At 44.7% G+C, this 142,883-nt stretch overlaps 4 protein-coding genes and 1 long non-coding RNA gene across 7 annotated transcripts; 2 read left to right on the top strand and 3 right to left on the bottom strand.

The window, feature by feature from the left end:
- Nucleotides 1–13,314: 13,314 nt before the first annotated feature.
- LOC127036278 (ficolin-1-like) lies at nt 13,315–38,305 on the bottom strand. Its single transcript, XM_050927088.1, has 10 exons — nt 38,224–38,305; nt 37,071–37,184; nt 35,376–35,429; nt 30,275–30,310; nt 26,391–26,426; nt 21,039–21,093; nt 18,980–19,100; nt 18,051–18,180; nt 16,723–16,857; nt 13,315–13,568 (listed from the first exon to the last, which is right to left on the bottom strand). Exons 1-10 carry the CDS (start codon nt 38,303–38,305, stop codon nt 13,315–13,317), a joined length of 1,017 nt encoding a protein of 338 aa, XP_050783045.1.
- Nucleotides 38,306–62,297: 23,992 nt separating this feature from the next.
- Nucleotides 62,298–77,070, bottom strand: LOC127035999 (ficolin-2-like). Its single transcript, XM_050926414.1, has 10 exons — nt 76,913–77,070; nt 73,425–73,538; nt 73,080–73,133; nt 71,409–71,444; nt 70,865–70,900; nt 70,188–70,223; nt 69,548–69,675; nt 68,088–68,217; nt 64,161–64,295; nt 62,298–62,845 (listed from the first exon to the last, which is right to left on the bottom strand). The coding sequence occupies exons 1-10, from the start codon at nt 76,992–76,994 to the stop codon at nt 62,598–62,600; spliced, it is 999 nt and encodes a 332-aa protein (XP_050782371.1). The 5' UTR covers nt 76,995–77,070; the 3' UTR covers nt 62,298–62,597.
- A 2,960-nt stretch (nt 77,071–80,030) lies between these two features.
- LOC127035982 (ectonucleoside triphosphate diphosphohydrolase 2-like) lies at nt 80,031–107,421 on the bottom strand. Of its 2 annotated transcripts, XM_050926370.1 has the most exons (9): nt 107,290–107,421; nt 100,392–100,509; nt 93,906–94,056; nt 92,556–92,715; nt 89,377–89,604; nt 86,658–86,930; nt 85,262–85,357; nt 83,085–83,219; nt 80,031–82,113 (listed from the first exon to the last, which is right to left on the bottom strand). In XM_050926370.1, exons 1-9 carry the CDS (start codon nt 107,398–107,400, stop codon nt 81,895–81,897), a joined length of 1,491 nt encoding a protein of 496 aa, XP_050782327.1. In that variant the 5' UTR covers nt 107,401–107,421; the 3' UTR covers nt 80,031–81,894. The 2 variants fall into 2 exon arrangements, 1 of the variants encoding a protein (XP_050782327.1); XR_007769985.1 differs by lacking the exons at nt 80,031–82,113; nt 83,085–83,219 and adding an exon at nt 83,243–83,695 and having other exon boundaries at nt 83,746–85,357.
- An 11,024-nt stretch (nt 107,422–118,445) lies between these two features.
- On the top strand, nt 118,446–119,381 carry LOC127036035 (uncharacterized). Its single transcript, XR_007769994.1, has 3 exons — nt 118,446–118,466; nt 118,568–118,827; nt 119,283–119,381. It is a non-coding gene; the product is annotated as an uncharacterized LOC127036035 (long non-coding RNA).
- A 504-nt stretch (nt 119,382–119,885) lies between these two features.
- On the top strand, nt 119,886–137,708 carry NELFB (negative elongation factor complex member B). 2 transcript variants are annotated; one of them, XM_050926357.1, is made up of 13 exons: nt 119,886–120,031; nt 121,600–121,763; nt 121,961–122,060; nt 122,839–123,069; nt 124,288–124,473; nt 126,054–126,166; nt 126,622–126,724; nt 127,978–128,073; nt 130,004–130,146; nt 132,216–132,322; nt 132,974–133,115; nt 133,691–133,799; nt 134,055–137,708. In XM_050926357.1, exons 1-13 carry the CDS (start codon nt 119,930–119,932, stop codon nt 134,190–134,192), a joined length of 1,734 nt encoding a protein of 577 aa, XP_050782314.1. In that variant the 5' UTR covers nt 119,886–119,929; the 3' UTR covers nt 134,193–137,708. The 2 variants fall into 2 exon arrangements, with proteins under 2 accessions (XP_050782314.1, XP_050782315.1); XM_050926358.1 differs by lacking the exon at nt 119,886–120,031 and adding an exon at nt 120,128–120,199.
- Nucleotides 137,709–142,883: the final 5,175 nt, after the last annotated feature.

Raw genomic sequence — 142,883 nt, 5'->3', positions numbered from 1 at the left:
AATACTGTGTACAGATTTGGTCTCCTCACCTCAAAAAAGATATACTGATACTAGAAAAGGTTCAGAAAGGGGCAACTAAAATGCTTAGGGTTTTGGAGAGGGTCCCATATGAGGAAAGATTAAAGAGGCTAGGATTCTTCAGCTTAGAAAAGAGGAGACTAATGGGGGGGGATATGATAGAGGTATATAAAATCATGAGTGAAGTGGAGAAAGTGGATAAGGAAAAGTTATTTACTTATTCCCATAACACAAGAACTAGGAGTCACCAAATGAAATTAAGAGGCAGCAGGTTTAAAACAAATAAAAGGAAGTTCTTCTTCCCGCAGCGCACAGTCAACTTTTGGAACTCCTTGCCTGAGGAGGTTGTGAAGGCTAGGACTATAACAGTGTTTAAAAGAGAACTGGATAAATTCATGGAGGTTAAGTCCATTAATGGCTATTAGCCAGGATGGGTAAGGAATGGTGTCCCTAGCCTCTGTTTGTCAGAGGATGGAGACAGATGGCAGGAGAGAGATCACTTGATCATTGCCTGTTAGGTTCACTCCCTTTGGGGCACCTGGCATTGGCCACTGTCGGCAGACAGATACTGGGCTAAATGGACCTTTGGTCTGACCTGGTACGACCGTTCTTATCTTCTTATAGGGTTCAAAAAAGAACTAGATAAATTCATGGAAGACAGGTCCACTGGGGGCTATTAGCCAGGATGGGCAGGGATGGTGTCCCTGGCCTCTGTTTGCCAGAAGCTGGGAATGGGAGACAGGGGATGGATCACTTGGTAATTACCTGTTCTGTTCATTCCCTCTGGGGCATCTGGCATTGGCCACTGTTGGAAGACAGGTTACTGACCTAGATGGAGCTTTGGTCTGACCAGTATGGCCATTCTTATGTCCTTGTTCTCTTTTTTCTTTAGCTGGAAAGTGGTTTTAAAAAGAACCCCCCCTTGTTTGACAGTAGCAGAGATGTTAATAACTGTCCTTTTGGGGGAAAAGAAAGAAGGAAAAGGAAAGAGATGGGCTGGAGATCTCTAATCCCTTTTCTAGAAAACAAGTCAAGACAAACACCCTCAAAAGAGGAAAAAAACAGCAAAGACAGAAAATGCAGCTCCTGTCTCTGGCTTTGACTTTCATTTGCAACCTCCCTGCCAGAGAGAAAAAGGCCCGGAACATTTTCTTATTAGCCACAAACTCATACCAGCATAGAGCTGTTTAAGACATTGCTATTAGCGCCTCTGTCTGGTCACAGGCTTACAGCAGTGTTGCAAAAGCCAGACTCTTATTAGACAGAAGGAAAAAGGAGAGGGCTAGGAAAAGAAGAAATAAAGTAGGGAAGGAAAAGAACACGCAGGAGTTGGTGGATGTATATGTGTGTGAGAGAGAAAGAGTGTCACATCCCAGGTGCTCTACAGGATTTAGCCAAAGCTGGTGAAGGTGGTGATATCATCTGGCTCCCTCTCTCTGTCCCGGCCTGATCAGGACGGTTCTCAGGATTAGGATGAAGGAGATGCTGGAGGTGGCAGCCATGGTCGTGAAGCTCCCTCCTTCCCCTTCTTTTGTCTTTCTGTCAGCCAGCGTTCGCATCCATCCATCCAAAGCCTTTCCAAGGACCCCAAAAGGGAGTGATGGGTGGAATCACCAGTCTTATTATTTTGTCCCGCAACTAGGCCTAGTTTCTGACACACCAGTTTTGATTCATTGATTTCCAGTCCTGCAGGTCCCCTGTTTACCAGGTATAATTTTAACACAGTCCTTGAATTATATTAGTAGCCCTTTCAGTTTAGTCTAATTTAGATTTTTCTTGACTGCCTTTTGCACCATTTCCCATTAACATTTGTTATTATAGATTATTATGACATTTTATGAACTTGTACTTACTTTTTACACTTCAGTTCACAATTCAGGTAAATTTGAGGCCTGGTTATTACAAAATGCCCTTTAGTAACATGCTGTTAGCTAAGGGAACTTTCCCAAATACCAAACCGCTTAGAAAATATGAAGTTTGTCTCAAAGCAAAACCCCAGATCTAATCAGCACAAATTGTGTGTGTGTGGCGGGGGCTTGAAATGTAGAACAGAATTTTGTGCCTTGAGCCCATTTCTAAGTATTAATCAGATGCATTCGAGTATTTCAAAGAGATGAATCCAGCGACCGTATTATAAAATCTCGATCCAACCTGTGTTGAGGATTAGCCATAAAGAATGGTCCTTTATTCCTTTGGATGGGACCTCCAAGTCATTGACAGAATGACATTGGTTTGAAACCTGAGGAAGAGGTTTCCTATATCAGCGGTAAAGAAAAATTTCCCAGTATGGACACATCACAACACACCATTGATTCACCCACAAGAGAGGAGGAAATTCTACAATCTCATTATTGGCAATTTAGAAAAATGAAAGATTTTCCCCAAATTTTGCAGAAGTAAAAATGGTGACTTTTGGGGCAGGGTCCTTCCCAAAGAACGTAACTGTTAAAGGGCACCAGTCAAACTTGGGTGTCTAAACCTCAGAACCTGAAATCTCTATGTAGCCACTTAAATAAGGTTATAGGGGTCTAAATCCTACTAAGCTGGTTAAAACAGGGATTTAGATGACTGACATTAAACTGCCACTTTGCAAATTTGGTCTCAAATACTGCCCTGTGATGAGTGTACATATCTACAACTGGCTTAAAGGAAAGTGTGGCTCAGATTAAAGGGAGCTGGGAATTGTGTACAGAGAAGTGAAAGTTGTGTTTAGGGAAGTATGAATAACATGAAGGGAAGAAGGAAGCATCTGAAGAGAGAAAGGAGCTGACTCCTATTTCTAAAGTATTGGCATTAGCTAACCCTGCACTTTATTTGTTTATAATCCTAAAGTTACTTCTTCTGTCTTGCTGCAGAAAGGCAGGGATATTTATTGTGTGCAACTGCAAGTCCTCATTCCTGGGACTGAGCAGAAGCTAAATCATGTGGCCAAATGGTTTCCCTCATGACTGATTGCCCTGAAAGAGAGCAGAGACAAAGCTCCTTGGGACACAGGACTCATGGAAAGGCAGATGTGGATTTCTGAAGAAGGAAACTACTTCCTGTTTATTCCTATTGTGTTCAGGGAAATAGGACTTCGTATGTTCTTTGTAAATAAACAGGATTGCACCAAAGAATATACTGGGCTCTAGAATCAATTTCTTCTCCTAATGGAAACAACCTGGCAAGAACCCAAATATTGGCTAACTGCTTGGGTCAAGGGACAACATAAACACATTGATGGTAGCTTGAGAAGGATGAGTGTGGCAGAGGATAAAGCTTTTTAAATGGATGCTTTCGCAAAGAACTAAACCACAGTCTTAAACTGAATACAGAGCATTGATCTTCTAATTTGTTCAATATCAGGGAGTAGCCGTGTTAGTCTGTATCCACAAAAACAACAAGGAGTCTGGTGGCACCTTAAAGACTAACAGATTTATTTGGGCATAAGCTTTTCTGGGTAAAAACCCCACTTCTTCAGATGCATGGAGTGAAAATTACAGATGCAGGCATTATATAATGACACATGAAGAGAAGGGAGTTACCTCACAAAAACTAAAATTCATTTGCAAATTTAACACTATTAATCTGGGCTTGAATAGAGACTGGGAGTGGCTGGCTCATTACAGAAGCAGCTTTGCCTCTCCTGGAATTGACACCTCCGCATCTATTATTGGGAGAGGACCACATCCACCCTGAGTAAATTGGTCCTGTCAACACTGGTTCTCCACGTGCAAGGTAACTCCCTTCTCTTCATGTGTCATTATATAATACCTGCATCTGTAATTTTCACTCCATACATCTGAAGAAGTGAGGTTTTTTATCCATGGAAGCTTATGTCCTAATAAATTTGTTAGTCTTTAAGGTGCCACCAGACTCCTCGTTGTAATTTGTTCAGGAAAGACAGATAGCAACGTGAATTAAACAGTGTAGCTTTTTACAGATCCAGATTAATATGGCTACCCCTCTGATGAATTACACAGTGCTTCAGAAAGATCAGCTTGTGGGTTTGCGCTCACAGAGGGGTCTATTACTGGCTGATCATATAAAGGCAGCTGGCGACTCTGCTGTATGAAGATGACAAGTAGTAGAATGGGGCATCAGCCCCAAACTAGGACCTAGAGGAGGGTCTTGGTTCTCTTGCAGGATAAATGGGTGAACCAGGAAACAGAGGCCAGGATAGACCAGCAGGATGAGGAGGCTGTATGGAGGACAAATTCCCAGAGGGAGGCAAGAAGGATGAAAAGTAAGCAGAATTGAGACTAGGACCCATCCAGACCAGGTTCCTCCAATCAACAGGACCTGGAGTGGCAGAAGCTGCAACTGGAGTGGGAAAAGCTGCAGCTTGAGAGACAAAAGCTGTGACTGGAGGAGAAACAACTTGCTGCTGGAATTGCCTTATTTTCTACCAGGGAGCAAGAACTCAACAGAAAGAGGCTGTAGCAATGCTGTGGTCTGAGCTAGTGGTTCAGAAACAGTGACCGGGATCCTAGTGGAGACCCAGCTGTGGTCACTCATTTAGGGTGAACTGCAAAGAATGGGGCAGCCAAGCCCCAAAAAGCTGGTGGATATTCCAATACCTAGATTCACCAACCAGCTTCTTTGTTACCTCACTGGTTACTCAGAAGTCCAAACAACACAGTTCCCTTAAAGTGATCCAGCTCAGGCCTCCATCCAGGAACCCATGTCATATATGATGACAATTTATGTAAATCTTATTTCATCATAGAAAAGAAAAAGATTCTACCAATCCCAAAGGATTGGACACATCACCTCCCAGGGTAATGAATGTTTCAGATCTTACCCAAATACATGCTACAGCCAATTCTTATTAACTAAACTAAAATGTATTAAAAAACAAAAGAGAGATAGTATGGTTAAAAGATCAATATACATACAGATATGAGTTCAATTCATTGCGGTTCAGATTCACAGCAGAGATGGTGAGCTTTGTAGTTGCTAAGAGTTCCTTTAGAATTCAGTTCATAGGTCATTGTCCAATGTCCAAATCTTGTATTCAGGGCATACTAGCATAACTGGGACCTCAGTTTTGCAACTCAAACTTCCCCTGAGAAGTCTAAGATCTAAGATGACAGAATCAGGACCCAAGGATCTTTTATGCAATTTCATGTCCTCTTTGATAAGTTGGGATTTCCCTCAGATAACAAAAGGTAATTAGGATGACTCTGAAGGAGGTCCATCACCGGTACTTAGCTATGCGAATTAACACAAGGCCAGTTGCTTTTTCCTCCACCATTCACAGTATATTTCAAAGAGAGCTGAATACCGAGATATCCCATGTTTACAATTCATTTAAGTGATATCAGAATACAGAACAGACAGGGACTGTTGATTACATTATGGACCCTAATCATACATATGTAAATACACAAAAACACAAACATTGTCTATCTCCACACTCTTTTGAGGGTTATTTATTTTGCAGGATGTTTAACCCTTTCTAGCCATGTGTCACAGAAACTGTTTGAGTTTGATGACCTCTGAAGTAAGAGGCTGTTAGCCAAGGGCACCTAAACTGAATACCAAATACAAAATGTGGTTTTAATTAAGATCCTAGATAAACCCAAATTGAAACTACAAGTTGAGTTTCCAAAGGCACATTAGTAGAGTGTAAAAGCTAGGGCTGAATGAGTTTCACTTCGGAAGGTGGTCAAGTCTTTGACAGAAGAGCTCTATCATGGAATGGAACACTGTATTTGAGTCAATGGCAGATACATGTCCTGATTTCCTATCTCCATGGGAATTCGGTACAGCTCCGCTCTGTCACCAACAAAGTTCAGTATCGGCATTGATTGGTTGATGGATAAGCTTGAGGAGCAGCTGTTGGTGGCATTGAGCTGAACACAATTCTGCTTTGAAAGTGAGATGACACTGCCTTGTTGGCCCAGTTGGGGGAATCGCTGCAGCCGATGGCCCAATCTGGTTCGGGCAAGAAGTAGCATGTCCCCAGCTCCAGACTACAACCAGGTCAGTATTAAGGTCTCTGGGTGGGACATAGAGCAGGGGGCAACTGTTAAATATTTGGGAAGTGTCCTAGATAGGGCTGGAGGATGCTCAAAAAGTGTGGACACATACAGTGGCAACTGCTGTCATGTTGCGGGTCCTTCAGCAGTATCTGTGGGGATGTTGTGACATCAAAAGTGCCATGAAGCTGCACACCAACTCCACTGCATGGAAGTAAGATATGTGCACTGAGGAAGGCGGATGAAGATCGGATTGATGTTTTTGAGCCTCATCATCTCCATCATCTGCTCCATATCAAGTGACAGGACAAGATCCAAAATTCAGACTGAATCCAGCAACTGCCACCATCAGCACTAGTTCAGTTTTAGCAGTTTTTTTTTATATGGACATATTATTAGACTGGAAGACCAGCAAATCCCAAAGCATGTACCAAGGAATGCCATCAAATGGTCGGTGTCAAAAGTTTTGGTGGAGAGATAAGATTGCCAGTGATGGACATAATCTGAATATCGAGCCAGACAACCTTACGGACAGAGCCAGAAATCAATCCAGGTCAAGCTGCATGTGCAAGGAGGCCACGTCCCTTTGTGATTGGCCAAGATGATGATGATGGTTAAAAAAACAAAACAAAAACAGGTCAAAACAGTACCTACCTTTGTGAGTGTTTGATACCTTGATCAGAATTTTGAACCCTGAGCCCATTTCTAAGTATTAGTTTTTATCTAATGCATCACGATATTTCAAAGAGATGAGTCTAGCTACTGCATTATAAATACTCTATCCAACTTTGGTAGAAGGGTAGCCATGAAAAACCAGCCCTTTCTTCCTGTAGAAGGGAGCAAGTCATTGACAGAACGACATTGGCTCAAAGCCTGGGGAAAGGCTATTTTCGATATTTTTTCTGCATTATTGGTAGACTGAAATGTAAACTGAATTAACATTCCCCAGCAAGGACACAGACCAACCCATCACTGATTCACCCACTAGAGAGGGGGAAATTCTACAATCTCATTTTGTGAAATTTCAGAAAAAAATGAGATTTTCTCTCCAAACTTTGCTGAAATAAAAATGGTATAATTTTGTGCTTAGAACTTTCCAAGATAAATTACTAGTGGTCAAGAGTCAAAATTTCAAGTCTTGGTGCCTAAGGCTCAGCACCTGAAGTTCCTAGGTAGGGACTTAAATTAGGATCTAGGGGCCAGAATTTCGAAGTTATTTAGGCATCCTAAAATGCAGATTAGATGTGTAGTGCGATTTTCAGAAGTGCCAAGTATCTAATTCCCCCATAGATTTTGAAAATCTCACTGGGCATTTTGCTACATACTCTAAGCTGAAATCATTTGAAATCTGGCCATAGGTGCCCAAATCTCACTAAAGCGCATCAATCTCATATTTAAATGACTAACTTTGACGCCCTAATTTTTAAATCTGGTCTCAAATACTGTCCTCTGATATCCACACACACACACACACCTGCCATTGGCTTAAAGGGGAGTGTGAAGCAGGTCAAGGGAAGTGAAAGTCGTGTTTAGGGAAGTGTGAGTATCATGAAGAGAAGCATGAAGCAGCTGCAGAGAAAAATGAGCAAGCTCACATTTCTGGCATAGCAGCATTTGCTAACCCAACATATTTCTCTTTTCTCCAGCAGGAAGGGTAGGGATATTTTATTATCTAAATTTGTCAATCTATTAATATGGTATATAAGCAGAACAAAGGCAAGTCTCGTGAGGGAAATTATCATTGATTTTAGCTGATACAGGCTTAATCCTTCACCCATGGAAGTCACTGAGGCATCTGTAATTGACTTCAGTGCCCAAAAGACTGGGCCTCTGTATTCCCTTCTGATTGCCCCTTGGTTCAGCAGAGCGAGTGTCAACCTCAGCCTCTTCCAGAAGTTTACAAGCTGAGCCGAGGTGTTAGAAAGGGAAAAGTCTTTCCTGCATGGATGTATGGGAGCTTCACTGGAAGAGGCAGCCCTTCCACTCCATCTTCTATGTTGCTGTGCTTCACAGTCAGAGGCCGACACCTCCTCTTAGCTCAGATGTAATTTCATCCCCCGATAAGTGGAAGCCTGAAGGAGGATGCTGTGGTTCTGTGCCGCTAGGATTCTGTTGTTTGTACTGAACCTTTAGCTGTAAGAAGTGTGCTGCTGTCTGCTTGGAGCAAGGCTCAGAGGGATCTCAATGAGTGAGGGAGACTCCGCTTTCTCTCTTGGGGAGATTTTATGTTTGTTGTTTTCCTTAGTCTAAAATAGTCACCTCAAGCCAGGCTTCTCCATGTTTTTCATAGTAAGAACCACATTTTAGAATGGAGATTGGCACATTGGCCTTCCCGTGACAAACGTACTAACCATCTCACTGCTATCCGTGATCATGTAACAGCCCTGTGGCAACTACAGCACTTGCATAGGTGGCAAAGTGGTATTAGGAAAGTATTATATTTTCTCTTAATGCAATTTAACTGGTGGATATAGGAAGGAGACCTCCTACTATGCAACTAACCAGCTTTCTGGAGATTGACAGCAAGTTGTCTGCAGACCCTATTTGAGAATCTCTGCTCAGACCGAGTTCATGTTTTGTTATGTATTTTGTAAAACACAACTGTTATAGACAAGGATGGGATTGTAAAAAAGAACAAGGAGTGCAGATAAAGTAAAGCAGCAGTAAAGAGGTCTCCTGGTTTTAGATAAAAGAGGAAAAAGGTATCACGGAGAAAGCCAAATGGCCATTTGCAGACAGATTGAAGGCTTCCAGGTGCCATGAAAAAGAGGAATACTTTGAAATCCATGTTTAGAGGTTTGATCGGAGCTTTTGTTAAAGACAGTGAGAAAAAAAAGGTCCTTTTTTTCTGACCCTGGTGGCAATGATATTGGCAGTGCTTGCCAGCTGTTTTCCAGAGAAACCATGTGAGGTCGAGGGTAGGACTTTAAAGAGTTGGTCGAAAAAACATTATGAACTTAAACCAGAATTTTTTACCTGAATGCTATAGGCTTCACAGAAAGAAAACAGAAGAAGAAAATGTCTCTGAACTTCTAGCCAGTTGCAAAAAAGGGCCTTTCACCCCTTCCTCATTTTGTATTGTCCTGGTAGAAACCTTTAGAGATCATTGTGTGTTTGAGACAAGGGGCACAGAATAAAGAGACAGCCTGTTGAGCCTTGCCCATGCTAAAGAACTGACCTTAAAAGGACTCTGGCTCCAGGAGATTTCAAAATGGGACTTCTGCTTCTGACTTTCTCCACTGCTTTTGAAAATCACACCCTTAGAGTTCTTTTCAGAATTATTAATTATTATTATTAATTATTTGCATTACCCATTGTCCGGGAGACTTCATCCTGGGAGGAGGGATAGCTCTGTGGTTTGAGCATTGACCTCCTAAACCCATGGTTGTGAGTTCAATCCTTGAGGGGGCCATTTAGGGATCTGGGGCAAAAATCTGTCTGGGGATTGGCCCTGCTTTGAACAGTGGGTTGAACTAGATGACCTCCTGAGGTCCCTTCCAACCCTGATACTCTATGATCCTGGGCCAAGACCCCCATTGTCATACAAACAAAGACATCCCCTGCCCCAAGGAGTATCTAATCCAAGTATAAGACAAAGGGCAAGAAGTAGAGACAGCTAGACTAATGGGGGAGGACAATGAGACAATATTAGTCAGCAAGCTAGGAAGTCACACCAGCCTAACCATTGTCAAGTTCTCTCTAGCCATTAGAGAAAAGGAGCATTTTTAGGAGGTTTTTGAAGGACGGCATGAGTTTCGCCAGATGGATGGACAGGAAATCATATCACAGCAACATTATGCAGCAAGCATCTGGAAGATTTAGACATAGCCTAATTTGAGTCTGGATTTGAGGATCTCCAGAAAGGTTCAAGTTGAAGGTGATGCCCAGGTTATGGACCTGAGAGACAGGCCAGATGCTGATATTACCCACAGTGCTCAAGAAAGGAGGTTCTGGGAAGGTCATGAGGGGTCAGGATTAAGAGCTCTTTTTTAGCCGTGTTGAGTTTGGCTGATAGCTAGATCTCCAAATGGAGATGTCAGAGAGACAGGTAAAGATTTTAGCTTGGACAGGAGACTAGTCAGGAGCAGAGAAGTAGATTTGTGAGTTGTCATCAGAGAGATGGTAACTTTTCAGGGTCTGGTTTAAGGATTGACTAAATCCTATTGGCTTCCCTTGCTAGGTAAAGTAGGCCTTCTTGTTGAGGGTCAGGGGCTATAAGATAAGGGGTTGGCCATTCCCCAAAAGGGAGTTGCCACCTCTGGTTAAGCCAGGACTTGTGGTGGCAGTGAAGTGGGTGAGACTTCCTGTGTCATCCTCCTTATCACCTCCACTAAGCTTTTGTGCATGTGGCAGGGGAAATCTACTACTAGAGGCATCAGACACAAGGGCAGAGTCTGGAAATGTCCCTTAGCACCCCAGAGCGAGGGGGTCTGTCCAGACCCAGTCAGCTTGGAAGCACGTGGGGCCCAGCATTTGTGCCCACTTCCAACAGACTGGTGACCCTATAAAGGGTTATTGGGCCAGGCTGTAAAACCACCTTTCTCCATAGTAGTTGCATAACCACACTCCCACGTGTAGCCTATAGGACTAACCTGCTTGATATCTATATCTATATATTTTTTCTTATAGTTTAAGTATTTGATGTATTGTAATGGGTTTATAAATTTATATTAAAAATAAAGTTTGGCTGTAATGCAAAAGGGACCTACAGGCCATATCCTGCATGTTAAGCTAAAGCAAAGTTAGCACATCTATATTAAGATCTTTTTCCCAGAAAGTAAAGTTGACCTCTAGTTTGTTACCTAAATAGATAAATACCCATTCCTATGTCTATGACCTTTTATCTAGACCAATAGACAATGGAGAATGGCATGGGGGGGGGTTCAATGTAGTACCCACAGACTTAACAGGTACACCACAGGGAAACTTATGTGCGTGTATACCTGTCATCAAGACCCACAAACATACTAGCCTATGGGATGAGTGTACCCTAACATTTTGTGGGTGAGGAATGAAATTTGGGCATAGGAGGAAGGATTTCTGGCACTTTGTCCTATAAAAGAGGTGACTCACCTTGATAGAGTACTCCATTTCTATTCTTACATATTCTATTTCTGCTCCACCTCTCTCTATCTATTCTACTTATCTACGATGACTGCTATTATTAGTAGGCTCTACTTGTTCTTAAACTAAGTTTGAAGAGAACTAGGCTAAGCTTGAGTTTCCCTAAGTTTGTCAAGGAAACCCTAAGTAGTATTAGCTTTTTCTAAGCACTGCATCCCTCACTCAAGAATTAAGAAACCTGAACTGCAAGGCTGGTCCTGTGTCACACAGAGTATCAGGGTTGGAAGAGACCTCAGGAGATCATCTAGTCCAATCCCTTGCTTAAAGCAGAACCAATCCCCAGACAGATTTTTATCCCAATTCCCTAAAAATCCCCCTCAAGGATTGAACTCACTACCCTATATTTAAGCAGGCCAATGCTCAAATCACTAAGCTATCCCTCCTACCAAATGTCTCTTACTACCAGGTTAACAAGGAAGGGTCTGAGTATGTTAACCAAAGCTTTGTTGCATAAAATACTATATTATCTTATGTATCTTTTGAATAGCAGTAATGCAATTGTAACTTTGTAACTCTTGGTATTTTACCATTTACTTACTATTATTGATTTTAATAAAAAGTCTTTGAGGCTGTATCTGTCTCAGTGTGAGCTTCGTGTCATACCCTCGAGGGTCCTTTGTAAATTCTGTGGAGCCTGACTCGGGATAAGAACTTTTATTTTCTGATCAAACAGATTGGCAAGCCTAAAACCCATACTAATTAATATTAATAATTAGCTATTATTATTATTATTAAAACTAAATTAAATAATAAATTAAATTTATAAATTAAATGATTAGTACATCCTAAATCAGGCTACACACGCCATCTCTCCTGCTGTCACTCATTGTCTTTGTTTTTGTTTCTCCCACTCCTTTTCCAAAGTACCCCTTTTTTCCTCTTACAGCTTTCAATCCACAAAATGTTGTCACAATGCCAGTGCAAGCATTTGCAATGTAGAAGCTTGTGCAGACATATGTTATTAACCATGTTTGTTATGGCAGCGCCTAAGGACCAACCAAGAATGGAGCTTCAGTGTGTTACCTGGTGTTCTTTCAACCCAGAGCTCTTGGGAACTTTTACTCTGTGCAAGGTGGTGTCAGGAAATAAATCAGGGGAGATACGGCCGTCCGACCGATAGATGGCTGCACAAACAGAGCAACACAAGAGTGCTTTCACTTAAAGCTAAACTTTACTTCGTTTCAAGCACTTACACACGTCCGCAACAGGTTAGTAAAACACCCCAACCCATGCTAATTACCGAAACTGAGTGTGGCTCTCGAGTGGCACAGCGGCAGCTGGTGGGGATCACAAAATGCATGCAGAGGGAGAGTCCCACTACCTCAAACTTTTCTCCATTAGTAATATAATGACATGTCACTTAAAGAAAAGTTGTTAAGCAAGCAGTTTCAATGGTCAAGCAAGAGGTTTCCTTCTGATTATTGATTAACCAGATGTGTTTTTTCCCCAGAGTTTGCAGCCTTGAGGCCCTGTCAGACACATTCCTGAGAGCATATCCTGCTCTTCTAAAATGCATGCATCAGCAACTTCAACACAATTCTTATCAGGAAGGACGCAGGGTCAAGTTGCCCCTTCTGTGGTACCCAAACCCCTCCCGCCTCTTGCCTTGGTGAAGCTAAGGCTGCTGAATGGCCAATTTACGGCCTGCTGACTTTAGCAATACGCAATAGTGGTTTCAGACATTTTACTGGTTTGCCAAAATTTCCCCGTACAAGAGTGCTCAGCCCTGAAGAGCTCACAAGCTACACTGACAGGTCACACACGGGCTGGGGGAAGGGCTAGAACACACAAGCAGAGTGAATAATGCAATGGTAGCAAATGTCATTTTAGTGACATGATTTGTTTGTTATTGGGGGGCGCGGGGGTGTTCAGTTAGGAGAGGATCAGCTAAATGGAAGGAAAGGGGAAGGGAGAGGGGATGTTGCATGAAAGGATGGTGAGGGGCAGGGTTAGGGAAAAAGATAAGAGGAATAAGTGTGATGGTGAGGTTAAGAGACTGAGGAAAGGGTTGCGGCCAAAAGACAAATCAGCAGAGGGCAGAGAAACAGGAGGAAGTTCTGTGAATGGCTGAAGGTCCCTGCTTTGGCAGCTCCTGCACCTGCTCCTAGTGGCCGGTGGTTTTGGCTGGTTCTTCTCTGCAGTTTTTGCCACGTGTGCTCACTGCAAACGGATGCCTGGGAAAGAAGGAGGAACATGTGCTGCCATCTCATCATTGCTGAACAGGCCGAAATTTCATTTCTGAGAGTTTGAAGGAATATTTGTTGCCTCTGCTGGCGTGCCAGTTTATACCATCTCCGATGCTATTATGGGCTCCCAGCCAATACCTCCCATTGAGGTTTGAGTCATGGCAATTACTGTACCACCAGGCCCCCTTGTAAAGTGTAGCACAATTAATGGAAGCGCGATCATTATCACGGTCTTTTGTTGTAAAGAACTTGTTCCTGTGAACTGCTAATGAATCACCTGTGACAAAAACAAAAATTATCTTTTTACCCCAGTTGTTATTTAGTTACTGGTTCTAGAGTAAGATTGTTCATTTCCCATATCATGAGGGAAAACAAAGCCCCTGCAATACAAGCCGGGTGCTGCAGTAACATGACATTTTTCTGAGGAGAGAGAAGGGTGGGGCTGATTTTAAAGCAGGGCTCAGAGGCCCACGCTCTCAGCCCTACATATACAGGGAATTGGGTCAGTTTTGAACAGGAAACCACCAAATACTCTTTCCTGCCTCCAACTATGTCCAGTAACTTGCTCACAGAGGATGTTTCTTCCTAACCATGTTGGTTAGGAGACTGATTTCTGCCTTGAAAGGTGGGGTTTTACATGCCTTATAATGTTGTGCCTAATAAAGCTGGGAGCATTCAAATTATCCATATAAATGTCCCATCCTTTCCTGAACCCTACTGAAGAGCTGGCCTTGATATACTGTGGCAATCAGTTCCATGGGTTAATTAAGTTTGCATATAAAATATGTCCTTTATAAGTGTTAAATTTCCTGTGTTCGCTTTAATCGGAGGTTGCCCCATGTTTGTATTAAGAGAAGGGTAACTGGGAGGAGCAGATTCACCTTTCATTTGCCTCCTCTTCAGACTACACAGTTCCAATCTTTTCATTCTCTTTCAGTGGAAGTCGCCAGGCTGCTAGGCTGAGTGTTAAAGAAGGAGCCAGACACACAAATTCCACCCTTGCATTCCCAGGGCTGGTCTGCATGAGGCAAAAGTCCAGAGTAGCTATTGTAGAATAGCTCACAGTGGGAAAACTTATTTTGCATGAAAAGTGCCTTTCTGTGGTTTAGCTTAATTCAGTGGATTAAACTGAATACACAAAGGTGCTCGTAGTGAGTGAGAAGCATGTCCACATGGGGCGTTAGCATGGTATAGCTATTGCACTTAAATTCACACCCTGATTTATTTTGTAATAGCTTCTGCCTGTACACAAGCCCGTAGGATCCTTTGAAAATCCCAGTTTTAATCCTTTTTGTTGCTCACTTCTGAACCTTCTCAGTGTAGGTTGTATTTCTGGGTTATCTGGATCGGAACGGGACACAGTATTCCAAGTCAGGGCATACAACATTGCATTATAAATAATTCCTTCAGTATTTGCTCTCATTCCCTATGCATCCCAGCACTTCGCTTGCTTTTTAAGCTTTGCTGCAGAATAAGTTTCATTGAGATGTCCACAGTGATGCCCAGATCTTTTTCCTGAGTGGCTGCAGCTAATTTAGAACCCAGCAATGTGTACAAAAAGTGAAAATCATTCCTTCTGATGTTATTACTTTGCATAGGTCAGCAGTGAGTTTCATCTACCTTCAACCAACCTGGGCTAGATCATCTGAAGCTCCTCACACAACATTTTTTAAGATTATCAGATGCAGCTGTTGCCACCTTATTACTCATCCAGATTTCCCTATCACTAATAAACACGTTAGACATCACCAGATCCTTGCAGCAGCCGAGTGTTAATCTTTAACCACATTCAAAATGGACCAGATATTCCTTATTTTAGCCAATTTCTGATCCACACTAATACATTGCATCTCACTCTTATCACTATTTAGTTTCCTTAATAGTCTTTTTCTGAGAGTTCTTAAAATTTCAAAGACTTTTTCAAAGTCTTAATATATATTTTTATCCACTGTTTAGTTGACATGCTCAAACAATTCTGAGAATATAAAAACGGCCATACTGGGTCAGATCGAGAGTCCATCTAGCCCAATATCCTGTCTTCTGACAGTGGCCAGTGCCAGGTGCCCCAGAGGGAATGAACAGAACGGAGAATCATCCCCTGTCGCTCATTCCCTGCTTCTGGCAAACAGGCTAGGGACACCATTCCTGCTCATCCTGGCTAATAGCCATTCATGGACCTACCTGCTATGAACTAATCTAGTTGTTTTTTGAACCCTCTTAAGGTCTTGGCCTTCACAACATCCTCTGGCAATGAGTTCCACAGGTTGACTGTGCATTGTGTGAAGAAATACTTCCTTTTATTTGTTTTAAACCTGCTACCTATTAATTTCATTTGGTGACTCCTAGTTCTTGTGTTATGAGAAGTAGTAAACAACACTTCTGACAGGGAATTCTGATAGGGAAGACACAGTTTTCCTTTACAGGAGACGTGTCAATTTGTCACTATCATAACATGTTGGTTTACAGCTTTTATACATATCTTCACTTATTATTTCCATTAATGTATCTGGCCTTGTTTACATGGGGGTCAGACCTACATATCTCTAAACCCTGAAAACTAACCCCAAAAGACTTCAGTGGCTCAGGTTACTGCTCTGACTTCCCTTCACTTACATGACTTGCACATACACGGGAAAATATCTGTGTTCCTCGCCAGAATTAGCTCCTAAAGTTCAAGTCCAAATGCCTTGGTATGCAGAATATTTTTGTGCATCTGTGTGTGCGGCCAAACACCTCATTTCATTTCTCATCTCCTTCTTTACAGAAGGCTTCTACCAATGCTGGCTGCCAGCAACAACCCGACCTCACTAATGAGATAGCACTGAGTCCTGTGAGGTACCAATGACCTGCTATCTAGCTGTAGGTGTGAGGTGGCATGAGTAGTGTATGATTACTCTCAGCATATAGGAGAGTGGGAAGAGAGCTTCACTAAATTAGGCCAGCAGTTTATTCAACCCCTGTGCTGGCAGAATGGCTTATACTGCCTCTATTTTAACACTAGAATTAATGCAACCTCTTTTCTTAATCAAGAAACCTCTTTTATGGTTTCCATACCAATTTCCCTCTCACTTGCGGAATCATCATTTCAGACTGTTTTTGCTGCAAACTTGTTGGAGGAAACTTTTTTCATCAGTCCTATGACACTGAACCAACGTCAGAGTAATCTTAACAATGCCCAAACTGACTTCATATGCATGAAAGATTCACAGAAAGCCTGTTCTTTAGCTAACTGATGCTTGTGGTGACATCTTCCCAGATTATATCAGGAGTGGATGCTGTAATTAAACATGAGCCTGTGGTTTTTTAAGAGGCTAAACTCAGATTTTGCTGATGGTGGGATTTCATGTTTAGCCACAAGATTGTGTACATTTTAGCACTATTTGCATGTGCTCCCTCTGGTATGATCAATGCAGAATGGGGCAACCACCTACCTGCAGTGCTGTTACTAAAGTCTCCTAGAATCAGCTTGTATTTCTCACTCTCGTCTAAAATTTTGAATGACTTGTACTTGGCAAACACATGGTTATTTTCAAAATCTCGGAGGTCAATGCGCAGTTCGTTAGCTCCTGTTAAAGACATGAAGATTAGCAAATATTCAATACATTCTATTAGCATCATGTATAATTTTGGGTTTATTTTTGGGTGAGCTTCATCTTCACAGGCCAAGCCATCAACTTATGAACCATTGCTAACCCAGATACACCCCCTAATCTCATCTCCCCCTTAGCACAGTGCACCTACAGCTAACACTTCTGTTCCAGCTAATAGATCAGAATCAGGAGCATTCACCACTCCGTGGTCTGCCCAGAATCAGTTCACTAATGAACCATAACAAGGCAAACTCAGCACCTGTCTTGCCACCACTGGTTAGCTGAGAATCCCTGTCACTGTAATTAGTTCATAATTCTGGATCTCAGAGGTTTTTAAGGTCAGGCTTGACAACACCTTGGCTGGGATGATTTAGTTGGGCATTCGTCCTGCTTTGAGCAGGGCGTTGGACTAGATGACCTCCTGAGGTCCCTTCCAACCCTGATATTCTATGATTCTATGAGTCAAATGGGAGACAAGAAGGAACCATTAAGAACATGGAGAAAGACAGAGAGAATTTAGCTAGATTTGAAGCTCACATTCTGCAGATGCTGAGTAGATAGTTGCGTTTGCAGTCACAGAGATGGACTGGTTATTTTGCTGCTTGCTAACCTTCTGGGCAACGACAGCCTAACAGTTTCTTCCACCACTCATTCCCAGGACCACAGCTTCTGGCAAGAGCCAGGTCACTAACTTAGGAAATTATGGCACTGCTGAAACTTAATTGGCCAGGATTTGGATTTGTCATTTTGGATGTCTCACCTTCTGGAGAAATTGGGTAAAATCCTGGCCCCATTGAAGTCAATGACATTTTGCAACTGACTTCAATGGGACTTCATCCATTATCTCTGTAAACGACATGACATAATTTTGTGCAGGTCCATGTTACCCAAGGAGGGAGCAGGATTAGATTTAACATACGATCAGATGCTGGATATTCACTATTCAATCACCTCTACCATTTCTAAATCTAACCAAGCTTACTTATAGCCAGCACAACTAGAAAGTGTTACTAGTTTTGATAATTTTCCTGGCAGGACTGTTCTATAGGGAATAACCAGTTTGGATTCGGGCAGCAGTTTCAGTGCTACTGGTGTGCACCATCCTGTGCTAAACTTCCTTTTTTGGTTACAGAATTGTAGGGAGGGAGATGTATCCAAAATGTCTATACCGATAGATGTTAATAGGTGAATATTGTCATTCCCCAGCCAGAATTCTGTTAGTGAGCTTCCAAAACCCCTCTTGTATGTATCCCAGTCACGGAAAAAATCAACGGAACCATCTGCCCGTCTCTGAAAGACCTGAGAGGAAATAAAAAAAAACTCAGGTGGGAAACTGGTAAAGTTAACCTGAAGTTTTGTGTCTCATAGCACCTCTGGAGAGTTTCTGAGTGATGTGTGCTGTTAATAGAAATGGTGCGTCTAAATGCCTCATGTCCAGAACTGAGAATTTACCCATAAAATTTAGCATCTTACATCAGTTGTTCTATAAAAAGGAAACTTAACTGAAAGGCTTTCAGCAAAATTAAAATCAACACCAACCACATTGCTCATTTGCTTGCATTTAGTTTTGCCAGTGAACAGGTTCCATGAGCTGAACCCTGAGAGGGCAGTGCTGAGAGAAGGTGCTGCAAGAACAGAGCATCAGGTAGGCCTGCCAGATACCCACAAATATAGTGACTTGAAAGGGGACAGAGTGAACAATGGGACACAGGCATGTTGCTAACCTCTGCAATAGTGAATTCTGTCCTGCTTGCATTTAAAGAATTAGCCATCAGATTGGACTGCATTTTATTTTCACTCTGACACTATGTTCTATGGATACACTGGCTTTTATTTACCTATGTAAAACAGATTTCAGAGTAGCAGCCGTGTTCGTCTGTATCCACAAAAAGAACAGGAGTCCTTGTGGCCCTTTAGAGACTAACAAATTTATTTGAGCATAAGCTTTTGTGGGCTTATGCTCAAATAAATCCGTTAATCTTTAAGGTGCCACAAATACTCTTGTTCTCTATAAAACAAACACTCTTGGGAAGAGTTGACTCTCATTTTGAGACATGAAGCTGTCCGACGAGCATCATTATGCTCAATTCTTACTCACAATCCAGCCTCCACCATCTGTGTCCATGTCACACAGCACACGCATGGCAGTGCAGCCTTTGGGATAGATGGTGTACCAGCCGCTCAGAACATTCCCTTTGGCTAACAGCTCCTTGCAGTTCCTCAGTCCTGGTCAGAGCAGGAATTTCAAAATATAAATATACTCTAAGAGAATGGCTTTCACTGAGCCACGGGCATCTTATCCCCTGACATTATAACTGAGATTTGTACTGTAGAATAAAAAAGTTACTTTATCTCACCATTTATGTCCGCACCGTTGTCATCAGGCCTATTACATAAGCCCATTTAAAAAGACTAAAATGTAACTCATCTTCTTGGAAGTGAATTCCTCAGCATGGAACTGAAAACAGGATATAACGATTCATACTGTTATAGGTTGGCTTAAAGACCCTGCACCTGATGAGTGTAGCACCAGCCCTTCATTTAGGTTAAACATAAGAAACAACAGCAGTTTAAACAGGGTTTCTCAATGCATGGGGTGCAGCCCCTACTTGGGTCACCAAAATGTGTCAAAGGGTGATGTAGGAGGCCTGGGGAGCGGAGGCAAGGTGACTGGACTCTCCCTCGGGAGGGGAGGGTTGCAAAGCCTGCCCCACACTCAGCCTACAATGGCGGTTCCTATCTCATCCTAATGGAGGAACACAACACCACACAAGTTTGGTCCAGTTACCTCCATGTCATGATAATGGAGGGGCTGGTCAGGCCAAATGTGCTTGTATGGCACTTAAACCTCATGTACCAGATCACGACACCTGGAGCGGGGAGCCGTGCCCAGCCAGCCCTGTGGCACAGGAGTTGTGGAATGTCAACAATTTAGCTATTTACTGAGTCGCAAGAGGCCTCCAAGGTTTCCAAACAGGTTCAGAACCACTGTTCCAAACCATGGTGGCAGTCAAGAATTTGAGCTGTGTAGGCAGACAGCTCTGGTAGGTATTGTCTTTGGGTAAGGGAGAGAGAGAGAGAGAGAGAGAGAGAGAGAGAGAGAGAGAGAGTGTGTGTGTGAACAAACAGAAGGACCCCAGGGACATGGAGAAGCAGAAAGAAATTAGGCACACACAGCCTAAACAAGGTGGCTGAACATTTGGAACTGTGAGCAAGAACACTTTCTCATGTTTTTTTATTCCTCCTGTCTTTGAAGAAACAGGACTTTGTATGTTCTTTATCAATAAAGATGATTGCCTCAAAAGGTACAAGACTTCATTGTCAACTTCTCCTCTTAACTGGAAATACCTGCAGTGCCCTGAACTTTGACTAGCTGCAGCTGCTCCAATCAAAACGAGTAAAAATAAAATGGATTCCTACTATCTCTGGTAATTAACTCCCCTTCCAAAAGTAACAGACTCTCTCGTTTTTGGCCAAATTCTATTTGCCTTACTCTTGTGAGATTTTCAATAAGACTTTTCAGGTTAGTCGGGCAAACAGGAGTTGACCTATTGTCATTAGCAGTAGCTGTATGTCACTACACCCTTTGAATGGGAATGAGATAGGCCAGTAATTAAAGCAAAAACTCACCTTTTTTACAAGCTGCATCTTCCAGAGCCTTCAATTCTATGCAAGAAAAGGAACACAATGGAAAAGGATTAAAAACTGGAAGCAACTGGTTTTTTTTTCAAACAGATGTTCAGACCTAAAATATAAAAGTTTGAATCTAGGCATCTGATTTATCTTATTCCATAAATGCAACCAGTTGACTATTCAGCAGCCCACCTCTATCTGTTAAGACTCATGTTAAAAGTAATTGGCCATTTTAATGGTTAAACTAAACAAAACACATTTAGCGTTCAACTTGATTCCTCTCTCTGTCATACATAAAACCACAGATGGGAGCACTGAACTGGGGTGAAAGGACAAAGTCAGCCAAAACCAGCCAGAGGGGATGCTATTTTAGGGCGTTCACACTGCAAATGAAGGCAGAACTGCAGCATGGGTAAGCATGCCTGCCTGAGCTTTGATCTAGCTAGCGTGGCTTACAATAGCAATGAAAATGTGGGGTGGGCTTCAGTGAAGGATAGCAGAAACACACTGGGAACCCTGAGGACTGAGAAGATGCTGGGCCTGCACCAGCATCGCCACAGCTATTACTGCCCACACTGCCTATGTTAAATCTAGCATGGATATGCCTACCCGCACTGAAATTGCACTTTAATTTGCAGTATAGATGTACCCTTATACTTGGTTTGGTAAGTAGTGAGGTCATTACAGAAGAGCTGCTCATAGAAAACAATATCTAGTGGCCACAAGTTGATTCAGGTTAAATTGATGGCAAGGGTAATCAAAACCAGGTCAATCACCTGAGCTCAACAGGGCAGACTTTGAGAAATGAAGGGCACTAATTAGTGTAGTCAACTGGACTGAGGAGCTTGTGAACATGAATGTGAAGGAGACTTGGAATTTTTGAGTCAAAGGCACAAAAACTATCTGGAATTTGCATCCCAAGCCAAGGGAAGAGCTCCAGACCTAAATGGACGAATAGCCAACTCAAAAAGGATATTAGGCATAAGTAGAGAACCAACAAGAAATGAAAGAAGGGATTGATCAGCAAAGCAAGCTACATCCTGGCGGTCAGAAATAGAGATGGGCAATCTACCCATGCCCCCCAAAAAAATAGTAAATTGGACCCAAAAAATGCACTTTTTAGCAAACCAAAACTATTTATGAATTTGACACAAATTTGCAGAATGTTTGGGGGAAAAAAAGATGGGAACTGAGGCACCATTCACAAAATACTTCCCTTACAAGCTTTAAACCACTGGTACATGGTAGACACTGGTTCAGTCCCTCCTTCTGCCAGATGGGGAGAAGGATTTGAACTCCCACATGACAAGTATGTGCCTTAGCTACTCGATATTCTTATAAGGGATGCTCTCAAATTCTCCTACTGAAGCTGTTCTGACTTGGATACATGCACAGTGTCAGGCCAGAGAGAGAGAGAGAGTGTGTAAGAATGGCTATGTAGTCTAATGGTTAGGGCTCTCACCTGAGAGTTAGGAGACTCTCCTAGTCTTTAACTCTACTCCAATGACTAATCAATTATTCATACACAATGAAACAGCTTCAGCAGGATTCCCACATCAGAATATCCATAGCTCAGGGAGTAAGACATTCTCCTATCAAGTTTAGATCCCTTCTCCGCATCAGGTAGAGGAGAAAATCGAGTCTGGATGTCCTAAATTTCCAGTGAGCACCCTAACCACAGGGCTAAAGCTCAGATGGGACCTCCACCAGCCATATTGTGAATCCTTTAAAAAGGCCCAGAAACAAAATGTTTCCTTCCACCCCAAACGGACTTCTTCAATTCACTAACATTTTTCAGAATTTTCAAATTTTGTTTGACTTTAACCAATTTCCCTGCTCCCTGATTTTTTGGAACTGCCAGCAAATAAAAAAGAGTCAATTACTCATCCAGCCCTAATGAGAAAGGTGAGAATTGCCAACAGTCAAGTTGAGTTAGAGTGGAAATTAAAGCAAATGGTAGAAGGTTCTTTAGCCACATAAACAAGAGGAAAAGAAGTGGGGCTGCTATGCAGTGAGAATGGGTAGAAATTAAGGATAATGTAGGTATGGCCCCAAAACAACATGAATATTTTGTCTCAGTTTTCTACAAGGAGGAAGATAGAAAGGGGTCAGAACATAGGGGCAAAGATAGATTATGCCAGACTAACTGGATATCTTTCTTTGATAAGAGAACTGATTTCTCAGAGAAGTGAAATGCAGTAGATGAAGTCTATCTGAATGTCAGTAAAGCATTTAACATGGTATAACATGAAAACTTATTGGTTAAAATGGGGAAGATGGGGATTAATACAAGTGTAAGCAAAGTCAGAATGAGCTCTACCCTGACATCTGGTGGTGAGCTGTGGGAAAGAAATTCAGGGGCTGATATTGTTTGCATGGGCGCACCCATCCTGCCTAACATGATAGACTGCCTGCCTTCCAAATGGTCAGGTTGGCTGCTGTGGGACCCCCGGTCTCTTTGTTATTGTGGCAGGAGTAATAAAGGGTTGTTATCCTGGTTATGTGAATCAAGGACAGTAGAATTGTACTTGGTATTTTATGATGGAAGGATTCGCCCTCAATTAAGCAGCACTTGCTAGGAAAGGGACATGGGTTCCAAAACCCAGTCAATTGACAGAGGCTGGGAATAGGTATGTGTACCTGTCATGGAGTATGGGGGAGTCAGGCCCTGCACCCCTCTTCCTGGAACTCACAATGATTCTTAGCTAGCCAGTAAAACAGAAGGTTTATTGGACAACAGGAACACAGGCTACAGCAGAGCTTGTTGGTACAACTAGGACCCCTCAATCAAGTCTTTTGGGGGGTTCAGAAAGCTTAGACCCCAGCTTGGGATTCCGTGAATTCCACCACCCAGCCCAAAACTGAAAATGACCCAACCCTCTCCAGCAGGCTCCCTTCCTTTGTCCAGCTCCCCAGGCAAAGGTGGTGACCTCCCTCCCCTCTGCCTGGCTCAGGTTACAGGCTCAGCTCCTGTCCCTCACCTAAAGTCATCCTCGGCTCTCCCATCCCCCACACAGACAGTCCCTACTAGATCACAATATCTCGTAGGGGTGGGGTGGGGTCTCTCTAAAGGGCCTCAAATGCTACTTTGACCCCCTTCTCTCTCTACTATATAATAACACAGCTAATTTTGACTCTGTTGGGAATCTTATTACATGCTGCAGAGCTGAAATCTCTGATACTTAGGTTTAAGTATTAGACCTGCTTTGGGCTAATGGTGCACCAGCAGTGAGGTTCCCCTACAACCAGCTAAACTCACTGAGAGCTGTATTAAGTTGGGGGCGGGGGGCTGAAGACAAGTTGGTGAGCAGCTAGCAGGATGGCTAGGGGTGAAGATGGCAGCAGAACCTAGTGGAGAAGTGTGGCACTCATGTGTCAACCTGAGCAACGAAGCATGTAAGATACCCCCCTATGCCTCCCTCCACTTCCACCCAGGCTGGGAGGTAAACTCTGCAGATGAACTTCTGAATTCTGGGGGCTGCGCTGACCAAGGTCAGAAACTGTGGGTGGAGTGACTTTTGGGTTGCTGGACTTAAGACCCTGAGGGGAAAAGGATACTGCTAAACTTACTTGGGAATGGGTCTTTTGCTCATGGTTTGTGTTACGAATTATTTTTGTGGTGGTTCCCCAACATAATGCCACATTGTTTCCCTCTTTTATTAAAAGGTTTTTTCTACACTCAGACTCCATGCTTGTGAGAAGGGAATTATTCCCTCTTAGAGGTGCCCAGGGTGGTGGTATGTAATTGTCCCAGGTCACTGGGTGGGGGCTCAAGCCGGTTTTGCATTGAGTTATTGAAACGGAACCCCTGGATACTGAACCAGGCCCTTGTTGCTGCCAACTCTGACTGGCAGAAGGGTTACACAAGAATTTCTAAAGAAGAGCTAATGGATTGTTCTGTAAGGAAAGCTATCAATCTGGAGGGAGGATACTAGTGGAGTTCCTCAAGGATTGGTCTTGGGACTATAATAATTTTAATATTAATGCCACATAAACATTAATAAGAAAATACTGGCTTGCTTTCTAGAAATATAGCGGGGGTAAAACTCCAGCAGGGGAAGAGCTATTGAAGTCAAAGGACGAGATTGTCACATGTACATAGGGACATAAATTGGTCAAGAATAAGTTTAGGCTAGAAATTAGAAGGGGGGTTCTGACCATCAGAGGACAGAATTTCTGGAACAGCTTTCCAATAGGCAGAGTGGAGGACAAACAACCTCACTAGTTTTAAGATGGAGCTTGATATGTTTATAAACACGACTGTAGGATGGAGTTGCCTGCCGTAGCAGGGGCATGGACTCAATGACCCAGAAGGTCATATGTCCTTTAATTGTGTCTCGTTAAGTTCCCTGTTTCAAAGAATTAACCAAACCTCATCAAGTGAAGGCCTCCTCTTTTCTTAACATGTGTCTGAATCTGCCATAACTCCCAGTATTGGCAGAGCAGAATGTTTTAGAAATGGCACCAAACATCTTGAGTTAGAGAATATTATAAAAACCATGAATGTGGTCTGGTGACAGGTTCCAAAAGTCCTAAACTCCATTCCGCTGGCTGCTATTTATAAAACAGTCTTAGGACCTAACTCCATTGAGTGGTGACCTCAAGAGGAATTGCAAAGGAGCTTGGCATCTTACCAGAGGCACTTAGCACTCTGCTGAGTTGACTTTGTAGTGCCTTGTCTCCACTATATTCTTACCTTTGCAAAGCTCAGTGCCCAAGGTAAAAAACGCTGTTATAACTTCACTGCTAAGAAAGGTGTGTTAGTTACCCATGGGGTAACTAATACACATGAGCTCTCTCACTAACAACACAGAGAGATAAGGCACTGTGGTTTTGCTGTGAGATAGCTAGGTGAGGTGAACCATGGGTGAGAGCTAACCTCACCCAGTTACCTCATGGTAAACACTACAAGTGCCATATCTTCACTGGGGTTTTACAGCAAGATGGCTACTGCATGACACAGACCTTTTTGCCAGTGAAGAAAAGTCAGAGTCTTTGGACTAATTGATCCACAGTGTGGTACATGGCAGTGTACAGTAAGTTGCAGCAGTTCACTACTAGACCTACCATAAAAACTCAAGCAGGACCTTACATGATAGAATGTCGCATACAGATTTGTTACTTAAAAAGCACCAAGCAAATGATTTGCAAAAATCAGAGATAATAGAAGTGGGGTCTGTGGAAACCCTGGACGAATCATAACTAAACCAAAGCAACCCATACAGTAAGATAGAGAGATTGCCTCAGACCTTATTCTTGTTACATATCTATGCCTCGGTGTGGCACAACAGTAACATCTCAATATAAGGGGGGAGAATGTGCTTCCACATTGCACATCCAAATCTCAACTCACTCCTGCAGAGAGGCAAGGGGAAGGAAGATTCAACGACCCCTGTGAGCTACCACATCTCTCCTTTCCCATGGGTAACGTGAAGGTCCAGGGTCATGTCCAGTGGGTAAGAAATATTAAAAAGAGTGACATCTGATCAAAAACATTCAACCAGTTCACATGCATTCAACCAGTTAAAAGCATCAGTTAAGGAAGAGAACAGATCAGCTATATGAAGGGTTAAATGCCCATTAACATGGTCCAGGTTAAAAAAAGAGTAGGTTGAAATGGCCACAGAAAGAATCCCTCTCATTTCTCCAGAGTTTGTAACCCCACCCCACAGATGGAAATTCTGGTGGTGCAGGGACCAGGAATTTAGTTTGAGTCTTTATATAATTTTTGAAGATGAGGCAACATTTGGATGGCCACAGGCAGAGCATGGCATAGTATGCAAAGAAATTACACTCAGTACGTTTCCTGTGTCATTTAAAGCGCTAGCACTAGAATATCAAACCTGACATGTTTTGATAAGCGCAGAGGTGCTCACCTATTTTTGCTGATGCTCCAGGTTCTCCTTTGATTCCTAAAATAAAAACACAAGGTCAAATCCTTGCATTACTTGGAGCCCACACCTGAATGGGCTTGGTGCTGTCAATTACACTGTGGCATAAGAACATGGAGAGTTTTAACAGAGAAGCTTTAACCCCTTTGAGTGGTTCACAACTGAGGTTTTTGTGGATCACTCTGGAAAAACAACTTGACCTATCTGGTGGAAGCGGCTTTGTTTGTCAGATGAGTCATATTTGTTATATAGATGTTAGTGTCTATGTTAGTTTGTTCTATTTTGTAAGTGGCCAATAGAAAGAGGCCACCACACAGGGCAGGGGTCAGCAACCTTTCAGAAGTGCTGTGCCGAGTCTTAATTTATTCACTCTCATTTAAGGTTTTGTGTGTCAGTAATACATTTTAACGTTTTTTAGAAGGTCTCTTTCTATATGTTTATAATATATAACTAAACTATTTTTGTATGTAAAGTAAAAAAGGTTTTAAAAATGTTTAAGAAGCTTCATTTAAAATTAAATTGAAATGCAGGGGCCCCTGGACCAGTGGCAAGGACCCGGGCAGTGAGAATGCCACTGAAAATCAGCTCGCGTGCCGCCTTTGGCACCCGTGCCATAGGTTGTCTACCCCTGACATAGGGTATTTGTTAACGTATTGAGAGGCTTTGCTCCAAAGCAGCATGTTTGCTCAAAACACACAAATGGGCAGAATAAACTTCAAAGCATATAGTCAGATCTTCAGGGCTATTTCACTGGATTCATGCACAGGTTTTTAAACACAATGGTCCTTGTTCACAATAACAGCAAAATTTTTAACATCACATTTGTTGACATGATAAGACACGTTATCCTAGCGTAAAAATTGACATAGCCAAGTTTTAAAGGTATATTTTTAGTAGGGTTGCCAACTTTCTAGTCCCGCAGACTGAACACTCTAGCCCCGTCCCTTCCCTGAAGCCCTGCCCCCCGCTCACTACATTCTCCCTCCCTTGGTGGCTTGCACTGCCCTACCCTCACTCACTTTAACTGGGCTGGGACAGGGGGCTGGAGTGCGGGAGGGGATGAGGGCTCTAACTGGGGCCAGAAATGAGGGGTTCAGGGTATAGGAGGGGACTGCGGGATGAGGCAGGGGGTTGGAGTATGTGTGATGGGTGCAGGCTCCATCTGGGGGTGCAGACTCTGGGGTGGGGCCGGGGATGAGGGATTTGGGGTGTAGGAGGGGGGCTCCAGGTTTCAAGGGGGCTCAGGGCTGGGGTGGGGGGCTCAGGCGTGAGCTTCTGTCATGGAATTACCTCCAGCGGTTCCCGGTCAGCGGCACAGCAGAGGGGCTAAGGCAAGCTCCCTGCCTGTCCTGGCAACACAGACCATGCTGTGCTCTGGAAGCGGCCAGCAGGTCCGGCTCCTAGGTGGAGGCGTAGCAGGTGAGCAGTGCGCGATCTGCTTTTGCCCACAGGCACCATCCCCAGTGCTGACTGGATCCGCCAGGGTGCTTTCCAACTGGGTGTTCCGGTCAGAAACCGGACACCTGGTCACCCTACTCCTTAGGTAGGCCAAAAAACACAAAAAACAACCTATGAAAAGTATTGATGTGCACCCATGAAAATTAGATTTAAAAAAATGTAAAAGGTTGGGTAGCCAGAAAACTCAGATAATGAAACTATTCAAATATATCTTAGAAATACAGTAAGACGTGTAGTGGTGTTGGAGCCAAAGAATGAGGTAACATACTATGTGCTAGTGAAGTCCCAACTCCTAGAGTAACACATAGAGTCTGTAAGAGAAGGTGGGGTGAGGAAGGGGGGATGCAATGGAATTAACAAAGACAATGTGACTTCAAGGGATCTGCTGGGGCTCTGACTGGATCGATGGCCTTAACATTGAGAAGAAGGGGCCAAATATTCCAACTTAGGTGCCTAAAATTTGTCACCAAAGCCTCATTTGGGCACCTCAGTAAGTGAACTGATTTTCCCTGGGTGCCCAACACTGAGAGCTCAGACCAACTTGGTAGGTGCCTAACTTAAGCATCCCAGTTTGAAAGTCTTGATCTAAATCAGTATTTAGGAACCACAGTAAAAATTGCCCAGATCTGGAATTAGGCCCAAACCACAATTGGATTAACCACTGCACAGCTTATCTTTTAAGTACTGAGCCTCCCAGTGGAATCCCCAGACCCTGTGGTAGGTGTCTAGGCTCCTTTTACAATGTATGGGGAGAGATGGGCATCTGACAATGGGATCTACGATAGCCAGCATGCTGAGTGGGGAACAGCCTAAACTAGCCAATAGCAGACCCAGAGGGGATGGTGTGTCCCTTTAAGCTCCACTCCTCTCAGGGACTGAGGTGCCTAAATACAGGCTGGAAGGAGGTGCCTATCTCTGCTTGCGATCCACAGTTAGAACCATCTTCTGGAGTCAAGGGCCTGAGATGTCTCTTGCAAGAACAGTGGTGCACACCTAATTCCACTTAAAAGGACTGAAGAGGGGTCACCTTCTAACCTTTAGCCCAGTGGTTAGGGGATTCACCTAGGATGTGGGAGACCCAGGTTCAACTCCCCCCTCTATTTGACAAGATAAGATTTGAACAAGGCTTTACCTATCGCTCAAGTGAGTGCCTTAAACATTGGACTATAGAGTCGCTCTGGCCCTGTGAGGATTTAATCCTTTAATACAAATTTGAACAGCTTCAACATTGAGAGAACCCCGCATCAGGCAATCCTGCAGTCCAGTGGCCAGTGCAGTCTTCTGAAGGGCATGTACCCCAAGTTCATACTTCTTTGCCACAACCAGCAGATGGAGGAATTGAACTGAAGTTTCCCACATTCCAGGTGGGCATCTCATATGTTGGGCTAAAGGTTATGGGAGGGAGGGGCATCCTTCCTCTCCTCCATCACCCCTTATGCTAGACTAGAAGCACTATTCTGTACTTGGCAATTTAAGCTTTTTGCCAACTTGACCATATTGTTAGAAATATCAGTCTAAGGCAGGTTCAGATCTAACCTCTTCTTATGTTATGATTTCCTCTGTTTTTCTGAAGGGAGGACAGCCTTGTTTTCATTCACACAACCAGTGCAGCTCAGCTGACGCACGTTTGATAACGAGGGCTTCTCACTCCCTCCTTGCTCCCAGAGGAATTGTACTGGCCCCCAAGGCCATGTCTATACTAGAGCTTTTTATAGACTGGGATTTCCAGGTGTGATGTTAATGCATCTTGACATGTTTTAGAAGTCTAGTGTAGATAAGGCACACTGCCTTTAACCTGTGTTAAACTGGTCAAGTTAAAACCTGGAGGGAGCCTTGATGAGCTAACGGGTGTTGTCCATACTAGGATTTTTCTACATGTTAACATGTATTAAAAATACAGATTTTTTCCTAGTGAGGAAAAGACCCTGGTAGCTGCAGAGCCCCAGTCTGGCCCCAGGTATCACTGAAGGGTTCAGTACAGGGTCTCAGGAGATGCTGTTCTCTTCTGAAGAGCAGGGAATCCTTCACAATGGCCTTCTTTCTATTGAAAGTGGCTGGACATCAGCCCTTCATATATTTAGAATTTCAGCCGTTATTGGCTTACAGTCTCCTCTTGCTGTACATTATTTAAGTGATCAAAACTAACAACTCTTCATTTGCAACTTTATGTCCCTTGGTCCCATCATTCCAGGATTCTCCCAGGAGTTGCTTCTTATGAAATCACCCATGATTCTGAGTTACTGACACAATCTCTCTGAAACAGAGAACCTGGGCCTGACTATGCAGCCGTAAATCATGGGCAGTTGCTTTCAAGGAAGGATCTGGCCCTTGAGTGATGTTGAACACTTATTAGTGTCAGACCATAAAGCATGTGTATTGCCCTCCAGCAAGAACCATGGAAGATCTCTCACCTTTTGATCCAGGGAGGCCAACATCACCTTTCTCTCCTGGGGGAAGAAAAAAAGAAAGAAATGTTTGAAAGATTTAGCAGAGACACAGTATTTGCTGCTTAGGTACTATGAGCTCAGCTGTCCCTTGCAGGCCTTGCCCTGCACCGAGGGAACTACAGAGTTGCTGTGCCCAGTGGGAATTCCAGGATGCATAACACCTCAGAGGGCACATCATAACCCAGAGACCCTGGAGAGAGCGATGCTGTGCCACCCTTGAAGAAGATGCAGAAATGCTCCCATCAGTGGCTGCTCAATTCTGCTGGTTGTTGTGGGTAAGAAGACAGGTGAGTGCCCTGACCCACAAGCTTGTCAGAAGTTAGCACCCATAACGGTACCAGCCTGGCAGATTCCTTGCAGTTCCTGCAAGAGGGCGCCAGGGTAGAGAGATTATTTATGCCTTCCAGCTCTGTTGCCCATCTGCCTAGGGACTGAGCACAGTCATGACCTATGGTGATAGTGACTTTAGAGGTAAAAGACAAGATAAATTGAGAGGTGATACATGAAGTGGTGTAAACTACCCTGAGTCAGAAGTATAAGTAGGTTTAAGAGAGACAAGCTCTGGCCATGTCTACACCATACAGGTTTTTTTTTCTGGTTTCTAGCACTAGTGCATCCCCATATGAGCAACTTTTCATTAAAAACACCTGAGCCTTGTTTACACTGGAACTTACACCATTGCTAATACCAGTGGTACTGCTCTGGTAGAGCTTTACAGGTCAACATTTTCTAAGAGAAAGTTACTTTGGGGAAAATTCTCCACTACTGCAAGTATTCATAATTAATGAGCCATGCATATTTTTAATTTTTGCACAGAAAAAAGCTTCTCCTGCAATGTTATTGCAGTTTCACCTTTTTCCCACCAGAGGGAGCTGGGGCCAAAGAAAAGAAGCAGCTCCCTGCAGAAAATAATATCTGCATTTCTGCCTTTTTTCCCCACCAGAGGGCGATGTGGCAATAGAACACAGCAGCAGCTCCCAGCCTGCTAAGGAAGAGAAAGAGCCTGCCTTCTTCACAGTACTTGTCAGGCCAGGAGAAAGGGGTTATGGAGAGACAGGCAGAGTGGAGTGCTGCGGGGTCAGACAGGGGCTCATAAGGGCTAGTGGGGAAGGACAGACTGGGGCAGGGACTGAATGGGAGTGGAGGTACAGGGCCACAGGGGGAAGGAGGTGCAGGGCCACATGGTGATGGGGGAGGGGGTGCAGAGCTACATCCGGAAAGGGGAGTGCCTGGGTGAGGCACAGAGACATATGGGGACAGATGGTGGGGGTACAGAGACACATGGGGCAGGGGGTGGCTGAGTGGGGGCACAGAGACACAGAGTGGCTGAGTAGGGATACAGACACATAGGGGACAGGGAGACAGGGTACAAGGACACATAGGGACAGGGATGTGGGTGGGGGCACAGAGCCACATAGGGATGGGGGGAATGGGTGTGTTAGTGGGGATGGAGGTGTAGCCCTAAGGATTAATCTGCTTGCTTGCATGGATATCTTTTCTTATATGTTTAAGTATTTGATGTACTGTAATAGGTTTATAGATTTATATTAAAAATAAGTTTGGCTGTAATGCAAGAGACCTACAGGCCAAAAACGTGCATGTTAAACTAAAGCAAAGTTATCATATCTATGTTGGGACCTTTTTACCGAGAAAAGTAAAGTTGACCTATATTTGTTACCCAAATCAATAAAACACCCACGCCTATGTCTAAGACCTTTACCTTGACCAATAGACAATGAAGGATGGCAGAGGGGATTTTTCAAAGTTGTACCCACAGACTTAACAAGTACACCACAAGTGCGCAGATACTTGTCATCCATATGCAAATACAAACTAGCCTTTGGGGTAAGTGTACCCTAACATTTCTGTGGGGGAGGAATGAAATTTGGGTATAAGAAGAAGGATTTCCGGCATTTATGCCTATAAAAAGGTGATCCACTTCACTACTGGGGGTCAACTGATCTATCTATCTACTCTTCATCATCTCCATCTTCAGCTACGCCTCAATGCTACCCATCTACGATGGCTATTAACTATTAATAGGCTGTACTTCATTTCTTTTCAATCTTTTAAGTTTTAAGGGGACTAGGCTAAGTTTGGTTTCCCTAAAGCTTTATTTTTCAGTTTAGTTTAATTATTTAAGTTAGAGAGTAAACAGCTTTAACAGCACTTCACATGAGTTTCCTCTGCAAGAGGTGTGAAATCGGAACCGCCAGAGGTGAGGTCCTCTTTCTTTCAACACCAGGTTATCAAAACAGGGTGTAGGTATTAACTAAAGTTTGACAGCACATAATATTGTATTACCCTATGTATCTCTTGAATAACTGTGATACAACTATAATTTTGTAACTCTATTTTACCATTTGCTTACTATTTCATTGATTTTAATAAAAAGTCTATGACTATATCTGTCTCAGTGTGAGCTTCCTGTCATACCCCTGAGAGTCCCTTTATAAATTCTGTGAAGCCTGATTCGGGACAAGAACTTTACCTTCTGATCAAACAGACTGGGGAGCCACAAACCCATATTAAGTATTATTAATATTATTCATAACATTATTTAAAATTAATTAAATAAAATTAAATTAAGTTGATAAATCAACATTATTAGCACACCCCAAATCAAGCAACAGAGGGACATGTGTGAAAGGACACACGGAGGTGCAGTCACAAATGGGGATGGGGCCAGATGTGCCTGACTGAATGGGAGAGAATCATAGAATATCGGGGTTAGAAGGGGCTTCATGGACTAGATGATCTCCTGAAGCCCCTTCCAACCAAAGCAAGACCAATCCCCAGACAGATTTTTACCCCAGTTCCCTAAATGGCCCCCTCAGGGATTGAACTCATAGCCCTGGGTTTAACAGGCCAATGCTCAAACCACTGAGCTATCCCTCCCTCTCAAGGAAGCTAGGGGTCAGCCAGGGTCTACATGGAGGAAGCTCCCTAACAAACCATAACTGCCCCCCCCCCAAAAAACCCTGTTCCTTACTTTTCCCACCCACACTCCAAAACCCTCCAAATTCACACCCAAGTTCCTTCCCAGCAATTTACTTCCCTCTCCCTCAGCATCTCCGTTACCCATGACTCCCTCATTACTCCTCACTCCCCCAGCTTTTGAGGGGTGCAGGAAATATGGATCTGTATTGTAGTTTAAATGAATAATTATTACTCAGAGTTCTGTATTAATTTGCCTAATAAGGAATCTCTTTGTCAAAAAATGTTTCCTGAATCTTTTTTGTTATCTGTATTGTTACAGACGTACTTGCTGACAGATATTTTGAAATAAATGACCAAAAATCATTGAAACTGGTGGGACTATATTGTGTTATTTTGACATATAAAATATGCAGAATTTTAAAATATTGTGCACAGAATTTTTAATTTTTGTTGCAGAATTCCCACAGGAGTAGTAAGTTCACCTTCAGGCAGAGTGTGTGAATGAGAGTAATATAATGAAACAGACAGGCCAAGGAAGCTGGAAGAAGGTATACATTAGAATGATAAGATAAAGACAGACTACCTGAGATGCATTTAGACTCACCTCTGAATCAGGCCCATATTCTTTGCAGTGGTGGCGGATGCACGGAACTGAGGTTCCCTAGTGACCAATATTTTTGGCCACATATTCTTCTTTCCCCTTTCTACAGTTTAACCCTACTGAGCTTAATGAAGTTTTAAAACTGTAGCAGCGGGTACATCCACATTACAAATGAAAGTGTGATTGTAGCATAGGTAGGTGGACCTGGATTAGCTTTAATCTATCTAGTAGAGATAATAACAGCAGTGAAGACATGGCAGCAGGGACCTGGAACAGCCAGTAACCCAAGTATGTAACCAGAGTTCCCAGTGGATTTGTAGTGGGGCCACTAGTCCATAAGCGCTGACTCCGTGGATGCTCCAGCCCTGGAGCACCCACAGAGAAAAATTAGCAGGTGTTGCACATCAGCACCCACAGGCAGCCAAACTCCCCCTATTCCCCAGCCAGGACCATCCCTAGGGGGTGTGGTGCCCGGGACAAATCAGTCCCCCCATGGGGCAGGGGGAGTGCTGGGTCTCCCCCAGGGGCACTGGTTGGAGGGGGCAGAGGGGTACTGGTTGTGGTGATGGGGATCCAGCTGCTCTATGAGGCGTGGGTCAAGGAAAATTACCTGGAGTAAGGCCACCCACTGGTGGTCAGGGGTACCTGTCTGGTGAGCACTGGTGCTGCCTCCTGCACAGCCTGGGCTGGGACCCCCAGCCTCCGTATCCAAGAGCCCAGGGCAGAGGCGGGGGCCACGTGATCTATGCGCAGGTGCCATGGGGAAACCCAGCTCTATGCGCAGGTACCATGGGGGAGCCCAGCTGTCTGGGCAGCAGTGAGAAACCCCTGACCCGGGCCTACTGAGACCCCCTCTCCAGCTATGCCAAATGGTGTGAGCCGCTGGGGGGAGGCAGGGCCAGACACACCATGCTGCCTCCTGTTCTGCTCACTGCAGACAGCTGCTGTCCTCACCTCATCTGACACCGTGATGTCAAAGCGCAGGGCCCCTCAAAGCACAGGGTCACCCCGATTCACTCTACCCAAGGGATGGCTCTGCTGCCAGTGCCTCTCGCATGCCGGCGGCACCACTGACCAACTCCGCCCTCTTTCCCAACGCCTTGCGGTGTGTAGTAAGCTCTGGGAGGGAGAGGGAGGTGCGGGGATGGGAAAGAGGCAAGGTGAGGCGGAGTCTTGGAGGAAGAGGTGGGGTGACGGTGAGGCCTCAGGGTGGGGGGTTGAGCATCCCCTGGCTAGAGGGGAAGTCGGCGCCTATGCAGTAGCCTGTGCTAAAACCCACAGTGCCATGTCCTCACTGACACTGTTACAACCACTAGCTAGATTAAATATGGTGCGGGTACGTCCACCCATGCTGCATTCCCACCTTCATCTGCAGTGTAGACCTACCTGAAAGGAGGATTTTCTCCTTGGTCAATACCCTTTCTGGCACATATACCAAACAATGCAAATCATTTAAAGGTCTTTCTTTGTGATTTAAATCATGCAGTGAATGGACATAAATAACAACTCTGTTCCTTTCGTTACCTTTCTCCCCAGCTGGTCCTGCCTTTCCAGGGATCCCTTCAGCACCTCTATCCCCTACAAAACATGAAAGGCTCTGAATTAACATTTTAGAGATGCTAGTGGGGATGTATTTTAAGGGTAAACTTAGGAGTGAAGCGGGCTGGAAAGTCAATTCTTACTCTCCTCCTACAAGTCAAATGGCAAAATGAGGGTTAAACCAGAAAACACACAAGTTTGAAGAGTTCAGCCGATATGGCTGATCACTATCTTCAGACAGATCCTGGATTCCTTACTATGGCAAAATTCTCATTGAACTTCAACTGCTGTTTGTCTGCACAAGAAATACGGAATCAAGCCAGTTCTCTCGGTGGCTTGGTGAGGATGTCGTGCAACCGGCCAACCGGAAGGCCGCGAGCTCAGGTTTTGTCCTAGCTGTCAGCTGGCTTGCAAATCAATGACCTTCAGCAGTCCAAAAGTGTGTGTGCACACATGCATATGCATAAGGAAATGTACTGCAGATCCTGAACAATCAAACATGAGGGGAAACACAGAGAAGATGTAGCTGATGCTATGTATTACCCCAATCAAGTTGGGAGGTTTTGTCAGTCCAAACCCTGGTGATGACTGAAGCAGTGAGAGGCTCCCTAGCCAGACTACCTTCCCATGGTGCACCACAGGTGAACTCCCTTAATGCACCAAGGAGAGACCATGGCACATCATGGGAGATGTAGTCTAAAAAGGGAGCCTAGCCGTCAGAGAACGGAAGCATGAGGCAACTGTACTGCAGCTCCCACAAGGCAACATGGTGGTACTTTCAGATGAAAATATTTTAAGTTTCGATTTTTTGCAACTCAAAACTGTCCATGACAAAAGCCTATTTTCTGACCAGATCTCGTGCAGCTTCATTTACTTCAATGCCCATTTACACCAGCTAAGGATCAGAGCCCATGTTCTGATGTCTGATTCTGTGTTAGCCCTGCTGCAAACATACTAAACTCTTGTGTCCTTGGGCAACTCAACTTATTTTACAGAACACCACAAGAAACCCAAACGTTGGTGTGTGCTTAGAAAACAATACGATTTTTATCCCAATTCTCCGAATTCTTTTATGCAAACTAAACAAATAAATCCCGTAAATCAAATGGCTCATTTAGTGTACAATGGAAATAATGTAAACTGTCAACCATACCAGCTGTTAATGCATTCATATTATAACTCTGCTGTTTCTCATCTCAGTGGTGCTGTGGTTACATTCTATGAACATGGTATCTAGGGTTGCCAGTGCAACAGAAATGTCCTGGAGTTTCCAGAAATTAAAAATTATGTCATGTAATGAAAGGTCCAGGAATATGTCCAATGAAAATTGGCAGCCCTGTGAACATCCCAAACAATACATCAGCCATTGGTATTGAAAGGATTTGTTTGAATAATCAGCTACATTTCCTTTTTAAATCATCTCTGTATATAATCAAATAGTATATTAGTATCTGTAACCTGGTAAATATATGACTGATGTTTCCCTGCACACCTCCATGCAAGTGTCTTAAGAGTATCAAGTATCAGCACAGAGAAAAGGAAAAGGGCATTATTTCATTCAGAGCAGAGACATAATGAAGTTCAAGTCCCTCACCACAGGCTAAAAGATCTGCACTGAGACAGAGATGTTTTAGACATCACCATCCATATCAGATTCTCACTTAGACCCTGGGAACACACCTTTTATTCCTGTAGCTCCGGGTTCTCCTTTGGCACCTGCAGCTCCAACCATCCCAGGGCATCCTTGGAGAACAGCGAGTTTGTCAGAACCACTGAGACCCACAATCTTAACCTCTGAGGAAAGAGATGAAACAATAAGTAACACGTGAGAAAGTCTCAGGATGTGGAATATTCTGCAGATTTCAGTGCGGGGGGGAAAAACTTCAGCAAATGGGAACCTATAGATCTCATTTGTTGGCTGGGAGTACAAGGACAGTTAACCAATAGTTTAAGCAAATAAAATTGGAAGTTGTCATTTAGTTGAGAATAAAAGAACCTGCATTTTTTAAAGTCACACTTTTTGGTTTTAAGTTTGACATGAGGCTGCTATGAAGGTGCTGGATGTTTTAGGACAATATTGTAGTTATGTTGCTTTCTGCAAATATTTGATATTATTTATATTAGTGATGTCCAATTAGAGGCCTGCACATACCTGTGCCTTATAAACAAGCATTCATTAATGCTGGTTTCTTGTTTTTGAATAGGAAGCCATGAGAGATCCAAAATCTCATTGGTTCTCCAATGCCCGGGGTACCATCCGGTAAGTCAAAGATGAAGTTTCTTTCCATACTAATTAGGAAAATATAAACCTTTAACTACATTTTAAAAATGTAGATGTGAAAGTGTCAGTGTGAATTTTAATTAACATTGCAGAGTCTCACGCTCTCGACTCTACATTCATGCCAGTGCCCTGAACAGCAGCACAGCATTTAGGCACCTACTGAACGTCATTTGGTGATGGTCCCAGAGAATGGATATCTGGTAATACACACACAGCAGCAATATGCTCAATGTATTATAGTACTAATTAGACAAAAAATTCTTGTAAAAAAAGAGAAGTCCAAGCTCTAAAATATTATAGTGTCAGGATTGTCGCTTGGTAACTGGCAGTCCCATAGTCCATGGCTCTGTACCAGAGAAGAGTTCAACATCAGGTAGGAGAGGCTGGAAGCTATAAGTCCACAACTCACTGTTAGTAATAACAAAATAATTTTAAGGAAGACAGAGACCAATTCACTACAGGTCAATCTGATCAGTCCCACTAGTTCTGCAGAGTATGGCTTGGTAATGAGTCTATTAAGAAAAGCTGTTACTGGGTTTGTTTCCTACTCACCTGGACAGCTGTCCTCATCCATGCAAAGCGCTGCTGCTATGCAGAGTAAAGCAGTGAGGGTTTGCTGTGCAGCTCTTCCCATGGCTCGTGCTGGGCTCTGCAACAGCAAGCTCCACTTAGCCTCTTCCCTAATTAGCATCTCATCTGTTGATGTCTTTTATAGAATAAATGAAAACAAACTCCACCTCTTAAATTCTCAACTCCTCCCACCCATCCTCCACTTTACTGCTGTTTCTGCTGAGATTGTTCTATGGTTTCTCTACTTTAGTTCATCTCAGGGTCTAGTGTAATATTTTTACAGTCAATCCCTTGTTTATTAGCCTTGGGTTTCCTTCTGTAGCTAGTTTCAATGATTTTTCTTTAAAGCAGAGATTTTCATGGTGGAGGAGTGTTTGTGGGGTCAGTATCACTGAGAATGATGCAAAATGCCCAGATCTGAAAAAGTGGGATTTAAAAACCTCCCAGGAAGCTCAAGAAATCAAAATTTTATACAAATCTCATGAAGGTAAAACTATTCTGAAACTCTTGATACATTATCATCTTCCATCAGGGCATCAGAGTTCAGAGAGAAGTAGCTGATAGAACCTTTTGGACCACATTTCCTCTTTCATTAGACGCTGTTAACCAGATGACGTTAAACTAGAAACACAAAGCAAACAAACCCCAAGTAAAAATATAAAGTGATTTGATTTTAATTAAGTGAAGAGATGGGCTCCAAAATTCAGCCACAGACCTGACTGCCCTGAGTATTTAGCAAGTCTTTAAAAACGGATGCCAGATCTTCACAGGAAACTATATCTTTAATGTTCTCTAATCTGACATTAGATAATTAAATACAGCTATTAATATATACATTTTGAAACAAGATCCCTGACAAAACAGGTTTGTCAGTATAACTGTATCACAGAGAGAGGGCTGAAAGGTAGTCTTTTGGCTAAGGTAAAGAATTGACAATTAATGATATAATCAGAGCCCTCATCACGTGAATGCATGCAATTCCCACTGACTTCAGTGATAGTTCAATCCACACAACTGACAGGATAATCATCTCCAGTGAAAGTCAGCAGAATTACAGTAGGGGTGAATCTGGTCATAGGAGTTTTGGTTAAAATTGGTTGTCTGGAATCAGGTACCACCTCAGCTACACATCCATTTGTAAGGCAGAGGACAGTGGAGAACTTGATGGGAATGGGCTGTTAACAGAAAGTCTATTCATCATTTGCAGCCCTTGAGGTGCCATGGAACCATAAATTGCCAAGTATGTGTCCAGCAAAACTTTTGGGAGACATTTTATGAATAAGGAGAATTGCAGCAGGACCACCTGAGAGCACAATAAATGCAACATGGGTGTGAGGCTTGACAGTAATAGAATGACAGTCAATTCAAATTAGAACAATACTAATTCTAACCTTCTGATTTTGCAAATTGTGCCTACTTTTATAATGGACTGAACCGAAACCCTAGATTTAAACACCACCTAAAGTTTGAGAGTTGAAATCCAGATCATGACCTGTGTTGTACAGGAGATCGGATTAGATAACCACAATGGTCCCTTTCGGCCTTGGGATCTTAGAATCATAAATTATGTAGCTAGAGCCCAAAGTCGTATTTTAATTTCATGAAAAAGGGATAATTAAAATTGTTCTATACTTGGGTAGAGATGAGAGAACCCCTCCCACTACAGACTCTGTCCATCCTGGGAAGAAGTGCAACCATTAAAAAAAAGTCTCACCTTCCATTGAACAACATGTCAATGACAGATCCAACTTCCATTTAAAACCTAAAGTAAACTGCCCAATTTTCTCACAGCAACAAATCTCCAACTTATCCAAGGGTAAAAATGTAACCTGTGACAGAATGTGAAGGTTGCATTTCCTGCAGTTCCCTCTGCATCAGGGATGGAAGTGTGAATTGAGGACAAGGAAAAAGAGAGAAGTGGCACTGCTTATTTAGAGAACTAGCAGCAGGTCACTAACATAGTTTCATGTCAACATAAGTTATTGTCTTTTTCTGACTGCAGAAAATGTTCTGACCCAAATTAACCTGCTAAATGATCTGAATAAAGACAGAAAGAAGGTATGGTGGGGAAAAAAATCTCATTAGCAATTTATGGTCACAGCTGAAGTGGGTCCTGTCCTGCTCCCATTGACTTCACGAAAAGGAGGAGCAGGTCCACGTAAGTACTCTTATTGGAGTATTGTGTCCAGCTCTGGGCACCAGAGTTCAGGATAGATGGGGACCCACTGAAGAAAGCCCAGAGAAAAGCAACAAAAATTATTAAAGGTGTAGAAAACTTGGCCTATGAGGAAAGATTGAAAAAAATGAGTTTGTTTGGTCTGGAGAAGAGAAGACAGAGCAGCGACATGATAACAGACTTGAAGTACCTAACAGGTTGTTATAAAGAGGAGGGTGATAAATTCTTCTCTTTATCCAGTGAGGACAGGATAAGAAGGAATGGTCTTAAGTTGCTCCAAGGGATATTTAGTTTAGACATTAAGAAAAACTTCCTAACTATAAGAGTAATTAAGTATTGGCACAAATGTTCTAGGGAGGTTGAGAAATCCCCATCACTGGGGATTTTTAAGAGTGGGTTAGACAACCTCTCCGGTATGATCTAGATAATACTTAGTCCTGCCTCAGTGCAAGGGGTTGGACGAGATGACCTACCAAGGTCCTTTCTAATCGTGTGTTTCTACAATTCATTGTTTTCTTATTTATCAGAGCTTGCCACCTTCCAGCAATTTGCAAGTGAAGCCAGAGTGCAAGAAAAGACATTCAGGTATTACAGCAAGTAGTGCCATAAAGGTACTATAAACAAACAAAAATGAAGCTTTTTGTCGTGGGCCTATAAAAAAGAGTTTGTGATGTTTAGCATAGGTGAAATCTGAAAATATTAGGAAGGCATCAGTCATTACAATAGTTAAAGTTGAGTTCCATTTTGCCCTTGGAGAAGGGAATCAAACTTTTTGTCATGTATGATAAATACAGCATATCCTCTGCAAACATTCAGCAATTACTCTAAGTGCAGAATGAATTTTCTGAGCATTTACAAGTAAATCTCCTAATTTAGAAGTCAAAATTCCTTAAAACCTGCTCCTTTAAGAAATTTAGCATCTGTCTCAGTTTTTTATTTGTTTCAAATAATTTTAATAATGGAGTAACACAGGCTTTTCAAACTTTCCATTTAGTTAAAATTAATTACAATTTTGTGCATAGGTAAGCTTTGAAGAAATTAGGTTGCTATTAAGCTATTAATGATTGTTGTATATAATTGCTATAAATATGTGGGCAACAAATAGGCTCAGGTCAGTTGCTCAGATATTTCTTAAACTTGTGACATCAGAAGTAATTCAGCCAACCTCCTCTCAGTCTCGATAGCTAATTTGCATGCAACAATTCTATTGCTTGTAATGACTCCGTAATATGAAGGAGACGAGACACGTGTGCCAGGATGGTAATTTCTTGGTCCAGCTGTCACTGCTCTTTAACGGGTCCATTAGCAACATGCTAGCTTGGGCATCAGTGCTGGAAAGTCTCCCCATGGCACTACTGTCTTGGATCCACTCACACCAAGGCAGCACTGTCAGAGAAACTGAGGCAGGAGTGTAAGTTGAACGCTTAAAGTGCGCAGACACTGGAACTCAGGGACTGGACTTTCACAGGCCCCTTTCACATAGCACTGGCCTTGCTAATACAGCTCTCTAAACCTGTGTCAATTGCAAACTAAGGGGCAGACTCACCATATGCTTCAGTTGCTTTGCACTGCTTTGGCAAACCAGAAGTAAACGTAGCTTAAATAGCTGGTGCACTACAGGAGTTTCGCATTGATTTAAAGCACCAGTGAGTCTGTCCCTAAAAATGTTCAAATAAAAAATGGTTTAAGGTTGAGATATACAAAACTTTTAAAAACCAAGGAAATTCTCAGACAGAAAAGTACCTTAAGATGGAGTAAAGGTCCAGAGTATGTACAAGTGACTTAAGGGAAAAACATTAGTGGGCTGTTGCAATATCCACAAAACAATTATTATAAACCCAGAAAATTCAGAAGTAAAGTGACACCCAAATTAAAATCAACCATGTTTAAATATGGAAATGCATCATTAAGGTACCCAAAGAATCTGAACTCTGCCCTGTAGTTATACCACAATGTCTATAACTATATTGTATAACTATCAGAAGGAAGAAGAGAATGAGATCACCAATGTATGATCCAGAAAAGCAACAAGGTGCTAAATTAAATAAGTTATTAGATTTATTATTAGAAATATTTTTCCATCAAAAATGCCATTTTGTCAAAACTGAAATGTGTAGTGGAAACATATCAGTTATGGCAAAAATTTTCTCAAGTCTAGGATGGAATTTCAAGGTGGGAGGGGGGTTGGGGGTGGAGAAAGACACACACGGTTTTCAATTCTTTGACCATGGGATGGTGTTACAAGAAGAAGGCTTCCTAGGCAGGGCCGTCCTTAGCTATTCTGGGGCCCTATGCAGCCCTCCCGTGGAAGGGGAGTGTGGGGCCCCAGGCGTCTGTGGGGGTGGGGCTGGCTTGAGGGGCGGGGGGAACTTCGAGTGCAGGCCTGGCCATGCTGCACAGCTCAGGGGAGTGGGGGCGGGGCTGGGGCAGAGCAGAGGCAGGAAGAGGCGGGGCTGGGGCAGAGCAGGGATGGGAAGAGGCAGGGTCGGGACAGGGGGCCTGGGGAAGAGGCAGAGCAGGGGCTGGAGTCAGGGACGGCTCTAGCCATTTCGCTGCCCCAAGCATGGCGGCACGCTGCGGGGGGCGCTCTGCCACTTGCCGGTCCCGTGGCTCTGGTGGACCTCCCGCAGGCGTCCCTGCGGATGCTCCACTGGAGCCGCGGGACCAGCAGACCCTCCACAGGCATGCCTGCGGGAGGTCCACCAGAGCCGCCTGCTGCCCTCCCAACAACCGGCAGAGCGCCCCCTGCAGCATGCCGCCCCAAGCACGCTCTTGGCACTCTGGGGCCTGGAGCCGGCCCTGGCTGGAGTAGAATGCAGCTGTGAAGGGCAGTAGGAAATTAGCTTATAGGTAAGGACGGCCCTGTTGCTAGCCAGAGACGGGCAGAGACGAGCATCTTTGCAAGCAGGAAGGCTAACCTAGTGAGGAGGGCTTTAAACTAGGCTCACCGGGGGAAGGAGACCCAAGCCCTGTGATAAGTGGGGAAGTGGGATGCTGGGAGGAAGCATGAGCAGGAGAGCACAAGAGGGGAGGACTCCTGTCTCAGACAGAGAAAGCAGGACAATCAGCGAGTTATCTTAAGTGCCTGTACACAAATGCAAGAAGCCTGGGAAACAAGCAGGGAGAAGTGGAAGTCCTGGCACAGTTAAGGAACTATGATGTGATTGGAATAACAGAGACTTGATGGGATAACTCACATGACTGGAGCACTGTCATGGATAGATATAAACTGTTCAGGAAGGACAGGCGGGGCAGAAAAGGTTGGGGAGTTGCATTGTATGTAAGAGAGCAGTCTGACTGCTCAGAGCTCCAGTATGAAACTGCAGAAAAACCTGAGAGTCTCTGGATTAAGTTTAGAAGTGTGAGCAACACGGGTGATATCGTGGTGGGAGTCTGCTATAGACCACCAGACCAGGGGGATGAGGTGGATGATGCTTTCTTCCAGCAACTAACAGAAGTTACTAGATTGCAGGCCCTGATTCTTATGGGGGACTTCAGTCACCCTGGTATCTGCTGGGTGAGCAATACAGCGGTGCACAGACAATCCAGGAGGTTTTTGGAAAGTGTAGGGGACAATTTCCTGGTTCAAGTGCTGGAGGAACCAACTAGGGACAGAGCTCTTCTTGACCTGCTGCTCACAAACCAGGAAGAATTAGTAGGGGAAGGAAAAGCGGATGGGAACCTGGGAGGCAGTGACCATGAGACGGTCGACTTCAGGATCCTGACACAAGGAAGAAAGGAGAGCAGCAGAATACGGACCCTGGACTTCAGAAAAGCAGACTCTAACTCCCTTAAGGAACTGATGGGCAGGATCCCCTGGGAGAATAACATGAAGGGGAAAGGCGTCCAGAAGAACTGGCTGTATTTTAAAGAATCCTTATTGAGGTTGCAGGAACAAACCATCCCGATGGGTAGAAAGAATAGTAAATATGGCAGGCGGCCAGCTTGGCTTAACAATGAAATCCTTGCTGATCTTAAACAAAAAAAGAAGCTTACAAGAAGCTTAGACAAATGACCAGGGAGAAGTACAAAAATATTGCTCAGGCATGCAGGAGTGAAATCAGGAAGGCCAAATCACAACTGGAGTTGCAGCTATCAAGGGATGTTAAGAGTAAAGGGTTTCTACAGATATGTTAGTAACAGAAGGTGGTCAGGGAAAGTGTGTGCCCCGTACAGAATGGGGGAGGCAACCTAGTGACAGAGGATGTGGAAAAAGCTAATGTAGTCAATGCTTTTTCGGCCTCTGTCTTCATGAACAAGGTCAACTCCCAGACTACTGCACTGGGCAGCACAGTATGGAAAGGAGGTGACCAGCCCTTTGTGGAGAAAGAAGTAGTTCAGGACTATTTAGAAAAGTTGGACGAATCCGTGGGGCCAGATGCACTGCATTGGAGGGTGCTAAAGGAGTTAGCTGATGTGATTGCAGAGCCACTGGCCATTATCTTTGAAAACTCATGGCAATCGGGGAAGGGCCCGGATGACTGAAAAAAAGGCTAATGTAGTGCCCACCTTTAAAAAAGGGAAGGAGGAGGATCTGTGGAACTACAGGCCAGTCAGTCTTCCCTCAACCCTGGGAAGACTGACTCAAAGAATCAATTTTGAAGCACTTCAAGGACAGAAAAGTGATCAGGAACAGTCAGCATGGATTCACCAAGGGCAAGTCATGCCTGACTAACCTAATTGCCTTCTACGGTGAGATAACTGGCTCTATGGAAGAGGGGAAAGCAGTGGACATGTTATTTCTTGACTTTAGCAAAGCTTTTGATACGGTCTCCCACAGTATTCTTGCCAGCAAGTTAAAGAAGTATGGGGTGGATGAATGGACTATAAGGTGGATAGAAAGCTGGCTAGATAGTTGGGCTCAACGGGTAGTGATTGATGGCTTCATGTCTTGTTGGCAGCCGGTATCAAGCGGAGTGCCCCAAGGGTTCGTTATGGGGCCAGTTTTGTTCAAAATCTTCATTAATGATCTGGGGGATGGCACAAACTGCACTCTCAGCAAGTTTTCAGATGACACTAAATTGGGAGGAGTGGTAGATATGCTGGAGGCTAGGGATAGAATACAGAGGGACCTAGACAAATTAGAGGATTGGGCCAAAAGAAATCTGAAGATGTTCAACAAGGACAAGTGCAGAGTCCTGCACTTAGGAAGGAGGAATCCCATGCACAGCTACAGACTAGGGATCAAATGGCTAGGCAGCAGTTCTGCAGAAAAGGACCTAGGGTTTACAGTGGATGGGAAGCTGGATATGAGTCAACAGTATGCCCTAGTTGCCAAGAAGGCTAATGGCATTTTGGGCTGTATAAGTAGGAACATTGCCAGCAGATCGAGGAATGTGATCACTCCCCACTATTCAGCATTGGTGAGGCCTCATCTGAAGTACTGAGTCCACTTTTGGGCCCCACACTACAAGAAGGATGTGAAAAAATTGGAAAGAGTCCAGCAGAGGGCAACAAAAATGATTAGGGGGCTGGAGCACATGACTTATGAGGAGAGGCTGAGGGAACTGGGATTGTTTAGTCTGCAGAAGAGAAGAATGAGGGGGGATTTGATAGCTGCTTTCAATTACCTGAAAGTGGGTTCCAAAGAGGATGGATCTAGACTGTTCTCATTGATAGCAGATAACAGAACAAGGAGCAATGGTCTCAAGTTGCAGTGGGGGAGGTTTAGGTTGGATATTAGGAAAAGCTTTTTCACTAGGAGGGTGGTGAAGCACTGGAATAGGTTACTTAGGGAGGTGGTGGAATCTCCTTCCTTAGAGGTTTTTAAGTTCAGGCTTGACAGACCCCTGGCTGGGATGATTTAGTTGCGGTTTGGTCCTGCTTTGAGCAGTGGGCTGGACTAGATGACCTCCTGAGGTCCCTTCCAATCCTGATGTTCTGTGATTTGCCCAAGAGCAGACAAAAGCCAGGTGATTAGAGCACTCACCTGTCATGTTGCAGACCCAGGTTCAAGTTCTACAAATCAAGGTTGTGTAGTGAACACAGCTGTTGTCTTTAGGACCCTGTACTTTTCTTGCAGAAATTGGAAGGTGTTTACCTATTGCAGGTACTTGGCTGGGCAGGTTGGAAGGTGTGCAGTGAATTAGTCAGAGGACTGCAGGAAGAGGAAGCTTGGTCTCATGGTTAGGGCATGTTCCTCCTTTTGGCCCAAGGAGCTAGCCAATGTTCAGGCCTTGTGGATTGCTTCTGTTAGAAGGAAAAGTTGACAGGTATTCCTTAGGTGCCGTCCAATTTATTTACAAAGAATGTACACTAAGTCCTGTTTCCCTCAATACAGTAGAAACAAACAGGAGGCAGTTTCCTGGTTTACAATTCCAAGCCTTTTTCCAAACAGCACTCTGCCCCAAAAGCTCTTCCATCTTCTTCCCTGGGTCATGCTACCAGAGCTTCTTTGGCTGTCTCCCAGCTTTTCTGTTCTACATTTGTGAAGTATTTAGTACACTGAGTGCTAATGTAAATAAATATCATCAAATGTTTCTTTCCCAATGTGAAAAGCTGAAAGGCAAAAGAGGTGAACTAGAATGCCTAGCTATGTAAGAGAACTTTAACCTATAACAGCGGCCATTTCTGAAGCATGGCAGGAAATCTAAAAAATGAGATATTGTGATTTCTAGATGGAAAGATTAAAGAGTAGAATCTGTATGTCTATACAACCGAACTCAAAAAAATAAATGTGCTAGTAAAGTTTTACTACTCTACTCAGGATAGTGCAATAAGTTCAAAGTATAAAGGGAAATCAAAAAGACGAATCACCAAATCTAGTAAGACATTGGGTTCTGTAATACCCCTCGGGGAAAAAAGCAGTAATGTGGCACTTGACAGAATCACATAATCAACTGATGAAATGTCACACTGGGATATAATAAAAAAGGAGCAATTTCATGACCATATAATGAGTCTTTAGAATATCTAGCTTTAGGTAACAGCTTTAAGTAGCCTCTCATCTTAAGTAATATACCAGAGTTGGTTGAAGTAGTAACTATTGTTTAGTCTTTTACTAACAGGCAGCAAAATATAATTCCAGTTAAAGTCTTCATAGGACAGCTCACACCGAAACCAGCAGTGTGGCATTAGTCTTTAGAAAGTGGGATATAAAAATTAAAGAAGGAAACTAATTTAAAAGGATATGAAAGTCAAATGTGAAGAAACCAAAATCTTTACTCAACATGGGGGCTACTTAAGAATGTTTTACCATAGAAGTCAACAAGAAAAAAGAAAGAAAAATTCCAATCCTGATATCCTGGAGGAAAAATTAGAGGAAAAAACCTGCTCTGCTCCTGCAGCCTGGCTGACTGCATGAAAGAGTGCATGGGCCTGCATGTATGTCACCCTTTGTGTAATGTTTGGCAAGTTTGAACAAGGTGCATAAACTCTGGCAGGTGAAATGTAAGATGGAAATTAAGAAGGTAAAGGGAGAAATGCAAAAAGTAAATAACCAAAGGAATAAAAAAAAAAACCACCAAAAAAGTTTGTAACAATGTCAGAAGCCTGAAGCCTTAAATAGAACTGTTTGGTGCACTGCACTAGCAGGGAAAGATGGGAGCTGTTAAGAAAGGATATTAAAGAGTAGTCACTTAAGCTTGGATCCACAAAGGGATTTAGACGTAATGATGCTCAGCACTGCAATATCTAACTTTTAAGCACCAAGAAAATCACTGGACCAACACGATGATCCACAAAGCTTGAATTGAGCACATAGGCTCCCTATACAGTGAATGGAGAGAGTGATCTACAATAGTCAACACTCTAGGCAGGGATCACCTAAGCAAACCAAGGAGACATGTCAACCAGAGGCGATAAGCCCCACCTCTGTCAGGGAGATAGGCACCTAAGCTCACCAGTAGGAGATACCAGCCAGAGAGATGTGTGCTAATGGAAGATGCCAACCAGAAGAGTGTATACCAAGCCCTGCCCCTATCACGGAGATAAGTGTCTGAGCTAGCCAATGGGAGATTCTGACAACAGGGGAAAGAGGGGTTCTAAGTGGTTCCCTTACCACTTTTAGCCCAGTGGCTAGAGGACTCACCCAGGATGTGGGAGACGTGGGTTCAATTCCATACACACCCTACCTTGTGGGGAGAAAGCTTTTGAACAGGAGAATGCTCTGCTTGGTGACCAGATGACCTGATTTTATAGGGACAGTCCTCATATTCAGGGCTTTTCTTATCTGGGCACCTATTACCTCCCACACTCTGTCCCAATTTTTCATACTTGCTGTCTGGTCACCCTAATGCTCTGAACACTGACCAATGGGACATTCTGATGGGGGAGGGCTCCCTCCATCTCTCCTATGAAGCTGTTCCGCTGTGTTTAAATATTTAGTCATTGAGCTAGAAGGAGAGAGCACATGAGAAAGAGAATGATTTCATAGGCCAGTGCTTAGGGCACACCTGTGGGAGACCCAGGCTCAAGTCCCCGTGCTCCACTGACTAATTATTTATGCACAGAGGAACAGCTTCAACGGGGAGCTGAGGGAGCCTGACACCAGAAAATCCCATAGCTCAGTGGGTCGCAGTGGTACCTAGAACTGGGATTTAGGCATCTGGGACTTAGGCACCCAAGGACCATTGTGGATCTGGGCTTTAGCTCCTCAGCAACACTCTGCACCACAGAGCAGGATGGCGAGATACCAGCTCTGGACTTGCTATTTTTCAAGTAATTAAGAGGAGGTCCTGCCAGACACTGAGGTGGTAGAAGAGGACATGCTGAAATGATCTGATGAAATACAAGCCAGAACCAACTGGCACTTCATCCAACAGTTCTGAAAGAACTTAAGTGTGGAGTGGCTGGGCTGCTAACAAAGATATGCAGTCTCATTAAAAGAAGCTGTAATACTGGGAGGGAAGTAAATTTTGCACTGGTTTTTAATAAAGATGCTAGTAAGTGCTCCTGAGAATTACATGCTAGAGAGACATACTTTTGTACTTGGTAAATTAGCCAAAATGCAGTAAAGTAAATTTAGTAAAACAGTTATAAATTCACAATAATCATGATATGATGAGGAAAAAAAAACACTGAGTTTTCATAAAGGAAAGTAGTGTCTCTTCACTCTTAGAACTATTTGACAGCATCAGCAAAACGGTGAATAAATGAAAAGCAGCTGACAACTTGTACTTGCAAAGCGTTTTGACAAAGACCTTCACAAGAAGCTAGTAAAGAAAGTAAAGTAGTCACAAGACAAGAGGTAAACTTCAGACATAGATCAGAAACTGGCTCAGAGGCAGAAAACAGAGTAGGAATAAATGATCAGTTTTCAATATGCAGAGAAGATAACAGTGTCCCACCCTTTAGGGCTGGTGTTTAATACATCCAAGGCTAGGTCTACACTGTGGTGGTGGGGAGATTGATCTAAGATACGCAACTTCAACTATGAGTATAGCGGAGCTGAAGTCAACGTACCTTAGATCGACTTAGTTCACATCCTCGTGGTGCAGGGTCGACTGCCGCCGCTCCCTCGTCAACTCCCTTTCCACCTCTCACCGCAGTGGAGTTCCAGAGTCAACAGCAGAGTGATCGGGGATCGATTTATCTGCGTCTGCACTAGATGCGATAAATTGATCCCCGATAGATCAATCACTACCCGCCGGATCGGCAAATAGTGAAGACATACCCGAACAGAGCTGGTAGGGAGATCTTGGTCAATCATTTTTTGACACATGTGATAATGAAGTGGAGGTAGCTCACTTTTATGGACACCCAGCCAGCCAGTTAGCTGTAAATTCCCTCTTGGAGTCTGTTCTCTGCTTGCTTTACCTGTAAAGGGTTAACAATCCCACATGTAAAAGAAAAGGAGTGGGAACCTAACCAAAATAGCCAATGGGAAGGCTAGAACTTTTTTAAGTTGGGAAAGAAGCTTTCCCTTTGTGTCTGTTGTGTCTCTCCAGGAAAGAGGGGAACAGAGGGCAGCAGGAATGCTGGGTAAAGCTATAAGCCAGGTATGAAAAATCATAAGATCATACCTAGAATTACTTTGAAACCTCTCAAATATGTAGGTAAATTAGGAATGTTTAGCTAGACACAATCAGGTTTATTTCTTTATTTTGGCCTGTGGACTCCTCTGTGCTAACCCCAAGTGCTTTTGTTTGCTTGTAACTTTTAAGCTGAACCTCCAAGAAAGCTACTTTGGGTGCTTAATTTTTGTAATTGCTCTTGTAAAAGCTAGCAAGAACCTAAGTTCCAGATGTATTTTTTTCCTTTTTGTTTTTAATAAAATTTACTTTTTTAAAGAACAGGATTGGATTTTTGGTGTCCTAAGAGGTTTGTGTATGTTGTTTGATTAGCTGGTAGCAACAGCTAATTTCCTTTGTTTTCTTTCTCAGCTTGTGTGTGTGTGTGTGTGTGTGAGAGAGAGAGAGAGAGAGATTGCTTGAGGGTGCCTCACAGGGAGGAATTCCCAAGTGCTCCTTCCTGAGTCCAAAGGGGGGTTTTGCCTTTGGGTGGTGGCAACGTTTAGGAAGCCAAGGTCAGAGAAAAGCTGTAACCTTGGCAGTTTAATACAAGCCTGGAGTGGTAAGTATTAATTTTTAGACTCCTTGTGGGCTCCCACCTTCTGTACTTGAAGTGCCAGAGTGGGGATTCAGCCTTGACTTGATGGCAGTGGTGGGATCATTTTGAACAAGAAGCACAGAGCTCTCAGGATTTTCAAAGGACACATTTTTGCCAGGTTCAAGATCTACAAATTAAGGTTGTGTAGTGAACACAGCTGTTTTCTTTAGGACCCCTGCCTCATTTGTTGCAGAAATTACAAGATGTGTACCTATTGCAGGTACTGGCAGATTGGAAGGTGTGTAGTGAATTAGTTAGAGGACTGAAGGAAGAGAAAGCTTGGTCTTGTGGTTAAGACATGTTGCTCCTTCTGGCCCAAGGAGCTAGCCAGTGTTCAGGCCTTGTGGATTGTTTCTGTTAGAAGGAAAAGTTGACAGGTATTTCTTAGGTGCAGTCCAGTTTATTTACAAAGAATGTATACTAAGTCCTGTCTCTCTGAATACAGGAGAAACAAACAAGAGGCAGTTTCCTTGTTTACAATTCCAAACCTTTTTCCAAACAGCACGCTGCCCAAAAAGCTCTACTGTCTTCCTCCCAGGGCCATGCTACCAGAACTTCTACTGATTTTCTGTTCTACATTTGTGAAGTATTTAGCACACTGGGTGCTAATGTAAATAAATAATATCAAATGTTTCTTTCCCAGTGTGAAAAGCTGAAAGGCTAAAGAGGTGAACTGGAATGCCTAGCTATGTAAGAGGACTTTAACCTATAAAAACTGCCATTTCTGAAGCATGATAGGAAATTTTAAAAGTGAGATATTGTGATATCTGGATGGACAAATTAGGTCATACAGGTTGGGGAGTAGATCTATACCTTAAAGTATTCTACAGAATTTAGAGAATTTAGAGAGTTACTATGTCTGAGTGGGCAGGACTATAAGTTAGAATCTGTATGTCTATACAACCCAGCTCAGAAAAACAAAGCTCTAGGTAACACAGTTAAGTAGCTTCTCCTCATCTTAAGTAATATACCAGAGTTGGTTGAAGTAGTAACTATTGTTTAACCTTTTACTAACACTCAGCAGTATATAATTATGGTTAAAGTCTTCATGGGACAGCTTATGCAGAAACCAGCAGTGTGGCATTAGTCTTTAGAAAATGAGATATAAAAATTAAAGAAGGAAACTAATTTTTAAGGATACAAAAAAGTCAAACGTGAAGAAATTAAAATCTTTACTCAGCATGGAAGCTACTTACGGATATTTTACCAAAGAAGTCAGCAAGAAAAGAAAAAGAAAAATCCCAATCCTGATATCCAGGAGGAGAAATTACATGAAAAACCTGCTCTGTTCCTGCAGCCCCCTGGGTGCAAGAACAGAGCAGGGTGCATAGAGCCCATTTGGCAAGTTTGAAAAAGGTGCATAAACTCTGGCAGGAAGAATGTAAGATGGAAATTAAGAAGGCTAAGGAGGAAATGCAAAAAGTGAATAACCAAAGGAATTTAAAAAAAAACACCAAAAAAGTCTAACAATACCAGAAGCTGGAAATAGAGCTGTTTGATGCTCTGGACTTACTTTTTTTCAAGTAATAAAGAGGAGGTCCTGCCAGACACTGAGGTGGCAGCAGAGGAGGTGCTGAAACAATCGGATGAAATACAAGGACCAGCTGGCATTTCATTCAACAGTTCTGAAGGAACTTAAGTGTGGAGTGGAGTGACTAGGCTGATAACAAAGTTATACAATCTCATTAAAAGAAGCTGTTATACTATGGGGAAGCAAATTTTGTACCTGTCTTTAATAAAGATGCTCAGAGTGCTCCTAAGAATTACATAGCAAAGAGCCATACTTTTGTATTAGGTGGATTAGACAAGACTTTTAGTAAACCAGAATTGTAAATTCACAATAACCATAATATGCGGAGGAAAAAGCACCACTGAACTTTCGTAAAGGAAAGTGGTATCTCTTCACTCCTATAACTATTTGACAGCATCAGCGAAATGGTGGATATATGAAAAGCAACTGACAATTTGTATTTGCAAAGCATTTTAACAAAGATCTTCACAAGAAGTAATAAAGAAAGTAAAGTAGTCACAAGACAAGAGGTAAAGTTCAGACATTGACCAGAAACTGGCTAAGAGACAGAAAACAAAAAGAGTAGGAATAAATGGTCAGTTTTCAATATGCAGAGAAGTTAACGGTGTCCTACTATTTAGGGCTGCTGTTTACTGCATTTAACAGAGCTGGTACGGAGTTCTCAGTCAATCTTTTTTTGACAGAAAATACCTTTTCCACAGAACTGAACTTTTCCAGGGGATCATGGGATCTTTATTTGGGAAAAAAAAATGTTGAGATAGCAGAATTTACTGTGAGATGGAAATTCTGATTTTTGACCAACTCTAGAATTACATATGATATGGAGGAGAGAACACTCTAGGGCTAAAATCAGAGATATAATTATTTAGATTAGTCTGGACTAAAGTACACTGAGAAACTTCAAAAAGGACCTGAGAAAGGCAGACAAATGAGCAGCATGATGTGAATCAAATTAAGTGGAGGCAAGTGCACGAAATAAACACTGGAAGGAATTATTTGAACTACTTACCCTCATTGCTGGGATCTAGTTCAACAACAACAACAAATATTTTAAAGCAGAGAAAAGAGACCTGGGTATCTCTCTGGACAGAGCTCAGTGAAAAGCACTATCCTATATATTTTTTTAAAAGGGTGGAGTGGATAGGAAACAATGAATATATTTTAGGCTATCGATTAATGGCAGTTAACTAATGCAATTAGCTCAAAAATGTATCCTGATTAAAAAATTAATTGTGATTAATTGCAGTTTTAATCACACTGTTAAACAAAATACCAATTGAAATGTATTATTTTTGCATGTGTTTCTACATTTTCAAATACACTGATTTAAATTACACCACCAAACAAAGTGTACAGTGCTGACTTTATATTTTTATTACAAATATTTGCACTAGAATTTTTAATTCACCGCATACAAGTACCATAGTACAATCTCTTTATTACAAATGTAGATTTTTTGTTACATAACTGCACTCAAAAACAAAGCAATACAAAACTTTATAGCCTACAATTCAGTCCTACTTCTTGTTCAGCCAACTGCTCAGACAAACAAGTTTGTTTATATTTACGGGAGATAATGCTGCCTGCTTCTTATTTGCAATGTCACCTGAAAGTGCGAAGAGGCATTCACATGGCACTTTTGTAGCATTGCAAGGTGTTTACATGCCAGATATACTAAACATTCATATGCCCCTTCATGCTTTGGCTACCATTCTAGAGGACATGCTTCCATGCTGATGCTTGTGTAAAAAAAAAAAATTAAATTTGTGACTGAACTCCCTGGGGGAGAATTGTATGTCTCCTACTCTGTTTTACCAGCATTCTGACATATATTTCATGTTATAGCAGTCTCGATTGATGACACAGCCAGCCAGGGCCGCGGGGTGGCTTGACCCGCTCCGGCTGGGGCTCCAGCTGGGAGAGCCGGGCTGTGGGGCAGCTGCGCTCCTGCCGACACTTTGGTCAGGGGAGCGGGGCCATGGGAGACCCTGGAGCAGACCGCAGCTGGGGTAAGTAAAAAATATTTAAAGGAGCTTAAGGCGCGGGGCCCGATTCCGGGGAATCAGCTGAATCGGCCTAAAGCCGCCCCGCGGCCCCAGCTGGAGCCCTGGCGGAAGCCCTGGCCAGAGCATGGCAAGCCGCCCCACAACCCCGCTGTCCCGGCTGGAGCCCCGGCCGGAGCGCAAGCCCTACCCTGCAGCCCTACTCTCCTGGCTGGAACTCTGGGCCCTTTAAATAGCCCCCAAAGCCCTGGGATAGTGGGGGGCTCTGGGGGCTATTTAAAGGGCCAGGGCTCCAGCTGCCTCTGCCACCCCCTCCTTTAAATAGCCACCGGAGGCCCCCCCCCCGCCCCCATGTATTCTCCAGGGCTCCTGCGGCTATTTAAAAGGTCTGGGGAGGTAGAAGCAGGGGAGCCCCAGGCCCTTTAAATAAACCCCAGAGCCCTGGGATAGCGGGAGCCTTGGGGGTTATTTAAAGGTCAGGGGCTCCAGCTGCCTCTGCTGCACCCCCTGCCCTGCCCGCACCAGCCCTGCCCCCCCTGCCTGCAGCCAGCTCTGCACCCCGTGCCCACAGCCAGCCCCTGTCAAACCCCCTGCCCTGTCTCCAGCCAACCCCTGCCACACACCTCTGTGGCCCTGCTCAAAGCCAGCCAGCCCCACACACAGCCCTGCCCGCACCAGCCCTGCAAACTCTGCCTGTCCTGCCCACACCCCGCCCTGCACCCCCTGCCCTGTCTCCAGCCAATCCCTGCAGCACCCCCCTGCCTGAAGCCAGCCAGTTCTGCACTCCTCTGTCTCCAGCCCTCTCAACCCCTGCTGCATCCCCCTGCAGCCCTGCCTGAAGCAAGCCCACCCCACACCCCCGTCTCCAGCCAGCCCCGCAACCCTTGCCCTGCCTGCAGCTAGACCCTACCTCCAGTCAGCGCCTGCCCTGCCTCCAACCAGCCTCATGTCCACTGCTGTCCTGCAGTTCCCAAGGCAGTAACCCTGCACACCTGCTTCAATGAGGGGAGCAGGGAGCAGCTGGGACCCACACATGTGCACACTTGCAGGGAGTGGCAGGGACCCACACATGTGAAATGGCAGTCATTAATAAGCAATCAACAGCATATATGATGCAACATACATGATATATAATTGTATTATTTATATAGTTATGGAAAGTAAATAATACATGGAAGAAATAAAAGGCTTTTTTTTTACACTTTTTTTTTTTCAGTCATCCCTGCCTGGGCCCCACCGAAAATGTTCAAATTGGGCCCCGCACTTCCTAAAGCCAGCCCTGCCTGTATCTATAACTCCAGCCCCCACCCCATGCTGCCCAATAACCCTTCTTCCTCCAATTCAACTAACACTCCTTCACTATCCTATAATACTCTCTTCCCCCTAAAACTCACCACCTTCCTTAACTTTCCCTCACAGCCCAAGACTTTTTCCGCTCTGCATCAGTTTTGGCCCAAAACATTTTTTTTTTCTGTGAACAATTGAAAATTCACGTGGAATTTTTTTTTTTCATTTTCATAGAAAATTTCCACAGGAAAAATTTAAAATTTCAGACCAGCTCTACTTCTTAAACCTTGCAGGTTATTAATTGGGGCTCTCAGCGCATCGAAAATGTTCCCTGGGTCCTTCACCCCTGACACAGAATCTCTAGTATCTCCCATAGTTCCCTGAGCCTCAGAAGACATACCCCAAGGTACATGCTTCACAGAAACACCCACAGTGTCCTCTGTACTTCACAAAATATCACTTATGGCTCCCAGACTTGCAGAATATAGTCTGGGCTCCCTGTGCCTGAAAGAACATTGTCCAAGGCAAGCAACCTCTCACGGAAGGCCTCCTGCAGCTAACCATCCCTCACAGATTGTCCCACAAAGCTAACAACTCCTCACAGAATAACTCCCAGAGCTCCCATCCCCTCAGAAAACTGCCAGAGTAGAGCTGCCTGAATATCCCTTGGATTTTTAACTGCCTGAGAATGGCCCCCTCAGAGTCTAGATCCTCACAGAACCTTCTGGGTCCCCCACACAAGCACAGAGCATCACTTGGCACTCCTGGAAGTGTTCACAGAATTCCTTTTACCTTAAACATGAGGCTAATTCCGCATTTCCTGAGGTTAAGCACACTGACTCCTCAGCCTCTGACCTTGTCCCTTAAACCTACATGTAACTTCCAGCTAATAACCTGTCTCTGACCCTAGACCTAAAACATACTTCCTGGCCTCAACACCTAAATCATTATCCCCTAATCCAAAACCACCACAAATTTAGACTAAGACTAGTCCCTCACCCTGAGACCCACAACCTGTCCAGCTCTGACCCCATCCACTTAAGCCTAAATCCCTGTCATTTAAACTGGAATTGAAGTCTTTGCCCTGTAAACCTAATGCCCCGGCTGCCCCTTAAGCCTAACTTCAAGCCATGCCCACTTAGCCTGAGTACCAGTCACCCACTTCAAACCATGACCCCAAATGTTAATCCCCATCCCCTAAACCCAACTCCATCACCCCTAAATCTAAAACTGAATCCCCTCTCTCTAACCCTTACTCCTCTGTAACCCCCAAGGAGATGACCTAGATTCGTGGGGCTCTGTCTGCTGGCAGCTCAGGGAGAGGCTCTGTCCCTCGCTCAGAGGGGAAGCCAAGGCAGACTCAGAGTCTGCCCGCCAACTACTAGAGAGCGAGTTGCCCCTTCCAGGGAGTTCAGGAAAGGGGAGAAGCCATTTTTTGAGTCAGTCTGGAGCCAGCCAGGGCAAAGGCAGGACTGGCTGTGTGGGAAGCTGGGGAGTCCCAGGCTTGCAGGCAGGGTTCCCCCTGAGAACTGGCCTCTAGAGACCTGAAAGCAAGATCCTCAGCTGGGTTTTTCCCGCTCCACTGATGATTCCCAGTTTGTAGAGTTTTGCTGGGAAACTTCCCCAGCCAGGCTGTTTGCCCTCCAGCTCCCTAGGTAAGACCAGTCACCACCTGGTCAGCTCTGCTCTGGCTGCTAGTCCAGGGCTGCTGCTTGCTGAGTGTGTGTCTGGACGCTGGGCTAGGAGGCGACAGTTTGGATGTTAGTGTAGTTGTGTAACCTACACCGTGAGCCCTGCACCCCTTTTTGGTGACGGGAAATCCTGGGACTGAATCAGCCTGACTCCTGCCTGAACAGGATCCCGGCCAGCAGAGATCAGCCCCTCTGCAGTGACTGAGGAGTCCGGAATCATCTCTGAACCTGAGGATCATTCATGGAGTTTGTGAGGGCACCATCTTTTAGTCAGTCAGGAAACTTGTTTTGGGGACCCCCTACTCCCTGAACTGTGTCCTCAAGCCAGGGAGTGAGGGCTTGGGGATTTTATAACCTGCTGCATGTTAAATCTGTGAAGGGTCTTACCACCTTCTCCCACTTGTGAGTCCTTTGGGTTGTACTGAATCCGCGGGAGCGGCTCTAGGGATTTTGTCGCTCCAAGCACGGCAGGCAGGCTGCCTTCGGGGGCTTGCCTGCGGAGAGTCTGCTGGTCCCGCGGCTTCAGTGAACCTCCCACAGGCCTGGTCCTCTGAAGCCGCGGGGACCAGCGGACCCTCCGCAGGCACGCCTGCGGGAGGTCCTCTGAAGCCGCGGGACCAGCAGACCCTCCGCAGGCAGGCCTGCAGGAGGTCCACCAAAGCTGCGGGACCAGCGGACCCTCCTCAGGCAAGCTGCCGGAGGCAGCCTGCCTGCCGCCCTCGCAGCGCCGGCAGAGCACCCCCCACGGCTTGCCTCCCCAAGCACGCGCTTAGCATGCTGGGGCCTGGAGCCGCCCCTGTGAACCCGTCAGCCACTCTGCTAAACCATGGCAGAGAAGATATTGTGGTCACAGGTCATCAAGGACCCCAACAAAGTACATATATGAAATGTAAGATTAGTGTCCCGTTGATACAACAGGTCCCACGACTAGGGAAAGTCATGGGTATTATTAGTGTGGACACCAGTGACGTTAAGAATACTGTTTTACCCTGTTATTTTAAATTTGTCTCCTGTTTAATATAATTACTGTGTTGAATACATTGTATGTATTTGTGTTATTTTTTGGGAGTCTCCAACTATCTGGCAAGTAAATGAGGGTTACCCTGAGGTTAGAATGTTCCTCCCAAGCTGCTCTGGTGACCCTGATAGGAAGGAGTGAGGGGGTTGGAGGCACCGCCAAATAAATTCATAGGGATAAATAAAGAAGATGCACCCTGCTGAGTGGGTGGCAGGATCCAGAAGAACCCAGATCCATCTATCAAAACCTGTAATTAGCATTAAAGAAGGTAACTGGGTGGAGAGGGGGGTGCTACACCTCTTCACACTAACACTAAATTGATATCAGCTAATTCTGCCTCACCATCCCTTAAAGCTAAATCTATATCCCTCTGGTGACTGTCTTTCAGCAGTGAGAAATGTCACACATGGAACTGCAGAAATCTCCCTGCTTCTTCTACAAGAGACAAATCTCACACCAAGTAACTTCAGCAGGCTTCGGGTAGGGGAGTAGGAGACTTAGGGTACGTCTATACTACTCGCCGGATCGGCGGGTAGTAATCGATCTGTCATCTAGACGTGATAAATCGATCTGCAAATCGATGCCCGTACTCCACCTCGGTAGGAGGCGTGAGCAGCGTCGATGGGGGCGCCACGGCAGACGACTCGCCGCCGTGAGGACGGCCAGGTAAGTTGAGCTAAGGAACTTCGACTTCAGCTACATGAATAGCGTAGCTGAAGTTGCGTATCTTAGCTCAACCCCCCCTCCAGTGTAGACCAGCCTTTAGACCTTTCCATCCCCCTTATCCCAGCAGCCCAAGAGGTCACTCAGAACTGGAGCAATTGGTCCCAGGGAAGCAAGGCAGAGAGAGTCTCCCAGGTGCAGTGCAGTTGCTCTCCTTGCCCCTAGCATTTGCCTCCTCTTTCAGGATCATGCTCTTCTCAAAATGTGTCCATTAACATTTGCCTGTTAAACTAGTAACAATAGAAACCAAAGCAAAAGCACCATGAGGCCTGGCTGGGACTAGCACAGGTTGGCCATTAGAACAATTTTTTTATCACAGTTATACTTAAAAAACAGATATGCAGCCCCCCCCCCAAAAAAAAAGCAAATTGAAGGTTCCTACCTCAGCTTTCACTGTGCCCCCAGGCCTGCCCTTCGCCACACCCCACCTGTGGGTTTCAGACCAGCATGAGCTGCCCAGAAATCGTTCAGCTGCCCTGCTGTAACGTACAGTTATGAACAACATTACAGTGTGCAAGTGACTGAGGAGCCTAAGGTCCATTTTCAAAAATGAAGGTCAGTGGGATCTAGGCCCCTAAGTACCTAAATCATTTTAGAAAATGGGGCTTTGGCTTCTATATGACTTAGCCCCCTTTGCTCCCAAACTCCTCTCTTCTGTGGGGAATAATTGTTGGAAACCCCATGAGATGAACTGTGCTTAAGTTACCTGGCTCTGCTCCCTCAGGGCTGATTGCACCAGTGTTATTGGCATGGACTGAGTTTTCAGGAAGGTTTGTTTTATTGTTAATAGCCTTAAGAGTCTTATTAGGGCAGTAAGAGCACTGGCTAGTACCCAAGTTCCTTCCCTTCCACTTAACACTAGAAGCCAAAAATAGATTTAGTAGGACAGAGAGGGAGGCAGGCACCAAGGGACTCATAAATATTAATCTGCCTAGTTTAATAAAGGAAGCCTCTCTGTGTTCACAACTGCTGGAGAAAGGGGTATGGATGGAATGTGATTGCACTGTTTACCCCCAGGGCAATATAGAACAATGACACATTGTGCAACTCAGCTGGGGAAAGTGTGAGACAAAGTGTTTTAAAGTTCAAGGATTTTTGCAAATGTTCTGTGCAGTGTTGGTGTAGCTGTACTGGTCCCAGAATACGAGACACACAAGGTGGGTGAGGGAATATCTTTTATTGCCTTCGGTTAGCGAAAGGGACAAGTTTCTGAGCTACACAGAACTCTACTTCAGGCCTCTTTCACCAACAGAAGTTGGTTCAATAGAAGATATTACTTCACTGTAGCAAGTGATAATTCACCGCCGTAGCACCTCCCACTGGTCATCCTGGGAATTAGTTCTTCAGCACTCAGGGCGCCTCCTTCTAGCCAGTGTCTCCCTTGCCTTAGCCCCCCGTGTCCCTCCCAGACCTCAGTGCCCTTTACCTCAGTGTTCTAGCTCCTGCAGTACCCCCACACTCTAGGTCTCCCCTTTCAGGGGAACCTCCAACCCTCTATCTCCACCTTGCCTCAGTGGCTACTGCCAGTCACCATCTAGCTCCCACTCACTGGGGCAGACTGCAGTCTGTAATGGCCACTCATCATTGGCAAGGGGGTTGGACCTGCTGCCTTTGCCTATTGCCAGGCTGCACCTCTGCAACCACAGAACCTGCTTAGGCCTTAAACAAGGCCTCAGCCTGGGGATTTGCCAGGCTGGAGTTCCCCAGCTCCTCCTGCCGCTCCCCAGTCCTGCTCTGCATCAGGTACCCTGAGCTCCCAGGCACCCAGGTCCTTCTATCTCAACAGAGAGCCTGTAGCTCCTGGCCTCCAGCCCTCTTATCAGGGCCAGCTGAGCCCTGATTGAGCTGGCCACACCTGAGGTCAGCTACTCAGTCAGCTTCCCCCAGCTGTTCTCAGTCCTCATTTCAGGAGTGGGGTAACCACCCTGCTACACTCACCCACCTTGTCTCTCTTGATTTTAAAAAAATAGCAGCCTAATTTGGATGACATTGGACAGGGCTGGAACTTCTGCTGAGGAGAGACAGAAGCGTGACCAGGTAACAAAATGAAGCATTCTATATCCACAATAAAAACAAAAACAAAGCAAAAGCACCACGAAGCCTGGTTGAGACTAGCACAGACTGCCTCTTGCAACAACCTTTTATTAAAGTTATACTTAGACGTGCAGCTCAAAAAAAACAAAAAACAAAAAGAGGCAAACTGAAGGTTCCTACTTCAGCTTTCACTGTCCCCCCAGGCCTGTCCTCCCCCACGCTCCACCTGTGGGCTTGAGACCAGCACGAGTGGCCCCAGAAATGTCTGAGCTGCCTTGCTGTAACGTACAGTTATGAACAACATTATGGGTGGGAGTTTCAAAAGCATCTGAATGACTGAGGAGCCTAGGGCCCATTTTCAAAAGTGAATGTCAATGGGATCAAGGCTCCTAAATACTTAAATCCCTTTATAAAATGGGGCATAGGCTCCTATATCACTTAGCACTTTTAACAAATGTTACCCAAAAGGTACATCTACACTTTCATAAAAGACCTGCAGCATGGTTGGGGCTGGCCCGGGTCAGCAGACTTCAGCTCACGGGGCTCGGGCTGCAGGCTAAGACTTGCAGTGTAGGCATTTAGGCTTGGTTTGGAGCCTGGGCTCTGAAACCGTGCAAGGACGGAGAGTCTCAGAGCGGCTCAAGGCCAAGGGCAAACGGTGGATTTTTAGCCCTGCAGCCTGAACCCCGAACCCCAGCTGACTCGGGTTCTGAGACTTGGTGTCATGGGTTTTTTACTGCAGTGTAGAATGACTAAGAAGCACACATGTCATTGACTTTTAATGAAACTTCTGTTCCTAAGTCACTCAGGTCCAGATTGTTAAAGAGATTTAGGTACCTAACTCCCAGGCACCTAAATACCTGTAAGAATCTGGCCAACTAAACACCATTACCCTCCTGCAGAAGCCCTTCCGCATGACCTTTGTATAAGAATGCAGAATGGGGATGCTCATTATCTGGACAACAGACACCTGCTTGGAAGGATATTCCTATGTCAGCCCTAATTATCTGGAAACAAAGAAGTGCAGCCTCGGTTGCATTACAAAGACATGTTTTATTTAAAATAATCAGCAATGCAGAGCAGACAGAGTGTGTAGGATTTCCAGTTGTTCTCAAACCCTTTGATCCATATTTCTGTCTCTCCCCACCTTGCACTGCCACTAGTTGAACCATGAAAAACCTCAGCTGGCACCAGCCTGCAATAGCAAGTCAGGTACCAGCAGAAAGTAGCTATCTTAAGGAGAGGGGGAAGGAACCCAAAATTATTGATAGAAGTAGGTGCATACAAAACAAGTTTACTCCAGTGACACGTTCACTGCCGCGTGATCGCCTGCCTTCCTGCTGGGCTAAACAGGCCTGAATTTCATTTCGGACCGTTTGTAGGAGTAGTTGTACCCTTTGCCTGCCTGCCAGTTCACACCATCTGCAAAGCTGCTATGGGATCCCAGCCAATACATCCCATTCAGGTTGGAATTATGGCAGCTACTGTACCACCAGGCTCCTTTGTAGGTTGTTGCACATTTGTTCGAACCAGGATCTTGCTGTCGGTCTTTAGTTGAGAACAGCATGTTGTTGTGGCCGGATAACGAATCCCCTGTGTAAAATAAATGAAATCACTATTTATGGCAGGTTGCAGGCGGTTTAGTTCCTCATTGGCCAAGTCTAATGTTCCTGGAGTCGTGCTGTCCATTTCCCCCTTTCGTGAGGCACTCAGAATCCCTTGAACTATAGACAGGAGTCTGAAGCTCTATTTTACTGTTTCCATCTCGGTTCCTGATGCAGCAGGCACTGGGTTACATACCATCTCCAGCTCTTCTGAGGTGCAGGTATTCACCTGACTAGGATTCAGAATTTCTGGGTTTTCTACCTAGATTTTTCACAAACCTCCTGGGTGACCTGGGACAAGTCACTAGAAAGTCAACGGGAGTTGGGTACCTTAAGCCTCTCTGCAAAATGGCCATCATAATATCTCTGAACTTCAGTTCCTTAGCTGTAAATCATTCTTCCTTACTTGCAACCCTGTCTTGTCTATTTAGATTCCCATTTCTCTTACCATGTACAGCACCTGCTAACTGATAATACAACATGTGACCTCACTTAGGTTGTCTAGGTGCTATCGTGATATAAATAAACAATAACAGTACCATTTCAAAGATCAAGTTAAAAAAGTATGGATTGGATGAATGGACTATAAGGTGGATAGAAAGCTGGCTAGATTGTCAGGCTCAACGGGTAGTGATCAACGGCTTGATGTCCTGATGCCAGTTTTGTTCAACAATTTTATCAATGATCTGGATGATAGGATTAATTCTACCCTCAACAAGTTCACAAATGACACTACGCCGCTGGGAGAGGTAGATATGCTGGAGGGTAGGGACAGGGTCCAGAGTGACCTAGACAAATTGGAGGATTGGGCCAAAAGAAATCTGATTCAACAAGGACAAGTGCAGAGTCCTGCACTTAGAATGGAAGAATCTCATGCACCGCTACAGGCTGGGGACCGACTGGCTAAGCAGCAGTTCTGCAGAAAAGGACCTGGGTATTACAGTGGATGGGAAGCTGGATTTGAGTCAGCTGTGTGTGCTTGTTGCCAAGAAGGCCAATGACATATTGGGCTGTATTAGTAGGAGCATTCCCAGCAGATCGAGGGAAGTGATTATTCCCCTCTATTCAGCACTGGTGAGTCCACACCTGGAGTACTGCATCCAGTTTTGGTCCCCCCACTACAGAAGGGATGTGGACAAATTGGAGAGTCCAGCAGAGGGCAATGAAAATAATTAGGGGGCTGGGGCACATGACTTATGAGGAGAAGCTGAGGGAACTGGGATTGTTTAGTCTGCAGAACAGAAGAGTGAGCATTGTAGCATTTTTCTGTGCTATGAAATGTGGAGACCATGTATGGCACCTACCTGCATTACCCCCAAGGAAATCTCCAAGAATCAGCTTGTAATTTTCAGTCTCTCCTAAAATTTTGAATGACTTGTACTTGGCAACCGCATGGTTGTTATCGAAATCTGTGAGGTCAATGCGAAGTTCATTAGTTCCTAATGGAAACAAATTGGAAAGAAATAAAAGAACTCATCAGGTGCCAGTCACATTTTGCATCTTGAGGGGGTTTTGTATGGCAGAACCCAAGAATTTGAGCCTTGTCACCCAGCACAGCTTTTCAGTTCCTTCAACTTCACCTCACCTCTAAAAGAGGCAAACCAGCAGCACCCTTCCCTTCAGCTTTGACACCAAAACCTCTCCCTTTCCACTGGAGTCACTGCTCACCCATCCTGGACTGGTAGGTTGCATCTCTTATCTTAGTTACATTTATGTCTTAGAATCCTCAGTGCCAGAACTAGATGCAACCATAAAGAAACCCTCAAAACCGTCCCTGGTTATGCATACCTGAATGCTAGGTGCTGAGCAAGAAGATATTTGAAACCAGTTTCATTAGCCCCTACTTGCAGCGCAGTGATGACTTTTTAAGGTCATCAACACCCAAACAAGGGGGGCTAATGTGTTGAAAACTTGATTGATCAACTGGTTGGGGGAGGGACAGAGAAGGGCTCTGGGCAGCTGGAAAGAGAGTTCTCAGGAGGCCCAGATTTTGCAAAACAAAGCTTCTCTACATTTCCTGCATTATTTTTAGAGTTCTTGTTCGCCAGAATAAGAATAATCAGCAGTCTCTGGGTCATGCTCTTCCTTAACTTGAGACCAACAATCAACACCCAAACAAGAGGGGCATAAGCAGAATAGCTCTTATGCCTCTAGTTCTGTGGTTCTCAAACTTGTGTACTGGTGACCACTTCCACATAGCAAACCTCTGAGTGCAACCCCCTCCTTATAAATTGAACACACTTTTTTATATATTTAATACCGTTATAAATGCTGGAGGCAAAGCGGGCTTTGGGGTGGAGGCTGACAGCTCACAACCCCCCATTTAATAACCTCGTGACCCCCTGAGGGGTCCTGATCCCCAGTTTGAGAACCCCTGTTCTATGTTCTGGTCAACCGGTCCATCCGTGTCTCATAACTAGAAGATAGGAATTTCTGGTAAGGAATACTTACCATTTGATTCATCACTATTTGCCGGGACTTGACTAGAGCCACCAGAGCTATAGTGTTAGCTGGTCCAATGAGATTCCACAAAAGAACCTTTTTTGTAACATGCATGTCCTCTATTACCAGCATTTAACATTTTGTACTCTTGTGCAGAATTTATACTGCACCTTAACAATTATGGGATGGCAGCCGCTCTAGCACAATGCCCCATATTTGCCATAGTAATATTATAATATGATTATGGCGTACTTATGATGCATTTTGTACAAAATGGATCATGTAAGGTGTCATTGCAAAAAGTTATGATTTGCGGAATATGATTATCCTATTTGTATGAATGTATCATATTTGTATCTAAAGTTATTAATATTGACTACATATCTGTGTTTCAAATGTCGTTACACCCACGAGGAAAAATGCTTCCAGCATAGACAGCTGGTTGGGAAGGGCCTATTCAAGATAATTGGCCATTAGGAAAAGCAGTAGGCCTTAGGAGAAGCTCATCCGCCACCCAGTGAGCCTTCCTGAGAATGCTCCACACAGCCTGTAAGTAATGGCTGCTATGACTCTGCAAGGGCATGTGACCAGCCCACATGACTCTGGGCTCCATTTTGGGTACCTGTATTTTTCCACAAACTGGGCTGGTGTCATAAACAGATAGTAAAGGGTTAATGTCTCTTTTACCTATAAAGGGTTAACAAACAGGGAACCAAAAAAACACCTGACCAGAGGACCAATCAGGAAACAAGATACTTTCAAATCTTGGTGGAGGGAAGCCTTTGTTTGTAGTTTTGGGTTTTGCTTTGTTCTCTCTAGGTTCTGAGAGTGACCACACATACCTACAGGCTCTAGTCTTCTGTTCCAATTTTGTAAGTACAAAAGTAGAAAGACAGTTTAGTCTTTTTAATTGTTTTTCTGTATTTGCAACTGTGTATCTGGCTGGTAGAGTTTTAATGTGTATTTGGGTGAAAGTATTTTAAATTGTATTTCTGCTGGAGAAGGCTTTCTTTCTATTGTCTATAAGCTGAAAGACCCTGTAATATTTACCATCTAAATTACAAAGATAACTTGTACTTTTTTTTTCCTTCTTTTTATTAAAAGTTTTGCTTTTTAAGACCTGTTTGATTTTTTCCCCAGTTGAGGCTCAAGGGAATTGAGTCTGTACTCACCAGGGAATTGGTGGGGAGAAGGGAAGGATAAGTTTCCTCTTTGTGTTAGATTCACGGAGCTTGAATCTGTATTGCCCCTGGGTGAGGGGAAGGAGGAAGGGTGAAGGGGGAATCCCTTTGTTTAGATTCACGGAGCTTGAATCTGTCTATCTCTCCTAGTATACCCAGGGTGGGAAGAGCTGGGAGGAAGAAAGGAGGGGGAAGGGAAATGGTTTATTCCCCTTTGTTGTGAGATTCAGGGAATCTGGGTCCTGGGGTCCCCAGGGAAGGTTTTGGGGGAGACCAGAGTCTATCAGGCGCTCTACCTAAGTCCTAATTGGTGGCAGCATATCAGATCCTATTTGCATGGATGTATCATTTTTGTATCTAAAGTTATGAATATTGACTATGTATCTGTGTTTCAAATGTCGTTACACCCACGGGGAAAAATGCATAGACAGCTGATTGGGAAGGGCCTATTCAAGATAATTGGCCATTAGGAAAAGCAGTAGGCCTTAGGAGAAGCTCATCCGCCACCCAGTGAGCCTTCCTGAGAATGCTCCACACAGCCTGTAAGTAATGGCTGCTGTGACTCTGCAAGGGCATGTGACCAGCCCACATGACTCTGGGCTCCATTTTGGGTACCTGTATTTTTCCACAAACTGGGCTGGGAACTGTTTTTTGAACAAAGGGTTCCCACCATATGCTAAAGCTATATAAGGCCAGGAGTGACATCATCGGTTGTTCTTTACTCCCCACAACTGAACACCTGAGAGAAGCTCTGAAAGAAAAGGACTTGAAATGGGGGTAGGGATCCCAACCTGAAAAGTAAGTGCAGTTTGTGGTTGAGAATCTGTGAGCCTGCTTGTATTATCAGTCAAGGTGAGAGATTGTTATTTCAAAGCCTACTCTTCTACTTATGCATAGTTTGCATTTTTGTTTATTTACTAGGTAACCTGCTTTGATCAGTTTGCTATCACTTACAATTATTTAAAATCTATCTTTTTGTAGTTCATAAACTTGTTTTATATTTTAACCTAAACCAGTGTGCCTTTAAGTGAAGTCTCTGGGGAAAAATCTCAGCTGGGTTACCACAAGTTTGCATATTCCTCTCCACATTGAAGGAGAGGAGAACCGAGTAATAAATTCATACTGGTCAGGGTTTTGACCGGGGCAGGACAGTACAGATCTGGGGTCCTAGGCTGGAAAGCCGGGGGTAATTTTGGCTGCAGCCTCTCTATTGTTTGTTCATGTGGTGGCTGGCCAAAGCCTGCATGTAACTGCAGCTGGGTGTGTCCCTGCCTGTACGAATGCTGGTGAGAGTGTAGGACTGGGAGCGGTCTATGGCCTGGCACAGCAGCACAGAGCTGAGAGGGAGACCAGACTGGTGAGTCAGAGGGCTCAGTGGTACCCCAGTTCCAGGGGGCACCCCAGGGTGAACCTGTCACAGCTGCCACCTTAAATCCATCTCTCTCTAGGGAAACACACAACAAGGAAAGTCAGTAGCTGACATATGGCTGGACTGTTCTTTTCCTTTTCAGAGAGCCTAGTTAAAGTTACAAAGAGAACGCTCTACAATCAAGTTTATAGAGAGAACTTGGTGGGGGAAAGTGCACATGATGCACGTTATTTAATTACCAAAAGAGGTTAATAGGTGAATATTGTCATTTCCCAGCCAGAATTCTGACAGCCGGCTGCCAAAACCTCTCTTGTATGAATTCCAGTCACGGAAAAAGTCCACGGAACCATCTGCCCGCTTCTGGAAAACCTGCAGGGAAATGAAAGGGATGCTGGTCAGTTTCTGTCCTGAACAAAGCAAGGGCACACAGCAGAATTTTAAAGCATCAGCAATCACTATTAAATTAGTCAAATTCTACTCTGCCTCGCAGGATATAAATGAGAGCTCAGATTGGTATTTAATTACTGGTACTTATTTTCATCTGTTTTGAGAATTGACAAAGTGGATAGATGCTGTAATAGATTCATAGGTTTTAAGGTCAAGAAGGTGTCCTCATACACAGGCCATAGAATCTCACCCGGTACTTTCTGCATCGAGCCCACCAATAGAAGTCTAAAGCAATGAACAAATACAATTTCACATCTTACATGCTGGAAAGCTAAGGAATGACATGTACACAAGGAAAAAGTAAGCGTTAGAAGGTAGCAGCTGTGGACAAAAATTACCAATAAGGATCTTGTCTACATCCATGTTCCAGTTATGCAAGTGAAACTTTCTGAGCACCTGGTGCCTTAAACCAAAAAGGGGAATCCTCTCACTGCTGTGTTAATAGGTTTAACAGGGAAATTGGAAATTAAAAGAAAAAAATATTAAAAGCTAGTCAAAAAATGCAGTTCCATTGAATTGAAATGCTTCATAAAATTGTATTGAATTCCTCAACCTTTTGTAACTATTGATTATAATATAAACAAAAGTCAACATCAAAATGACACATTTGTACTGATATCTAAATCAAATATTTTTGATTTATCCAAAACAAAACAACAACAACAACAAAAGAATATTCCTCTGGAGAATTTTAAAATTTTCAGGTTTAATTCTGATTTGTAAATATGCCAAATTCTGAAATCTTACTGAAACAGAATTCCTCTGCATTGCACATATTTTCCTCCTCTTTCAACCCCATTTAACACAATGGGCTATGGAGTTTTCCTTTTATAGTACTATAGGTATTGGATACAAAGGTAACCAGAACCTGTAAGACCTCACTCCCTTAACCCCATCAGCTCTTCCCTTTTTTCCTCATCTTGTGCGCCTTCTCTTCCCCCAAATGCTAATGGAACAGATTTAAACCAGCTCCCAGCTCAGCCTCAGTTTTATCTTAAACACACTGACAAGTTGGGAAATTTCTGTTTGAAGTCCTGCTCCTAGCAAACATGTATCACTGGGACAGCGCAAAAAAATAGATTTCATTTTCAACAAGGGTTACGAATGCCTTCACGCGGTTGATGTTCTTTCTAGGAACTGATTTGTTTGAGCAAACCCTTGGCCCCATCCCACTCCCTGTGGGAGCCAGCAATGATTTGCATTGGCTTTGATGGCAGCAAGAATGGGCACTTCATAATTTGTTCTCACTTACTATCCATCCACCTCCATCTGTGTCCATGTCACACAGCACGGTCATGGCATTACAGTCATGCGGGTAAATGGTGTTCCAGCCGCTCATGATTTTCCCTTTGGCTAACAGCTCCTTGCAGTTCTTCGCTCCTGGAGAGGATGGTAATTTAATGTTATAAATAAATGTTGCTGGAACAGATAATTTCATGAGCAGCATTGATCCCTTTTCAAGGAACTAGGAATTTCAAATAGTTGTCTTTGGAGTTTCCAAACCCTGGAGTGCTGGATTTGTGTTTAACCAGCTTCCTAAGTCCTGACTCCTGGCTGAAAAGACAGCAGCAAAACAGTGCATTCCCGATGAAACTAACCCCTTCAGACTTCATATGGTAATATACACAAGGAACCACAGTGGGTTTTAGTCACTAGCCTATTTTACAGGATTACCTGCTTGTATTACAGTCAGTAAGGTTTCTGGTATAACTGAACCTCAAGTCAATAATGCTAACATAGCAGAAACAGGTGTCAATTCCACTAGTTGCTACAGAAGTCAGAATGAATTGCAAGCACCTTCGACTGTGTCTTTGCATTGTGAGCTGAGCTTCAGGTCCCTTGAATGGGATGCGTTGAACAGCTCATGTAATATGATTCTAGGAAACACTCACCTGTCTTACAGTGTATGTCCTCCAGCTCCTTCTCGGCTGTTCAGAAAGGAAAACACAAGGGAGGGGGATTGAAACCAGGAAAAGAATGTTATTTTCCTAAACTCCTGCTCAGGCCACAAGGCATGTATGTATCATGAGTTAAGAGACAGTAAAGCATCTTAACTCATCTCTGACTCCAGGTACCAGTATTTGGAGACAAGTCCTTCCCTAGACAAAGATCAGTGTCCTTACATTCTCTCCAACCACAGATTTTACTTCCACAACCCCATCCATAAAAATAACATCCACTTACACCTTACTTAACATTCTTCACAAGCTGGGAAACATTCAGGCAATTGCAGGGTGTGAAATAAATTTTATCCCTTTAGTTCCTTCTGCACCAAAGACGTACAATTTCACACATTGGCTGTGATGTGAGCCTCCCCAAACTTTTAGGGGAGATCAGTTCTGGATCCAAACACAGATGCACATGTGACAACCCATGCTCATCGCTAATTTAGAGGTCAAGGTTTTTTTCACACTCTTGGATAGCTCCTCAGCTCCAGGGATATTACTAAATTCAGTATTGTCTGCAAACAAATTGCACTCTGAAAGTTTCCTGTGAGGGTCAAGTGTACTGCTTTTAAAATGAAATCAAATTATACTCTTGCCATAAAAGAAATTGTAGATGTTCTTACTTATAGTTCCAGGTACTCCAATGTCTCCTTTAGCTCCTAAAAACACACGGCAACAAATCATTACACAGCCAAGAGACAGCATCCTGATCTGAGTACTCATCCCAGCATTTGTTTTTAATTCCATGTTGGCGTAAAACCCAAGTTCCCCCGACATCACCCCATGGAAAAAAGTATTAACTCTTCCAGAGTTTGATAAGCTTGACACAGAGGAGAGAGGGCCAAATTCTTTTTCACATCAGTGCCACCCCACTGACTTCTTCCGAGTTGAATGGGTACAGTTGAGAGGGTAATTTGAGAAAATAGTGTGTATGAGGGGGTGGTGTTTTTTAATTTCTGAGGTGAAGGCTGGAATTTCCAAAGGAGACCAAAAAAGTTAAGTGCCCAACTCTCATTGACTCTGGGACGCATTGGGTGCCAAGCTCTTTTGGAAAACTCTTGGCATGTCACAACTGCAGTCCCTACTGACTCAGTCTCTATCACTCCGGGTAACACCTAAAAGACAGGCATAGAGATCAACAAGCTAAAATTGTTGGAGGTGTCTTACCTTTCAGACCAGGAACACCAATGTCACCCTTCGCTCCTGGTGGGAAACGGAAAGAATGAACAGAGACGTAGGAATCTCAAGGAAAGCAATGGGCTTAAAACAAGAAGCAAGGGGCTTAAACTGCAGCAAGGGAGATTTAGGTTGTACATTAGGAAAAAGTTCCTAACTGTCATGGTAGTTAAACACTGGAATAGATTGCCTAGGGAAGTTGTGGAATCTCCATCTCTGGAGATATTTAAGAGTAGGTTAGATAGATGTCTATTAGGGATGGTCTAGACAGTATTTGGTCCTGCCATGAGGGCAGGGGACTGGACTCGTTGACCTCTCGAGGTCCCTTCCAGTCCTAGAGTCTATGAGTCTATAAAGCTTACAAGTGGGGTTCTATTGGGATAAGAGCTGGGTGAATACTGAAAATACAGATCTGTGAATTTGTTTGTGAAAAAATGGCCCAAAATGTAATTAGTGTCCATTCAATGGAGTCCAACTATTTGCTGTTTGTGAATATTTAGATCATTGCTAGTATTAATGAAACTACTTACTTGTCCTACAGACTGCATGAAATCATACCGGAAGTTCTTCAGTCGTCACTCTCATATTGAAAGGTTTCAGTCAACTATTCAGGGAGTGGAAACTATATCACGTGACTCCACACCATAAACTACCAATGCTTGTAGCAACCATTTCACAAAACAGCCAGGGGCTGAGAATAAGTTGGTGAACACCAGGGCAGGGCCATGCTTAAGCATACGCAGCTGCGTAAGGCACCATGAAATTTGGGACACCAAATTACCCTAAATTTCATGGTGCCGTAGGCAGCTGCGTGCTGCATATGCAGCAGCACCAGCCCCTGCGACCAGTTCTATACCTTGGCCAGCCCCCCCTGCAAGGGGCAGGGCCATCCCTAGGGGGGTGTGGGGTCCCAGACAATTCCCTCCGCCTGCCTCTTACCCTTCCCCTCTGCTCCACCCCCGGCCCACCCCCATTCCACCTCTTCCCCCAGTGACCCCGCACTCACTGGCAGTGGCAGGAAGTGGAGCAACCTGGCCCCAGCCCACTCTAACTCCACCAGCTCCCAGCCGCGGTGCTCCACTTCCCGCCGCTGGTGAGTGCGGGGAAAGGATCACCCCCCACACTCACGGGTGGTGGGAAGTGGAGAGATGCAGCCCCAGCCATGTCGCTCAGGTTGTGGAAAGGGCCACCCCCTACTCTCACTGGCCACTGCCGGTGAGTGGAGTGGGGGGAGATTCCTTCCCCCAAACCCCCACCCTTGAGTGACATGGCTGGGGCTGGGGTGAGGGAAGTGGAGTGGGCTGCTCACAGCCCCCTGCTAATCCCCCAGGTCACTCTGGGCCTCTGGGGCCCCCAAAAGTGTCTCCCCATGTCTCCTGCATCCCAGACCCTGGGGATGGGGGAGGCCTGGGGCCCCTCACAGCACCTGTGTGGGGGGCTGCATAGGGCACCAGGGATAACAGATACATTCTTAGCAACAGGAACAGTTCATGAGTGAGTCATAAAACAAAGCGAGGCCTAAATTTGATTCAGTTTATGCTCTAAACTGAGAGGGAGATGGGGGGAGGAGGATTGTTAAATGTTTCATAAAAGGAAAATTCAAATGTTAAAAATTATTTGATGGTAGTGAAACAAATTTACTTTGTCTTTTTATTACTTTACCTTTCTCTCCAGCTGGTCCCATCTTCCCAGAGCTCCCCTGAGTTCCCTTTTCTCCTACAAACACAGAGAATGAATTTAAACATTTTATATATATTCAAACACAAAAGAAATTAGAACAGACCTGAGCTCCCAATTCTACCCTTTCTGGCTTAATCCTCAGGTAATGTAAAAGGACACTGAAGCGAATGGAACCAAGCCAATTTTCATCAGTGGATGATATTGCTAAAAGACTATGTAAATTATATGCAAGATTTTTATCAGCAACACTACGGTTATTTATTGAGTAATTCATTTTTGTGCCTGCACCATCCAAAGCCGATTCTCCCTCAGGGCTGAGGAACGTACCTCTCATTCCTTCAGCTCCGGGTTCTCCTTTGGGACCTGTGGCACCAGGAACTCCAGGGCATCCTTGCAGAATAGCGAGCCTCTCGTTACCACTGAGACCCACCATTTTCACTTCTGGAGACATAAAATAATCTTTATCAGAGACACAGGATGTGGGATGTTCTGCAAATTGTGAATTCCAGGCGGAAGCATGATCCACATGTGAGATCTAACAGAGCCCTTTGCTTGACTAGAAAGGCAAATACAAACAAGCAGTGTAGGTACCAAGGCTTGCTCGCACAGGCACAAGTAGGAGGAAAAAGCCCCTTGACCTTCTGAGCCCAACCCCAGAGTGCCTCTGTGGCTCCCAATGGGGAGGGGCTGCAGAAGAATCTTCTTTGGACCTTAGGGGAAGCTAGGGTCAGAGTGGAAAGCCTCTGCCCCAAACTCCCTGTCCAGCTGTGGGTTTTCTGGCCTGTCCCTCTGTGGTTCAAACTCTTCTGTTCTCTCAGTCCATATTTCCTCTTGCTCACAGACTGAAATTTCAAGAGCTTCTATAGTCCAGACTACATTGAGATTTGCATTTAAAGCAGAGAATAAACCTCCTTCTTACATATGTGTCATGTAATTCATCATCCTCAAATTTATAGCACTAATTCTGAGCACAGAATGGAGCTTCTGAGAAGTCCATTAGTATGAGATATAATTATTTAAAAGTTGTCCGTTAGAAAAAGAAGTTTAAAAAACAAACCCTTTGGTCCCTCTAGTAAAGACGATGAAGGGGACATGGGGGTGTTATCTTCATGACACCTGCATGAAGTAACGATGATTTCATCCATGATTTCAGAGATTATATTACATTTAAACATGGCAAATCTTTAACACTGTACAGGCAGTCCTCGGACTTACGACACAGTTGGTTCCTGAAAATTGCATCATAAAGCGAAACATCATAACTCAGAACCGCAATCCACTCAACTGTGGGACCAAGCTTCATAAAGTCTAAACCAATTGTTCTAAGTCAAATCAGGATGTAAATTCAGAAATTTTTAAGTGCCGTTCATCATAAAGTCGAGGACTGCCTGAACAGTACTTGACCATGACAGTCCTTCATTGTGTGAACAGTAGGTTTCAAAACAAGATTGCTGGAAAGAAAGGGGCAAAGGATCAGATTGTCAGCTGTTGTAAACTGGCAAATTGACTTCAGGGGAGTTTTGCCAATTTACACCAATTCATCTAGCTGAAACTTTGATGTATTGACAGCTGTGTTAAAATTACAAGCTGTCACTTTAAGTTCTAAGGGGTTCTAACTCTCTCTGTGTATGCCATGAACACAGCAACTGTAGGTTGATATAACAGCAGGGTCAGGGTTAGAAAAAGAATCAGAAACATTTTATAAAACCACATTGTGAGAAAGTTACAGTTACTAACCCATACAAGACATTCCTGTGCAAATACGGAAAACAGGGAAATGAACAATAAAGACATCAGCAACTTCCTCCAAGCAGAAAGTGCCAACATTACAACACATAGGAAATGTGATGTGTGAGAAGCATGTTTTGAGCCTAGGATTCTGCTTGGAAATTGTTCACTGGTGGCTTTACTGTTCATTTCCCTGTTTTCAATGTCTGTGTAGGTGATGTAACTTATAGGTTAGTATCTCTACCCTTTAACTGTAGCTTTTAGTTGTTACATACTGAAAGCCATTTGTGAAGGTGATCTAGGAATGAGGTTTATACAAGAATGTGTATTAAGAGTGGTGATTTAACTATATGTAACATGTTAGAAAATTCCAAGTCTTGAACACTTTAAAGTACTTTCTGAACTGAAAGTCTGTGGAAGAATAGAATGGAATGAAGATTAACAACCGCGCCTCTGTTGACTTATAGCAACCTGAACCTGCAATAAAAACTATCCACCACCAACTAGTTCAATAAATGCAAGTCTGTATGGAAGAAGAAAATTTAAAAAAAAAACAGTTTTCCGAGCTACTTCTATCCAAGTGCACAGAGTAACAGAGCCTGTAACCAAACAGTATCTTTTGGTGCATCCTTTGTACTAAGGTGCCATTTATAAATGTTGAAGAGATGTTATAAGCACATTAAAAACACAAGTAGCATGTGTTATAGATGGTTCTAAACACATCAGTAGAAGATGTTATAGATAGTTTTATTCAAAGGTTTGTTATAGCAAATAATCATTCATATTATTGATTATTATAAGCCAGTGGTCCCCAAACTTTTTCGTCTGGCGGGCACCAGACGAAGGACCATGGCGGCAGTCGAGCATCCGCCTAAATGCCGACAAGATTCGGCGGCATTTCGGCAGTGGTGCCTCAGGATGATGGCATTTTGGCGGCATTTTGGCAGATGCTCGTCCGCCAGCCAGTACGCGGGTGCCACGTTGGGGATTCCTGTTATAAACCATGGTAAGCACCCCATTGACTTAATGGACTCTAGAACAATCTGTAACCATAGACAAACCATGTATTAAAACATGTTAATCATTTATTAATTGTTTAATAATGGAACCTTAATCTAAAAGGGGACTGTTTTGTATGTGCATTAGTACAGCTGCATTTTCCCCCTTATTCTACATTCCACATCAGTTGCAAGACTCTGAATAATACCTCCCAGGGGCAAGGGTACAAGGAAACAGTGTTGCGTAGCCCATACATTGGCTTTGTGGGGGCTGGCACATAAGCAAGTATTTGATTTCATGAGGATTGTTAATCAGCCAGAATTGGAGCAACTGGGGATGATATTTGAGATGGTCTTGTTTTGAGAAAGGGAGTCTTTCAAGGTTCCCTCTTAGTAACCGGGGATTTTACAGCTTTGGCTCCCTCATCCCCACGTCCTCAGGTCTGCCACAGCCCGGAGAAGAGTCTAATACTAATGGGGAGAAGCTGGAAGCTATGAACTGAGTTTGATATGTCCAGTTCCTCCCCATTCAGAGCTCTGCTGTATCATGTGTGTTCCCCGTTCCTCCTCAGAAATCAGCGGAAAGTCCTCTCTATGTGATAGGGCCCCTGGATCTGGGCTAATGAGGGAATGGAACTAAGGGGGCAGATGGTCCCTGCAACATGCTCTGTTTGGGACCCAAGGAATTTCCCATCAACTTGAATTCCAACTCTACAGCATCCCCTTCCCAGAGAGGAATAGTAAGGGGTAGGCATGATGTGGTTGCCATTCAGAGAGCCATGCTGCCGAGGAGCATGGAGGAGCTTCCTTTCTCCACAGTTCTCTGGGGTTTGGAGGCTGGGATCCTGCCCCCCCCCCCCCGCCCCCGCCGCCCACACACACACAAATTCCTCTCTCCTATGGGGAGTATTTCTTGGAAACCCCATGAGATGAACTGTGCCAGACTCCTTGGCCTGGTGTCCTCTTCATCTGACCTCACTGCAGGCGAGTCTACAGTGGCGCTTCACTATCAGGAGTGGACAGTATCTACTGCAAAGTAGCTAGTCAGACCCATGCTGTTAAAAGGTAACAGCTTTGTTCCTCACTCACCTGGGCAGGTGTCCTGAGCCTGACAAACCGCTGCTGCTAGACAGAGTAAGGCGAGGAGGGTTTGCTGGGCAGCTCTCCCCATGGCTGGTTCTGGTCTCTGCAACGGCAGCTCCACTTGTCTCCTCACTGCCCTCTCCTCTGCTTTAGCATTTCAGAGCTGAGAGACTTTTCCAGGCAATACAAATAATAATATTAAGCTCCACCCCTGACTTCTCAGTCTCCTCAGCCAGTCTCCAAAGTCTAGTTTTTTTACCTGCTGGGATCATTGTACAGGAAATGTTGCCATCTGGATGCAGGGAAATCCTCAAAAGAGTTAACACTTTTTTTTTTTTGTAAATATAAAACCTCCTGTGGCCTTCTGACTCCATTCTTCTGGTTTTCCTTTTGAGAGCCAAGGGATTTACACTGAAAGTAGAGCTGTCGGGGGTGGGGGGGAGGGTTATTAGGAGCTTAATTCCAAAATACTGAGGAACTAACCCACAACTAAGGAATTAAATACACCTCAGGCAAGTCACTTTCATGCAGCAGATCCTGTATAAGTGGTTACCACATTCAAATCTCTTGCCCTTTATAAAGCAGCAGCAATATCCATCCATGCTCTGGGTATTTGCATAATTTCAGTCATACACATACACATTTGTATTCTGCTCTGTTCAGGCTCTGCTATCAGGCCCGTCACCTTGGTGTGTGAGCACCTTCCAGAGAGTCATTAAGTCTCATGATGTAAAGATTCTTCCTAACGGACTGTCCCACCTGCTTTAGGATCCCAGGAACACTGACATTAGTGGAAACCCTCCCATTGATTTCAGTAGGCTTGGATCAGGCCCTGAATAAATACCCAACAACAGAACAACCACCACCTTCCTGTGGCAGGTGTCTAAAAAAAAACATTTGGACTATTAGCACCCCCTGGTTCTGAAGGACCACAACTTGCGGGGATCCAGATACGTAGTGCACCAAGGCAGACACTAACCAGACAAGGTATTTTTCATCCAGTTTTTGTCACTGTTTTGCTCATCAAGGAATCCTGCTTGGGGGTGGCATAGTTGTAATATCCTGGTCAGGTTAGAGAAGCATTTAGAAACCTGTCCTGTGAAGTCTAGTTCATCTGAGTAGTTAAATTGAAATTAAAGGGATGAGTCACATGAGTGAGGGTTTGCAGGACTGGGCAGCGAGAGATTCCCTAGTATGCCTGTACCAAGCACCTGAGCAGAGTACAGACAGAATAGGAGGTAGGTCAGCACTCTGAGCCAGCCCTCAACCTTGACAAGAGCCACGCTTCATATGGACACCAATAAAGTTGCCTGCTGTGATGTATCCATTTTGGTCCTTCCATTTCTCCCCATGGTTCCCTATAGATTGGAGCCCTCTTCCTTGAGACCAATGCACAGCCTGCCATCCATCTCTCTGCTTTCAGAACTGCCTTCTTCCACTAACTCCACTGTCTCTACCTCCTACCATTTCCATTCCTCCATCTTCACAGACTTGCTTCATGGCAGAAGAGAATTCCATAAAGAGGGAAGTTTACACTGTTTCCTCCACATCAGTCTCCCCTGACTCCTGGAACCCCAGTTTGTTGCCTCTGCCATATGCTCAGTCTTCACTGGTCCAAGAACAGGTGTCCTGAGGTTTCTTTGGAACCTGGGTCTCTCCTGTAGCAGGATGACATGACACTCATCCCTTCAATGTTCTTACCTTACCTGGCTCTGCTCCCTCAGGGCTGATTGCACCAGTGTTATTGGTGTGGATTGAGTTTTCAAAGAGGTTTGCTTTATTGTTAATAGCCTTAAGAGTCTTATTAGGGCAGTAAAAGCACTGGCTACTACCCAAGTTCCTTCCCTTCCACTTAACGCTAGAAGCCAAAAACAGATTTAGTAGGACAGAGAGGGAGGGAGGCACTGAGGGACTCAAATATTAATCAGCCTAGTTTAATAAAGGAAGCCTTTCTGTGTTCACAACAGCTGGAGGAAGGGTATGGGTGGACAGAATACCTGCTGTAATATGATTGCACTGTTTACCCCCAGGGAAATATAGAACAATGAAACATTGTGCAACTCAGCTGGGGGAAGTGTCAGACCAAAGAGTGTCTTAAAGTTCAAGGATTTTTACAAATGTTCTGTGCAGTGTTGGTGTAGCTGTATTGGTCCCAGAATAGGAGAGACACAACGTGGGTGAGGGAATATCTTTTAGTGCCTTCAATTAGTGAAAGGAACAAGCTTCTGAGCTACATGGAGCTCTTCTTGTTCACGAGGCCTGGTTGAGACTAGCACAGATTGCCCATTAGAACCACTTATTAAAGTTATACTTAGACATGCAGCTCAAACAAACAAAAAAAGGCAAACTGAAGGTTCCTACTTCAACTTTCACTGTCCCCCCAGGCCTGTCCTTCCCTACGCTCCACCTGTGGGCTTCAGACCAGCATGAGCAGCCCCAGAAATGTTTGAGCTGCCTTGCTGTAACGTACAGTTCTGAACAAAATTATGGGTGGGATTTTCAAAAGTGTCTGAGGAGCCTAAGGCCCATTTTCAAAAGTCAGTGGCAATGGGCTCTAGCCTCCTAAGTACCTAAATCCGTTTAGAAGATGAGGCTTAGGCCCCTATGTCACTTAGTGCCTTTAAAAAAAATGTTACAGAAAGGGTACGTTTACCCTGCAAAAAAAGACCTGCAGCACGGTCGGGCCTGGCCTAGATCAGTTGACTTGGGCTCATGGGGCTCGGGCTGTGGGGCTAAAGTCTGCAGTGCAGATGTTCAGGGTGGTGCTGGAGCCTGGGCTCTGAAACCCTGTGAGGAGGGAGAGTCTTAGAGCTCAGGCTCCAGGCCAAGTGCAGCATCTACCCTGTGATTTTTAGCCCTGCACGCTGAGCCCCATGAGCTTGTGACAGCTGACCCTGGCTCTGAGACATGGTGTCAGGGCTTTTTATTGCAGTGTAGACGTACCCTGAGTGACTTAGAAGCACACATCCTTTTAACTTTTGGGGCTTGCTTTCCCTACATCACTCAGGACCTGACTGTTAAATCTATTCAGACACCTAACTCCCAGGCACCTACATACCTGTAAGAATCTGGCCAAGTCATTTTTGAAAAATCACACCCTAAATTCTTTAATTGAAGGGTTATATTTCATTTTATTTAATCCTTTCCATTTCTTTGCAAGCAACTTCCTCAATAGCACTGGGCTTTTTTACAAGAGTTTGAAAGTACCCATGGCTTTACCGAGGGCAGTGGCACTCAACCTTTCCAGGCTGCTGATTTGTCTTGCGGACCCGCAAGTTTCACCACACTTAAAAACTCCTTGCTTACAAACTCAGACATAAAAATACAAAAGTGTCAATTCCTGAAAATTGCTGACTCATTTTTACCATATAATTATAAAATAAATCAACTGGAATATAAATATTGTATTACATTTTTGTGTACAGCATATAGAGCAGTATAAACAAGTCACTGTATGAAATTTTAGTTTGAACTGACTTTGCAAATGCTTTTCATGTAGCCTATTGTAAAACTAGGCAAATCTCTAGATGAGTTGATGTATCCCTGGAAGACCTCTATGAACCCCTGGTTGAGAACCACTGACCTAGGGAACCACTGTCTCTTCCTAGCATTGCTGTCACTGTAGGAAAAGTTAGTACCAAGAATGATGGTAAAATAGCAGACAATGATTGGCTAGTGACGTGATATCATTCCCAGAAGCCCCATGTTCCAGGAATGCTGGAGTAGCACACCATACTAGAAGTACTCAGGTATCACTGCAGCCCTCCAAAAGAAATGTGGATGTTGGAATATAAACTAACTCCTTAACTTTAATCCTGGTCTAACAGATAGGTCATTGGACTGGAAATTGGAAGATCTGGCTTCTATTCTTGGCTCTGCCACTGACTGGATGCATGATTTGGGGCAAGTCACTTCACCTTCTGTGCTTCAATTTCCCTTCCCACCCTTTGTCTCTCTTGTGTACTTAGACTGCGAGAACTTTGGGATGGGCAGACTCTGTGTTTTCACAGTGCTAGCACAGTGAGGCCCTGATATTGGCTGGAACCTCCAGGTGCTACCCCAATACAAGTCATACCACCACCAAAGCCAGAAAAAGAGATCATTAACAAGGAAGAGTGAGGCTGGCAAGAAAACAAGCATGGATATTTTCTTTGTTAAAACTAAGATGCTGAAACAATCATATAATTACTACCAGGGTTAGAAAGCTACCTTCATAAGTGGAACATGACAGTGAGCTGGCAGTTACATTACAGCTGAATTTTAAAGACATTCAATTCCCAATCAGTGGATATAGGGTCTGCTCTTCTGGGCAGGAACAGCACCTTTTACAACAAATTCTTCACAGTCTGATCATATTTTCACTCTGTCCTCCTAGCATTGACAGGACTGTCCTGGCTCCATTGTGATGACAGTTGTATTAGTGTGCCGTGTTGCTTTGAGGCTTGTTTGGAAACCCATTTTTCCTGTAAAAGCTACTGATTGTGGTCTCTGTGGGCCAGAGTTTCAAAAGAGCGCAAGGCCAGATTTCCAATTGATTCTGCTATCAGCCACCAAAGTGCAAATCCAGAGTAACTTACAGCCAGGGAGATACCCCAGAGTACCTCTAGGAGTGATTGAAACCCAAATCTCTTCCACTGGGATCTACCTTCTCAGCGCCACAGAAAACAACTACCAGTATGTACCCAGCATTCAGGGCTCGTTGCCAGGCGTTTTCTATGGCATCAGTGTAAGCGACATGTTTACAGCCTGTCTGGCATGGTGGGGAGGCCCAACTGGCTGAATGCCGTACCGAACTCTGGAAGCCCCATCTGGCTGTTTGCCTCTTGGAGAAGTGGTTGGATGCAAAGAATTAAACACTAAAGAGCTTTTTCTGACACCTATGCAACACCTCTGCAGCATCTCCTAGGCCAAACACTCCACTGTGTGCTCTCATTCTCTCTGTCCTGTAATTGCCCTCTTCTGAGAGCTGGCAAGCCCTGGGACAACAGTCAGAGTCCTTCCAAGATGCGGTCCTGTCCGTTGTCCTTAGCCATCACTCGGTATGCAATGCGTGTGAAAGAGCCAGTGAGCATTAGGACAAAGAGGATAAAGAGCAAGGGCCAGATCCCATATTCAATCGCTTTCAGGGAGCTCGGCTTATCCTCTGGGATGGTGTTGGTCAGATTCAGCATGTACCCAAGAGCCCAGCCAGCTGATATGTTACCAGCCTAATGAAACAAAACAACACAGTAAGATTGGGTTCATGGCAGGTGACTAGTGACAGGTGAAGCCTAGGGCTGGAGGCTCAAACAGATCTCTCAGTGCCCAGACCCAAAGCTTAGTTAATTTTGTCCAAGTTTCTTTGGTCTCAAAATTGGGTTAGAAGACTCAATAGACCAGGCTTTCTCAGGAGATTACTAGTTTCTGAAGGGCATTTCTGCTTCCAGTCCTGGCCAAAGGCAGGAAGGGCAGACGTGTGACTTTTTTTTTTTAAAGACATGTCCAACCAATCACCCCTGCCCCCCAGATGATTCAGAATCTAAACCCAAATTTCACAGCTGTTCCCCCACTCTGTAACAGACCACACTAGCTCTCCAGATGTGAACACTCCCAAACTTTGTAAGGCATTCAAAATACAGACGGCTCGGGATTTTTTTGGCTCAGGCTCATCTCTCAACTCAGAAAATCATGAAGATGTCCTATTGCCCTTCGTTTTAAATTCTCTCCAGGCCACCTTCCCTGATCTACCACCTGGAACGGTGTCCTGCCCCCCATGACACACTGCATTCTAATAGAGGACTAGTTGCTGAACGTTAGGGTTGGAATTTTGACCCATTCATTCGTGAGGTCTGTCAAGTTTCACAGCAGTGACTGACACAGATGATAATCTTTCTGTGGCTTAGTTGACGGTCCTGCTTGTCAGACTAGTGACTTTATTTTATAAAAATACAGCACTGGGGTATAGCTACATAGCTCAGGTTCTGCATGTTTGGACTCATTTCTTATTTTATCCAAACTATTCCCCCCACACGCCCCATCATCTTTTCCTGGGAGGAACTGCTGCCAGCCAGAAATGACAGCATCCATGTAAGATATCACAAAAATGATTATGGGATAGGACATATCTCTCCAAGGCACTATTAGCTACCACCCCACAGACACATTCGTTATCTAAAGCATCACATACTATATTACTGACCTTCTCCTGAAATGTAATCTGGCCAGAGCTGTCCAAGTCAAACAGGAATCCCCTTGTACTTAGATAGTAGATGAACGTGGATATGGAACAGTGATCAGCAAGACTGTCTGGTCTCATCTGGAACCTCCTGCTCAGCTTAACAGCATTTGCAAAAGAAGTTAGACAAGTAAATAGTCACTAACTGCATTTCTGAATGCTCCTAATATGGTAAAATCCAGCCCTTGTTGCTCTGTGCCACCGGTTGCTGAATTGCAGCAATGCTCAGGAATGTTCTCAAGCATCTTATGTATGGCTATGAAGTGAATGCTTCTTTCAGCCTGCTAAGCTGGAGACTTTTATTTCACTCTCAGGGAAGGGAGAGACCCTCCTTCATCCAAATCACTTTAAAATTTCATGTTTGTTTGTCTTTTCAAAGAAAAATCTCTTGAAATTCCCCATGGAAGGATCTCCATGCAGGAGCGGCGCGAGGGTTTTTGGTGCTCTAGGCACAGGGCTGGCTTGCCGGTCCCGCGGCTCCGGTGGACCTTCCGCAGGTGTTCCTGTGGACGGTTCGCTGGTTTGGCGGCTCTGGTGGACCTGCCGCAGGCGTCCCTGCAGACAGTCCGCTGGTCCTGTGGCTCTGGTGGACGTGCCGCAGGACCAGCGGATCGTCCGCAGGCACGCCTGTGGGAAGTCCACTGGAGCAGTCTGCCACCCTCCCAAATCCTGGCGACCTAGGCGACCGCCTAGGTCACCTAAATGGAAGCGCCAGCCCTGTCTCCATGGGCCCCCTGGGTGTTGAAGGGCCTCACGTCATGGGATGTTCCATGTGGGAGAGAACAAGAGGATGAGGATAGTTTTGTATGAAAACAAGACATAAGTATGTAAAATACAGGAGGGCCAGTCAGCATCCCCTGTCTACTCCTTAATACAAAGGAAGCAGCACTTGATTAAATGAGAAACCGAGGAAGAGGGGCTTTGATCACAGCTCCCATGGGTGATCTCTCTCTTCTGCATAACACTGTACAGATTATATCGAAGTCAGGGACCCTATTCGTTTGGCACAATATACCTATTGTCCAATGCTGAGCAGTCTTAGGAAGCCACAGAACAACCACAAAGCAGTGATAAAAAATGAAAAATACAAACAGGCAAATTTAGATTGGACAAAGTTTGACATTTGCGGAGATTTGGAGCTTTTTATAACCTGAGGTCTCCCAGGGACGTCCCAAACATATGGTATAAAAAGAGCCTGTGTGCACCCCCTGAAGATAAGTCCCATTCACAGCTAGATGGCACCTCCAGCCTGCTTGAACCACTCAACCGGTCAAGCCACATCTCCTTGGTGTCAGCAATGTGGTGGAAATATTCCTACCAAGAGGATCCGCACAATGGCTGGAATTTTCAGAAAGGCTCAAGCACTGACAATCATGGCCAGATTTTGAAAAGAGCTCAGCATGTTGTGCAGAAGTTGGGTGCGGAGCTCCTTGGAAAGCCTGACCCTGACTGTGGATGTTCGGCCCTTGGAAATCTGGCCCAGCGAGACCAAGCAGGATTTGTTACATTCAGCTGTTGTCAGAAGCTGGAAACACCCTGGTCACCGAGGAGGTTGCAGAGTGTGTCTGCTCCTAGTACTTTCTCTCTCTCTCTCTGCCTTAAGATGAAGCAGGAGCTTGTGCAATGCTTTACAAAGCATGCAAGGAAAGGCTCACCCATTAGGTTATTATACCGATTCCAACAGTACCACGTATGGACAGGTGACTGCCGCATGTGCTGTACAGACGAAGAGGCAGAACAGTCCCTGCCTGCATCCATGGAGAAAAGAATAGCTCATACAGACACGAGCATCAAACCAAATAGCCAAATAACAGATAAGCTGGCCTTGCTTCTCAGTTACCCAGTGGAGTCCCTCTGCTCAGCCCCACTAACAAACACCCCAATCTGGCCCCCTGAGGGAGTGGAGCGAGTTGGGGTCTAGAGTATTTTTGCATTCACTGGACCCCATTTCTTGAAAGTCCCAAAGCTTTGGAAATGGGCTAGATCTTAACCCAACACCCAGGAGAACCTCAAGCTCCCTTTGGCTGAGGTCACCTGCTCGCAATGCTTTCAGGAGAACCGAAGGTCTGAGCTGGGTTTTGCCTGAAAGCGTTGCCTGCGTCACTTATCCCCATGGTACAAGTGGGTTGGCTCACAGTCACCTCTTCCATAGACAGCCCACAGAATGAGTCGACTGCCTGGCCCAGGTCGGTAGAGGGCGTCATCTTCTTCACAAGATCCAGAGCCTCGGAAATCACCTAGAACAGCAGCAAAAATACTCACTGGAAAATTCAGCCCATTTGTAGAATGATTAAAGCGAGGCAGCGGCATGAGGGCACATGGGGCATGTTCCCAGGATGCTCTCCCAACACATCTGTATGTCTCCATGACACGCACCAGGAGATCAAGCAGAATTCATTACACCTGGTTACTGACCAAAGGGGCAAACAATAGAAATGTCTCTGGGAAGCTGCTTTTCTGGCCTTTTGCACAGACTAGGGCAGCCCTTGAGCTCCTCAGCACCAGACTCCCGGCTGGGGCTTGCAGCAGCAGGGAATAATTGGCATGCAGAACCGTCCTGGCCACACCTCTTCCCAGCCCCTCTCACTGCTAGCCTCGAAATGCCTCCAGCAGGCCCCCAACTCCCTGCACCAAGGGTTTGGTGGAGGCTTCCCAGGCCAGGAGTAGGGTAACTAGTTAAACTGATCTTCCAGCTACTAAGTTGAATTACTTTCCCTTGTAGCTTATACGGCAAAGATGTGTCTGCAGCCGCTAGACACAGACCAGCACCCAGGAGAGAGTCTGGTCTCATCTAGCAGCTTCCACGCTCAAACTTTCCAAGCGCTCTTTGCAGACAGGGGATCAGCGGTACAATATCTGCAGCAGTCGTATGTTCACCCCTGGCTCCCACATGACTCTGGACACTAGAACCTGTGGTTCAGAGAGGGGATGTTGGACAGAATATCAAAGTAATTCCCTACATTATGTTTAGAAAGTGCCAGGGGATCTGTAGCTTCCACGTGAACAATAAGCAGATATAAGAAAGGACAGCGCCTCCAGAAACACGGCACCCTGGTATTTCACTGCAGGCTCAGACAGCCTACACCTCTGTTCCATCATAGCTCTTGAAGCCAAAGCCTTCTAGCCTAGAGGTCTAATGAGTAACCCAGGCTGACACTCGGTTCATTAAAGCCATGCCCGCGTAGACACTTGGGAGTTGTCACTAACCAGAAAGCTATCACTATTTGGAACCTCAAAGAAGCAATACACGTCAGATCCTCTAGGCTTGACAGGAGACCGCTACCACTCTAGCTTAAAAAAAAATAATCGGTTGCTATTATTAGTGTAGGGCCCATGACACACTGTAGAACAGGTCTCATTCCCATCCAGTAGAGGGCAGTGCTGCAATACTACCCAGCGCAATTCCAATTCCACCCAGCAGAGGACAGAGCACTAACACATACTCATCAATCTTACAATGTTCATTAACTGTTGAGCGAGGTATATCTCTTAAGAACTCCATGCGTAAAGCACACCTTAATGTAATGGAGAACTTACCTGAAATCTAGTTATGTTGGGCTGGAAAACTCCGTTTGGGGAACACTGTGAGAAGCCACAGAACAAGGAGGAGTCAAACAAACTTCCCATGAGTTTCCTGCAGGCAGAAGAGTTGCTGGAGCCAGTTACGTGAAACACATCTTCAGAGGCAGGTGTCCTTAAAGAGACGTTACTTCCAGTGCAGGGCCCGTCATGCACAGAACCGAACTGAACCACCCGGGAATAGGAGAGAGGCCAGCAGGGATTAGACACTTCTCTCACATAGCCGTGGTCCTAGAGGGAGTAGATAAATCAGGAGCACGGAGTGCGAAAGGCAGTGCTGGAGTCTGAACAGGACTTTTCAAATAAAGACAAAATATAATAAAACGAAGGAGAGTTTGGTTTCGGCATACCAGGGTTATAACAGAGAAGGCAGATTTTTTAAAAGCTTTGCATAAACCAACTCCCTGCCATTCAGATTCTCATCCAAACTATCTAACCCTCTGCAAAGTTGGGGCTTAAACCTGCATGGTACGGCATGTTTTCAGTGGGAGCTGCAAGTGTTTAGCACCTTACAGAATCGGGACTTGTGGTGGGAATTTAGAGAACATGCCCCTTGTAAGTTTCCTGGTCCTTCTTGCCGGACCAGAAATACTGCTCCTCTGACCTTCCCCTTCCCAGCCCAAAGCAGACATGCAGGGAAGCTAAAGGATTTTCACAGGTCAGACTTATCAAAATTTCAAGAACAGGCCATCTGAGTTTGGGATGAATGTTCCGTCTACCAGTCCAGTCCAGCCCTAAAGATAAGAGATCCCCGCACCCAAACTCTTCTCATCCCTCTGAGACTGGGGAAACACCGCTGGGAATTTGGTTAATCACTCTGCTGTACCTCTCGTCACATTGATTCTCTAGCATGGATCAAAAGGAAGAACAGTCCATTGGTTAGACCACTAGTCGGAGCTGTGGAAGACGAGTTCAATTGTTGCTCTGCCACAAACATCAGGCCATTTCACTTAGTCTCCTAGTGCCTCAGTCCCCTATCTGTACAATGGGGAGAATGGCACTGCCTTCTCTCACAGAAGTGTTTTGAGGATAAATACATTAAAGATTGTGAGGCGCTGCTCAGATGCTCTGGTAACGGGTAGCACCACACCTAGGACTAGCATTTTGGGCTGGAAGCTTCATTTCCTAATGAGCCCTTGAATGGCAATATACAAAAACCTGTAGGAGAACACTTCAACCTTTCTGGACACACAATCGCAGATCTAAAGGTGGCCATCCTGCAGCAAAAAAAACTTCAGGACCAGACTTCAAAGAGAAACTGCTGAACTTCAGTTAATTTGCAAATTTGACATCATCAGTTAGGGATTAAACAAAGACTGTGAATGGCTAGTCAACTACAAAAGCAGTTTCTCCTCCCTTGGTGTTCACACCTCAACTGCTAGAAGAGGGCCTCATCCTCCCTGATTGAACTAACCTCGTTATCTCTAGACTGATTCTGGCCTGCATATTTATACTTGCCTCTGAAAATTTCAACCACATGCATCTGACGAAGTGGATATTCACCCACAAAAGCTTATGCTCCAATACGTCTGTTAGTCTATAAGGTACCACAGGATCTTCATCGCTTTTTACAGGTCCAGACTAACACGGCTACCCCTCTGATTCAAGAGCAAGTGTTTATGATCTCCATGACTCTACTGTAATGCAAGTGGGGCAGAGGGGTCTCTCTGGGTTAAATCTGGGTCTAAAGCAAGGGCAGTTCCTTATAGGGAGGTGCACACAGAGCGGCTTTTAACCTGTGTGTGTGTTAAGCACACATACGATACACAGTATCCATCTGGCCATGCATGCAGTACACCTATTGCTCAGCAGCCAGGAAGTAGACGTAGACTTGGCAGAATTCAATTTTTTATATATAATTTTGATGGAGAATATTAATGTTTATTTTTAAGCATTTTTTTCTATTTTTATTGATTTTAGTTTTCAGTTGCAGGAAATTGTGCGGGGGCAGACAATTATTTAGTGGCAGTAGATGCTGAGATTCAAAAAAGGTGACTCCATTGCAGCTGGGAAGAGGGAAGTGTGGCATGGCCAAATGCTGAAGATCCCCCCCTGTGGGCCCCTCGATCCTGCAGTCCCACATTATGGCATTATCCTTGTGGAATACGCCCTAAAGGTTATGTTGTGCTCTGCTCTTCAGTGACTTTCTGGGTGACCTTTGGCCCCGTCCTTCCTCTTTTTTCCTACCAGCAGTAGAAAAGGTGGTTCCCACTGTCACAAGTCCTGAATGATTTTTGGTTGGAGGAATTGATAGCTTCTGAAATATGATACTTTATAGCTGTTTAAAATACAAACTGCCAACATCACATCAAAATAGACAAAGTAAATATCCTTACATCAAACCCTCATAATTTCTTAAGGAGCGTTTTTCTTACATTCCCTATCCGTACATTTCAACAATCATTGATGGAAATATTTTTTCGTCGATTTGTGTGGGTGCGGTGAAATCAACATTTAACAATGAAAATCTAACCCAAGCCTAAGTATATGCCTGTGTTCATGCCACAGACACACATTCTTTGCACGCTAGTATAAACAGTGCTTGTGACGCAGGCTCTATGCTTGTGTACTTGTAGGCAAGCTCCTGCATGAGAGAGGGTGTCGGATGTTACCCGACTGTGTGTGTGCATTGACTATAAAACTTAAGGCATGAAGCACATGAGCATGCTGCACACACCTGTATGGTTTTCAACAGCAGCCTCTTGCGGAGCTGGTCTGTGCCATAGCACAGGAAGCGGTGGCTGCCGACCCTGTGCTCTTGTCCGTACAGCTGCAGCGTCACTTCATTCTTGGGATCTGTGCTCCTTTCTTTGATCTTGAAAGTGATCTGGGTTGAGGCTCTTCCTATGGTCATGACTCCAACTGTTCCCTTCCTGGAGCGGCTCCACCGCCCAATCCAGCCATACTAGACAGAAGGGAACCAGAGAGGTAGATTTTTCGTACACCTGACAAGTATCTGAGTTCAGATGCTCTGGAGGAATGAATGGGGAGGAACTGGATATGCAACACTACACCTGCCACCATTGGGGGCACCAGCCACTGCCAATCCCACCCCTGCCACTTCTCCCATCATCAAATCTCAGCACCAAACTACTGATATTCTCCCTTGCTGCTATTTCAGTTTAAATAACAATAATAATAGGCCGTACTCACATTAACACAATACACCATCACCCAGGGAATTTTCCAAAGCCTTATTGCACACCTAGCAAAATCAACTTTCCCCTGGAAAATGGGCACAACCTTTAACCCCGAGCAGAACATCTAGGAGTCTGAGATCTTACACTGAATGGCTGCCACACTGTGGAGTGAACCTGCAGCCAGAGGAGTACAAACTGGTAGCATCATTTAGGTTCTAGGAGCAGTTTTGTTTATGGGCTGGATCTCCTGTGTTTGATTGACATGGAGTGTGGGGGAGTCAGGCCCTGCACCCCTTTTCCTGGGACTCACAGTGACTCTCAGCCAGCCAGTAAAACAGGTTTATTGGACAACAGGAACGCAGGCTACAGCAGAGCTTGTAGGCACAGCCAGGACCCCTCAATCAGGTCCTTCTGAGAGTTCAGGAAGCTTAGTTCCCAGGTTGGGATTCCCTGAATTCCAACCACCCAGCCCAAAACCAAAACTAAACTAAAACTCTCCAGCCGGCCCCTTCCTTTGTCCAGCTTCCCGGGCAAAGGTGCTGACACACCTCCCTCCTACCTGGCTCAGGTTCCAGGCTTAGGTCCTGTCCCTCACCTAAAGTCATCCCCAGCTCTCCCATCCCCCACACAGACAGTCCCCACTGCATCACACTTAGGTTCTAGGAGCAGTTTTGTTTATGGGCTGGATCTCGTGTGTTTGAGATAAATGGACGGTAAATACAGAACGAGGGAAAAGGTGTATGCTGCATATGGACAGGCTCTGCCAATCACAGGCAGGAGGTCATTGAGTCAGAGACTGCCGCCGGGTCCTTAAAGACTGGATCATTTTTAGAGCTGAGCAAATCCTGGATAAAAATATCCCTGGACTAATATCCATGAGAACTACATTGCAAAAGCTATAACAACTCGCACTAAGCGGCTGGGTCACTACAAAAAGTAAGTTTCCCTCTATTGATACTGACACCTTCTTGTCAACAGTTGGGAATGGACAACATCCACCTACATTGAATTGGCCTTGTTAGCATAGACCCCCACTGGGTAAGGCAACTCCCCTCTTTTCATGTTCTGTGATATATATATACTGCTTACTGTATTTTTCACTCCATGCATCTGATGAAGTGGGTTTTAGCCCATGAAAGTTTATGCCCAAAGAAATTTGTTAGTCTCTAAGGTGCCACAAGGACTCCTCGTTGTTTTTACTGATACAGACTGACATGGCTACCCCTCTAAAACTCTCACTGTGATTCACTGAATAATGTACTCATTTAAGAACTGCATTAGTTGCTGAATAGGTGACTCTGGCTACAGCACTGGACTAGCTGCAATCATTTAACAACAATCATTGCAGACATGAGCACTGAGAACAGCAGAATCTCACCTATGTTTAAAGGCACTGGTCAGTAAGCAGTGATTTCTTATACCATTTCTCTCTACAGAGGCATATTGATAACTACACAGGACTCTCCTCCTAGCCCCACTGAAGTTCAGGTACTTCAATTCCATGGGGAGATCTCCCTTCAGGAGCATCTTGTAGTCTCAGTTCTCATACCCCACTGCTTCCTGCACAGGCAGATTTGACTGGGGCCGATGTTAGTGATAGAAAGGGGCCACACGAAAAGGCAAGGACATGTATAGTCAAAACAGAAGCTGCTGTTCTGAATGGCACTACGAATCTTGTTAATTACTGTGCCTACTTTTGGGTAGTCTCACTGCGTTCTACAGCATGGTATAATAAGACCTTTGTGGAGGACTCTGTTGTACAGGCATTAGTCTGACATGTAGGACAATCTTAACTGCTTTGAGGTCAGTGTGACCAGACTCCCAGATGTGACTTTTATAAAGCGGCTTTCCATAAATAAAATAAAGGAAGGGTTTATGGACTGTAGCCAGCAAGCGCATGGAATAATGAGCCCTTCCCTTGTACGGCACTGCCAGTTTGGGAAGGCAGTGTTCTGTTTAATCTGTACCTCCTTGGAACGGAGAGAAGGAATCTGTAATGAACGGGCTAGAGCGTGTCAGAGTGAGGGTGCATGACGGCATGAACAATGCTGCCCTCTACTAGCCAAAGTCAGAACTTCTCACAGCCCCAATACTAAAGGAGACCTGAGATGAAATGCTAGGGCCTGTGATACTGGAGCGAAAGGATATGAATTCTTTTCGCTGTCTTTAGCAAGTCCTGAGAGGTACCTGAACAGAATCAAGTGACCCACCAACCTGGAACAACAGTGAGGGAAGTTGGTGGTGGTTACCATCTGCACTAGAGCTGCAAGACTGAGGGGGTTATCTTGTTTTCTTGTTTTAAACAACCCCTAAGTCTTGGGCCAGGTTTACTAAGAATCTCAAACTTCTTTAAAACCTGGACAAATTTTCCTTGAAGACTTGGGGAGTTTTGGTGCACATCTGTAGAACCCTGTCCTAAAACAGCTGTTCTATTAACCCAATAGTATTGGTTTGACTCCTTCCACACTGGCCAGCCAAACGCTATTATCATATAGTCTGGCCATAACTAAATGTTTAAGAAGTGTTTGAAAACTCTGTTGGAAGCCCCAAACAGGCAGAAGCCTAATGGTCCCGTCACTAGCTCCACTATTTACTCCTTCAGCCCTGTTCTTCTCTCTGCTATGCTGCTGTGGCACCAGTGAAGTCAGTGGAATCACCCTGGTGTGATGAAGCGGAGAATCTTACAGGTGTCCTAAGCCAACCCTACAGCCTTTACCTTGATGAAGTTCTCCAGAAGATAGTTAACAGTGACCCAGCCAAACACCCCCTCGTTTTGACTGGACAGAATTTCTGCCCCCTGAAAGTCAAAGGGGTATGACTTCAGTGTGGCAGTTACAGCGGCAAGCAGAGTATCTGACACAGTGGGACTGGTGAGGCTGGGTGAAAAGAGAAGAAGCACATTAGTTGTTAAAGCCCCCCCCCCAAGAATAATCCTGAGCGACAAGAGCCTCAATGCTTCTGGCATGTTGCTCATTTTGGGAAATAACACCGTGCAAGTTATAATACGGCACCAATCAATTGCACAAATCACCAGCTTGGTCACGTGGCTGGAGAGGAGCACACACAGGCTGTGCCCTTGGGAAGCAAAGCATAAGGTCTTAGAGAGGACACAAGGTCCAGTGGTTAGGGCACGAGGCTGGAAATTGGGAGATCCAGATCTAATTTCCTGCCCTACCACAGACTGCCTGCGTGGCCGTGAGCTAGTCAGTCCATGGGACTTAGACTCCTAAATACCTCTGAGGAGCTGTGCCTCCACTTCTCCTCTGTGAAATGGGGACAGCAGCACTCTCCTCCCTCTCAGGGCCACTGGCAGGATAAATAGGTTAGACTGTGATGCGCTTCGAGAATGGGGGCCACCTAAGTACCTCAGATGGTTTACCTGGCCAGTGTAGTCAGGGATGAACAGAGATGGGGAGCATGGGTAGAGTATAATGGAGGTGAGGGGAGGCTAAACCTCCCCAAACCTCATACCATCAGTGGGAGAGGCACTGGCGGATTTGGGGCCCTCAGAAGAATCTCCTCAGCCATGGTCCCAAGGTTGGAGGAGCTCTCACTTTTCCTGTCTCAGGGCCACAGCAGGGGGGTGGGGGTAGGGAGAAAGGGGAGCTAACCGGGCAGGGCCCCGGGGGAAGGGGCAGAATGGGATGGGACCATGTGCAGGGCTGCAGGCAGAAGGGGCGGAACAGGGGAGGGGGTCCAGGCTTGGAGCTCCAGCCAGGGCCAGGAGCTCCAGGGCAGTCCCAGCTCAGGCTGGGAGCTCAACTCTGGCTAGCGCTGAGCTCTCAGACCCCGCTACCCCCTCCCATGGCTCCAACTGAGCCCTCCCCCCTCCCCCCGTCCTGTCCAGGACCAAGTGGGGGGAGGGGTTGAGCTCTCAGCCTCCCTCCCCTACTCCAGCCAGGGCCATGAGGGGGCTGAGAGCAGCAAGCGGGAGTGGGGCCTTGGCCGGAAGAGCCTCCCCAAGGGGAAGCCTCACCTGGCCCCCATGATGGGGAGGCTAGTTTATAAAATGGTTGTTCACACCCAATCCGCCATCAACACATGGGTAGCTGAAATCTTGACTCACTTCAGCAGCCTCGTGCCAGCAGTTGCTCCCAAATAGATAGGGGTTTGGTCATGCTGTCCCTCAGGGATTTCCTTCATTGCCTGGCCGAGGCACGGCTTTAAGCTGTTCCCAGCTTCCCCCGGGGATCCGGAGTAGTTGGAGATTCCAGGACCTAAGGACCCAAAAGAAACATAAGAAATATTATGACAGGGTGGGGAGGCCATTAGCCACAGCAATACATGCACCTTTCCAGATGTACACAGTTCTGTGCAGAGTTTAGGATTTGCTACAGCAGACCCGTAAGGCGATGAGTCACCTGGGCTAGGCCACAGCCAAACCACAAGCCAGAGACTGGTCTGGTGACATTCAGGGCTGGTATAAGCACCTCACTGGTGGAACAGCAGCTGAGTCTGCTCAATATCATTTCAGGGCTTGGAACTCTTCTGCATGCTAGTGGCAAAGACTCCCCAAGCCTTAGTCTGCCCCTGCCCTGTTCCTAGTCCTTCTCCATCCTTGCTCCGACCCTGCTCTGGACTCCTGATGCTGGCTTTGACCCTTAGACCCAACTGCCATGATTCTGACCACTAGGCATGACCATCCCCCATCATGGTTTCTGCTAAGATCAGAGCAGAATCCTGCCTCTAATAATGGCTAATACATGATGCTTTAGGGGACAGAGATAAAAAGTGAGTGCATGTAAATATAACACAATGCGCGTAATTAAACCAACAGATGCAAGTTTAGGGTATCTACCAAACTACATAAATCAGCATAAAAGACCCACATCAGAGATCTGAGAGTGATAAGTGGGAAAGGACGCAGCAAACTGAGCTGAGGCTGTCAGCTTCCTTCTGAAGTCATTTCTTCCTGTTCACAAGGAGGTTTCTATTTGTGGCTGCTCTCAGCCACAGCACAGGAAGGCTCTGTCTACGAGGCCAGAGGAAGTTGTCAGTGCACGCACAAGGACACTGCTAAAGCAAGATTCATGGGGCTCTGAAACTGGATTTTTTTTTCAGAATAGCCAAGCGATCTGTCCACTTTCCAGATTGTGGTCACTTGCACTAAACACTCAGGATGCTTGTTCTGTTTTAAGACCTCATGAGAAAATGTAACTTCTCCTGCTGAGCTCAATTTATTGTTCAAAACTCAACTCCCGTTCAGATATCATTGCAGTTTGTAAAGCATCATTAGCATGCATAGCATTTTATACAACAGCTAGAAGACAAGCTCCTTGCCCAGTGCTTCTTCCTCTTAGGCCCTGTCAATGCTACAAACAGTGTTCCCAACTCTCATGATTTTATCACAAATCCCCAGCTCCTGGAGACATGTGATTATCTGATAATTTCAGCTTTCATTGGTTTTTAAAAAAAAGAGTAAGGTTTTGGCCCACATGGTTGTGGAGAAAAGCTTGAAAATATGACCCTGAAAGGTTATAACAGTAGAAGACAAATAAAAAGAATTCAGAAATTATTTTTTAAAATTGCATGATTTTTTGGGCCCGACTCATGATTTTTGAATGTGTGTGGGGCCAGCAATGCTGAAATAACCAGAATTAGTCGTGGTTTCTGCCAAACTTTTTATTAAAATATTTTTAAACAAAATACCTTATAATTAAACAGACAGAGCTACAAATATCCCACTCATTTTATCCAATGCCACAGAGGCCTAAACAGAGAAACAACTAATATATTGTTAAGGATAATATGGTGTACATTGTTTATAGTTATACAGTACTAGCTAGAACAATCGATTGTCATATGGGACCTGACATATGCCCACTGAAGTCAATCTAAGCATGGCCCCAATTCAGGCAAGCATGTGCTTGAAGTTAATCTGTTCAGCTTTTCTCAGTACATACTGAGATCAACATGATTCAGCAGCAAAGCAGATGCCAAAGCTGAAGCTCAGTGACAGCACATGGCTGTGAGGTGAAAAAATAGTTGTATGGAAACAATTCAACTGCGGTGGTTGTAACTGGGTCAGATGACTTGTCACAGTGTCAGCAGCAGGGCCAGGGACTCAGTCTCCAGCCTGATGCATGTTCCATTAGCACATTTTGACAATAGCCAAGATTTAACTATAGACTTACTGAAAGTCATTAGTTCTTGTGTAAAAAAAAAAAATTCACCTTAGAAACTAACACATTTATTTGGGCATAAGCTTTCGTGGGCTAGAACCCACTTCATCAGACGTATGAAGTAAAAAAATACAGGAGCAGGTAAATGCATGAAAGGATGGGGGGTGTTTTAGCAAATGTTAGGTCAGTCTAATGAGATAAATCAATTAACAGCAAGATACCAAGGGAGAGAAAATAACTTTTGAAGTGGTAAGAGAGTGACCCATTACAGACAAGTATCAGAGGGGTAGCCGTGTTAGTCTGGATCTGTAAAAGTAGCAAAGAATCCTGTGGCACCTTGTAGACTAACAGACTTTTTGGAGCATGAGCTTTTGTGGGTGAATACCCACTTCGTCTGATGCATGTAGTGGAAATTTCCAGGGGCAGGTATATATATATATGCAAGCAAGCTAGAAATAATGAGGTTAGTTCAATCAGGGAGGATGAGGCCCTGTTCTAGCAGTTGAGGTGTGAAAACCAAGGGAGGAGAAACTGGTTCTGTAGTTGGAAAGCCATTCACAGTCTTTGTTTAATCCTGAGCTGATGGTGTCAAATTTGCAGATGAACTGAAGCTCAGCAGTTTCTCTTTGAAGTCTGGTCCTGAATCCATTACAGACAGTTGACAAGAAGGAGTGAGTAACAGTAAGGAGAAATTAGTATTGGGGAAATTAAGTTTGGGTTTTGTAATAACCCAACCACTCCCAGTGTTTATTCAGGCCTAATCTGATGGTATCTAGTTTGCATATTAATTCCAGTTCCTAATTAATTAATTAGTTCCAGTTCTTGTGTCTGAGCTTGTGCTTTCCTGAATCAGGGTCTATATGAATTCCCATCTCTTAGCTGATTAGTAGCTTCCTCAGTGTATTCACCAGGCTTAGATGTTTACGGTAGTTAATAAATTCTTTCTAGCAGGTTTCAATAATGGGTGTGTTCCAGAACTCAGGTCCTTCACAACAGGGCCGCCCACAGGATTCAGGGGACCTGGAGTCTTCGGCGGTGGAAGGCCCCTGCTTTGGTGGTAATTTGGCAGCAGGGGGTCTTTCCGCTCCGGAACCCACCACCGAAGTGCCTCGAAGACCCGCGGCGGGGGCCTCCTGCCACTGAATTACCACTGAAGCGTGACCCACTGCCAAAGTGCTGGGTCTTCGGCGGTAATTCGGCAGTGGGGGGTCCTTCCACCTCGGAGTGGAAGGACCCCTCACCACCAAATTACCGATGACAACTTGGAGCAGAAGAAGCTCCTGGGGCCCAGGCCCTGCGAGAGTTTTCCGGGGCCCCTGGAGTGAGTGAAGGATCCCCACTTGCCAAATTGCCCCACTTGCCCCCCCTCACCTCAAGGCACCCCTGCTTCAAAAATCCAGCATTGTCATTGATAATTCCAAGCAGTCACAGCACTGTCTTGAACTGCTGTGTAGTTCCCATCATCTCATAATTGACTTGTTGAATCTGGGACCAGAAAAAAAGAACTTTGGTGAAAGCTACTGGTAACAGCATAAAGCAATCCTAGGCAGATCATAGTTAAAATGTAATCAACTAATCTTTAGTTCTATACATTAGATCTTGAGAAGATGAATGCAGTAAGCTACAGTCTCCCCTTTCCAATTTTTCTTTTCTACAAAGCATAGTATAAAAATGTTAGATTTCCTGGACACTTAAATATTTCCATTGCTAAGATATTATAATTCAGGTACTCCTTGCTCAATTAACTTCAAATTTTATAGGAAGGGTGGGGGGAATAGCTCAGTGGTTTAAGCATTGGCCTGCTAAACCCAGGGTTGTGAGTTTAATCCTTGAAGGGGGCCACTTAGGGATCTGGGCCAAAAATTGGTCCTACTATTGAAGGCAGGGGGCTGGACTCAATGATCCTTCAAGGTCCCTTCCAGTTCTAGGAGAGAGGTATATCTCCTATGATTATTATTATCTATCTCTAAAACCTAATCTATATTTTTAATCCAATAAACCATTGCTTACGGATTTCATAGAGGGACCAAAAATCAGGTTTATAATGGAAACTCACTGCAAATACAGAGTGGCAACTACTGCTCCATATAATAATGTGACTTTCTGTTTGTCTATAATCAAATCTGCTTGCTTTACTCATAAGTTTTCAGTCCTACTGTTAGCCCTAGAATCAATGGAGCTCTGGGAGAGTGAGGTGGATTCTAGTGCACCCTCTACATCACCAATAAAATTGCCAGCTAAATACTGTTTGAATCATAGAATCTTTTTCCACAGGTGACAGTGTTAAGAAGCAGAAGAGTCTTAGCTGGATTTTCAAATCTCAGGAGGAGCAGTTAGAAAAAGTGCCTTCATTTGATGTGAAAAGTCATCCACAGAGGAGTCAGTTTTAGGTCTGTCTACATTACAATTTTGACCCATTTTGTAAGCAATTAGTGGCACAGATGAATCTGAACATAGTTTATGTTCACAGATCATACCATTTATCTAATACCTTAAGTACTTACCCTACTGCCACAGTATCTGAGCAGCACTTCACTGTCTTTGATATATTTACCTTTACAACAGCCTGTAAGGCAGGCCAGGGCTATCATCTCCATTCTATAGAGGGAGAACTAAGGCAGAGATAGGCTAAATGACTTGCCCAAGATCACTGGCTTGTGGCAGAGCGGAGATTTCAATCCACATCTCCCATGCCCTAACCACTAGCCCTGTCCTTCATACTCACCGGTTATCCCTGCTCCAGGAGTGCTTTACTGGCATAGAAAAGCCTGTATATGGCAAAACACTGCTCGTATGGATGCAGCTAACCCAGGGAAACTCTTTTGTGCCAGTAGAGTAAAACCACAGACATACCTGGAGCAAAACTAGCTATACTGGTAAATGCAATTTTTCTGGTATTACAGCATCTACACTAGGGGCTTCTGTCAGCAAAGCACATCTCTGACTGGCCTAGCTATGCAGGCAGAAGTCTGCAGAGTAGACCTGCCATCCATAACCAGAGAACCATGTTTCTCCCCCTGTCAATGGCCTATGCTGGCGCACGGATATTTGCCTGTAATTTGTTCATGTGTAGATAGGACATACGTCTCTACAGCTGGTTTGGCCAGCCTTCCTCCTTCCCAGCTGCTTCATGCAGTAAGGTATCCCAGAGTGCATTGCTCCACACGCTGATGGTGCTCCGTCAGGGTGTCTGCCCAGCACTCCTGCCTCTGCTGGGGCACTATGGGATAGCTGTTCAGATTTTCCCAGTATGCACAGAGATAAACATAGTTCAGCAGCAAAGCAGATGCAAAATCTTAAGCTCAGTGACTGCACGTGACTGTGTGGTGAAAAAAAATTGCTGCATGTACACAATTCAGTGGCGTCCATTGTAGGTGGGTCAGATGACTGTCATGCTCCTTACAAGAACATAGATGTACTTGTGTTTTGAACAAATTTCACTCTTTATTGAGAGCAAGAGAGATGGGGTAGGAGCAGAGCTCACAGTTTTGCCAAATCAAGTGTGAGGGAGGTGGAATTTCACACCTTGGTTGCTTCTGTGGTCTAGCTAGAGGCAGTTTTCTGCATGGCTCAGTTAAGATGATACCTAGAAGCCTTCTTTGCAGTCAAAAAGGCTAGAAACCTGATTTTGCTGTATATGAAAGATGTGCTCTTGTCAAAAGTGGATATAAGAACTAATAGCTCTCAGTAGGTGCTAATGGAAAATGCATCCGGCTGGAGATTTAGTATTCCTGGCTCTGCCGCTGATTCACTGACACCTTCAGCAGGTCCCTTCCTTGCTGTGTGCCTCAGTTTCCCCCATCTGTAAAGTGGGGGCAAAATATTTACCTATTTTTGCAAAGAGTTTTGAGATCTTTGGTTGACAAGTGATCTCCTTATCTATGAGGCCACCCAGTAAGGTCGGGCAGCATTATTTTTGGTATCTAAGGATCAGGATGCTTATGACATATAGTACTTTCCCTGAGAAGCTTGCAGAAATTCAGGTGCTGATCCTGCAAGCTGATTCTCATGGATATAGAGCCCCTTGCAGGGTAGTAGCACAGCAACAGCTATTGAATTGTATTCAAACCCAATATCTATTGTTCCCATACCAGTTGATGCATACCACTGACACCAGATGTTGGTCCCAGTGAAGAGACAATGCCATCAACACAATCAATACCACTCGTCCCAAGACATACAGGCCTCTCATATGCTTCAGCTAGTGCCATCTAATGGAATGGGCAGTTCCGCTTAATTTCCCACCAGATGCTTCAGTCATGAGGCAGAGTAGAAACAGCTGCCTGGGTCTTTAGCTTGTAAGGGATTTATTTGCACCTCATAGTTCTTTCATGCAGAGTTTGCAAGAGACTTTGTGGTGGAAATTGACTATGCAATGAAATGTCATTCAATGCAAGTGTCCATACATTAGCAGCAGAACACCACCTTACCTTGCACAGCACAGGAGCTATGTTCACTGATCACCCCAGTATTGTTCTCTTTGCTGGCTGACCACTGGTATATGAACAGGGTAGTGCGGGATGGGCCAGCATCCAGCACGATGCCGTACTGAAAAGCAACACAAAGGTCATAAATAGATACATCCCTGAAGACACGCATTCGTGCACTGGTTTGTTATTGCGGGATTGCTCGGCTGCACAAATACTCAGCATTGTCAACTCCAAGTGTAACCCACTGTGACACTAAGAGCATCCCTGGTGTCAGGAAATGAGTTTCAGATGCCCTGACCAGTTCAATTGACCTCATCTCATAATCTGTATGTAATAATTCCTTGGAAAACTAATGACTTACTGATCATGAATATTCTTGTATGGTTAAAAAAACCACCACGAGGAGTCCTTGGGTTTTTTGCTGATACAGACTAACACGGCTAGCACTTATTCTTGTATGGTGTATGTACAGCAGTGGTCACCAGCCAGTAGATTGAGATCTGCTGGCAGGGACATCCAGAGGGAGGGGAAAGTGGGGCAATTTGCCCCAGGCCCCACAGGGGCCCCATGAGCTGCTCCCGATTTTCGGCAGCAATTCGGTGGCGGGCCCTTCACTCACTCCAGGTCTTCAGCAGCAGCTCCTTCAGTGCAGCAGAAGACTCGGAGCAAGTGAAGGACCAGCCGCTGAAGTGCTGCCAAAGCCTCGGAGTGCTGCCTGGTGAGTACAAGTGCCGCAAGCGGCAGAAAAATAAAAAGCCGCAATCGGCGGCACTTAGGCTGCTCTATTGCCGCAGCTTCATTCTTCGGCAGCTATTTGATGGCGGGTCCTTCCCTCCGAGAGGGACCCGCCACTGAATTGCCACTGAAGACCCGGCCCTGCCCCAGGCACCCTGAATCCTCTGGGCGACCCTGTCTGCTGGTTGATTGTTGAGCCTGACAGTCAATCTCAGTCTGAGTCTAGGGTTGCCAACCCTCCCGGTTTGACTGGGAGTATCCTGGAATTGGGTTTGATCTCCCAGAGGCTCCTGCAGTCAAACCAGCAGATCGGCCACTAACAGTCTGGTGGCACAGTGGGGCTAAGACAGGCTCCCTGCCTGCCCCGGTCCACGTTGCTCCCAGAAGTGGCTGGCACATCCCTACTTCTTTGGGAGGGCAGGGGATCTCTGTACGCTGCCTTCACCTGTGTGCACCGCCCCCGCAGCTCCCATTGGCCGAGAACAGGGAACACTGTCTACATGGGTGCTTTACAGTGATGAAACTTGTTGCACTTGGGGAGGGGCGTGGGGGTGTTTTTCCATGTCCCCTCCTCCCCCCCAAGCAAGAAAGTTGCAGCTATGTAAATTGCCAGTGTAGACAACCCCTGAGACAGGACTTTTAGCTCAGACAAGAAGCATTAAGATCTAGAAGTCCCAGTCCCAATCCCTGCTGCCAACAAACCACCCAGAGGTGTTGGTGCTATACAACGATTTCAGAATCAGGACTCCAACTGCAAAGAAATCTAGGGGATTGGCTTAAATCATGAGATAAAACAACCTCTTTTTTTTTTAATCTTTTCATTCTGGTTTCAGGACCTTTCAGTTTCACTCAGGTCATGATTTGAAGCTTCTCTACAACACTGAAGGCTAGAAACTTAGCTTTATTTTTAATGAAAGCTGAGAGGCTCACATGTTCATGTGATTCCAGGAGCTGGGGCTTTAAGAAAAATGCCAAATAGCAGAGAGTTGTGATAAAAATCACAAGAGTAGGCAGCAAGGGGAGAAGAAATATGTGAAGAAATATGTCTTATAAGCACAATGAGGGAGTGTCTATTAAATGCAGTTTGCCTATTGCACCAACTGGCCTTGTAAATGTCACTATCATAGTTGTTTTCAGGCCCTTTCCCACCTCTGCCTCCATCAGAAATTTGCAATAATCCCAAGGAAGCATAAAAATCAGATCTGCCTCCACCTTCCTTACCAGGAATGTTTTATCTCTATCAAACCTGCACTTTGGTTTGTTATTGTAGGGTTACTCAGTAAGGAGGGCTGAGTGGTGCACAGTGCTTTATGATTATAATTAAAACTTTGTAAATACTGCAAGAAAATTCCTGACCAGCTGAAATTTCACACAAGCTCATGTGAGCAGTCTTTGATCCTTGTGCATGCCTCAGGGTAACTGCAAAAAGTGAACAAATTCACTGGGAAGGATGTTCCTGAACCACGTTTTAGGGTAAACAAATGCCACCAAATAATCCCAGAAAGTTTCAAATTTGTAACAGTGAGCATTTGCACTAGCAGTCCTGATTCTCATCTAACTGGGGAGCAACATGACATGAACAACACGCCCAGTCAAAAATGCTCAGGTTGGAATTTTTAGAATCCTATGGGATTTGGTCACCCAACTCCTATTGAAAGTTGAGTGCCTAAATCCTGTCGGCCCTTTTAAAATCCTAGCTTCCAAATCCAAAATTTGGAATGTTCAAAGCAGGGGTTCTCAAACTGGGGTCAGGACCCCTCAGGGGGTCACAAGGTTATTTCATGGGTGAGGGCTGCAAAACCCCTATCCCCCAACCTACTTTGCCTCCAGCATTTATAATAGTGTTAAATATATTAAAAAGTGGTTTTAATTTACAAAGAGGGGGTCAGACTCAGAGGCTTGCTATGTAAAAGAGGTCACCAGTATAAAAGTTTGAGAACCACTGGCTCAAAGTAATCACCAATAAACCGTTTGCCAGAAAGCCACAGGCTTAATTCTGTTTGCATATAAAGTTCACTGAGGGTCTGACCTTTGTTTACACTAAGGTCACTCTCTACTGCTTAAGTCATTAAAGGGAGATAGATTTACAATTACTTTAAGGTCTCCATTTACACTGTGAATTGGCCTTACTGTAAATCAGAATTGGGTCCTGGATAATTTTTGAATGAACAGATTCATGGAAATGGCACTCTACTTGTAGACAAGCCACAAATAGAATGAAGGGCTAAATCTGACTCAAAATCTGCTGTGAGTAGTTCCCCCAGCCCTAGTTAGAAACCTGCTAGTAGCATTTGTAAGAGGCTTAGGATGACAGATGCTGTAGAAGTATTATTCCAATCGCTGCTCTCCCACTGATAATAGCAAACACTTGCTGGTAAAAGTCACACAAGACTGTTTCATAACTACATTGTATGCCCCCTACTCGATCTGTGCAGGAAATCGCTTTCAAAAGTTTCCTATACCGCACTGGGATGAAACCAAGACTTTTCAAGATGGTCATGAAAAACCAACAAGCGACACCGACCCCAGAATAGCCAATAGCCTGGTGGGGAGGGCACTTCCTGTGATGTGGAGGACTCTAGGGTCACCCACATCTGTTCCCCACCAGGTTAGTGGCTGTGATGGGAGGACTCCCTCCTTCCCTCCCATCCTGGACCTGAGTAACTTCCCCACAAAAGTTTCATCAGATCTGGCCATTTCCCCTGACAAGTTTCTGTTTTCAGATTGGTATTTTCCAATAAAACATTTTATGAAAAGGTTCCCCCCCATCAGCTCTAGCCAGAAGCCCTGTGCCACTAACGGTTCATTGTCAACGGGCAGGGCTCTGTCCTCAAGGCAGAGGGATCTGAATTCCATCCCCTGCTGTCATGGTGATGTTCTGAGGCCACACTGAGTAACAAGGTGACAGCACAAGGTTGTTACAGCATGTATATCCCACTTTCACATGATAATTGCCCAGCGCAGCAGCTACTAGCCAGCTCCCCAGCCATACAAGGGCTTGCTTTGACTAAACTGCTAATAGTGGAGCACATGCTCTCACCAATCCACACATCCAGCTCTCCACATCCATCCTTCATCCCCATTCATTCACACTTACCAGACATCTAATAGTCAGAGGACTAAACCCGCTAGCTAAAGGCCACAACAAGAGATGCTGTCCCAAGGCAAAGTCCAGGGGTGAAGCCAACTCTCTTCTCCCACAGCTGCTGGAAAAGGGGATTGTGCTGAAATTCCTGTTAGGTGCAGACTCTGCTTTGGGCTCTTTCTTATCTCTGGCAAACAAATACCCGATCACTATTAAGCCATCCTCATCTCCATCACCTCTGCTGCTAGGGAGAGTTTTGTGTTTCCCCCAATGGGTGTGTGTTGAATGCTATGAGGGTGTGCATGCAGGTGTGGGATCACTATTAATCTAACCTTCCCTTTGCTTTTCAGCTGGTGCAAAGAGGTAATCTCTTTCCCACCCTAAGTCTTTATTTTTGACTCAACCTCCACTCTGTGAATAGTTTCAGCCTAACTGTTGCTGGCCAGAGCTATCCTACGCATGGGCTGAATGAAACTGGCCTGATTCTGATCAGTTTCACAGCTACCTGCGGGGTTCTAAATAGCCAAGTGAAAAGGAACAAAAGTGGTCAGTTTTCATTCATTTAACCTTGGGAAAGCTCTGAGCTGCAGCAGACACACTGGAGCCGTCGTTCTTCAGACTCAGGCAAGGCTTTGCTTCCCTAATTACACACTGTTCACATTTATAAGCTCATCTTTACAAACATAACAGCTAGAAACTTTTTTTTTAAATGAGAACATTGATTCTGCAAACGTTGATAGCACTTGTCTGGAGAAAGCTTCCTACTCGTCATGGATGAGTAGATTTTTCAATCCTGCCTAATGAGCAAAGGCTAGACTATCTGGTGTGGGGGGAAATACAAATCAAAACCAAACCACAACTGTGCCACCCATTGATACAGGCAGGGGCGGCACTATGTATTTTGCTGCCCCAAGCATGGGAGTCAGGCAGCTTTCGGTGACTCGTCTGCAGGAGGTCCGTCAGTCCCCCATCTTCAGTGTACCCGCCGCTGGAGCCACGGTACTGGCGGACCTCCCGCAGGCGTGCTGCCAAAGGCTGCCTGACTGCTGCCCTCACGGCGACCAGCAGGCTGCCCCCCGCGGCTTGCCGCCCCTGGCACACGCTTGCTGCGCTAGTGTCTGGAGCTGCCCCTGGATACAGTCACATTCAGTGGGGAATGCTTCAGTGGATGTGAGCAAGGTTGAACTTGGAATAGGAAAGTGTAGGGCCTTCAACTGTGGAGGACCTTATAGCAAGAGATCATGGTCAAACTGAACAGCAGTTGGGGAGTTCAAATGAATGCTCAAACATATTTTGCACTATTTAGACAGCTTTACTCCTGGCTACAACCAAAAATGGAGCAAATGTAAAGTATTTTCATATCCTGTCCAAACTTTCTTCATATGTCAGATTAGTGGTCACTGGAGCACAATACCTGTAAGTTTCCTTATAATGCTGTTATAGGGAGAGCCTAGGCAGTTAGCAGTCATAACCAAATGCGCCCCTGTATTCACAACCTACACACCATTGTAATAAACTTTGTACAAAATATGCCTTGTAAAATAGCATTTGAAAACTAATAACTCACTGGTCAATAATATCATGATGAAATGTGTGCAGTAATATTATATGTAAAGTTATAAACATAAGCTGAAATTAGGTCTGAAAGACAAGTCTGGATAAATCTGTTTCTCAAGGACAGATCTTTGGCAAGGAAGGGGGCAGGAACAAATAGATCTGCCTCTTAGCAAACAACAGCATGGAACTTTTCTCACCAGACTCCTTGACTGCAGGAATGAACTTTATCTAGGGGTAACTCTCAGGAAAATGCATTTCAAAGTGGGACTGGACTATGAAAGTGAGTGGAAAACACATCCCAAGTTCTCTCGCTCTATCTCTCTCTCTTCTTTTCAGATAAGATGACAAAAGAAACAGCCTTTGGGAAAGAATCTTGGACTGAGTTTGTTCATCAGTGTCACTGGAAAGTTGTAAGGGACTTGACCTTGAACCAAGTCTGGTTTGCTATGTTTAGTATTAGGAAGCATTTTATCTTTATTTCTCTTGTAACCATTTCTGACTTGAATGCCTTATGCTTCTACTCATTTAAAACCTAACTTGTTTTAGTCTTTAAATCAAAACTAATCCAGTGTTGTGACTGTGGGTAACTTCATTTAAGGTAGCAAACTATTGTATATTGAGACCCTTAGAGGGGCAAGGGACCTAACATATCTGAACTATCCAGGAGTGGGCTGGACAATGTACAAGACACTTTGAGGGGGTGGGAAATCAGAGATTGGGAATATGTTGGGGTCACCCTACAAGTGGTAACCAAGGCTATTGGAAGCCAGAGTGTGGCTAGAGTTTGCTGACAGGCTGCTGGGATTAGAGTTCCTGGACCAGGGCTGTGGCTTTACGCAGACACGCAGGGTGTAACCTGCAGGCTGTTTGTGAGGAGCTCAGGTTGGGAGCCACAGCAGCAGAACATTGTGAGGCACCCCAAGTTGCAAGGCAGGGGTGACAACCCCTCATTGGTCTGGACTGCACCCAGGAATGTCATAGCAGTAAAGATATTGTACAAAAAGGAAGTTCACTGTTATTAGTGCTTGTTGCAGTGTCAAGAGCAAGCTTCCTGCTTATGGCCCTTTGAAGAAGGGGGAGAGGGATAGCTCAGTGGTTTGAGCACTGGCCTGCTAAACCGAGGGTTGCAAGTTTGATCCCCATTTAGGGATCTGGGGCAAAAATCTGTCTGGGGATTGGTCCTGCTTTGAGCAGGGAGTTGGACTAGATGACCTCCTGAGGTCCCTTCCAACCCTGACATTCTATGAAAGAGGGCAGGCACCCCTGAATTTTGCCACTAAGTTAATGTACTCACTGCTACAGTGTGTTTAACAGCGTAAAACGAGGCAATTAATGGATTTTGAGACAACGCTGCAACAGATGCAATTCTAGCCCAAAGTAAAAAGACAGGCTCCCTTTCACAGGCTGATCACATTAGACAGTGATAGATAATAGTCGGTGCTTGCTGATGTCAATATTCACCCTAGCACATCTTGCACAACATATGCCAGGGTAAGCCCACCCCTGACAACCATTCCTTACCTTGCACCTGGGGGGGTTCTGCACATCTTTAGTGGTGACACAAAGCAGCAGGATCCCAATCAGCCCAGCTAAAATCACCAGGGAAGGGGGAAGGAGCTCACGCCAAGACATCAGGCTGCTTTTCCTGCTTAGCAAAAGAGGAAGCTGTGGAGCAGCGAGCACAGAGACTGTCTGAAAGTTATTTGCAGCCTTCGTGGGGTGGGGTGGGGGGTGGTGGAGGTGGAGCCAGATGTTGGCTTTCAACACAGCTCAAGCCACAAGGCATAGACTGAGGCTTGATGTGTGTAAAGCGGGATCCTCTTTCCTACCACCACAGTAAATAAAAATACAACTTTGTGCTTATTTAGTGTCTCCAATGCTCAAAGACATTAATGGAGCTCTGGGTTAGTATTAGCCCATCTGTAGGTGGGTCTCTTCATCTGCCGGATGTTCTTTTCCTGTGTGACAGTATGAAGAGCTTACTTTAGGCCACTTTTAATTGATACCCTAAAGCCAAAGAAGCCATACATTCTCCTTGGAATGGCCACTGCTGCCTCCTTTATGCACAGATTATAATGTGGTCAGAAGACCAGATGCATTTCTGTGCTCTCTAGTATTGTCTATGTCCAGTGGAACTTTGTCCAAAAGAAATAAGGTTAAAGTACAGAAAATGAAAGAGAAGTTTGTGCAAGAAGTACAGGATAAGTGTCCAGAAACAGATCTGGCACCAGCTCAAGAGGAGCGGAACTACCTCAGATGAATGTGGATGGTGGCGGTGGCATCGGTTTAGAGATGAAATGGGGAAAACCAAGGGAAAGTGTAGGTGGGGTGATGGACCAATGAACTGAAAATAGTGATCCAAAAAAAGAAAATGATTCATAAAGAAAAAACCCATCCAGTGCGAATGAAAATGAGTGCAAAGAATGAAAGCAGACTGCCAAGTGGGAGGTGAAGAAGGCCAGAGAAAGAGTGCCCTAGACTCCTGTATGCTGAGCTCTCAAATGACCCACATCTGCCTGGCAAAAAGGATCTGTAGCATTGCAAAACTTAGATGCCAAGGGAAGGAGGATGGTGTTGCAGTACCATCGTAAATCTCACAAATGTAGGGCAGGAAGGGACTTCAAGAAGTCATTAAGTCCAGATCCCCATCCCCATTCCCCACGTGGATCAAGTAAACCTAGACCATCCCTTACAGGTGTTTGTCCAACCTGATCTTAAAAACCTCCAATGACAGGGATTCCACAACCTCCTTTGGAAGCTTATTCCAGAATTTAACTACCATTGTAGTTAGAAAGTTTTTTTCCTAATATCTAACCTAAATCTCCCTTGCTGCAGATTATGCCCATTACTTCTTGTAGTACCTTCAGAGGCCATGGAGAACAATTGATCTCAGTCCTCTTTATAACAGCCCTTAACATACTTGAAGACTTATCAGGTCTTTTCAGTCTTCTTTTCTCAAAACAAAATGTGCCCAGTTTTTTTAACTTTTCCCAATAGATCAGGTTTTCTAAACCTTTCAGAGTTTTTGTTGCTCTCCTCTGGATTCTCTCCAATTTATCCGTTCTTTCCTGAAGTACGGCACTCAAAACCGGACACAGCGTTAAGACTGAGGCCATACCAGTGTTGAGCACGACAATTATCTCTCATATCTTACATGCAACAATCCTGCTAATACACCCCACAATGCCATTAGCCTTCTTTGCAACTACATCAGATTGACTCATTCAATTTGTGATGGACGGTTTGAGGATGCATCAGGCGAGGTATTTCCAGCAAAGATAAGGAGGTGTTAGTACCGTTATATAAGGCACTGGTGAGACCTCATCTGGAATACTGTGTGCAGTTCTGGTCTCCCATGTTTAAGAAGGATGAATTCAAACCGGAACAGGTTCAGAGACGGGCTACTAGGATGATCCGAGGAATGGAAAACCTGTCATATGAAAGGAGACTCAAAGAGCTTGGCTTGTTTAGCCTAGCCAAAAGAAGGCTGAGGGGGGATATGCTTGCTCTTTATAAATATATCAGAGGGATTAATATTAGGGAGGGAGAAGAATTATTTAAGCTTAGTACCAATGTAGACACAAGAACAAATGGGTATAAACTGGACACTAGGAAGTTTAGACTTGAAATTAGGCGAAGGTTTCTAACCATTAGAGGAGTGAAGTTCTGGAACAGCCTTCCAAGGGGAGTAGTGGGGGCAAAAGACATATCTGGCTTTAAGACTAAGCTTGATAAGTTTATGGAAGGGATGGTATGATGGGATAGCTTAATTTTGGCAACTGATCTTTGATTATCAGCAGATAAGTATGCCCAGTGGTCTGTGATGGGATGTTGGATGGGATGGGATCTGAGTTACTGCAGAGAATTCTTTTCTGAGTGCTGGCTGGTGAGTCTTGCCCACATGCTCAGGGTTTAGCTGATCGCCATATTTGAGGTCGGGAAGGAATTTTCCTCCGGGGCACATTGGCAGAGGCCCTGGAGGTTTTTTGCCTTCCTCTGCAGCGTGGGGCGTGAGTCACTTGCTGGTGGATTCTCTGCAACTTGAGGTCTTCAAACCACAATTTGAAGGCTTCAGTAACTCAGACATAGGTTAGGGGTTTGTTATAGAAGTGGATGGGTAGGGTTCTGTGGCCTACTTTGTGCAGGAGGTCAGACTAGACGATCATATTGGTCCCTTCTGACCCTAAAGTCTATGAGTCTATGAGACAAGAACCCCCAGATCTTTTCAGCAGTAGGATCAACTAGCCAGTTATTTCCCATTCTGGAGCTGTGCCTTTGATTTTTCCTTCCTAAGTGAAGTACTTCACACTTGTCTTTATTGACATTCATTTTGTTGATTGAAGACCAATTCATTAAGGTCATTTTGAATTCTAATCCTGTCCTCCAAAGTGCTTGCAACCCCCTCCCAGTTTGGTGTCATCCCCAGATTTTTAGCACATACTCTCCACTCGGTTATCCAAGTCATTAATTAAAATATTGACTACTACCAGACCCAAGACTGACTCCTGCGGAACTCCACTAGATCCAGCCTCCAGTTTGACAGCAAACCATTGATAACTACACTTTTGAGTACAGTCTCTCAGTCAGTTGCATACACACACCTTATAATAAAGGTGGTGTAAATTAAATTCTCTAGTTTACCTATGAAAATATGTGGATTGTGTCAAAAGTGCTACTAAAACCCAAGCTCTATTACATGCACTGCTTTCCCCACATCCGCTAGGGCAGTAACCCTGTCAAAGAAGGAAATTAGGCTGGTTTGGCTGTTCTTGATAAATCCATGCTGGCTATTCCTTAGAACTCTATTATCCTCTAGTGGGTTACAAACTGAGTGTTTAATAAATTGTTACACTATCTTTCCAGGTATCCCAGTTAGACTGCAGATCTATAACCCTCCGGGTCCTCTTTGTTTCCTTTTAAAGGCAGGTCCTGCATTTCCCCTTCTCCAGTCTTCTGGGACCTCACCTATCCTCCAGGCGTTCTCAAAGATAATCACGGTTCTGAGATTGCTTCAGCTAGTTCCTTAAATCCCTTAAAATGAACTCCATAAAGTCCTGCCAATCTCAATGCATCTAACTTATTAAAATATTTTTAACCTGATCTTTCCCTATTTTGGCTTGCGTTCCTTTCCTCGTGTTAATATTGTGTTGAGTATTTCTCACCATTAACCTTTTTTGTGAAGATTGAAGCAAAAAAGACATTAAACACCTCAGCTTACTCGATGTCATCAATTATTAGCTCTCCTTCCCCACTAACCTACACTTGCCTTTGTCTTTCTCTTGTTCCTAATGTATTTAAACAATCTCTTCTTGCTTTTTATGTCCCTTGCTAGGTGTAACTCATGTGGTGCCTTATCCTTTCTGGTTTTGTCCCTACATGCTTATGCTATTTGTTTGTACTTCTCCTTAGCGCTTTGTACAGGTTTCCACTTCCTGTGGGATTCCTTTTTGATTTCCAGGCATATTGGTGTCTCACTGTTCTTCCTAAATTTCCTTTGCATTGGAATAGTTGGCAGTTTTGTGCTTAACTTCTCCTTGAGAAACTGCCAGCTCTCCTTTACCTCTTAGATTTTCTTGCCATGGGACCTTATCCACCAGTTCCCTGAGCTGAAAATCAGGGAGAGACTACTAGTAAGACCTGAACAAGTGAAGAAGAAGGGGAAACAATACTTTGAACATCTCTTAAATGAGACAAACCCCTTTAGGGCAGAGTTGCCAATGTGGTGCCTGATCAAACAAGTTTATTAACTACAAAAGATAGATTTTAAATGACTACAAGTAATGAGGCATACAAGTCATAATTGGTTACAAATAAATACAAAGTAAAACACAACTAATACCTAACTTAACCAAGTGAATTCAAAACAAAGATCTCTCACCACATTACAGCAGTCTTCCTGGCTGAAGTCCTCTCAGCTAGTAACCTTCCCCAGTCCAATGATGCTTCCTTTGTCCTTCAAGTATTGTCAACGTCGTGAGTAGAGATGAAGGGAGAGATGATTTGTTCTTCCTTCTTATGCTTTTCTTCTTCGAGGATCATCTCCAACCGAGGTTCAGGATAAATCTGCTGGATGGGAATCCTCAGCTGTTTCTTTGTCAAAAATGTAAATCTTTGCACAAATCTTCCTGCCAAAGAATGGCCAATGAACCAGACGATAGTCCACTTGATTTTGTTGACACCTGGCTGAGGCTTTGGCTAGCTTTTTGTATCTGGGGAACTGGTTTGTGGCTGTTTTTAGTATTATCATACACTAGAATCTTATAACTTTACATACAATGTTGTCATACATTTTACCAGGACAATAGTGATCAGCAAATTATGAGTTTTCAAATGATACCTCACAAGGCATACTTTATAAAAGATTTATCATGGTCCTATTAAAAGGGTTGAATGTAGGGGTACGGACTGTCACATCAACAGGATAGCTTCTGGGCTTTTATAGACCAAGAAAAGGTATACAATACAGTGGACAGAAGGATGTTCACATCAGTGCTGAGGAAATATGGAGTGTCTGAAGTTTTAATAACTATGGTGAATGCCCTATATAGATGGCCTAAAACAGTGACCCAAACATTGTTTGGAATTAAACGTCTATTTGCAATCAAAGTCAGACTGACCCAGAGATCAGCCTGCACCAGGAGCCAGCCCTAATTCTGCTGCTGGTTATCGTATTGATGGACTATGTCAGCAGGAAAATCCCAGTGGGGAAAGGTGAGAAGCTGCTATATGCTGATGACATAGCAACAAGGGCATCCTCAAATGAAGTTCTAGAGAAAATAGTAACCCAGTGGTATGACCAGCTAAACTGGCATGGGATGAAAATGAGAATGATTAAGATTGAGGTTGTGTGAGGCAGTAGAAGTGCCACCAGAAGCCTAGATGTAGAGATTAATGGAGTGAGACTAGGTCAGACTGATCAGTTCAAGCACCTTGACAGCTGGGCCATGGAAGAAGGCGAGCCTGAACATGAGATTTGGGGATGCTGGAAGACTGAAATAACTCAGGTGGTGCATTTAACAAGCATAATGTGACAGGGTGGGGGAACCCCATCCAGGGCAAGATGAAAGTACCCCATCCTCCAAGCTGTGCTCTATCTCATGTTGTCAGAGGTGTTGTTGTTAGATGCACTACCGGTGTGGTGCTCTGCTCTGCTCTCTCCTTGTTGGTATCACTTGGCTGCGTGCGTGTGTTCCCTCTGTGTGCTGCCCCAGCTCTGCGCAGATAGCTGACACAGCAGACCCAAAGAGAACCCCCAATGACCACAGAGTCTAGTAAGGTACGAAGGCACGTCGGCCAGGTTTATTGCGACCTCCGACACAATTGCAGTTCCCTGTAGGTTTCTCAGCCTAATTCAGGGCATACTACGAGAAAGTGCCTCTTGGCAATGGACCCGGCTCAGTCAGTGGCGGGACTTTCCACTGCCCCCTAGGCCGGACAAAGACATTGCCCCAGGGAAACATTTTTATACACAGGTACAAACAAGTTACACATCACTCCTGACGTATTGAGGTGCAACCCCTCTACGCAGTAAGGTACAACCCCTCTACGTAGTAAAGTGCCGCCTCTCACCTTGTACATGTTGGTTCGATCAAAACAACTCTATCTATCATATTACCCTTTTGCCCCTGTCATTGAGATGGGTCGGCCTGTTCCTTGTTATCTGCGTGGAATGTGCAAGTATGTGAATGTTCTGATCTCTAGTGTTCAGTACCTTTCAGGTAGGTATCTTCTTGCAGCATCAGCCCTTTCCTTGCCAGCTTCTGTGAGCAGGGCCTGCCTCTGGCTCACAGCTTCACATTGCTTTATGTTAGCAAAGTCTTGACCATTACTTTAGTTCAGGCCTCAGGCCTCATACTGGGCCTTTATCAGGGCCTTCACTTACTACATTCCCCCACTTTTTGTCTTTTTATGGGGAGGATGTTTACCCATCGTCCCGGAAAAGCATAATGCATGGACTAAAGATAACCCAGTGGGCTAACCACTGTTATGTGATTACCTTATTTTACCATCCATACACTCATGCCCCATCTGTCTGTTTAGTCTGCACATTCCCTCGTACGACTGAGAGACAGATTTTATTATCCAATTATTTTTTAGTCCCTTATGGTGGGCCTGGGAATGTTAGGCCCGGGACCATAACTGAGGAATGTAATATTATGATTGATCCTTAGAGGCACTTCCAAATAATTAATATATATGAATTATATGGATATAGCATATATTTGTAGTGTGTATGGGCATATATGTATAGTATGTATGTGTACATATGACACCAACTTATATCCAAGTGTAACCATGTTTTTCCAGGCTGCTGATGTACTTTGGCCCTTTTACTTTGGTGATACAGATAGAAACACATTTTCATTATGGCAATTCCAGTTATCATGTGTCTAATCATTAATAGTAGGCTAAGTGTTTTAAAATACTGGGATAGGATTGTGATAGTGTGTCCCACAGTGCTATGTATATGAGAAGTAAAACAGAAATTTGGAGTAGTGACACTACCACTGAGGCCTATATATATAAATATATTGTAATTAGTTACTACACAGTACTGTCCATTCATATTATAGATTATCCTTAAGGCTGATTGTCACCATCTGGTCAGCTTTACTGGGCAGGAAACAGAAGTGGGTAGCTTCTCTGTTCCATTGGTTGAACTGCTCTGTGATACACCAGTAGTTGATGTAGATCCAGTTGTTTCTTATGGATGCTGTCTTCCAGATAACCTACTGAATGGACAGTAACCAATTTATCAAATATTGCTGTGTCAGGATTTAATATTGGTACCCAGACACTGAACAAGATTGTTTTGACATGTGCCTCAGTTAGGATGCAGTGTCACTGACCCAAATTATGACTGGTACTAACAGGCAATTTGTTTACCCAATTTGTAGTTACTATGTAGCTTAATTTCTTTACCAATTTGTTTTTTTTTTTTTGTTTGTTTGTTTTTTTGTTGCCTTCATGGTGTTTAGAATCCTGTGGCACCTTATAGACTAACAGACGTTTTGGAGCATGAGCTTTCGTGGGTGAATACCCACTTCCTCAGATGCATGTAATGGAAATATCCAGGGGCAGGTATATATATGTGTGCTAGCAAGCAAGCTAGAGATAACGAGGTCAGTTCAATCAGGGTGGATGAGGCCCTGTTCTAGCAGTTGAGGTGTGAAAACCAAGAGAGGAGAAACTGGTTCTGTAATTGGCAAGCCATTCACAGTCTTTGTTCAATCCTGAGCTGATGGTGTCAAATTTGCAGATGAACTGAAGCTCAGCAGTTTCTCTTTGAAGTCTGGTCCTGAAGTTTTTTTGCTGCAGGATGGCCACCTTAAGGTCTGCTATAGTGTGGCCAGGGAGGTTGAAGTGCTCTCCTACAGGTTTTTGTATATTGCCATTCCTAATGTCTGATTTGTGTCCATTTATCCTTTTCCGTAGAGACTGTCCAGTTTGGCTGATGTACATAGCAGAGGGGCATTGCTGGCATATGATGGCGTATATTACATTGGTGGATGTGCAGGTGAATGAACCAGTGATGGTGTGGCTAACCATAATTCCAGCTGTTGCATTCCTGAAGGGTTAAAATAATTAATTTACTGGATTTAAAGTTTTTACCTTATTTTCTTTCTGTTTCTTGTTTTGTTCTGTTTTTAATTGCTTTATCCTTTGGAGGTTTCTGTAAAAACTATAACTTTTCTCTTTTAAAACAAAGAGAAAGAGTAGAAGTGAGGAGAGGCGGGGGAAGAAGGGGGGTGGGTGAAGAGCAACCTAGATAGGTAGCAAGATCTGGGCCAAGAGAGATTAACTCTATCAAGGCATTTGAAAGTACAGACAGCAGCAGCAAGTTTAGCAAACTGAGAAAACACATAGAAGACAAAACTTAACCGATATGTAAAAATATTTGAGAAAGAAGGTTTTATTTTCGGATATGAGCGCGGAGTGCGGTTCCATGGGTCAAAGCAATTGGGAACCTGCACAGTTGGGAATTGCGCCCCTGTTTTTTATTCTAATTATGAGAGGAGATTGGGGGTAGTTACCTCCTCTTGTAAAACCTGAATTTGTTCCCCCAGTGTCTGTTGCTTTTGTGTGCATGCCAGATGGATAGTGGGAGTGCCCTTTTTTGCTGCAGTTAACTGTTTTTGGGCAACTCCATGTGTTAATGCATCAATTCTAGGTGTTAACCCGCTTAATTTTAGTTTTTTACTTTGAAATTCTTTTTTATTCACTCCCCTGCAATTACTTCGCAGCTCCTGTCTCCTAATGTGCTCTGTGAACTATTGCAATTTTACTTTATTTTATTTACCAATTCAATGAGAGTATTGTTTGCTACTCTTTCCTTCTGTGCACTTCCTTGTCCCGTTCTGACAGGCACCAGTCCAGGTTCCGGTTTAAGTTTAACTGGAACCCGGCTTTTATCATAAGGTGATGGTTGCAATGCAGTGGACCCAGTTTCATGTTTTAATTTTACTGGGACCACCTCTTTTCACTTCTGTCCCCATTCTTCAGACACAGGGTAGCTACCTGAAGCCTGCTGTTTACCACCAATATTTATAACAGGGGACGGCACATGTATTTTTTGTAGGTTTATTACAGTTGTTTCCAGTGTTTCACTCTGTTCCTGTACTGGTTGTCTCTGGGCTGCTTGCCACCCTGCAAGGGCGGTGGGAGCATTCCAGGGCTGTGTAGCTTCTTTTGATTCTTTTAACTCTTTCTTTGTTACTGTTACTTGCCCTGCTTTTTCTATTACTTGTTTGTCCAGCATGCCAGCATGCTGTTTCAGCCATCTCACTGCCATAGACAGTAGTTGCAGAATTTTTGCTTTTTTACTTTTATTACTATTTCTTAGAGCCTCGGATTCTACCATCGCTCTATATATGCCAGTCCATGTTTCCCCATTCTTCAATTCATATGGACCCCCCTTACTGGCAATCCAGCGGGTCCATGAGTTATAAAACTCCATGGGGATCAAAAGGGAGGGGATAAGGGGGTTCCCTAGCTCGAGGTTTTCTGTCATGTTAGATTGCGATTCTTATGGTGGACAGCTCGCTTACTCACCAGATCAGCGGTCAGGGTCACCAGTGTTGTCAGAGGTGTTGTTGTTAGATGCACTACCGCTGTGGTGCTCTGCTCTGCTCTCTCCTTGTTGGTATCACTCGGCTGCGTGCGTGTGTTCCCTCTGTGTGCTGCCCCAGCTCTGCGCAGATAGCTGACACAGCAGACCCGAAGAGAACCCCCAATGACCACAGAGTCTAGTAAGATACGAAGGCACGTCGGCCAGGTTTATTGCGACCTCGGACACAATTGCAGTTCCCTGTAGGTTTCTGAGCCTAATTCAGGGCATACTACGAGAAAGTGCCTCTTGGCAATGGACCCGGCTCAGTCAGTGGCGGGACTTTCCACTGCCCCCTAGGCCGGACAAAGACATCGCCCCAGGGATACATTTTTATACACAGGTACAAACAAGTTACACATCACTCCTGACGTATTGAGGTGGAACCCCTCTACGCAGTAAGGTACAACCCCTCTACGTAGTAAAGTGCCGCCTCTCACCTTGTACATGTTGGTTTGATCAAAACAACTCTATCCATCATATTACCCTTTTGCCCCTGTCATTGGGATGGGTCGGCCTGTTCCTTGTTATCTGTGTGGAATGTGCAAGTATGTGAATGTTCTGATCTCTAGTGTTCAGGACCTTTCAGGTACATATCTTCTTGCAGCATCAGCCCTTTCCTTGCCATCTTCTGCGAGCAGGGCCTGCCTCTGGCTCACAGCTTCACATTGCTTTATGTTAGCAAAGTCTTGACCATTACTTTAGTTCAGGCCTCAGGCCTCATACTGGGCCTTTATCAGGGCCTTCACTTACTACACCTCAGAGCAGCAAGGCTAAATGGCTAGTGGGCTGCCCTTACCCACAGGGCAACCAGGGTAGGGGGTCCAACCTGCTCTACCAGGTCCCAGCCCAAGACCCTAACACTAGTGGAGTGCTCTGCCACTGAGTCAGCAGGGCTCCAACCAAAACATGCCAACTTCCCACAGGACGTCTACAGCTAGTCACCCCCCGCCCCTTCCTACCACATCTCTCAGAGCAGTAGTTGGGGTGGCATCTGGGTCTCTGGGCTTGCCAGCACCCACAGCTCCTCACAATTCCAATTCTTATTGGGCATCCATAGGTATCTGGACATCTGTCTGGGTCTTAGCACCACTGACTTCTACAGTCAGGGTTCCAGCTACTCCCAGGCTCAAGCATGCAAAGTACATCCTTCCTCCTCGGCAGTCAGCCCACACTGAGTTGTGTCTTCTTCAGTCCACAATGAAGAATCAGCCTTTTCCCCATCCAGTCCAGGGTGAGGGCACCCCATCGCCCCTGTGCTGCTGAGACTGAAAACCCAGCTGTCTGTAACAACAGTGCACCACACAAAGCTGTACAGTGCAGAAGCCTGGGCGATAACGAGATGGCATGCTCAATGTCTACAGGTGTTTAATGAGATGTCTTCACACCATAAGAGGAGTTATACAAAGAAACAGGTTTAGATGTGAAAGTACTAGGATGGAAGCCAAAGCCTGTGATGTGGCCAACAAAACCCAGGACACGCAACTTTGCTAGTTCAGACACATACGGAGAATGAATGAAGGGCACTTGGTGAAGACAGCATGGCAGGCAGCCCATAGGGGCTATAGGGGAGCAGGCAGTATAGCTATAGGTCTCCATAGGCAGTGGGCAGGCAGTATAGCTATAGGTCTCTATAGCCAGGGGAGCAGACAGCACACGGGAGCTATAGGGGAGCAGGCAGTATAGCTACAGGTCTCCATAGGCAGGGGAGCAGGCAGCACACGGGGGCTATAGGGGAGCAGGCGCTATAGCTATAGGTCTCCACAGGCAGGGGAGCAGGCAGCACACGGGGGCTATAGGGGAACAGGCAGTATAGCTATAGGTCTCCACAGGCAGGGGAGCAGGCAGCACACGGGGGCTATAGGGGAGCAGGCGGTATAGCTATAGATCTCCACAGGCAGGGGAGCAGGCAGCACACGGGGGCTATAGGGGAGCAGGCAGTATAGCTATAGGTCTCCACAGGCAGGGGAGAAGGCAGCACACGGGGGCTATAGGGGAGCAGGCAGTATAGCTATAGATCTCCACAGGCAGGGGAGCAGGCAGCACACGGGGGCTATAGGGGAGCAGGCGGTATAGCTATAGGTCTCCACAGGCAGGGGAGCAGGCAGCACACGGGGGCTATAGGGGAGCAGGCGGTATAGCTATAGATCTCCACAGGCAGGGGAGCAGACAGCACACGGGGGCTATAGGGGAGCAGACGGTATAGCTATAGGTCTCCACAGGCAGGGGAGCAGACAGCACACGGGAGCTATAGGGGAGCAGGCAGTATAGCTATAGGTCTCCACAGGCAGGGGAGCAGGCAGCACACGGGAGCTATAGGGGAGCAGGCGGTATAGCTATAGGTCTCCACAGGCAGGGGAGCAGACAGCACACGGGGGCTATAAGGGAGCAGGCGCTATAGCTATAGGTCTCCACAGGCAGGGGAGCAGGCAGCACACGGGGGCTATAGGGGAGCAGGCGGTATAGCTATAGGTCTCCACAGGCAGGGGAGCAGGCAGCACACGGGGGCTATAGGGGAGCAGGCGGTATAGCTATAGATCTCCACAGGCAGGGGAGCAGACAGCACACGGGGGCTATAGGGGAGCAGACGGTATAGCTATAGGTCTCCACAGGCAGGGGAGCAGACAGCACACGGGAGCTATAGGGGAGCAGGCAGTATAGCTATAGGTCTCCACAGGCAGGGGAGCAGGCAGCACACGGGAGCTATAGGGGAGCAGGCGGTATAGCTATAGGTCTCCACAGGCAGGGGAGCAGACAGCACACGGGGGCTATAGGGGAGCAGGCGCTATAGCTATAGGTCTCCACAGGCAGGGGAGCAGGCAGCACACGGGGACTCTCTGGGGAACGGGCCGTGAGAGCCCCACGCAGGCCCTTCGGCAGGGCTGAGCCAGCTCCCAGCCGCTCCCGCGGCAGCCCGGAACCTGCGCGCCGAGGAGCAGTTTCGCGGGGGACGGGGACAGCGCGGGACCCCCCAGGGCTGGGGGGCGACAGCAGCGGCGGACCGGGCCGACCCTACGGGAACGAGCGGGGGCCGGGCCCGCGGAGGCCGGCGCCATGTTCGCGGGGCTGCAGGAGCTCGGGGTGGCCAACGGGGAAGACCTGAAGGAGACGCTGACCAACTGCACCGAGCCGCTCAAGGCCATCGAGCAGTTCCAGGTGGGGAGCGCGGCCCGGGGGGGGGGAGCGCGGCCCGGGGGGGGGGAGCGCCCGGCGGGGCGGAGCGGGGCTCCCCGGGGCGGGAGTTGCTCTGCCTAGGCGGGGGTAGGGTGGCCGGAGCTCTCCGCTGGGTCTCGGGCAGGCTCCCACCCCGGTGGGGTCTTTTAGGTACATGTGCGCGGCTCGCCGAGCCCGAGCCCCGTCCACACGCGGGTCAGTCTCATGTGGGTCAGCCTGGACTCGGGCCTGGGTCCCAGGACTTTGAGAGGGGCTGGGTGGGTCTGAGCTGATAACGCCTCAGTAAAAGGGTTCCAGGTGCCATGGCATCCATCACGGTGGTGTCCCATTGCTGCAGGTCTTATTGTCTGACCTTCCTCTAGTTGTTTCTGATCCGGACTCTGCTTGGGTGCTGTTCCCTGTTGCTTGACATGGGCTAAACTTTTACACCTTCGATCATCCTCCCATTATATTGTAGCCTCATTTGCTCCTAGCTGCTTACAAGATGTGGGACAACTTCAATGAAGGATTTTAAAATAGATTTTTTTTTAAGTTATAATTGAGACAAACTTTGGAGGCCCTCATCACAAGGGGACTCTTTAAAGAATGAAGGGAGTTTCTCTGCCAATTGAACAGGATTTGACAGTTGTGAGAGTAGCTTTCAGGTTTTGTTTTTTGCAGCTTAATGCAGGATATAATGTGAAAAGGAAGCTTTGGTTACTCTTGGCTCTTAACACGCTGGTGCTCTGTAGTATCTTTTCACCTCTGCAATGTAACTTTTTGTAATACAAATGAAAGCTGACTGTGTATGTTACATGGCGTCTCTAAGACTTCATGGAACTATTGCGTGTGTCGTTACAGGATGCTTCAGTGTTCTTAAGATTGGGGCATTGATCATTTAGCAAAGCTTTGGTATATTTCAGCAGTGGCAGTTTATATATTTAGATTATAAAGTTGGGTTAATGGAGTTTAGCATAAGATAGCCAAATGCAACCATTTTAAAAATCCTGGTAGAGTTTTGAATGATTAGAGAAACATTGTAAGGTACTTCAGGCCCCAGATTTAAGGATAATTTTAAAAAAAGTGAATGTTTTTGTGTACAAATGGATAAATGTTAATGGACCAATATTTTTTAAACAAATAAACTTTCCTCTGTACCGTTTACTACCCATGCCTAGGAGTCAGAGGCATGGACCAGGACTCTATTGTGCTAGTGTGTCCACACTCCAGTGTTGCACTATTGCATGAGAACTAGAAAAGGAAACTTGCTAGTCTTTCTTCATTTCCTCGGTTGAGTAAAAAGTGAACAAATGGCATCAGTGATGAAAATTGAACTAGATTTTTAAGTTTTTTTTAACATTAATAATATTACACTAGTGCTAGTAGCATAACTAAGGACTTTTTTATAAATGTTATATTGTTTCTTACTCAATAATGACCATTTAAATTTATCCGAGTGCTTACTTTTTCTTAACATAAGTCGTTTTAGTACTCTGTCTTGTTATTTATTGCCAGCAAGGAATTTGTGTTTAATCCAAATGTATAATTCTATATGGTCTTTGTTTTGCTAGACAGAAAATGGAGTCCTCCTGCCCTCTCTCCAGTCTGCTCTGCCATTCTTGGACCTCCATGGTACCCCTAGGCTGGAATTTCATCAGTCTGTATTTGATGAGCTGAGAGAGAAATTGTTAGAGAGAGTTTCAGCCATTGCCTCAGAAGGAAAGGTTGAGGAAAGGTGTGTTACTGATCTTGCTGCTGATTATTAATCATCATTAGAAATTAATTGCAAAATTAATCATGGCAGGTAAAGTTTTCAAAAAGCTTAAATGCCTTGGTCACTTTTTCAAAAGTGTCTTAAGTACTTAGGACCCTAAGTCACTCAGGAATTTTGAAAACTTTACCTAGCAACTTTTCTTGCTTGCATGTTTCCAGATACAAAAAGCTGGAGGATCTGCTGGAGAAAAGCTTTTCCTTGGTCAAGATGCCATCTATACAGCCTGTGGTGATGTGTGTCATGAAACACCTGCCCAAGGTAAAATCTGTTGTATCTCCTGGTTACAGCCTCTTTCATTCTGTGCTGTTAGCCGGGCTGTATGCCATGTTTGCAAATTCTTCAGTCAGTTTGTCATTCACTGGCAGAAGAATTTGTCTTATGCTTTGTTTGATTCTCATATCAGTTAATTTAACGTAGTTCAAAAAGCATTTCATATTTCATAAAGCACACTCTACTTAGAGAGATACGTTTGTTCTTCTATTTTTAAAATGTGAATGTTCTGCCTATCTTTCCCAAAAATAGTTTGAGCTCAGTGGTAGGGGGCTCTTCCAAAACTGATTTAAATGGCAAGTATTTGAAGGATGCAGCTAGATTTTAAAAGGGTGCAATATTTCTGGAAAGCAGTACTTAAGAGGAAACAACTCTTCATTTAAGGCACTACAATATCTTTAATGTAATAGCTTCAAAACCTGTACTAGTGCTATTGTATGCTGTAGACTAGAGTTTTGAACCATCACCATAGAATGCTGTGCTCCTTTTTTAATAAGAGAAGAAGTTTTTTTCAAAATTAACTGAAGGAAAATGTAATGCTTTCTTTAGGAAGCTAAATACTTTAAAACTAGGGTGATGTTGGATACATAGGGTCATGAAAGAAGTGTCTCTGCTGTTTCCTTGGGTTTTAATTGCATTGGTTGTAGAAGTTACTGGCCAGTTCAAGGTTGTGATTTAGATCTGCCTTGTAGTCAACCACTTACCATTTTAACAATCAGGTAGGTGAACCCCTAACTCTTTACTGAGACTGCACTGTTGTTCACAGGTCCCTGAGAAGAAACTGAAGTTAGTGATGGCGGACAAGGATTTATACAAAGCATGTGCCGTGGAGGTGAAGCGCCAGATCTGGCAGGATAACCAAGCTCTGTTTGGCGATGAGGTGTCCCCATTGCTGAAACAGTACATCCTGGAGAAAGAAAACACTCTCTTTAGTAGTGATCTCTCTGTCTTGCACAACTTCTTCAGTCCCTCTCCGAAAATGAGACGTCAGGGAGAGGTAAGAGCAGGGAGAACTTATACAGGGAAGTTTGGAATGGAAATCTCCAATCTCTGTCTTGAAAAGGGAGCATATTGGGTTCCTATCCTGCCAGCATCATCAGATAACTGAGTGTTCGTCTGGCCTCACAACTTTGCTACCACCTGGGAAAAGCTATGTAAATATTTTGGCTAGTGATTTAGTGTTAGTTCATCTTCATTAAACAAGTCTTAATTAAATCAACAGGTTAATCTTATATTTAATAGTTACAGGTATAACTATACTGAACATTATGTTTATTAGACTAGCACCCAGTGAATGAAGTAATAGGTTAATCTTTTGTTTAAGCAGATTTTAAAAAGTAACCTTTAAATAGCTAAACAATATGTTTAGCCAATAATATTTTTCCCCGGTTCTGTCTATCAGTCTGGGATTTAATACCATGCCCATCATTATAGTATCTAAGCACCTTTGGCAGTTAAATCGGGGTTTGGGGGGGTTACAATTTTTATTTTGTTTTTGCAGGAAATAGTAATAGTTCAACAACAAAAAAATGGGAAGAAGCGTCAAAAACTGTGCATGTAGCTAGCCTATAGGACAATGTGATCTTTTTAATGTTAAACCTCGCCCCAGCCACTCTTCCCTCCTGTTGTATACTACCCTCGTTAACTTGTCTTAAATTCGATTGTAAGTTATTCAGGACAAGGATTGTGCCTTCCTGTGTACTTGTAGAGTCTGTGCTGCGGTGGCTCTTTTAGACACTCTCACTATACACATTTTATTAAAATGTTTAAAAAAAAACCCAAATCCATGCCCCAAGCAGTGTTTTTATCCCAAAAAGGGGGAAATACCAGAGACTCCATAAAGTCTCTAGGGACTTTGCTATTACTTTTGATTTTACATGGTGGGCACTCGAACTACGGTGATAGATGGCAGTATAAAACCCTAAGATCACATTTACAACAAAAAACAATTCCTACTGGTATACTTGGTATAATAGGTCAGATTGTTTAGCCAAGGGAACAGAAGGTCTTGCAATTACAAAAGTCTATACAAAAATCAATTAAAGCACAAATGGAATTGAAATGCTGAAAAAGTCTAGTGTGAAATGTCCTTTAAAGCTGTATGTTTTAGTTCAGGCATTCCACAACTGATGGATCAAATAATGAAATAGTTTGAAAGCTGTCATGTAGGAATAGCTTTTGGTACTAAGTGTGTCTTTTTGCATTTGGGCTTTAGGTGGTTCAGAAGCTGACACAGATGATTGGGAAGAATGTGAAGCTATATGACATGGTGCTACAGTTCCTAAGAACGTTGTTCCTTCGGACGAGGAATGTCCATTACTGCACGCTACGGGCAGAGCTCCTGATGTCATTGCATGACCTGGACATCAGCGAGATCTGTACTGTTGACCCCTGTCACAAGGTAATGAATAGATGGACCAGGCACAAATAGTACTTTGGAGTTTTCAGTCTGAGCAGCTCTCGTTTGTGCCTGCTGCCTTGAAAGTCAATAACTGAGAGAGTATATTATCTCCAGGCATAGAAAATGGTTCAAACCTCAAGTCTGAAATTCTTATAGTCCTTGGAATGACAGATTCAAATCCCAGCAGTGTTAACAAAGCCCCTTGTCTTTGTATGGTAGATAAATTGTTCGTCGTGGTGTTTGAGGTGCTTGATATGAAGTCTTAAAAAACAGCATATCATCTGACCTACGTGGATGCTGCCAAAAACAAAGTTCATGCCATTGGTTTGCCCCAGTGTTCTTGGCCAGTTTTCTTCCCCTCCCGGTTGTGCATAGGACTGTGCCCAAACTGATGCTCTTTGCCCAGAAGTGATTGCATTTCATTAGTTTAGTTTGGGAAATGCTATGGATCTTGAAGTAGAAAGAGCAGAAAATTAATAATTATTAAAATATAAGAAGTTTTACTGTCTAATTTAGCGCTGCATTGGCATTTGTAATGTGAATTAAGTCATTCATCCACTATAAATGCAGAGTCGCATTCTACTCTCTCTGCTTACGTCCTGGTTACTTTATTTACAAAGCTTATTTCTCATGCGGTGTGTGCTTCTGAAGAAAAGATACCAGTGATGAGAAATATATTTAGCACCTTCTGTATGGTGGACTCCAGGCACTTCAGAAACATGAATTGATCAAGATCCACAACATCCTTATGAGGAATATGTGGTTTTAATGTAGGTGGGGAGACTAACACATAGGGGTTATGACTTGTCCAAATTTCCAGTGTAAGTCAATGATAGAACCAGGAATAAAGTCTAGGTTATCTGACTTCCAATCCCATGTTCTTACCACTAAGCGATACTGCCTCCTCAGTTACCATGTACTCCATCGTGTATGTGATCGCACATTGATGGGGGTGGGCCATGAGCTATATTCACATACTACATGGTACGTAGTACATGTTAATTTTCAGGCAATGCTTGTTGTGGGAGAGGAAAAGGTGATGTCAGTTGAACCTGCTGTACAACAGCTTCATAGCGTGATCTTGTGTGTTTGGATGCCTCTTGGGCTTCCTCTGCTCCTGATGTCAGACCCCCTCTATAACTTCCCAACACTCACAGAACTGTGCAAGCAGCAGATACTGCTGGTCTGAGGTTGATGCTGTTTGTATGGATTGGAAACTTTGTCTTCTCTCTTCACATGCTGCTACACGAACCCATGTTCTGTTGCACTGATGGTGGCATTTGAACATAAATAGAATACCTGTAGGAGCTTAATGCAAAAGGCTCACTGATTAAGGACCTGTTTTGTCACTAGATCTGAAGCCTTTGAAAAGTCGGCAAGAGTCTTAAAACTGATGTGTGCTGTATCCAATGTTGCAGCTTCCTGTACAACTGTTGGGGAGGGTCGGAAAGGCTTATGCAGGTGTATTTTATTAAATATCAAGCCAACAGTATTACACTGAAGCCTTGAGGTGATTCATATATTGTAATGCTAGTTTAGAGGAGTTGCCATGAGTGTGTTAACGGTTCCTTTCTTTGCAGTTCACCTGGTGCTTAGATGCCTGCATTCGGGAGAAGTTTGTGGATAACAAGAGAGCTCGAGAGCTGCAAGGGTTCCTGGATGGAGTGAAGAAAGGACAAGAACAAGTATTGGGGTGAGCAGTTCAGACTCATCAAACTGAGGGATTGATTGGATAATGGGAACATCGCTGAGGGGCTGAGATTTACTTCAGTTGTTAATTCTCCACAAGTGTCTAGTAACAAAACCAGTCATTGCCAAACATAGCCTTTCTTAGTGCATTCGGCAAGATAACAGATTTATTCTCAGTATCCTGTCCCAGGGCTCTAACTAGTCAGTGGCCTGTAAAACAAAAGTTAAAAGAGGAGTTGTTTTTTTATCAGGCAGGACTTGCCACTTTTAAGCATCTAATTAGTGATCTAAGGCAGAAACCTATTTCAGTTGATATAATATATTAAGTTTTATCATTATAGTTTTTGCTGCCTGTCTTCCTTCCCTCATAGGTTTTGGTATTCCATGGCCGAGTGTGTGGTTGGGCCATAGGGTTTGTTCGTATATATCAAATGCATCTGTGATTCTGTTTCCCTTCAGGGATTTATCAATGATCTTGTGTGATCCCTTTGCCATTAACACCTTAGCCCTGAGTACCATACGGCATCTGCAAGAGCTGGTTGGGCAAGACACCTTACCCAGGGTGAGTCTGAAAAACCTGCACAGATTACAAATGGGCCCTGTTCAGGTTCAGGACTGCATTTTTCAGCAAGGGAGAAACTGACTGACATTACAGGAGAAGGAATGAAACTGTGTGCTATCAAATGCACAAGTAAACTGAAAAAGAGGAAAAACAGACATTTTGTCCTGATTTGTAGTAATTTTAGGTGTTATGTAATTATGGTAGGTACACAATTTTCAGACAAATGTGATTTTTCAAGTTGACGGTGCCCCCTTAACATTTCTGACTCTCTACTAAATACTTGCAGGCAACTGCTTTCTGCCTACTTAAATTCTTGCTTCAGTTACAGCATTCTTTACTCCTTGTGCTGTTGGGCTGGTGGTAGGGGGATATAGTAAAGTGAATGGTGTAAGCGGAGAGAGAGTTATCTCTATTGAACACTTTATTGAACCATCTGAATGTAAAATTATAGTTGTTGCTCTGCATTTACATCAGGCACACGGAGAGGAAGATGGTACACTTAATAATGTTGTGAGGCACTTGCTCTCTGTAATGCTGCGTTCGGCTGCTGACTATCCCTTGGCAGGGAGGCAGAATTACATCGGGAATGGCAGCTGGCAAGTGACCGCCGTTCAGCCCTAGAAAGGACTTAGAAAGCGGTCTGCTGGTTGGATCCTCAGTTTCCCTGGTATGAACTGGGTACTCATGGGCTGTGCAACAAGAATGTGAATCTTTGCTCCCAGTGGATCAGGATTCGGCTCCTATGATGGGAACCATGCAAGGATCTAAATAGAAACACTTCCTATATTTCATCCCTTGGGCTGCTTTTTCATTGTCAAATTAAATAATTTCTTTTTATTCTTTCAAGCTCACAAAAAGGCCAATATCATTTTTACATGCTCAGTATTGGATATTTACTGACAAACACGAATAGTTTCATTCTGACACATATTGTATTTTATGATGTCAAATTGTTTTTGAAAGGTTTCTAATCAGTCGTCTGATCAGATGGCCTGAATATCTCCAAGTACACTATAAAATTATTACATTGAGGTGTGTTCTGTAGCATTTGCGGTTGTTTGTGGCCCTCTGAGCTATAATTCATTATTTAAATCATAGAAATTGACAGCTCTTTGCAGTCTTTTGCGATCTGACATCTCGGGATAATGCTTCTGAATCCAAGAAAACCACTTAATATAAATTACTTCCAAATAAATCTCCAACATGTAGAAAATTGAGGAAGAACATAACTTTTATTAAATTTGAATTTCTAGGAAAGCCCAGACCTCTTGTTACTGCTAAGGATGCTGTCTCTGGGACAAGGGGCCTGGGACATGATTGACAGTCAGGTCTTCAGGGAGCCTAAAATGGTAAGCTTCTCGAAGAGTATTTCCTCATTGATTTCTTCATCTGCCTCTCTCTTAAAAAATCCTCAGTGTCACCTTTTCCAAATGCCTCTAATAAGCACTTGCAAAATTTGGAAACGTCCTGTTTGTACAGATGACACCTGGCATTTGCATGCACCAATAGGGTGAGAGTGTACACAAGTGGGTCCTCTTGTCAACTCCCCCCCCGTCCCCTTTTTTGGTAGTCTTGAACATCTGGGCTGTAACTGTTTTATATCTGAGTTTTGCCTCTAACAAATTCAGCACCAGTGGCTCATAACTCCTGGGATCTCCGCCCAAATGGCGAGACTGTAGATCAGAATGAATGTGAAAATAGCATTGCTGGGGCTGGCCCTGGCCCTGGCCCTGAACTCTAATAACAGCCCATTGCATTGTCATTCAGTGGCTAGCACTTCTGCCTCCCTAGTGTTGTGATAGGAATGCTGTGGAGGTATCATTCAACCCTTGGACAGCGTATTTTGGATCGCTCAGGTGACCCTCCCCCCACTTTCCCTCTGGCCTGCACTCTGAACAGGTTTGGTAGCTCTGGGACAAGTTATATTCAGCTGTCTACAGAAGAGAGGTTAACCACAATACTGGGCAGTGGGAGGAACCTCCAAAAACTCCATTGCTGTTTCTGTTCTGTGCTGCAAAGTGGTGCAGCTCTTCCCCAGGGAGGGTGATTGAGGCATTGAGCGTATAAACTGCTGGCTGACTGCACGTTTACCTCAGTGATGTACGTTTTCCATAGGTGTTTGCATAGGTGCTGGAACTAGGGGTGCTGCTGCACCCCCTGTTTTGAAGTGGTTTCCATCATATGCAGGGTTTACAGTTTGGTTCAATGGCTCTCTGCGCCCGCTACTCTACAAATTGTCCCAGCATTCCCAGGTGTGTGTGCATGAATAGTCAAATAGTAAGATGATTAGGTACTTACATGGCCCTCGACAAAGCCTTGGCTTACCATATAACTTACTTGAAAGGTTCCTTCTTCACCTGTTGGTGCTATATGGAGAAAGCTCCACAACCTGCTTCATTTTTAATGTACTTTGTGGTTCCATACACTGCTGCTTCCCGTTGTTTTAATTTGATACAAAATAAGTAATTTTCAACTGCTGTCAGAATCAGGGCCAGCTCCAGGCACCAGCGAAGGAAGCAGGTGCTTGAGGTGGCCAATGGAAAGGGACAGCACGTCCGAGTCTTCGGCGGCAATTGAGCTGCTGCCAAAGAGGAAGAGGGGGAGCAAAGGACCCGCCACCGAATTGCCGCCAAAGAATGGAGCGGCGCGATTGAGTTGCCGCCGACCGTCTTTCTCTCTCTCTTTTTTTTTCTCCCGCTTCACCACTTGGGGTGGCGAGAAAGCTGGAGCCGGCCCTGGTGGGAATGGAGGAAATGAGTGTGACTTTCCCCTGGCACTCCTCCTGGGAGCATGACTAAGTGTGCAATGGTTAATATTGGTTCAGGGATTTAACAAGATGACTTGTACTCATTAGCATACTACTCTGTCCTTACCCAGACCCTCTGTGTCCAGCACTTGCAATAACATAGGATAAGGTGTTCTAGACCAGGTATGTATATCATGGGATAATTCTGTTACAGAAAAAAATTCCTTCAATAGTGTTCTTGTGTACAAAGTGAAGGATAGTTCTCTGATTATCTCCTTAAATTCTACTGGAGGACATGAAAAGAGAGGTCAGTGGTTAGAGCAGGGACTTGGTGTCTAGATACCAGTGTTTTTATGTTCCTGTCTACCATTGGTTTGCTGTGTGGTCATAGGTAAATGGTTTACCTTAGTTTTTCTAGCTGTAGGATGGGAATATTACATGTCACCTAAACATTTTGAGATTCTTGGATGGAAAGTTACATAAATAGTGAATGGCTTTTTTATATTGCAATGGCTTTTTTCCCCCCCTCTAAGGAACACGAGTTGATCACCAAGTTCTTGCCGATGCTGATGTCTTTTGTGGTGGACGACTACACATTCAACGTAGATCAGAAACTGCCATCAGAAGAGAAAGGGCCAATTCCTTACCCCAGCACCATTCCCGAAGCTTTCACCAAGTATGTCATCGACCTACGTACATTAGATCCTTTTTCCAACAAAGCATTAGGCTATGTCTACACTACATCATTTACAGTGACGCAGCTGCATTGCTTCTCGTGAAGACTCTCTAAGCCAACAGGAGAAAACACTCCCATTGGCTCAGTAACTCCTTTCTCAGCTGTGTCAGTGGGAGAAGCTCTGCTGCCAGCATACCACTGTCCGCACTGGTGCTTAGGTTGGTGTAACTTGCGTCACTCAGAGATGTGAATTATACATACCCCTGAGTGATGTAAGTTATACCGAAATAATTTGTAGTATAGACATAGTCTTAGGTAGCTAAGCTGTACCACAGAGGAAGCCCATTTTGTGCAACCTGGCACAATTAAGCGAAAAGAATTAACCCTAACTAATTCAAGGCTTCAGTTCCATTCAGTGGAACGGTTGATTAAAAAGACACCAGTAAAACTACAGATCTTGAATAGGTCAATAGAGAGAACATAAGGGGTCTCTGGCAAGAAGTATGAGAGAGGCAGTGCTGCTGTGGAGCCAGTGAGGGTGCTGCCCAGTTTAAAAGTTTCCAGTCAGAGAGCTCAAATACTGTGGCATTTTTATCAAGGGCTCAGATTGAAAGGCAACTGAACAAGAAACAAAACACTAAGGCCTTGATTCAGCAAGGTACTTTATAGTCAGTGTGACTACTCATGTACTTAAAGTTAGGCATATGCTGAATCAGGCCTATGAGAATAGAGTAATATTGTCTTGGTGCCTTTGGCCTGACTTATTTCTACATGGACGCTACTGAGGAGAGTCAATTGTAGACAGAGCTGACATTAAAAAGAAAATTTTGCTGTGTAACGTATTGCCAAAATTAATTAACCATGAGCTACTGCTGCTTAAAGCAGATTGTGCATAAGGGGGTTAAAGAGACCTTGGAGTGAAAGCACAAGAGATTTGCTATAGTACTTAAAGCTTTTGTTACCCATGGAAGAATAAAGATCAGTTCAGGCCTTCATAGTGATTAGAAAGAGAATAGTTCTTTGACTAACAAACATGGCTGCTGCTCAGCAGTAACACAGTTAGGGAAGTGTGAATGATTGATCATCAATACTGTTTTTAAACTAGGCACATCATATTGCTTTGCCCTCATTTTCAAGGAAGCAGGGCCTGTGTCATCCTCTCATAAAGTTCTCAGTTTCTCCTCTATTTGAAAACATTGAAGCAACCTGTGTGGAGCAATATTTCTTACTGTTGATTTTTATATAGGCCTGTCCCAAGGAGGTGGACCATCACATTAATGTTTCTTGCTCTGACATTTCAGTTCAGTCTTTGCAAAACAAATTAGTAAGGGTTTTTTGCGTTGCTGTTTTCAAATAAAGGAGACATTTGTGTGTCCTTCACAAGCAGAGTACAGTGGCTGTTTTCATGGTATTACTGAATTTAGGTGCATTTGGACTGAGCGAGAGAGTGAGCACCTTCAAATGCACTACTAGAAATAAGATGACTGTACATGTGATGAGAGGACTTCAGTTTCTCTTTGAAATCCTAAACGTTTGGAGGTTTAAAAAATAAACTTCTTCTTCTGGTTTCTCTTTGCAAAGCAGACAGAAAGGATCTCCGTATGCTCCGTTATGTTCAGACCTTACATTTATTCCCAGTACTCTCCCTGTTTGAATGTCAGTATCCAGAATACCACATTCAGTTAGAATCACAGGCACAACTGTTTCATAGCAGAATTGGTGTCTGAGCAGGGAAACTTTAAAATGAATTAGAATCAGATTTTCCATTGTGTTTAGCTTGATCTTGAAGCTTCCTTCTTCTTATGAACTGTTCGGTTAGTATTGATTTTTGGAAAGTAACTATGTTTGTTGAATAATTATTTCTTTGGGCCATGGCAGCAGACAGCTCTCCTAGAGCTGAATGCTTTCTCTTAGCCACCACTTAATTGGAGACTTCAGGTTAGCTACTGAGACATTTCCCTGCTTCCTACTCTGTGGCTTCCAGGCTGTGGACCCTGTCTTTGTACGGTCCTCTTTGGTAAATGGGTTCTTGTTCTATTGGTTAAGAAACTTTGTTTGCGCCATAACAGATTCCTTCAGGAGCACAGAATAGCCTGTGAGGTTGGGCTGTATTACATACTTCACATAACTAAACAGAGGAACAAGAATGCTTTTCTCAGGCTCCTGCCAGCACTAGGTAAGTCTTATGTTTTGTACCTACTTGTCACATATAGAAGGCCTAGAAGGAGGAAAATAAGGGCTATGGAGGCGAGTGTGGTTAGTGGTGACAACTCTTGGATTCTGCTAGTTTCAGGTCTGCTAGTGATTCACCATGTGAGCCTGTGCAAGTCCCATGAGTTTACTTACTTGTTCAGTGGTGATGTTTTCCTACCGAGCAGGAGTTGTGTGAAGGTTCTTCAGTGTTTGTTTGTAATTGCTTGGATGAAGGACACTGTACTGGCAATGTGATTAGCTGTAGACTGGTTGGAATGTTACTGGAAGATACATTGTCTCTCTGAGCAGGTAGCTTCCTGCTCTAAACAGTCCCCAAAAGTTGCAGTGGATCAGAACTTGCCACTTTATCCACAAAAGGAACTCGCCGTGAAACAACACTGAATCTAGCCCAGGCTTAGCTGCTCCCAGAATTCTTCCTCAATGGCTGCTCAGCCCACATCATGGGTTCTTTCCCACCTCTCTTTATACCTGGGTCGGGTAGTCAGCCACCTGCAGTGGCCAGTCAGCAAAGTGCACATCAAGTTTTTTCAGCAGGCTCGCCTTCTGCTAACACGGCAAAGCTTTCAGGCAAATGCTTGCTAGCCTGTTAGTCACTGTTCTTCATGTTGTGCAGTCGAGACATTCAGTGACCTGGCCTTCAGTGATATTTTCCTGCACCTGCTCACCGGTAACCTCACGTTGCTAGCTGATGAATTTGCTCTGGAGGACTTCTGTACCAGTCTCTTTGATGGCTTCTTCCTCACTGCCTGCTCAAGGTAACTGACACCCTTCAGAAAGCACAATATTTGCAAGATGAATGGGACAGTTCACACCTCTCTGAGCTATTTTTCACTTAGCTCACGCTGGAAAGGCTATGATAGCTCTTGTGGTGGTTTTTTATATGTTTAGATTTTGCAACCAATTCTGTAGAAATAAAATCACTGGAAATAGCAAGTGTTGATTTATAAACAATTACACAAACCCTAAGTCGTTATTCAGAGACAGAAGTTGCAGTGGGGCAACATCGTCCTTACAGTGCAGTAACAGATCAAATTTCTGCTTTAAACATTATATTTAACTTCAGCTCTCTAATTGGTAAATGCCCATAACGTGTTAGTAGTTCTAAACCCTTGTATTAATTCCTGGCAAGCCTATGGAAGCATAACATCCTGCAGCGTGCAAGCAATTCCTTTACAACTTAAGTATTTTTGATGATTGAAAACAAAACTCCCAGTGTTTGAACACCCAGACAGGGCTCTGACGTTGTGTAACTTTCTCTCTAAAGTGTGGTTGTGTTTTATACATTCTGTTTTATACATTGGTTTCACCACTTTACAATTGCCCTTTACAGAAAAGAGAATGTCCATAGACACATGCTAAGATTGCTACTTCATCTGCATCACAAAGTGGCACCTGCCAAATTAGAATCACTCCAGAAGGCTTTGGAACCTACCAAGCAGGTAAGAAGGGTCACAAAAGGAAAAGTAATTGCAGATGAAGGCAACTCTGCTTTCCTTGAAGCTGCTTACCGGAGCCTGTGTTCTGTTGAGATAGCAGCTTTCAGAGTGTATGGAGTATTGACTTAATTATATCATGACTTCCTCTTCTCACTTTCCTCTGTGTTGAAACACTCCCAGTAGTCCTAGTACTTAGTGTTCCAGCTAGAATGAAGTGTGACTCTTCTTTTGTTTGTTTTCTCATTGCTCGTTCCACAGAGTGGCGAAGCTGTGAAGGATCTCTATAACCAGCTCAGCGAGAAACTGGAGCTTCGCAAACCCAGTCCAGCCCAGGTGGCTGAAACTCCATCCATGGAACTGACTTTGCCCACAGTACCCACCCCAGCCTCGCTCTGAGCCACATGAGCCGGACTTTGAGATAAGAGAAACTAACCTTTGCCTCCTGCAGAGTGGAGCCATTTCAGTGTACTGCTAAGTGTCTCTGGCTGCCATGGTGGAAACTTACCTAAAGCCACTGACCCTTTTGCAGAAGCAAGACATTGTCAGACACTGCAGTTTGTCTTTGAGCACTGTCTCTTGCTGGCTAGAAGGCTCAGTATGCAGTGTATCGCATAGGTTTACTTGGCCTAAGGATAGCCAGGTGGCTTCTTGTGGATCTACTCAGCTTCTATGATTTTTTTTTTTCAAAAGACAAGTCTTGTTTTTAAACTTTATATCTCCTTGCATTTTTAGACTTACAATTTTCTGGGGCAGTAAAAACCTGGTTGTGTAATCAGGCAGAGGGAGCAAACCCTTGAAGTCTGAGCAGTTTCGCTCTTTGCCCCCAGCTGGCTTCTTTAGGTCTTTAAAGCTGAGAGATGGTTCTCAACAAAAGGGAACAAGGCTGCAGATTTTATACTTTGTTCAAAACTGGTGCTTCCCTGTGACCTCATGGAGACAAGGGCTGTGCATACCTGTTGGCCAATCCCTGTGGGAGCAGGACAGCCAGGGCGGGGCCTAGTTCCAGCTCCCTCATTGGGCTTGTGGATCACTCTCAGACAATAGGGGGTGACATAGTTGTGGCACACCTGGCAAGTTAGGCACCTGCTTCTGATGTCAGGGATTGGCTGTTCACCAACCTGATCCCCAGCTTATTCCACGGCAACTGGTAATTGGCAGCTGTCCCAGACCTTGGACAGCAGCCCAGGTAGGAAGGAGAGGAGAGGGTTGGAAAAGCTCAGGAGTTTCAGTTTAAAGGCATGCTTTTTATGAACCCAGAATCCAGAGTCACAGACAGGCTGCACCTCCCATCACTCTCACATCTCCTCTCAATATTCATACCCATCTCCCTAGCTCAGACTGGTTGGCTCTCTTTGCACTGAAGAGCCTGCACAAGGTGTCACGGAGTGTGGGGGAGTCAGGGCCCTGCACTCCTCTTCCTGAGATTCACTGTGACTCTCAGCCAGCCAGTAAAACAGAAGGTTTATTGAACAGTAGGAACGCAATCTACAGCAGAGCTTGTAGGCACAACCAGGACCCCTCAATCAAGTCCTTCTGGGGGTTCAGGGAGCTTAGACCCCAGCTTGGGGTTCCCTGCATTGCACCACCCAGCCCAAACTGAAACTAAAAATTCCTCTAGCCGCTTTCTCCCCCCCTCTCCCCCCGCTTCTCCTCTCCTTTGTTCAGTCTCCTGGGCAGAAGGTGTCACTTCTCCCACCCCCCCACCCCTGGCTCAGGTAGCTTCCTTCTCATCCCCAATGTAACTCCCCTGCAACATTCCAGGTCAAATCCGCCCCACTCCCTGCTCCGTCACACGAGGTCACTCCCCTTCATCCCCATGATGCTGCCCTGATGCTGTGGCAGCATCTACCAGGGCCATCACTGGGACCTGGAAACTCAAGACATTCATTAGGAACAGGGCAGACGTGTTGAGTTGCTACCAGCAGGTGACTGAGGTCCCCAGTCCAAAGTGAGCAGCGCCTGATACTCTCTGTGGTCAAAGACCATAGAATTGTAGGACTGGAAGAGACATCAAGAGGTCTTCTAGTCCAGTAAATCCCATGGCCATCTATGGGACCCTTGAGGCTCCTTACTGGCCAAGCTGCTATTTGCCACCTCTTGCCCCATTGGTCGAGGGGACTCTGGCTGCCTGCTACTGAAGTGGAGCAATGGAATGCAGATATAAGTGTGGGCTGGCCCCTTGGAGGCTAGCTGCACTGAGCAGAGGGCCACCCAAGTCACCTCACTCCGTGCGGGTGGTGGTTAGTCACTTGGAGATGGCTTGCATGAGCCAGCATACCACCAGAGGGGCCATGGGCTCATAACAAGACTATCCCAGGAGCTTGCCACCCAAGACATGAGACAACAAAGGGCTGCACTAAAGAGACAGGGGAGTACAGGGAAACAGTGGTCAGCATGGAAAGTAGCAGCCACAGCTCAGCAGCTGCCTAACCACTGTCAAGTCTTTTTTGTAGACCTCACTGCAGAGGAAGAGCCTGCAGAAGGAAAGACCTTGCAGCTTTTTTATGGGGAGCTACTCCCATGTTAGAGGGGTGGCATGGGAGGAAGTGTGTGTATGCCAGGATGGGGTTTCCTGGAGCCACAGGCTCAATTTCTGCCTCCAGGACACAGCTCTATAATAAAAACACCCCAAGCGCTTTTCATCACTAGCTTTTAAAGCGCTTTACAGAGGAGGTCAACATCGTCATCATCATCCCCATTTCACTAGGGAAACTGAGGAACAAAGCATTGTTGTGATTTACCTGAGGACACCTCGCAGATCAGTGGCAGAGCTGTGCATAGAGCCCAGGTCTCGTAAGTTCCAGTCCAGTGCTCTCTCTCTAGTCTCTTCTTCTTCACCCCCTCTGGTGTAATGGGACGAGGCCGTGCTTGGGGCAGCTACTCAGGGTTAGTGCTGCAGTAGCGCTCGTTGCTTTAGGACTGCTCCTGTCCTCCTGCTGCAGCACAACCCACCTCTGTGCTGCTACACCAGTAATCCTGCTCCCAGTGCATCCTCGTCCCCATTCCATATGCCACTAACTACCCTGTGGCACATCCCCTCCCTGGCCCCTTGTCATCTGGGAAGGGAGAGCAAGGAGCGATGGTATCTGAGGCTGACTACAGACAAGAGGGAGACCATGGATCTGAAGCTGTTGCAAGAGCCACTTTCCTGCCAGAGTTTCCCCAGCTAGCAAGTCACTGATAGTCGACCAGCCTGCATGCTGGCCCCATATGGTTTCCCCCCAGTGACCACCGCACACCCATCTGTCCCTGCTTCCCTTGCTTGGCCACCCTCCTTCCCTGGCTTAGGTTTGATTGGGGAGGGGAGACCTTGGCAGCAGTAGAGAACGGAAGTATCTGCATAATCCATACTCAGTCAGGTTGGCTTGTTGCAAAAGGAAAAGACGAAATACAAAATGTTGATGTTCAAATAGCTTGTATAATGCACTGACTGAAGCGATAAGGGTTATGCCTTCAAAATACTGGAGTTACGAATTTCTTTCAGTTACAGAAGAGCAAAAAGAAGGGAGACACTCTTAGCAGAGTATCAAGAATGGGCAATTTTCAAATTTTTTTTTTTAATTAGATAATTTTTCAAAAAGTGAACATCCTAGAGAGTCTGCTTCTATCCACAACCATTGCTATGCAAACTTGGAGATGAAAACGCTTTCGTTTTATTGCCAGAAATTACAGAAACTTCTGTTTTAAGGGAAATCTCAACAGAGCCTCAACTAGAAGTTTTGTCCATGATGCATATGTTCTCTCTCTCTCTGTGTTGCCTCTGGCCCTGAGTGCAGACTTCAGAACTCTGTATATTGCTTCAGAGATTCTGTCTGCAGTGGATTTTTTCCTTTCCTTTGGTCTTAATATGTTCTTGTATGGGATCTTGCCATACTTGACTCACCTGGCAAAATAAAACTAGACTGTAAAACAGCAGCTGTTTTTTTTTAATGAATTTTCATTGTGCCTCCATATGTGAACAGATCTGGGTGTTGTGGACCATGAGTCATGGCAGCAAAGATGCAGCGGTGTGTGTTTAATGATCCCTAGGTGTCTCACGTTGGGCACCTAGAATTAGTGGACACCTCTGACAATTTTGGCCTTACTCTGTCTGTGCCTCAGTTCCTTAGCTGTAAAATGGGAATAATACCACCACCTAATCTCACAGGGGTGTTGTATAGATAGATTTAGAAAGTCTGAAGCATTCTGCTAGTAAGGTGAGAACATATTCATGAGGAAACTAATAATTCTGTATTCACTGCAAGGTGTATTCACTGCCTCTGGGCCACACACTGAATGAGGATAAGAAATATTGGATTCATTCACTGAATGAAGCAGGGGTCCTTTAGAAAAAAATAGTGAGTGAGCATATAATTAAAGACTGTATTATAATGCACATGTACAGGAAGACTGAATTAAGGCTGTATTTAATTCTGGAATTTCCTAATTTGGGAGTGCTTGACTTTGCAACCTAAATGCTCTCTTAATGTACTGTGACAAAGTTCTTCCTCTACCTTGGTGGGTCCTGCACTTATTGGCAGATTTGCTCACCTCAGTGATCTTCCCCACAGTCTGGGTCAACTCCTCCTTTGTTGAATCAGGAGTTCCAAGGTTTGGGGATAACCCAGACCCACCCTCTACTCTGGGTTCCAGCCCAGGGCCCTGTGGATCACAGCTGTCTATAGTGCCTCCTGTAAGAGCTGCATGACAGCTACAACTCCCTGGGCTACTTCCCCATGGCCTCCTCCAAACACCTTTATCCTCACCACAGGACCTTCCTCCTGGTGTCTGTTAACACTTGTAGTCCTTAGTCCTCCAGCAGCTCTCCCCCTCCTTGCACCTCTTGCTCCCAGCTCCTCACATGCACTTCCTCTCCTCTTACTCCCCTCCGCTTGGCTGGAGTGAGCTCCTTTTTAAACCCAGGTGCCCTGATTAGCCTGCCTTGATTGGCTGCAGGTGATCTAATCAGCCTGTCTGCCTTGATTGGTTCTAGCAGGTTCCTGATTAGTCTAGAGCAGCCCCTGCTCTGGTCACTACTCATCCAGTGACCAGTATATTTGCCCTCTACCAGACTCCTGTACCCCACTGGTCTGGGTCTGTCACAGTACTTTTATTTTATATAAAAATCATAATAATTAGATAAACAATTGGTTTGTAACTTTGCTTAATTACAACATAATTCCTTCAAATGCTGCCTCTGCATAATGTTAGCTATCTGGGAAGTTTTATTCTGTTAAGTTCTTTCAGGACAAAGAAAAGATTGACAGATGCTAAAGTTCTTAAAAGACCCAGATCTAAATTAAATTTCCACTTAAGCTAATTAAATAGGTTTACTAGTAAATGCTTAGAAAATTCATTTCACACTCAAAAAGTAAATACCATTAGTATGAGGACCCTGCTCTATGAGTAAAATGGAAACCCAACCATAATTCTGGAACTGTGACCAGTGTCTCCATAATTCACTGGGAAGGTCTTTAAGGACCAGCAGGCAACTTTAATTTCAAAGGACAGACTGCAGTCCAAGTGCTGACTGCCCCCTGGTGTCCACAAACCAATAATGTATGATTTTTCAGGTTTCAGAGTGGTAGTTGTTTTTATCTGTATCAGTAAAAAGAATGAGGAGTCCTTGTGGCACCTTAGAGACTAACAAATTTGCAAACTGGACACCATTAAATTAGGCTTGAATAAAGACTGGGAGTGGATGGGTCATTACACAAAGTAAAACTATTTCCCCATGCTAATTTCCCCCCTACTATTACTCACACCTTGTCAACTGTTGGAATGGGCCATCCAGATTATCACTACAAAAGGTTTTTTCTCCTGCTGATAATAGCCCACCTTAATTGATTAGTCTTCTTATAGTTGGTATGACAACACCCATTTTTTCATGTTCTCTGTGTATATATATTTTCCTACTGTATTTTCCACTGCATGCATCCAGTGAAGTGGGTTTTAGCCCACGGAAGCTTATGCCCAAATAAATGTGTTAGTCTCTGATTTTTCAGTGTACTTAGCATTTTATAGTACTTTATCTGTTCAGAGCACAGCTCCAAGCCACCTCAGTTGCAGCTGTACATGCCCAACATGCCTGCAAGTCTGGCCCCAAGGTGTCACATTAGACACCCAGAACTTGAGGAAGACACAGTTTAGTGGCCACTTGTAAAAAGTTTGGTTTAAGTGACTTACTCAGAATCGCTCAGCAACTTGGTGGCAGAGGCAGGACTTGAATCCAGTTCTCCAGGGCTGCACTCAACTGAGAGATCCTGCAGACAACCACCTCCTTCAGTACACAACCCTGATTCGTCCCAAGAGCAGGTCTGTCCTATACACTGAAGGAGGATGGGATCCTATGGAAAAACTAGTATATCATCATGTACATGTGCATTATGATGCAGTCTTTAATTACAAGGGAGCTGAATTAAGATTTATGATGAGAGTTAACTGGAGCTGGAGAGCTCTATTAAGACACCTGGTTGCAGGGAAGCAGGCCCAATTAAAGATGAGACCCAGCTGGAGAGAAGCTGGGTACTTACTATAAAGAAAAAAGTTTAGAGCAGGAAGAGGCTGCAGAGAGAACTGTATGCAGTGTGAGAGAGTGGACAGACTGGCAGGAGGAGGAAAACCTGGGGAGGAGAGATGATTTTGGGGTCAAGCCTAAGGAGGTCAGAAGTTGGTTTAAGTTTGTTCTCTTGGCCTGGGATTCCTTGGGGATTACATAGCCCTGCAAGTCCTGGCTCTGAAAGAAAGGTGAAGCTAGAGAGATTATAGGGGGAAGCTACAGAAGTCTAGGAAGGCAGCAACAAGGAATCTGAGCAGACTGCAGTGGGAAGGCTTAGGTTCCCCTACCAGCCCTCACGAAGGAAATAAGGAGGACTGAAAACTCTGAGAGAAGGATGCGAAGACCCTGGGGGCCCAGAGTTGGGGCTGAAGACCTTGGACTGTTGGTTGTTTTTTCTGTTACCCAGAAGGTGAGGAGCTAGAACATAACCTACCCCGGGGGCTGAGTTGCATTAGGAGAGATCATTGCAGGTTTGAAGCAACCAGCAGGGGCCACTAGAGAGGAAATAACTGCTATACGACACCCAACTGAGGAGGCACACAAGTGGTGAGTCCGTTCTTGTACAAGTTGCATAGGCAACCTGAATTTCCTAATCTTTGGAGTGCTTGATTTCGCAACATTAATGTTCTTTTCACATTTTTTTACTTAATCGTCATGGCAAATCCCAAGGGAACATAGTCTCCTTGCAAATGAAGCCCCACCCAGCTTGATCTCTGGCAAGGCACTTACGGTGGTCTGATTGTACATTCTGTTTACATCCATCACTAGCAGTCTTGTTATGCCACCAAAGCTTTTGGCACTCGTGATTGTTGGCCGTGTAGCAGCATCCCTTGGTGTACACACTCCAGAATTCATTGGAGTTCTGGTCTTATAGTATGTCCATACCAAGAAAGCTGCCACAGCCAACCAGTGCTTTTGCTGGGTTTGGCTTCAAATAGCCTCATTTCTGATCTTGTCCTGCTGCTTGATATGGAGCAGCTGCAGCAGGCGACGAGAATAAAAGCTTATCTAGTGTTCTACAGCCACCCCCAGTGTCCTCCTCTGCTATCTGCTGCACCCCAGCTTCAGTCCCTCTCCTCTTATCTAACCACTCCACAACCTGACCACCTCCCCTCTGCACCTATATATCCCTAGCTTCACCTGTTCTCTTGTTCCTATTCAACCTCTGGCTCTTGTAACCCATCTCCTCTCTACCCCCATCCCTCACCCCTCTGCATGTCCATGCCCCTGTAGCCTTCTACACACGGCCTGGGCTCAGGTAGGGTAGCACTGGGATGCAGGAGGCCTTGCTCTCCGTTCTGGTGCCCAGTGGCACAGTGGACCCCAGCAACCAGGAGGTGTAACTGCAGGGAAAGTCCCGATCAGCCCCTGCAGCCCTGGGCTGGATCATGCCTAGCACAGATGGAATCTTCAGAAAATTTACCGACAAGTCTCTACTGAGCATGTGTGAACTACAGTTTTGTTTTGTGTCAGATTTTCATAGGGGATGGCAAAAGTCATATCCCTGACAGCAGGGCAACTCCTCCTGCCAAATTTCAAGTCCTTCCTCCAAAACATGGACGTCCTAAAGCTTCCCAATGAATTGTAAGATTTTTTTTTTTAATATTAGCAAAACATTTTACCCTAATCTTGTTCTTGAGCCATTTTAGCTGAAACTTTCTAAAAAATATTGAGGCAGACACCACCCGACATTCCAGCCTGAATGGTTAAAGTTTAGCAAAGTTATAACAAAATGAAAACAAGGTCTTGTAATGGGAAGTTTTAAGCCACCTTAACTATAGGCAGCACGAGCACCTCAGTTATATAATAGGGCAAGTTCCCTCTCAGTGCCAATTAGCAAAGTTTCATGTGATTTACACTAGCTGACTATTGAACTCAAACCATGTAAAATAAAGTTAGATCTGAGTAAAATATTATTACTGCGTTAGACAGTGAAAGGGGCATTGGATTTACACCCTATGCCTGTCTAACCCGCAGAGCACATGTTCAGTACCATTCCACAATAAAGCCAGAATACAAACTGACTCATGAACTCAGCTCCCTGTAGTCATCTGAGGAACTTCTGTGGTACAAAGAAAGCAAATGAAGCTGCTCTGATAGGACGGATATGAAGCTATAATGGAATCTGAATATTAGCCACATCATCCTAGCTGATCTGCTGAGAGCTGTTTGGATATAGGGTGCTGCCTATCTTTGTCCTTCTAGGCAGTGAACAGAAAACTTTCCAAAGTGTTAGGTTTGATCACATTTGAATTAAGACAAATACATATGCAAAGAGAAGGTTATGGGGTGACGATCAGTCTATAAACACCTACTTGGCAGTGGCCTCTGCAATCTAGCAGGCAAAGGTGTAACAACTTCCAACAACCTTGGAAGTTAAAAGTTAGAAAATTCAGACTGGAAATAAGACATACATTTTTAACAGGGAAGGTAATTAACCAGTGGAACGATTTACCAAGGATAGTTTTGGATGCTCCATCACAGTCAATCTTTGAATCAAGATTGTGGTTTTCTAAAAGATCTGTCTAGTTCAGTGATTCTCAAACTTT

Source organism: Gopherus flavomarginatus, chromosome 17, assembly GCF_025201925.1.
Source record: "Gopherus flavomarginatus isolate rGopFla2 chromosome 17, rGopFla2.mat.asm, whole genome shotgun sequence".
NCBI lineage: Eukaryota > Metazoa > Chordata > Testudines > Testudinidae > Gopherus > Gopherus flavomarginatus.
The sequence above is the reverse complement of the archived record's forward strand: the minus strand, read 5'-3'. Positions and strand labels throughout refer to the sequence as shown.

Coding starts and splice junctions, on each gene's coding strand:
- LOC127036278 (XM_050927088.1), bottom strand. CDS start 38,305: ATGGGAAGAGCTGCACAGCAAACCCTCACTGCTTTACTCTGCATAGCA. Junction 30,311..35,375: donor AGGACCAGCTGGGGAGAAAG/GTAACGAAAGGA, acceptor TTCTTCCCCCAG/GAGAGAAAGGTGATGTTGGC. Junction 13,569..16,722: donor CTTTAGTAACAGCACTGCAG/GTAGGTGGTTGC, acceptor TTTTTGTCACAG/GTGATTCATTAGCAGTTCAC.
- LOC127035999 (XM_050926414.1), bottom strand. CDS start 76,994: ATGGGGAGAGCTGCCCAGCAAACCCTCCTCGCCTTACTCTGTCTAGCA. Junction 73,539..76,912: donor GGCTCAGGACACCTGCCCAG/GTGAGTGAGGAA, acceptor TTATGTCTCCAG/AAGTGAAAATGGTGGGTCTC. Junction 64,296..68,087: donor TCACCTATTAACCTCTTTTG/GTAATTAAATAA, acceptor TGTTTCCATTAG/GAACTAATGAACTTCGCATT.
- LOC127035982 (XM_050926370.1), bottom strand. CDS start 107,400: ATGTCTTGGCGTGAGCTCCTTCCCCCTTCCCTGGTGATTTTAGCTGGG. Junction 86,931..89,376: donor TGCTGTTGAAAACCATACAG/GTGTGTGCAGCA, acceptor TACTCCCTCTAG/GACCACGGCTATGTGAGAGA. Junction 82,114..83,084: donor AGATTACATTTCAGGAGAAG/GTCAGTAATATA, acceptor TTGTTTCATTAG/GCTGGTAACATATCAGCTGG.
- NELFB (XM_050926357.1), top strand. CDS start 119,930: ATGTTCGCGGGGCTGCAGGAGCTCGGGGTGGCCAACGGGGAAGACCTG. Junction 123,070..124,287: donor AAATGAGACGTCAGGGAGAG/GTAAGAGCAGGG, acceptor TTTGGGCTTTAG/GTGGTTCAGAAGCTGACACA. Junction 130,147..132,215: donor ATTCCCGAAGCTTTCACCAA/GTATGTCATCGA, acceptor GCGCCATAACAG/ATTCCTTCAGGAGCACAGAA.